Raw genomic sequence first — 144179 nt, 5'->3', positions numbered from 1 at the left:
CTTAATTTTGAATCTGAATTTCTCTGACTTAAGCTTCCAGACACTACATCCTTTCCTGTTATATTCAAGAGCCATGTGAAACCCTGGTGAAAGTAAGCTGCAATCCAGTAACCTCTTGATCTTCTTTTAGACAAAGTAAACCGAGTAACTTCTATACATCCTTCACCATGAGACATTTTCTTAGGTCTTGAACATAATTCCTGTGACCCTTTCCTACATTCTCTCTCGTTTCTTAGTACCTTTTAAAAACACGTTGGCCTGGACTGCATTCAGCTTCCAAATATTGGTCTTATCAGTCCCCTGTCCAGAAGTAATATTACTTCCCTGTTTCTGTTCATGGTTCTCCTTGTATCACAGCAGCCATCTTTGTTACAGCTCTGCACAGGGAAATCATATACAGCCAACTACTTCCTGCGCAGAGTCAATGCTTTCCAGTACTCAGTCCCCCATGATGTCAGTATGACTACATCGCCTCTTCTTAGCAATACAGTTATGCATTTCACTGCATGCATTAAAACAAGTTATCTGAACAAGTGGTATGACCATGAGCCTCCCTTCTCAGCGCCCTGCCTTCCTCTTCATTTACCATTACATCCATCTTTGTAACATGTCCATTCTTTGCTTGTGGTCCTGTGGGTTATTGAGCTACTGCAAGCCTGGCGCAGGCTCTGGTGGAAGCTAGTGTTTTAAGAGGTTGTAGCAAACCAGGTATTAATCCCCTTCACATGTATTTTAATGAAAATTGGCACTTTTGTTATAATGACATATGATAAGACAAGTGCCTTTCAAAAATCAGTTGCATCTGTGGAGGAAAAAATACATCTTCCCATTGTAATAGCATCACGTCTGTGTGACAAGACTTATTTTCTACTAAATTGATATAGACTGGCAAGTACTTTTTTATTCTCCATTTTCTTTCTTTCCTTCAGAAATGGTCGAAGGACTGATTTGGGATAAGGGAATAAACCCGAAGCATTCTATAGATAACCCTTACTTTAGTTATGCTCCTAAAAAAAATGAAGACATCAATACTTGGTTCTCCAATGGGAGGAAAAAATAAAATAAATAAATAAATAAGGTAAAATGGGCTGTGCAGCGCCCAGGGTATTCCAGTTCAAAGATTCTGAAAGGTCAGTAATAACTGCACAATTTTGTGCATGGGCAGAGTTTGGCTCATTACATGGTCTGATCGTCTAAGTGACACTCATGTAACACTGAGGATTAAATCAACGTGAAGGCAGCTCCCTGTCAAAAAATACTGGCAAAGAGGAAGGAATTAAAAAGAAGTGACAAACGCATTTACAGAACCTCAAGTAACTTCTCACTTTGCAGAAGAGAATCTGTGAAGTAACTAAAGGCAGGCCCAAGCTAGGCAGAGAGCTTTCATAGAGAAGATGGATGCACATCTGAAAGTAAAACTTACCCATATTTTTATTGCTATCTGAAATATTTAATGCTCAGAGATAGAGAAATTAAAGCGAGAAGTTCAGGAACTAGGTAACTTGCCTGTAAGTACTTTAACACTATGTAAAACTGTCTCAGTGTGAGAGGAAAAATATAACAACTCTTTATACATTTGCATATAGAATTCTATCTATATGTCACTTTGCTGCTTTACTGGATATTTGTTTTTCAACAAATTTTATACTTAATAAGATAATCTTTCAAAGTTTTCAATATTTTTCGGAAATCTAAAATTCATATTTAAACCACTGTGGATATTTAAAGAAGATTTTAAATCTCCCGAAAGAAAATTCTAACAAAAGCCATTTCTAAAATGCACATGGGCTGCTGTCATATATTTGCGTTCTTCACTTTATACATCTAAACATTACTATCTGTAAGAGTTGTTACTAGAATATAACTTCCTTAATATTTTTATTGAAGTTACTATGAGATAATATATGGGGGAAAATCCAAAGGAAAAATAACTCCAGGTAAGAATGTACTGAGGACTGTCACTTGACTTGGTTGGATTAAAGCCTAGGAGCCTAAAGAAAGGGATGAAAAAGAGTGGGTGCTCAGGAAGGAACGAGAGGTATGGGGTCCTGTTGGATTTTCTGGAGGGCCTGCTAGCTGGTAAGGCCCTAGGTGAAGAATATGTCTACCTGTTACATAAGGATCATTTTTTCCTCTTTGAATTGGCCTGTTTGGTTTCTATGGACAGCTCTATACTTACTGGGTAAATCAGGATGCATCCCAAAGCCTGATGCTCCTACTGTTCAGACCAGGAAGTCTCTGGACCAGGTTTTTCTTCTCTATGCTGTATGAACATGGCACACAGGGTCCTGGAAGCAGACTTGACACTCAGGAGGTGGCTGGAGCGTGGCCCCAGAGGAGCAGTTCCCATGGATTGTCAGTCACAGCTACCTGAAGTGAAGAAGTCTGAGTTCAGGTCTGCCTGAACTCATGCAGACCCCCTGGAAACCGCAGGCCAGCGACTGCCTGATGAGTCAGTAACTTCCAAACTATGCCCTGAGATAGGTAACAGCACTGGACTTCACAGCTGATGCCTCAGGACATGCCAATATTATGCAAAGTCATACTGTGCTACCTAAGACAGGCCAGAGTATCTTTGTACATTGCACGGCAGTCACAGTGTCAGACGGGGATCCTAGCTCGGGTCTAAAGCCAGCACAGCCTGACCTCTGCTTCCTGTTCCAGCAGTACTAGGCTGTTCTGTGCTAGCTTGAGGGTCAGCAAACATCATCTGTATCAGCATGCTCACAAGAGACAGACAGAGATCAATAGCAAGACAGTGGTACAAGAGCTTTTAACTATAACACATCACTAATTTTTGCATCTGTTACCCTTCAAAACGCATAAAATGAGATTTTCCTCTACATTACAATTGTTCTGTAGTGCTATGGGGTGAAATCCATGCCAGTGCCATCTGCCCTAATGACCAAGAAAGACCACCATCTCACTAACAGTGACAAACTGGCAATACAGGATACAAACATTAGCTTGTTTATAATGTGTTGTAATTAGAATGGAAATCATTCACAAATTAACTAAGTGAATAAACACAGCTCTCCAAAGTCCTAAATTAAAATATTTAATTGAAATGCTGGTCTTCCCCATTTGTGAAACAAATGTTTAAACAGGTTGATGAAAAGCTTTTGCATTTTTTAATGTAACTATTCTAAATGTAAGAGTGACAGATTCTGAAACACACCAAACATACTCAGTCTAGATCACAGGAAAGCGTTTGTTACACTGTCACATAAGAAGTCAGTGGATAAATCAGGAAGACAGCAACCAGCAGCAAGGTGGTACACATTTTTAATCCTTGTTATAAAGCAGGAGGGTCACCAGAAATATGAATTAATCATCTTGAATCTTCCAGCAAATTTTTACAAGGCTTAGCATAATGTCTGAGGTAGACCTGAATGAAGGGTGGCAGCACACACGCTTGCTGAGTGCATTACTCAGCAAGGGAGAAGGAAATCACAGAATGGTAGGGGTTGGAAGGGATCTCTGGAGATCATCTTGTCCAACACCCCTGCTTGAGCAGGTACACCCAGAGCAGGGGGCACAGGACTCTGTCCAGTGGGTTTTGAATGTCTCCAGGGAAGAAGACTCCACAACCTCTGTGGGAAGCCTGTTCCACTGCTCTGCTCTGTCACCCTCACAGGAAAGAAGGTTTTTCTCACATTCAGGTGGAACTTCCTGTGTTCCAGCTTGTGCCCATTGCCCCCTGTCCTGTCGTTGGGCACCACTGAAAAGAGTTCAGCCCCATCCTCTTGACACCCACCCTTCAGATATTTATAAGCATTGATGAGATCCCCCCTCAGTCTTCTCTTCTCCAGGCTAAAAAAACCCCAAGTCCCTCAGCCTTTCCTCATAAGGGAGATGCTCCAGTCCCCTGATCATCTTGGTAGCTCTCCACTGGACTTGCCCAAGGTGTTCCACATCCTTCTTAAACTGGGGGGCCCAAAACTGGACACAGTACTCCAGATGTGGTCTCACTAGGGCTGAGTAGAGGGGGAGGATAATATCCCTCAACCTGCTGGCCACACTCCTTTTAATGCAGCCCAGAATATTGTTGGCCTTCTTGGCCACAAGGGCACAGTGCTGGCTCAGGGTCAGCTTGTTGTCCTCTAGCAGTCCCAGGTCCTTCTCAACAGAGCCACTTTCCAGTAAGTAGTTCAGCCCCCAGCCTGTACTGGTGCCTGGGGTTGTTCCTCCCCAGGTGCAGGACCTTGCACTTGCTTTTGTTGAGTCTTCCCTTTGGATTCCAGTCATCCCCCAGGCCCAGGTTTTCCAAAGTGCTTTCGGTATATAGTGACGTAAATGAGGACAAACCATGTTTTCTTAAAATTGCCAAGGCTCTTCTAAAGACCAACTCATCCCACTATTTTGGCATGTCCTGGAGGCCCTGCTTCTCTCCACTGACAATATCTTGGGACACTACCTTCTGCACACAAACATCTGCATCTGGTGTCTAAAGCTGCTTGATGTGGTTCCTCTGACTTAGTGGATTCTATGCAATTTCAGTTTCTAACTCACGAGAAGTCCCACTGGCCCAACTCCACTACATGATATGCAACAGCTTTGCAAATTCAGCCACATGTCTCTAACGTCACCCTCTGGAGATGGCAGGCGTCCCTATGCCTGGGCTTCCCCAGCAGGCTCTCTGCATGCTGTCAGGTGCTGCCTGCTCTAGGCCTGATAACTGTGCATCGCTCCCTTAAATCTTTTATACTATGTTGTCATTTTCCTATGGTTATACATCACAGAATGATTGGGGCATTAAAGTGCTTCTGGAGACGGTCTGGTCCAGCCCCACTGCTCAAGGCAGGGTCAGTTACAGTAGGTCACTCAGGACCATGTAAGCAGGTTTTGACCATCTCCAGGGATGGAGATCCCACAACCTCTCTGGACAACCCATGCCAGCACTCAACCACCCTCACAGTACAGATAATTTTGACTTAACTCATTTTTTAGGAGCTGAAAGGCCAGCTAACTACTGTGGGACCAGCGAGGGACTTCCTAGGCACTGTGTCACATTATTCAAAAGCTTTTTACTCAGTGACCCTCCGAGACTCACTCCTCACCAAGGTGCGCAGCTGCTGTTAACACCCAGCAACAGCTGCCACAAATTAGAGTCTGGAATGCAAGGCTGAGCTCAGCGCTTTAATTTACTATTTTATCACGAGCACCCGCTTTGCCTGCACCCCCCAAACCCCCACCACCCCTTTCAGAACCTCAAACCCACGGACGGTCCGTCCCTTCCTTCACTCACCCCTCGGACAAACCGCCTCGATGCAGCGAGGCGAACGACCGCCTCATGGCGGGCGCGGCGGTGCCTCAGGGGCGCTCGTGCACCGTCCCCCACTCCCCTCGCTCCGCCTCCCCCTTCCCCCGCCCGGCGCGCTCGCGCGGCAGGAGGCACCTGCGCAGGCGCGCGCGCACGAGGCAAGCCCCCTCCCTCCCCCTCCACACACGCAAACACACCCCCCCCCCCCACGCCGTCCGCGCGCGCGGCGGGGGCGCGCACCTGCGCTGTGCCGTCGGCCGCGCGCCGGGCTTTGCCGTGAGGGCGGCCGGTCCCGCTGCCGCCTTGAAGGGACCGAGGCGAACCCTCTCTCCTCCTCCTCCTTCCTTCCTTCCTTCCTCCCTCCGATCCGCCGGGGGAAAAGCCCAGGTGACCGCCGCCGGGGGTGCGTGGGGTGCTGTGCGTGCGTGCGTGCGCGCGTGTGTGTGTGTGGTGTCCGTGTCCAGTTTGTAAGTTCTCAGAGGATATCAACCCCCTCCCCACACACCCCTCCCCAGCCCGGGCGGGGTTTCCTCACAGGGGGTCGGTGAAGGGTATCCCCCCCCCCCCCCCCGCGCCCCCAATCCTGGCCGCTCCCTCCGTGACCAAAAATAATCCCACTTCGAAATCGTGGCTGCTGAATAACGGGGTTTACACCGCCCCACAGCCGGCTCCCACCCCACATTGCAGCGCTGGGGGGGTGGGGGGTGTTAGTTGTTTTATGGGCTCCCTCCCGTGCCTGTGTCTCCTTCCCTATGCAGGTTAAGGGAATTACGTTTAGGATCACTCAGTTTCCGTGTGTTGGTCCCTTGGCAGATAATCTTGGGTAGTTTTAAATATTTTTTTTCTCCCCTCTTTTTATTTTTTTTTAATTGTCACATTTATGTAACAAGTGCCTGCCTGCACATTAGATTGGTGTTGCCGTCTAGGGCGTTGCATGCTCTGGGGGTGCTGTATCCAGTGCTGTGCCTGTACATTAAAAAAAATGTCTTTCCGTTGAAGAAGACAGGGGTTAAAATGAATGAAGATCTGAAGGTTAATTTGAGCTGGCTGCCTCAGGATCATGTAGAAGCCAGCTCTGCCGAGAATGCCTCAGCCGCAGGCTCCTCCCTGGTTCCTGTCATAGACCCAGAGCCAGAGCTTTTGGTAAACCCCTGGGACATTGTCTTGTGTACTTCAGGGACCCTTATCTCCTGCGAAAATGCCATTGTGGTTCTTATCATTTTCCATAATCCCAGTCTTCGCGCCCCCATGTTCCTCCTGATAGGCAGCCTGGCGCTGGCAGATCTCTTAGCGGGCATTGGATTGATCATCAATTTCGTTTTTGCATACCTTCTGCAATCAGAAGCTACGAAACTGGTTACGATTGGACTGATTGTTGCCTCTTTCTCAGCATCTGTCGGCAGCTTGCTGGCTATTACTGTTGATCGTTACCTCTCCCTGTATTATGCTTTGACTTACAATTCAGAGAGGACTGTCACTTTTACCTATGTCATGCTTATATTGCTCTGGGGAGCATCTATCTGTATTGGACTACTGCCTGTAATGGGCTGGAACTGCCTCAGAGATGAATCCACCTGCAGTGTTATCAGACCACTCACTAAAAATAATGCAGCTGTCCTTTCAGTCTCTTTCTTGCTTATGTTTGCCCTCATGCTGCAGCTCTACATTCAAATCTGTAAAATTGTGATGCGCCATGCCCATCAGATTGCCTTGCAACACCATTTCCTGGCCACTTCCCACTATGTGACCACCCGAAAAGGAGTGTCTACTTTGGCCATTATTTTGGGGACTTTTGCTGCTTGCTGGATGCCTTTTACGCTCTATTCTTTAATAGCAGATTACACCTATCCTTCTATCTACACCTATGCCACCCTCCTGCCAGCTACCTACAATTCCATCATAAATCCTGTAATATATGCCTTTAGAAACCAGGAGATACAGAAAGCACTTTGGCTCATCTGTTGTGGCTGTATTCCTTCTAACCTGTCTCAGAGAGCAAGATCACCCAGTGATGTCTGATTGGCAGCTAGGAGGATGCTCCTTAACATGTTACTTTCCAGACATTCTTGCAATGCTGTCTTTGGTTTAGATGCATTCATTAAATGATGTGCGATGGGTTCATATAAAAACCACAGGATGCACTGACCTTTTTGTAAACAGAAACCCCAGTGACCAAAATGAATCGAGTGGTTTAAGGGAGATTTCCAAAATCAAAATAATCAGTGTTCTCACAGATTTATAATGTTGCTCAGGGTCTTTTTGTTGTATTACCCAGACTTTGCCATGTTTGCTATGACTTAAGTTTGTTAATTAAAATTAGATTGAAACAGCATACCTCCTTTGAAAATGTTTATGTGATTGAGTTGAGTCATACTGCATGTTACAGTCGGTTGTCAGGATATTTTTTTCCCCTCTTTAATTCTTCTGAAAACAAACAAAAAAGAAAACCCAAGCCCTGCTACCCCATTTGTATATCATCAGAATACCTTTCAAAATAATGGCCAATTGTTCTGATTTATATGGTATTTATTGTAATAATCACAGTGCAACAAATTTGCTCCAGCTGAGGAAGTACTTGTATAGCTTTCCATTTTACATCTCAGCATGAATTAGCTTGATAATTGTTTTAAAGGGTTACCTGTTCTTTCCTGAATTCTCGCTGGATGTTAAAACAGAAGATATGCTTTGCCTTCCTTTTCAAAAGTCAGCCATATGTTTTCACTTAGATATGGGACATCAGAGCTCATTACACTATTAATCTTAGAAGAAATTCAGCGGGGTTCTTTGAAATTGATGAAAAGATACGGCCTCTTTTGGCTATGCGTTTGTAATAGATGCTTCACTAAGTTTCTCAGACAAGTTTATCTTTTCAGAAATGTGTAAGAAAATATCTAATAAAATTACCTACCAATTGCTTGCAACACACTTAGCATCTACATTAAATGGTTCCCCTTAAGTTTGTTATCAAGTCAAAATGATTACCACTTGTTTCATTGTTCTGCTATATAATTTAAAATACTGAAGTTTATAAATTCTCAGAGCATATCTGGTTCATAATTGTATGCAACCAGAACTACAACGTGAAACAATATTTTCTCTTTTTCTGGTGGTTTCATCCATTACAGACTGTGATTCTTCAGACTGTAGGTGTGTCAGTTCACTTCATTATAGGATGGTTTTGGTCTAAAGAGCAGAGCTTCCTCTCGTGAATGGTTAAATTTCAGACTGCTGCTAACCTTTTACCAAAGCCACATTAGAATGCACTAGAAATAAAAGATTGCTTTCTAATTTGAAAACCTGATTGCTAGAGAGAAAAACTTCCTGGCAGATGCCTTCATGAAACTTAAGGTGTACCCTCATATCAGCGCATGGGAGTTTGTAGTGCTACTTCTACTAGTGTTGTTGGGAGCTCAATGTGTTCATGCTCTGGCATCAGGAGGGGGTTATATTCCTTTGAATGTCGAAGTCAGCATACTGTATTGTTGCTTCAGTATCTTCCATTAGAGTTTAAAAGAAAACAACAAACTCAAGTGTAAAAATAGCAATATTTACAGTTCAGTGAAAAAATATACCTGTATAGTATAGATAGTAGAGACAACTGTGTTGCTGGTCTGGATTTTTCCAGATGGAATCTGTCCTTTTGACATGGACGTTTGGATGACCATAGCTTTTTGTGGCAAAGTTTCTGTGACATTAAGAATCGTATGCTATACACAAAGCTGAATCTCAAATGTGAATGAGTTGTCTGTAAACAAGGCTCTGTAGAGATTTTTATGAGCAATAATTAATTTTAGTTGCAATGCTGGGTTCAAATTCCATTATTTACTTGGTTTAACCTTCATGATATTTGGCTCTTACTTTGCAATCTGATTAGTTTAATAATTGCATGGCATGGTCCAGGAAAGCTGTGAACTTGCAGCTCCCTTACCTTCACTGTGATTTACAGGTGCTCAGTACAGTTAGACTATGGCCCCTGCTCAGTGTAGGATATTGGTGTTCTTTATCTACTTCTGAATGCTAATGAAACTCTAGTCATTGCATTTTGTTACGAATTTTGTATAAGAAATAATCACTTCATAAATATCTATGCTATGTATGCGTGCAGTTTTGCACGTATGCAAAGTATTGGAAATAAATGGCAGTAAAAGTCATGAGCTGAATATTGCGGAGAGGCTGAATAATATAGTCTGGTACTTTTAAAAGCAGGAAGTCGTGCAAAGTTTACAACCCCCCACCCCCTTTTTTTCCCCATTTAGTTTTTCTGATCAAATTGCTAAAAAACATGCTGAAGATGAGCAGCTACAACTGTGACCAAAATTCAGTCCTAAGAGCACCTGTTGTTTTGCTTATGCAGACCTGCTCATCCTTCTGGATAACCTTACAGGCACTAATGTTTTTTTTTCTCTCCACAGCACCCAGGTGGTAGGGAAGCCAGAAAAAAACAGAACAGAGGGAGATAATGTTGTCCCCTCTTCTCATGCCAGTTCACCTAGTGCCCTTGTCATCTTCCTCGCTCCACAGGCTGCTCAAATCTGCAGAGGCTCTCCAGGGTGCCAGGGGAGCCAACCTCTTCATTGTGCCAGAGCAGAGAGATTTGTAATTGGAAGCTCCTCTCCTGAGGAGCACTGCGAGTCAAACAGAGGAAAGAAGAATTAATTATAGAAGTCCCACAAAGCTAGCTTGTAGGGATGTGATTTGCCCTCGTTTGAGGAGTAACGCATGGTTACCTTTCAGCAGAAGAAGATGAGAAACACGATTATGCCTCCCAAGCTACTGCTGTGACCTCCAGTGAGGTTGCTGTCTCTTCCAGAAATATGTTCTTAAATTAAAACCATGCAGCATAGGCCATAAAATCCTTCTGGAAGTCAGTGACATAGGTTTGCCCACAGCTGTCTGACCAAACTTTAACATGGTTTGCAGAACTGAATAGATGCTATATAACACACCTGTGGACGAACTCTTGGGAGTAGGGGCAGAGCTGTGGGTACAAAGCTGCCTTCCTCACTTGTACAAAAGAAATGCTTGACAGACAGCCACTTCTCAGACCCTGCAGAATTAAGCAATTCTCTGTGATCACCTCAGAGTTACAGTGCAGGCCATGGTTCTGTATGGTCAGGTGCCAGTATCCATCTAGGATCCTTCTGAGACTGGCAGAAATCCAGCCAGCTCGCAGGATTCTGTCATTTTGTTGTTCCATCAAACAACACCCCGGGATAAGACCAAGGATGTTAGATTTACAGTTCTATATACAGTGAAGTATCTTTCATATCTCCATTGTAATGACAAAATACTCTTAATGCCTAATTTAGTTTGAAGAATTGAAGTTCATTTTTATCTATTAACACACCTGAGCCAACATTAGTAACAGGTTGTATCTTGATGGGTGAAACTTTCTTCAGTCATTGTTCTCATATTCATCCTCAAAGTTTGGGAGAGGATTTTTTTTTAAATTGTCATTTTTTAACCATTTCTCCTAACAGTAAGATTTCAGCAATAAGGGGAAATATGTTTTTAGCACAAGAGCAATAAAATCCTCCATGTTGCGGGTACTATAAACTGCTGAGTAAACTCAGAGCAATAGAGAGGAAGCAATATATTCTCCAGACAAAAAAGAGTAACTTGCATAAGGACTTTAGGTAAGCAGAAGTCTTCCTTTGTTAAGCAGTTGCTATCGGACTGATGTAGGACATTATTTATGGTTGGTTTGTGTTATAATTATTGAGTTCCTGAATAGAATTACTCAGCAATAACCTTTTACCTTAGTTCTTGGATCTGGGATTCGTGCTGTTTGCAAGAGAGAATTATGTACTGCAGTGAGGATTTTTATTCTTTTCACTGGTTGGCATTTAGTTGTACAGCATTCTATGGATAAATTCATTGCGTTCAGGATTTCCAATTGTAACTTAATACTGAATATACTCTTCACCAAACAAAATCTGAGAATACCCAAATTTGTCATGCCCTTCAAGATGGATATGATAAATGGTGCTAGCCCATTCTGAAGACAGCTTGGCTTTTAAAAGAACAAGATTATGGTATCATTGAAGAAAACCCTTACCAAGAGCCAGGGTGTTTGGAAGCAAGCTGAAAGGCCTGCTATTGCTGCTGTATCTTCCTGCCATGGACACTCAGTGACATACGCAGCTGCGTCTGTCCTTTGTGCTTAGCGGCCAGCTGTGAGGCATCTTGGAGTCAATAAAACCCCTCCATGGACAGCAGTGAACTTTGACTTAGACCAGCAGCCATTCTGCCCCCAAAGAGTTATTTTTCTGTTGCCTCATTTTCTTAGGGCAGATGAGATACTTGTGGATTCATTTCTGAAAAGTGATGAGCAACCTGCAGTGTGATTGGAAGTTGGGATAAAATAGCATCACTACAAATCAAGTCCCTGAAACATAACTACACACTCATTATTTTAAAAATTCCTTTAAAAATATATGTGGTTCTGTAACATTCAGAACCATATTTTCAAAAAGTTGGCCCTGACTTTTATAGAAAGAAAGTATGTATGGTCTGTTTTTTGTATGTACAATAAAGAAAAAAAAGTAAGAATTGGACAGGGTGGTCAGTATTTTAAAAAAGCACCAGCTATTCTGTCACTTTATCTGAGATAGTGAATGGTTCCTGGTCCTTGAAACAAACCAACTCTGGCAACTTTCTAGAAAATCCTGAATACCCACAAGTCAGTGTAAAAGTTTCATAGCAAAAGTAGGAGGACTTGTGTGGTTGCTAGTGCAAAGCAAGTTGATATAAGAGCTCTGTTGTGAGTGGGAATGAGAACAGCATAACTGCACACCAGCTGTAGAGAGATCAAGTCATAGGTGTATAGGAGTAGCACCAGAAAGAGGTGAACAGCATTTCTTTAAATCATACTGCTGCAAGAAGGCAATATCAGATAGACTCTCACTGGATACGGATCCTATGTTGTAGAATTCAAGAATATTTTAAAGTGCTACTGGCCAACTGTTTAGGAAGAGATATCGTGGTGGTGTACTTTTTGAGGGGGATCAAGAATGCAACTAGGTCTGTGAAAGGAGTAGTTAAGGACAGTATTAAATATCTACGCATAGACTCATCACATCTCTTTGGGAGAAGGTCTGAGAACATTTTAAGGTTTTACTTGGCTGCCTTTTGGAGCAGCCAAGTCTAGAACTAGAGTTTGCTCCAGTACATACACTAAATGCAGTAAATAATCTGTCTTCCTTTACATATTTATGAAAAGGACCAAACAGTTGTTTGCAGTCAGAATTGTTCTTTGCAACTAGACAGCATCTTTTTAATAATACCACAGGAAGCCACTTACAAAAACAGTTTGATAACTTCAGTGGTAAACTTAGAAAAACAAAATTTGCACATGCTTAGCTTATTGCACACTTAGCGTATTGCATGTTAGCAAGAAGCCCTGTAACTTGATTGGTATTAGGCAGCAGGGCTACTCAAAAGCATGTGAAATTTGGTGCCTAACCAAAAAAAAAGGACAGTGCAGATAACAGTAATTGGGAAATGCAATTTTAAATAGTATTTCAGTTTCCTGAATTTTTTTTTGTTCTGTTTTTTGAATGCCATTATATAAAGCGCTGGTTTACCCTCTCTTTAAGTGCCACATTTAGTTTGGCATAGTGGTAGTCCAGGAATGTGCAATGGAGAAAAAATAAGATCTCTCAATCTCTGCTTATAGAGAGGAGGCTAAAAGGAAGGGGTATGACTTTTATATGTCATGAATAAGCAATAGTACAGGAAAGATAAATGAGGCATGGGTATCTCCCATATCTGTCAGTAAAAATTTATGGGACTCCCAGTAAACATGAAAGTTCTCATATCTGGAAATACTTTTTTGGTACAAAAGGAAATTACCCCATAAAACTGGGTGCTGCTGGCTTCTAAAGAAGACCAAGAATTTACAATTCCTTTTGGTGGATCAGAAATCTGGATGAACTGCAAGGATATCTCCTTTCATATTAGGTGGATGATGAAAGATGAGAGGATGGAAGTCTTTGTGGTTTGGTGGATCAGCCAGGTCCTCCGTGCTTGAGCTTGGATAGGAAGGATGCTTAAATAAATGCATCCCCTCTGAGAACATTATTTTGAACTGTCCATTTTGAACCTTACCCGATGTACATGGAGCACCTGAGAGGGGCCCTGGGGCTGTTGTTGTTCTGGAGGGCAGTGCAGCAGTCCCATGTCCTAGAGGCTGGCAGTATTGCTGTTCCTGTCAAATGGTGTCCAGAGGACAGGGAGGAGGGAATATGATCAGAAGTGAGGTCCTCCTTCCTGGAAAACATGACCTGATGTGTTTTATTCAGATTATTACTTTTCTTGTTAGCACAGTCTTACATGGCTCTACTTGGAAGCAGAAGAGGGGTTTTGTGCAAAAATATTGAAAATATGAAAGTCAAACCAACAGCAGATTGTTTTACAGTAAGTCATTATGTATTTCTCTTTCTTCTGAGGAGCAGCTGAGTCTGTAACTTTGCAGTAGCGGTTTCTTTGAAAACAATGTATGTTTGCACTAAAAACTGAAAAAGTCCATGCTGGAGTTCCTTCACAAAATCATTGTGATCTGGTAAGCCAGAGTAGAAGAAGAAACAGTTGCATATTTCACTGCGTTATGCAAACTTCTTCTAAAAGAGAAGGAAAAAAACCCAAACCTGGATGTAGGTTAGATGGAAACTTTATTGCAATTAACTAGCACATCACTGCTGTGATGCAATCTGATTCAGTGCCATTGAAAGGACAAGGGGAGATTTTCTGGAGGAGGTTCTTTGCAAATGGGTTAAAAGAGTAAAACTCATTTTAAGACAAAGGTCAGTCAAACTTGCCATCCCAAACTCCTTGAATTGGCTTTTAAGGAAATTGTCCTCACCTTCCCAACCTTTTGTTTTTGCATTCTACATATGCCAAGGCAATTTTTACAAACTTGCTAAACAAAATCTAGCTATAGCTAGATATTTAACTGGACAAGATAGTATGGGTTTCCCCTTCCAGGTGGGGGGAAGACTTTTATGTCCTAGAACTAGTGAACTGATTTATTTATCTGATATCTCTAAGTAGAGCAGACCTTTCCGAAAAGCATAGAGTACTTAGGGACATTCACTGCACATTTAGGGACTTCATTAAATTACTCGTGTAGAGTAATTCACCTGATGGCCATAGGATTGTGGGGTTTTTTTCCCTTATTTTTTTGTCTTTTTTTTCCCCTCCAGTAGTAAGATGTCCATTTTGTTTCAAGACAAACGTTGGTTTACAGTTGGACTCAATGATCTTAAAGGTCTTTTCCAACCTAAACGATTCTGTGATTGAAGAACCTGCCTCTATTAAATACAGCGCTGCATTTGAGGATAAAAGCTTATTTACAAAGGTTTTAATAATTTGTTGTAACCCTTTCAAATATATCAGCAGACTTTCTTGTTGAACAGCTTTGATGAGTGTTTGCCTTCCACTGTAATTGTATCTGATTCATGGGCGGGGTATGGGGAGCAGCAAGTAAACTGCTACTCTTTTCTTTATGCTGGTGATATCCCAGCCACTGTCCATCAGTTACCAGCAGACCTGGTTAACAGGGGAGGTTACAGATGACTGGAGGCTTGCCAATGTGACGCCCATCTACAAGAAGGGCTCGAAGGAGCATCTGGGGAACTACAGGCCTGTCAGCCTGACCTTGGTACCGGGGAAGGTTATGGAGCGGTTTGTCATGAGTGAGCTCACCAAACATGTGCAGGATAACCAGGGGATCAGGGCCAGTCAGCATGGGTTTATGAAAGGCAGGTCCTGCCTGACCAACCTGATCTCCTTCTATGACCAGGTGACATGCCTAGTGGATGAGGGAAAGGCTGTGGATGTTGTCTACCTGGACTTCAGTAAAGCCTTTGATACTGTCTCCCACAGTATCCTCCTAGAGAACCTGGTAGCTCATGGCTTGGATGGGTGTACTCTTTGATGGATAAAAAACTGGCCCAGAGAGTTGTGGTGAACAGAGCTAAATACAGTTGGTGGCCAGTCACGAGCGGGGTTCCTGAGGGCTCGGTATTGGGGCCAGACTTGTTTAATATATTTATCAATGATCTGGATGAGGGGATCAAGTGCACCCTTAGTAAACTTGCAGATGACACCAAGTTGGGTAGGAACACTCTTCAGACAGACCTGGACAGGCTGGATCAATGGCCTGAGGCCAACTGTATGAGATTCAAGAAGGCCAAGTGCTGGGTCCTGCACTTGGGTCACAATAACCCCGTGCAGCGCTACAGGCTTGCGGAAGAGTGGCTGGAGAGCTGACTGGCGGAGAAGGACCTGGAGTGTGCTGGTCGACAGCTGGCTGAATGTGAACCAGCAGCGTGCCCAGGTGGCCAAGAAGGCCAAGAGCATCCTGGCTTGTATCAGGAATAGTGTGGCCAGCAGGAGCAGGGAGGTGATTGTGCCCCTGTACTCGGCACTGGTGAGGCCACACCTTGAATATTGTTTTCCGTTTTGGGCCCCTTGGTACAAAAAGGACATTGAGTTGCTGAAGTGTGTCCAGAGAAGGGCAACAAAGCTGGTGAAGGGTCTAGTGAGCAAGTCTTCTGAGGAGCGGCTGAGGGAGCTGGGGTTGTTTAGCCTGGAGAAGAGGAGGCTGAGGGGAGACTTATCGCTCTCTCCAACTACCTGAAAGGAGGTTGTAGTGAGGTGTGTGTTCGTCTCTTCTCCCAGGTCACTAGTGATAGAACAAGAGGAAATGGTTTCAAGCTGCATCAGGGGAGGTTTAGGTTGGATATTAGGAAGAATTTCTTAACTGAGAGAGTGGTCAGACATTGGAAGAGGCTGCGCAGAGAGGTGGTGGTATCACTATCCCTGGAGGTATTTAAAAGACATGTAGATGTGGTACTTCAGGTCATGGTTTAGGAGACATGGTTTTGTTGAGTTTATGGTTGGACTTGATGATCTTAAAGGTCTTTTCCAACATTAATGATTCTGTGATTCTTTTTTCCTCTAATCATTTGATCCCAACCATGTGATCTACCACGATGTCTGAGCACAGGCCTAGTCACAGTTGCTCAAGACAAAAGCAAGCCAGTACTAACTGCACATGCTGAAGACTACATCCTGCAAGGATTTTCCTTAGAAAATGGAGAGGTCTTCCACTTTTAAGGACTAGATGCCAACGAAATAATTTGTTTTTTTAAAAAAGTATAAACTAATTCTTAAAAGGAAGTACCCGTGACCAGGTTTCACTTAAAGAACTTAAGTACTATTATATTTCATGCTGAGTGGACAAACAGTTTCTTAGAGTATTTTGGTATGCCATTAACTTAATTAAATGTTATGAGCTATCATACTTAAATAGCATAATTACGTACTGAAATATAATATCTATACATAATTATTATGATTATTTAATTTACTTTTTATTTGTATTATATGCTAGATATCATGCTCTATATCTTCAGCATTGTAATTGTCAAAGTGTAACCGCTTTGCTGAGGCAGTTTCATATGATTAAAGAACATTGCCAAACTTGTATGAATGTTAAAAACACTGAAAGATTCAACGGTAAGTAATGGATATTTCAACAAACAAGGGTAAGCCAGAGGTTTTGGAAAGGAGGTGAAGTCTCATGTCTTTAATTCGGAGAGATCCCCCTGCCAGCTTTGGGATTACAGGAACAGATTATAGGCCTGCATATGGGACAGAATACAAGAAGGATATTTATCACTAACATGAGCCTATATAGCAGTTAAATGTTTGTGTGCACACTGTTCGCTGTTCTCTCTCTCTCTCTCTTTCGTAGGTGCTTTGGTAACAGGACTGCAGGGATCATAAGCCTAAACAGCAGTCCACACGGTCATATGACACAGGTGCGCATTTTGCACTGGCTGGTGCTGACCTGGGGAATATGACAGTATCTAAAAAGTCTTACATGTTTATTTTTAAAGGGCACACAAAGTACACATGCTTCAGGGGCATTCTAGGAAAAGGGCCTAGGACCTGTAAGATCCAGGGCCAAGGTGCGGAGCTTTTAATGCACTGATTACTTATACTCTGCATAGCATTTTCCCCTTACTTTGGTGTTTGCTATGATGAAACCCATCAAAATAATCAGGAATTCAGCTTTCACTTCTTTCAGGGAAGAGATATTTTATAGTAGGTGAATGAAAGCAGCATGACCTGGCCCTTCAAAAATTGAGATACCTGCATCCTGAATGCGATGTACTGTTGTGTTCCCATGGAGCTTGGGGAGCTGTGCCCCATCCATGGGTTTTTGGTTTGCTGCTCTTTGGTTGCCCTCTGACAACGTACTCCTTCAATATATGGGCAACACTCAGTCCATCTTGTAGTGCCTCTGCCCTAGAGGGCTCGCAAGAAAATAGCACAAAGTGAGGCTTTTCTACAGTGTTGGTCGCAGGTCAAAGCATGCTGAGTTTGGAAGGGAGCTCTGTTCTCAGCAGAGAGCTTTCTGAAAACATGATAGAAAATAGTGAGCCTTCTTCAGTCACATTCCAACCAAATTTCAGCCTCTTTCTTTTGAATTTCCCTTTCAATGTAAGCAAAGGCTTGCCTAGTCTAGGAGGAGGAGAGTAACTCATTGCTGAGAGTTAGCACGCTCCAGCATGCAGCCGTCCCAGAGCAGAGTGGCCAAACATACAGTAGTCTGCTTCTGAGCTCAGGCAGGTCCCAAAGGTTAAAACATATAAGAGGAAAATGCGGTTTTCCAAAATATGGAAACAGTATGTGTGATTTGTGCCAAAAGCATGGAATGGGTATTGCAGCTGAAGAGGCAGGTAAATTGCCTAGATTACATATACAGCAAAATACTCAGGCAATCTCTAGGGTTACTTGCCTGTGCTCAAATATATTTTCCATTGAAGCTGAGAGCAGTCCCATGTATGTGTGGAGGAGGAGAAGAATATGGACTTTTCTCTTGGGCCTTATCAGAGCCCACCGAAGGAAATGGGCATTCTTATTTTTGTCATTATTTCTAGAAAGAGCCACATTAGACCCCTGTCCATTTTGTATGTCTACATCTGTTCACTTTTGGGGGCTAAAATCTGCAGTCGTGTTGTCCTTTGTTTGGTCTCAGCTTTACTGTCACAGCCAAACTGCAAAAGTTGATTGTAAATGTGTTTACAAATAAAAAGAAAATTCATAGGATAAAATGTTATAACTGTGCCTCTGAAATAAAGCTGTAAAACTCTGTATTTAACTTCAGGCCATGAATTTTGGAATTACCCTGGGCTAGTAGAACCACTCCTAATTTTCTAGATCTACCAACTAGACCCCTACTATTTTTTATTGCCAAATGCAATTAAAAATAACCTGCAGTTTACCGTGCTCATTTCATTAAATTCTCAGAGAGAACTTTTCCTAGGAAACATGGTACGATTCATGTAAACTCCTGATACTACTGACTGCAGCATGGTTCCATGCTGAATTCTGAAAGCTGTGGCAAAAGCAGCTGCAAGTTCTCATGCTACACATCTCATTAGGAGCCAAATGGCTTTAAACCAGTAATTTAAATTCTGCATGTTGTGCTTTTCGTATGAGAACCAATTAGTGGTTTAGTACATAAAGGCCTGTGGTTATTTCTTATACTAATTTAGGCTTGGTTTTGTTTTGGTTTTGGTGGTTTTTTTTTCATTTAACTGTGGTTGACATTTGAACCGTAGCTTGACAGTATATGAAGTAATTTTAAAAGGAAGTGAAACATCTTTGCCTCAGTTTCCCTTAAGATTAAAGCTTTGGATTGCAACTACAGAGCTTCTTGTTGTATACAAGATAGTAATTTAATGCACTTTATTTAAAAAAAGGCACAAATTATTTTGTTTATAAAATGTTACAATTGCACTATGCTGTAAGAATCAGTTACTAAATATAAACTGTACAGTTTTGTAGGCAACATTGTGTTTAGTCATAAATGATTGAAACAATTACATGTTTCAGTTAAATGTTAATTTTATATGTGGTATATGTAACCATAAATAAATTTTCCTTTCTAAAAAAAGAATGGCTGTCTGTTTCATTTATTGAATTTCACATTCTATTTCAAATAACAAAACAATATTATTTCTAAAAATAAAAATTAAATATGTTCCAGTGGAAAGAGGTGGCAGATGACACTAACTAAACTTGGGGGATTAAATTCAGATGCGCAAACTTCAGATGAGCTTCTGTAGATCCCCTGCATCCACTAACACTGCAGAAGGAAATATCAGGTGCTACGGTTTTGTGCTAAAAGTCTGAAAGGAGAGCTAACAGGAATTCTTGAATGTAGAGTTGTAAATGAAAGCCAGGGTGCCCTTCCAAGTCTACCTTTCTTATCCAAGTTAATTTACCTCTGCTGCACTTCTCTTCTGACACACTGCTATTTATTAGTGTTGTATATGCTCAATTTGGGGCAACAAAATCCAATATGGATGTACAAGAAGGCCTGAATTGGGTCTTGCTAAATGGATGTAAGCACTTAGTAACTGAGTTTGTGATCATTAACTGGGAGAGGTAATAGTTAAAAGAAACTATGTTACCCAGATTTTTTTTATTTTTGGGGGTGGGAAGCTTGGTCCTGATCCTCCAATTAAGTAACTGCAAAATCAGATGCATGATCAAAGTTGTTTTTCCAATTTGACTGTTATAGACAGGCTAAAGGAAAATGGTGGACTGTCTCATTTTCCAGATTAAATTTTTAAAAAAAGTATTTTATTTCTTCTGCATGGTTTTCTTGAATACCCAACTTATTTTCCAGGCATATAAATTGATGGAATGAGCCACATCTCTAACTGTAAAACTGACTATTTTGTACCGTAGCCAGTGAAAATACGATGTTTGAAAGCAGTTGACCAATGACTGACAGATACCCAGGTAAGTAATGGAGAGGGAGGCTGCTTCCTTTATACTATGCAGGACTACAGTCCTCCAGCTCAGGTGTGCCCTGGAGGAGATCTTAGTGATATTTACTTCTACCAGACACAGCTGTCCTCTCACCTCTCACATCAGACATTCAGGCACCAGCTACTTTATCTAAAGAAGAAGAAATTGGTATTGTGGTGCAGGGCTAAAGTCCCAGTTTGTGTCTGTGCAGTTAAACTACAGCCAAAAGGACTACAGCACAATGGTGATCAGGACGTATTTGATAAATGGTTTTTGCTTAACTAAACATGAACTGCAGTTACACAGTATAGACCCTTAGGAACTATCAGCCATCAATCTACTAAACTGGAAAATGAATAAAAATTAATGAGAAAAAGCAATAGAGAGGGAGGGAAATTAATGTTTCACCTAACGGAGAAGCCAATATTGAAATCATGTGACTGGGGCTGTTTGAGGATCTCTTTGGGCTTAATTGCTGGAGCCTAGAGTAGGACAAAAATCCTGTTCTGACCACACAATGCATGCTTAACCTGCTCCTGCAGTCATGAGGACTGGGAATGAACCGGGAGCAGCAGGGATGGATAGTTCAAGCATTTTAGCGTTGCTGTGTTGTGCCCCTTCCACATCTGACAGCGTGGGCATCAGCCTAATGGTTTCCTAGCAGTCTCAGATGGAAGTATCATTAAGAGGGCAAAATGGCTGACCAAATCAATAAATGGAATAGTAAAAACCAGCCAAAACTTAATGGTACTCAGCCAGAATTGTAAAGGAATTCCTATTAAAATGGTGGAAGTATTAATGGTGTTACAGAACTGGTAGGTATCCTGGCTGTGGTTTGTTCAGTGCAGATTACGTCCTGCTTACGAAGTAATCCCACTGTATCGCAAGCTCAGGAAACAGCACTGTTACTAAAACCATGTTTTGGATTGACTGGGAACTTCAGGCATTGGCAAATCTTACACCACCCAGTAATAACTTTGTGTCCCCTACCAAATATATAGTGCTTTAGTGCACAATGGTTGGATATCAGATATGTCAACTAAGTCTGGAACTAAGCAGAAGGTAACAGCAGAATTTTTAGTAATGGATATGCAACAGAAACTGGCCAATAATAAATGGTCACTGTATTTAAAAGGATAAAATAATTGAAAGTTGTCATGCCATCAAATAATTTCCACGCTACAGTAAGTAAAAGAGAGGTTCTTTATATGAGGCCCACAAGTAGAAATTAGAGTGTAGTGCAGTGTTATTCTTTGGTTCAAGGAGGCTTGGCTGCAGCATTCCAGGTGCATGTGCCGCCTTCTCATAAGTGTCTGTAATAGGTCATGTCAGAGATGCTCCTGGGTTAGGTGGATGTTTGGACACCGCGCGTCTTACCTTCTTAGTAAATTCTTATGAATCGTCGTATTTATAGCAGGATATCAAAGAGTGTCTACAACCTCACCGCTATCCTACAGCATGAATCTTTGATGCCTATGCAAAGTGCGAGGCCCGTGCAGTTAATGGATATTTTACATTCATCACTGAGAACTGTATAGGAAATATCATCAATCCAGCATGTATGACGAAGACATACCATTTTCAGGTACTCAGGCTTTTAAAAAAAACTTCAAGTTATATACACCCTTTAAAGTTATTTTTAAATGATCTAGGATCATATGGATCTAAATATTTTTTTTGTCTAGAATTGCTTTTAAAGCTAGCAGCTCAAAGCTATTTTTTTTATTGAAATGTCACCCTCCTAACAGAAATACTCCCTGGGGTTGTTACTCTTTGCATTCCTCTGCCTTGGATGGGAGCTGAGCAAGCCCAGTGGTATACAGTGTGTTACAACCAACGCTTGGTTACTACTTGCAAATCAGCTCTTATTTGAGCATTTCTGCATGTGGATTTTACGAAGATTTTATTCTTTCATATCTGCCAAGGTGTTTCATCCCCTTATTTTGTGCTATTTGGAAAGATGATGGCCTTTCAATGCGGAGCATTCTTTGTCTGACAGCAAAAGGCATTTTAACGTAGCAGTTCACTGTCTTCCCACCAGTGGCCTAGCAGAGCTGTTTTCATCTGCATTTTTTTATCATGATGTACAGGGTTTAAATGATGCTTGACCGAGAGCCTAAACAAATACTTTTTTAGGATGCATCGAGTTTGTCATCGTCATCATCATTTTGAGCTGTCAAGCTCAAATGCATCCTCTTACGATTTCCAGAACGAGGATCATCACACTCCAATTCAGCTTACAGGCGGAATGCAGAGGATGTGGCAAGCTGAGGTAGGAGAAAGCCCTTACAACTCCAGTTCCGGGCATTAGGTGGGTCTAGTTGGGAACAAGAGGATTTCAAAATCTCAGGGTGAGCTAATGATTCCCCTCACTCCCCTGCATATTCTTACTCTTTTGCCTTCACAAGAGGGGAGACAAAGAGGGGGCTGGTGTTCATGAAGCCTTCATGTTCCCCGCTTCTCTCTTACATGCCATTCATCCCTGCAGCCTCCAGTTCCTGATCAGCTTTTTCCAACAGCTGCCCTTTCTCAATTGTGCCCCTGGCAGTGCACTGCGAGAATATCTGTGGAAATTACTGTTGGCCAGACTGTGTATCTCCAAGGTCATCATGCAGGAGAAGGAAGTGTTTGCTAGTTTCTATTTACCACTTCAATCCTACAGAAAAATATTTTCTTCCTGGCATCCAAGGAGGTCAGATAGACCCCCTGCTCTTGAGAGAGAAGCAAGGGCAAGTTTCCACTTCACTCCCACTGACCAAGAGGCAGGAGACTATCAGAGAGGAGGGGCTGGTCCCTGCCCAGCCCACAGATTCTCCCTTGGCTCTGTTACCCTGCAGATACAGCTGAGTTCACTGCCTGGCAAGGTAGCCTATGCTATGCTGAGCCAAGGCCACATAGCAGCAGCTCATCTTTCCCTTGATGCTTTGGCTCCTTCTGCAGCCTGGTTTCTTCACAGAATCACAGGTTGGAAGGGACCTCAGGGATCATCTAGTCCAACCTTTCTAGGAAGAGCAGAGTCTAAACAAGATGGCCCAGCACCCTGTCCAGACGACTCTTAAAGGTGTCCAACGTGGCCGAGTCAACCACTTCCCTGGGGAGATTATTCCAATGGTTGACTGTCCTCACTGTGAAAAATTTCCCTCTGGTGTCCAATCGGAATCTCCCCAAGAGCAATTTGTGTCCATTCCCCCCTGTCCTCTCCATGTGACTCCGTGTAAAAAGGGAGTCTCCATCTTCTTTGTAACTACCCCTTAAGTACTGGTACACGGTGATGAGATCCCCTCTGAGCCTCCCTTTTCTCAAGGCTGAACAAACCCAGTTGTCCCAGCCTGTCCTGGTATGGCAGGCTTCCCAGTCCTTTGATCACCTTGGTGGCCCTTCTCTGGACCCCTTCTAGCCTGTCCACATCCTTTTTGTACAGAGGGTACCAGAACTGGACACAGTACTCCAGGTGTGGCCTGACAAGCGCTGAGTAGAGTGGGATAATGACTTCTTTCTCTCTGCTGGTGATGCCCTTTTTGATGCAACCCAGCATCCTGTTGGCCTTCTTGGCCGCAGCAGCACACTGGTCACTCATGTTGAGCTTTCTGTCCACCAGGAGCCCCAGGTCCCTTTCCACAGAGCTGCTCTCCAGCCAGGTAGATCCCAGTCTGTGCTGCACTCCTGGATTATGTTTTCCCAGGTGCATGATCTTATTTGTTGTTGAACTTCATAAGGTTCTTGTTGGCCCACTATTCCAGCCTATCCAGATCTTCCTGCAAAGCAGCTCTCCCTTCTGGAGTGTCTACTTCCCCGCTCAACTTGGTGTCATCAGCAAACTTCATCAGGCTACACTTGATGCCGTTATCCAGATCACTTATAAAGATGTTGAATAACATTGGGCCCAATATTGATCCCTGGGGGACTCCACTAGTGACAGGTTGCCAGTTTGAGAAAGAGCTATTTGCCACCACCCTTTGGGTGCGGCCTGTCAGCCAGTTCCCCACCCGCTGCACAGACCACTTGTCTAGGCCATAACGCATCAATTTCTCCAGGAGGAGACTATGGGGGACCGTATCAAAGGCCTTGGAGAAGTCCAGGTAGACAACGTCCGCCGCCTGCCCCATGTCAACCAGGCAAGTCACTTTGTCATAGAAGGCCACCAGGTTTGTCAAGCACGATCTGCCTTTAGTGAAGCCATGTTGGCTTTACCCAATCACGTGCTTCATTTGACTCGTGATGGCCCCCAGGAGGATTCGTTCTATAACTTTCCCAGGGTTTGAAGTAAGGCTGATGGGCCTGTAGTTACTCGGATCCTCCCTCGAGCCCTTCTTGTAGATAGGGGTAACATTTGCCTTCCTCCAGTCCTCTGGGACATTGCGTTCTCCATGACTTCTCAAAGATTATGGAGAGCAGCCTTGCGATGATGTCCGCAAGCTCTCTCAACACCCTCGGGTGGATGGCATCAGGGCCCATTGATTTGTGGGGGTCAAGCTCCTGTAGTAGTTCATATACTAACTCCTCCTTCACTGATGGTGGGTCGGTGTTTGGTTCAATTGGCAATTTTGTTCCCAAAGCCTGGGACCCTACAGTGCTGGTAAAGACAGAGGTGAAGAAGGTGTTGAGGACCTCTGCCTTTTCTGTATCTTTCATGATTGATGCATCATTCTGCATCATTCGTGATCGATCCTCCTTTTCCATTTAACAATAGGCCTATGTTTTCCTTCTTGTTGAAATGGACTCCAGGATTCATTGTCAGTGCTGAATTCCCAATCCCTTTAGACAGATTTCTGTGAGAACTAATAAAGCAGATCTGGGTTTTGTTGTTGTTTTTTAATTAAACAGCCTATTTTAGGGTCCCTGGAGTTCTCTGTGCTAAGGTTGGCTTTGGTTTGGGTTCCCCCCTCCTTCTAGGAAGAAGTCACAGATAAACATAACAAATCCTTAATGCTTGGTCCATTTCATTCATCATGTTCTTTCTGGACAGTATTTGTTTGCCTTCTTTCTACCCAGCCACAGCTTGTGTACAGCCTTTATAGAAACACAGTCAGCCTTGCCAGTAGATGCAACTGGTCTTAGATCTGCAAGCCCCTCTGTCTGCCGCCACAGGGTAGTTCAGGCTGGCACAATTTCAGCAGCTGCATGTCAGCTCTGGGACTGTTCTCACAAGCTGACTGCTTCCCCAGGAACAGCAGTGGCCACCGCAGATGGTGACAGTGATCTACCTCTGCACCCTGCAGAGCGTTTGCTAGAATTGGCTGTTTCTGCTAGCGAAAGGGGAGGCCAAGGGAGTGTCCCCAGGGTGCTGGTTGGTGCTGCTGTGGGCACCACATCCCCAGGGCCTGGGAAGAGTGGGCAGACAGCAACATGCACCAGTCAGGGAGGCTGATTTTCCTTCCCTGGTGATACCAAGTAATAAGCAAGTGCAGGAGTAGACATTTACCTGTCTGGGATGTGTTTGGTGCCCAGAAAACCATGGCGCGTCTCCTGGAGGGAAGAGCCACCAGGCTCGATATGTGTCATAAGCAAGACTTGTCCTGTGGTCATGCAGCTAGGCTGTGCTGGTAGGAACGTGTACACAGCAGATCCACAGCAGCTTTTTGGTTTCTAACTCATATCAGTTCAGTCTTTTCTTTGCATTAAATGTAATTTGTATTACCAGGGAGTGTTGTATTCTTCTTCAGAGATGAAATAAAGCATTCATCAGAGCCCAGTGGTTTCCCCTATTCTCTTTAGCATTTTTCTGCTTCTACTTGATTCTATTAGAAGCTGTTTTAATGAGCACTCATTAAACGTACACATCTCTCTCCAGAGATCTAAGCAGTGGAATCTCCATCATTTATCCTGCTTCACAAAATGATGCAGCGCTTTGTTTTAGTGGAGTTAAAAACAGAACAAAATGCTACTTTGTGTCCCTTTCAGTCATCTCACCTTCAGCAGGCATTTGCAAAAAAAGACTTGCTTTTTCTCTGCTTAGAAGTTATGTTTTGCACTATTTAAATGACAGGTTAATCGTATGATAAAGGACTTCCCCAGACACAGGTCTTTCCCGTGTGTCAAAATATCAGTGGATTCCATGTTTAACATCAGACACAGCTGTGTTGCAACCGTAGGTGAAGTTTCCCCTGTGCATAGCTTGTGTGGTATTATATCACCATAGAGAGCACTTCCTTTTGGAAAGGTGTTCTGAGACAAAAGTCAGCAGGGCTCTGACACCCCACCCCACCCCACCCCCACCCTCCATGGTGGAGATCAGCAGCAAAATTCCTGAACCTCAGCTAAGTACCTGTAAAATGTTTGTATATGTGGGAAGGGCCATATATAGAATAATTCAGGCCATTTATGATAAAGTAGCAGTACTGGTTTTTTCGAAGATACAGAAGCCTTGGCAAATGCATGTAAAGTGGTTCACAGCAGATGGCAGCGTGAGCAGAAAGAGGTCATAGCAAGCATGCGGCAAGTACAAATAGCTGCTCCTCTTCCTTCTTGCTTCCCTGTCTTAAGTGCTTGCTGTGAGAATGTGGCAGATAAGACTAGTGTGCTCTGTCACTGTGCGTTTGTGGGATTAATGCCTAAAAGAAATCATTACAGTGACTTTAACATCTGCTCAAAAGTTCTGAACAGTTTCCACTCCTGCAAACAGCTACGTTCCATCACGTTACCTGTATGTCTCCCTGTCAGTAGCTTGTATCGTCTGGAAGAGCGCACCACCACATAGCGGCTGTAAAGCTTAACATAAAATTACCACGTTGTCAAGCTTACAGTGTAAAGCAGGCTGGCGTCAGCCTTCTGGTGGTGCAGAAACAAACAGCAGTGTGAAAAAAAGAGCCAGTAACTTGAAAGGCTTCCAGTAATAGGGAAGGGGAAAGGTACGGGTACTTCACAGACTCTCTGAAGCTTTGGGCACTGTGCGCCACCTCCCCGTGTGCACTGTAGACATGTCTCCAGTCTGAACCAGTGAAAATCCAAGGGAGATACAGCAACTGGGAGTTTCTGGTCAGTGGATCAGGTTAAAGGCTATAGGAAGCCTAAGGTTCACTTGACCCATTAAAAGTTACAGAAAGCCTCATCTCCAGTAGGGTTTTACTGGATGCTAAGGCAGATGAAGAACGGCTTCATTTTTTCCTGATGAAGACAGAGCCCAAGAGGTATTTTGCAACCAGCAACCATTGGTTCAACTGCAGCAGAGGTACTATTTCCTGCAGAAGGGTCACAGGCCATTTACAGCTTTCTGAGTCAAAAACAATCTTTAAAACTCCAGCTAAAAACCACCTAGCAGCTGTGTAAAGCACTGTAGTTGTTCCTGGGTTGCAGCAGCTGGCTACAAGAACCAGAACTAGAAATAAAATCCTGCCCAGGAGAGATTATGGGTTTGTTGCTGATGGTAAAACCAGAGCAAATGTGTAAGTAGGAGAGCAGGACTGTACTGCTGTGTGCACAGCATCACGGCTAGGATATGGTGTTTCAGAAATAAATGGAGCGATGAGCCGGTGCGTGCATTATGTGAGAGCTCGTCCTCTCTACAGTGACCATTGTAAAAGAATTCAGGAAGCAATGCGGAAACCTCTTGATAGCTCTGCTTTCGCTCTGGTTCGCCATGAGGAAAAACAGAGATCTGGGTAGCTGGCGAGGTATGGAGGTGACATTTGAGATGACTGTGAGACAAGAAGCTGGGAAGCCAGCAAGGCAGCTGAGGGGCCCAGCTTGGACCAGCCTGGAGGAAAGGGTTTTAATCTTGATGCCTGAGCTTTGAGCTGGAGGGAGGGCAGACAGGTGGCGAGAGACAGGCACAGTCCTGGAGGTACCATTAGCCCAAGACAACATCTTACCAATGTATAAAAGCAAATTTAGCAGATGAGATTAATAGAGAGGAACTGATGGGAAGCTTTGACGTTTATATAAAACATACAGACATCTGTGCTTATCCTACAAAGGCTTTATAATACCCAAACTGTCATCAAGATAACTGAGATCAGACTGCTCAACAAATCAACATCGCCTGTACTTCATCTTGATGTTAAGGGATTTGTTTTGTAAACACACCCATGTGGGAAGGTAACAGTACAGGTAAGTCATAGGTGGTTCCACAACAGCCTCTGAGGAGACACTGAGGGAGCTTGGCTCATTCAGCCTGGAGATGAGGCAGCTTCACGGGACCTAACAGTGCCTGCGGGGAGGTTATCAAGATGACAGATCCAGGATCTTCACAGTGGTCATGATGAGAGGATGAGAGACAACAGGCATAAGCGAAACAAGTGAGGCTGTCTGGGTATAAGGAGAAACGATTTCCCCATCAGGACAGTCAGGCAGTGGCACAGGTTGGCCAGAGATGTTGTGCAGTATCTTGTGGAGGTTTTCAAGACTCCACTGAATAAAGCCCTGAGCAACCTGGTCTGACCCTGCTTTAGACAGAGGTTGGACTAGAGACCTCCTGAGGTCAATTCCAACCTGAATTATCCCATGGTCCTCGTGGAGAATGAGACACACCTGTGGGTGTCCAACCATCTTACCCATCAAGACCATGAAAGGCAGACTGAGGTATAAAGCAAGGGGGCGCTTTTTTTGTTTTGTTTTGGGGTATTTTTGCAAAGTTTGATCCAATCTGTCCCACAGTGCCCTAGTAATCTTGAGTCAGACACCCATACCATGGTCCAGAAGTTTTAGACCATGGCAGAGCAGTAGTTCACGAGAATGAGGCAGTGCTCAAACTATGCCCAAATGTCAACCTCAAAAAACACTGCTTACAGCATCCCAAAATAACTTGGATTGGGTGCAGTACTTGATGCAGTCCTCCAGGTGCATTTTCAGACCTGCAAAGTCAAGAAGAATCGCTGCTGACTGTGCTCTTGCTAATGCCACCCTCCATGTTGTATCACTTCAACAGGCCACTGCTGCCTCACTTGCTGCCCACCAGGACCTTTCCAGCCTGGACTGACATGTGGATTTATTCCATCCCAGGTGTGAGAATTTGCATTTGTCTTTAGTGACCTTCATGAGGTTTCTGTCACTCCATTCCTCCAGTTTACCAACATCCTGTGAGCAGCAGCCCTGCCCTCCAACTCATCCATTCCTCCTCCCAGTTTGATCTCATTTGTGAGCTTACATGGATCCTGCCCTGTGGTTCAGGTTACTGGTGACCATGGTATGCAGTACTGGCCCCAGTGTCAGCCTCCAAAGAGTAGCTCTACTTAGCTACCAGCTGGGTTTTAAATCAATGACCCTTTGAGCCTGGTAGTCCTTCCACTTTTTCCACCCACACTGCAAGTCCACCCACCCACTCCCACTTCTTGGTCTGGCCACTAGTACCCCATGGAGAAACAGCATTGAAAGCCTTGCTAAAGACAAGGTAAACAGCCTTGCTGCTCTCCCCTGTCCACACAGCCAGTGTTTCTACCGCAGAGGTCACTGTGACCTTGCTAAAGCTGTGATGGTGGCTCCTGGTCACCTTCTGGTCCTTTGTGTGCCTGGAAATGTCTTACACAGGACTTGGTTCAAAATCTTCCCAGGGACTGAGCCTGTAACCCCATGTTGATGCCCTTTTTGAAGACTAGAATTTAAAAATTGCTTTTTTTCTAGTCACTGGGGAACTCCCTTGATTGCCATGACTTCACAAAGATGTTAGAGAGCATCTTCATGTTCTGACAACAGCCCCGAGCTTCCTCAGCCCCTGTGGATGCCTGCCGTTGGGCCACCCTTAGCGCTGGTTTCCTGAAGGAGTCTGTAGCTCAGAGTTGATATAAGGACAAGGCAGACAAATATAAATTGTGCAGCTTGACACAGCATGCCAGATTTTACGGCATGCCAATACCTAGTGAGTTGCTACGCCACCCGTATGATGGCAGGGTGTCTGTGTGCGCTGCAGGGCATGAGCCCTGGGGCAGCCGCACCATACCATGAGCCCAACAGATGCAGCTCCTCTCACCATGCTTTGAACCCAGCTTCCCCTGCAGGTGTGAAGGTGCAGAAACCAGCCCTGGGCAGGAGAAAAGCCAAAGGCTTTTGCCCTGAAGCCACATTTTGAGATGAAGAGTCCCACGGTGGCTGCAAGGCTTTGGTCTGATCGGATATTCCTTTTCCAGACAGACACAGAGACACTGTGCTCCATCAGCAGGCAACGCAGCATCACCAGGCAGGCGGCAGCCCCAGCAGAGCTGCCCTGGAGCTGTGTACGTCACGGCACCTGCTGCACAACACCTCCTGCCCCTGCTCTGAGCCAGCCCTTCAGGGCTAGGTCTCTAACACAGCCTTTTGCAGAGCCTTTCTTATCTGGGAGTGACCTTCAGCATGAACAAACTCCCCTTCCCTTTTTCTCCTTGCTCAGCACTGCTGCCCAGCCCCGGCAGGAGGTGCCTCTGGATGATGTGACACATCGGGTGCAGGTCTCTTGCTCCTTTAGAGCAAAACCCAATCAGGCTTTTTAAAAAATTATTGCACCAAATGAAAAATTCAACTGAATTTTGAGCAAAGCTGTCACAGGTGAAATACAGCCTGTTCCTCCCCACTGGCTGGAGAGCTGCTGCCCACCAGCCCCTCAGCAGTGCTGCTGGCTGTCCCACCCTTCTCACTCCTGCCTTCCTGTCACCAGCCAGTGGCAACAGAGGACATCTTGATTTGGGCCCTTGGGTCAAATCCGTGCATCAGTATTCAGAGGAGGACACGCTTTGGGAACACTCCCAGACCAGGTACCTGCAACCACTTCTTCCTAAGCTGAGTCCTTGAAAGCGAAGTGATCTTGCCTTTTTGTTTTGTACAGCTGAGGCGAGACAAGCCCCGAGCATTGTCTGTTCCCATGCTTGTAAAAGTATGTTTTTAAATGTTCTTTTTTAGATTATGTGATGTTTTTACATAGGGAAGAGTCTGAAAAAGAACATTTATGGCCAGTGGGAGGCTTGAGAATGCAAGTTATTTTGCTTATCCAAGGAGAGCTGAAAAGTGACATGAATATAGCATTATGGGAAATACCATTTGGAGAAAATAAGAGGTCTGAGGACCACATGGATCAAACAGAAAATTATATACCATGAGCTAATGGATGGAAGCTGAAGGAAGTTAGAGCCAGTTCAACAGCTGGGTATGTAAGCGGTGGAAGACACAACCCAGGAAATGGGGCATCCCCATCTCCTGACATCTAGACTTGCTGATGGGATGGCTTGAGCCAAGCACAAACTACTGGACTTAGTAGAGGAATAAAGGGCTGTGAAATTTAAAAAGCCTATAAAATATTGGTGGTCTGGCTTAATGATCTAGTAGCCATTTCTGGCATTAAATGATAGGGATCAATGACCGTGGTAACAGCAGAGCCACGGATTCCACGGGTTACGTACTGGATCCTCCTCCTCTACCTCTTGGTATCAGCTGCCTTAAACAGTAACAAACTACTTTAGTGCCTACATTTTGGGGGAGGGCAGAGAAAGGAGGGCCCCTAGCCATTTTTTTTAACTTTTTACATGATGCCCATCATAATTCTAAGTATTTTCCTCCATTATTCATAACATTGGGTGCACACAAAAGGTAACACAAACATTCACAAATTTTAAACATTACAGAAAGATCTGCCTTGGGGCATGAGCTTTGGGAAATAAAATTAATTAAAATTAGACCAAGGTCTTTCTTGGCCCACAATGTGTTTGTGTATCTCAGAGGCAGAAATAGTGTTTAAAAGAAAAAATTAACACTTGTATAGCAGTCTCCTCAACAGATAGACCAGAACCGCAGAAAGCTCAGAGTTAGGGCATGAGGCACCATTAGCATTTGGATTCTGAGCAGGAAAAATCTCCCAATACCATTAAAAGCACTTCCTCTGTGAAACCACGTGGCTCAGCTGAAACCACAGTCACACAGCTCCAGCCCAAGTCGTAGGCGTATTTCAAGTCCTCCAGGCCAGATCATCTGAAAGGGTTAAGGCAGGACTTCGTGTCTCCAAGGTACCTCGCACGATATACCCTGGTCCTCACCTTAGGATTGTAGATAACCTGTGCTTAACAAAAATTTAAAAATAGAAAGATCAATGACAATTATCACTTCATCATGATTTATTTCTCTACTTGAAATAATTTGGGGGTGTCAGTATAGTTGGTGGTGACTGAGCCATAATTGCTCTGACATTTGGCTCTTTTATTCACAGACTGGGAAAGAACCAAGAACACGTAAGTAGCTTAAAGACATCCTGTCCTCCCGAGGACTGAGGCACAAGGAGATGCTTGCACAATTTCTGGGTGGAGTGAGCCTTCCAGTCTCCAGGACTACCAAGATCCAACATGACATATTCAAAAACACTGAAGCCACAGGGGAAAAAAAAAAAAAAAAAAGAGGAAAACACTCCTGCCACTTCCAGCATTACCAATCAAGTACTAATGTTTATGAAATGAAAATTATCTATGGCAGCTGGTGTTTTGCTAAACTAATATATATTCCTTAATACTATTTTCCGTATTATCACTGGCATTATCTCTCTAAATATAATAAAATTTTGCGGCAATAATAGAATAAAATGCCACATGTCCACAGTTTATAGAAATTCCTGTTCCCTGCTCCAGCTTGACCATGGATCAAACCGCCTCAGTAAGTGAAGTAACAGCTCATTTGTCACTGTCCCCGGTGGCTGTATAAACCACTTCCTAGAAGTCCTGTTCAGACTGCTTTTGTATCTGATTTTAGCCTTTTGTCCTGTTGAAAAGTTTCATTGAAAACCTTGAATCTGCAACAAGAAATTGTTCTTGACTTACATTACATGCACTTTTAAAAAATTTTCACACTCAGACATACCTGATGGAAATCTCCATGTAAGCTGCCCTGACCGATTACAACAGGCCCACCGCCATCCTGCCCAGCCAAAACCTGCTCACCCAGCAGCTTCCATCTCCATCAGACTGGGACAAAAACATGTTCCCAGTTCATTTGCAGTCAGTCAGTGGAAACCCTGAGCACTAACTCCTGAGCGATGCGTTAGCCCACCCTGAAACAGCTGAAGTTGTCCTACGCCAAACTCTCAGCAGTTTGCCCTTGGAGGGGTGTGAGGCTGCCGGTGAGGTTCATCACTCAGCCTGGGGACAAGGGAGGATGGGGGAGGTCTGTCCTAAGGAGAATGTGGGTTATAAACTGTGCCAAGTTTCACCTTAAAACATTTTCATGTAGAAAAGGAAAAATCACTCACATAAACCAGTGTAGAAGATGTCCCTCCCTGACATTGAAACCTGGGCTCTCTGACCTGGATTACTTAACTGGCCATCAAACCTCTTTTGCTTTGGGCAGGAGGGAAGTCCCTGGGAGGATGCAGAAAGTGAGACTTGGGGCAGGGTGTGTGCTTACATCACTCCCTGAATACTTGTGGAAGTGAAGGTGTGCGGAGAGTCCCATCTGTGTGGAGTGTATTCCTCAGTGGAACCTAACAACAGAGAAAACATGAAGATCCAGGTGTGCCAGGAATAGCAGCAGACACACATTTACACCCATCCATCACCACGCTGCTCCCAGAGAGGAGGTGGAGCAGCTGAGGAGTTCCTGGGGGATCCCACTTAGTATTGGTGTTTCCACAAGTGGTGCCTCCGCAACAAAATGAAGTATAGCTTACATACGGCCAGCAGAGCTGTATACACGCTCACTGGGTGTAGCGTACCTGCCACCTACCTCTGGTAGGTATAGCATGAAATCTTGCTTGAGCTAATTCTCCCTGCCAAGAAACCGATCTTAGGATGCACCAGAGCATATTCTCACAAAAAACAGACAAAAAAAATGAAATAAACTGAAGGAAGAAGATTTGTCTTTATGAGTACAGGTCCCAGGACAGTAGGGCTTTTCTTCAGCTCTATAGCACCAATAAAAAGGAATTACAGAAACTACATTATTAATATTATCTTAGGCACATGCATATTCCTGCAAGAATAAGGAAAGATTAAAACCAGAGCAGCTAGTAACAGTGCTGCTGCCTCATCTAAAAGATTCGCCTACTGATGAGACACAGATACTGTTTGTGTAACTCTCTCTAGGAGAAACCAAGCACCGGGGCTGAAGAACCCCGAGGCTGCTGCGAGGCAGTCCTGGCATGAGCAGCAGGGCAGAGGTGCCCTTCCCAAAGCCCCTGGGGGCTGTGCAGGACAAGCTGCTGTGTCACCTCCCTTTCTGTCCTGGTTTTCTCTTCTTTCCCTATTCTGGCAAGTATCCTCTTCTCTCTTGTTTCTGCTTCCTCTCTGCCTCCTGCCAAAGTAGTTCAGGAATTAGCAGGGGATGCTTTCTGGCCTCCTTGTCATTACATTTAATTAGAAGACACCCTCATTTGCTTTGCTTTCACTCTTCTGCCTGTCAGAGTAATTTGCATTTCACAGGCAATTCTTGGGTCTTGTTGAACACCTACCTGAAGTGAGCAGCACGGAGAGTCACGCTGAATGGCTTGGCAGCGACAGCTGTGGCACAGTCAGAGCCAACAGCTGAAGGAACACCTGGGAAGTCTACAGGATGGTTAAAAATTAATGAAAAAGGAAAAATGCTGAACATGCGGTAGGTCTGGGCTGTCAAAGGTCGGTGCAGACAGAGAGAGCATCACGACTAGGTGGCACACAGAGAACAAACCAAAACCCTGAACCCCTCTCCAACATAGAGTGATAAGATATGTATAGCAGTTGTACCATCTACACCCTTTGTCCATAGGTATGTGTGTGCCTGAAATATCACTTGACAGAGAAGAGAGTTCTTGAATCCACACCCCCTCTCTGAATGGTGCAGCAGTGAGGTTCAGTTTCCGCACCCTTTCATTGTCAGGCTTTGCCACTGCTGCTACCCAGAGCGATATCTCATACTCTATCCACTGCTGAGTCACTTCTTTGGCTTTGTTGCATATTTACATCACAAATATAATAACAAATCATCTGCTTTCAGAGACCAGATGGCTTTGTAATGCCATGCCCCTTACCAGCGAGTTAGTAATACAGCAACAGTTAGGCGCTCAGGTGAAAATGATCACAAAATGCTTCCATAATGTATGAAGTAAATTAGATTTTTCAGGAGCAGTTACTGTCTCAGTGGATGCTGAATGCTAAAAGCTTTTCAGATCTTTGCTATAATAGTACAGATTATGTACCATTTCAGGTTGCTCTTGACTTCACTTTTGTCAATGCATATTCATAAGCCATGCTTCCAGGGCTGAAACTTCCAACCTGTTCTTCACAAGTTACATGTCCAACTTCTGATGTATGCAAGCTTTTCTTCAGGGTCACACTTAAATTGATCCTAGAATCATAGAATCATTAAGGTTGGAAAAGACCTTTAAGATCATCAAGTCCAACCATAAACTCAACAAAACCATGTCTCCTAAACCATGACCTGAAGTACCACATCTACACTTTTTTTGAACACCCCCAGGGATGGTGACACCACCACCTCTGTGCGCAGCCTCTTCCAATGTCTGACCACTCTCTCAGTTAAGAAATTCTTCCTAATATCCAACCTAAACCTCCCCTGATGCAGCCTGAAACCATTTCCTCTTGTTCTATCGTTAGTGACCTGAGAGAGGAGATGAACACACACCTCACTACAACCTCCTTTCAGGTAGTTGGAGAAAGCTATAAGGTCTCCCCTCAGCCTCCTCTTCTCCAGGCTAAACAACCCCAGCTCCCTCAGCCGCTCCTCAGAAGACCTGTTCTGCAGACCCTTCACCAGCTTCATTGCCCTTCTCTGGACACACTTCAGCAACTCAATGTCCTTCTTGTACCAAGGGGCCCAAAACAGAAAACAATATTCAAGGTGTGGCCTCACCAGTGCCGAGTACAGGGGCACGATCACTTCCCTGCTCCTGCTGGCCACGCTATTCCTGATACAACTCCTGAATTATTAAAGTTACTAGTGAGCCAGGAAGAATCAGTACATTGCAATGGATGTGTCAAATACAGCCTTTGTGGTAGGCGTGCACATATGTCCACCCAGTGCCCAGCACAGGGCAGCCTGTCATCAGAGAAAGTGGATCTTCACTAGAAGTGAATGAAAATGCAGCAAAGCATGTACAGATCAAATCCTAAAAGAGCTTAATTGTTGAGAAGGTAATTCAGGAGCAGAATGATGAAAAGAAGCCTGTCTGCTGTATTTTTTGCCACCTGTTCTCATGAGGTGTTTTTGGTCTAGTTCACTTCAAGAAATTGCAATCATCTGGCAGAGCTGAAATGCAAATACAAATTAAAATGTCATCCCTGGAGTTTGTTTTGGCTAGAGATCTGCAGAGACAGGAAGATATGATAATTGTACAATTCACAGTCACTAGGCCCTTCAATAAAATTATCTGTGGATAAAATGAAGCAAATTGCCTTGAAAGAAATAATTCATTGCAATAACTAATTAAATGGGCTGCATCTTTTAAAAAAAATAGTATCAGAATCTGTTCTCTTTTCTATAAAGCATCAATCTATTTAATGGAATTTGCAGTATCTAAAGCTTTCCTACATATTTTATTTGCCTAGATAGGGCACAACCAAAGAAATCAGATGCCTTCCCCATGACAGCAAGAGAAACGAGGAATGCAAAGTAGATAAGCTTTAAATGCTGCAGTAGAGACAGTTTTACAGAAAAAATAGCCTGTCTATACACGCATCTGCTGCACACACAAAAGCTGTGTTACAGAAGGTTACTAACCAAGCTGGCTCAACACTTTAATTTCCATTCGCCAAGAAATTCTAAGAAAACCTTAGTCTACAAAAGTCACAGTTTTGAGTAATACACTTGGAAACCATTACATGTACTCTGAAAAGGGTAAGTTTTCAAGCTATTAAAACAGCCTGCCTAAAAGGCCTTCCAAAATTTCACCACACACCCAGCACCGCTTAGTATCCTAAGGGTGAGCCCAGCTGGACTCTTGACATTCTTTATGTGAGCTAGTGACCAATGGGCAGCAACCTGTGGCCATCTTCAAGTAAGACATGGAGAAATGGGCTCTGCCTCAGGTTCCCAAGACCTTTCCCAGCAGTAGAAGGGCTCTGGGGTTCCACTTCAAGGCACGGCAATGATTTGTCTAGGAGGCACAGACACCCCTGCCCATTTCCCTAAGACACTTTGCCTTTGCCTACCTTCTCCAAACCATGCTTGCCCCACCTGTGACTTGTTCTTTTTTTGACCAGATTTCTCTGCTTTTGGTACCAGCAATCCCAGCTCCATCCTTTCAAACTCCCCAGACCCCTCCATTCCCAGCTGTAGCCCCCTTGCCTAGCTGCTCCCCATCACTTCTTGGGCATCAACCCTATTCCCATCACATCATGCACCTTTTCTCCTCCCACTCCCACAGTTTTGTCATCCTCCTCCCCCTACTTCAGTCCTCACACCTGCTGGTTCTTCTTGCATCTTTGTAAGTTGAAATACAGCAGATCTAAGACCGACCTAACTTGGTTGTGCAAAACTGATTAAAACCAGAGGAGGGAAAAGTGATGTAAGATTCTGAACAAAGTTAATCTTGGACTAATGACCGTATTCATCACACAGAAGAGAGAGCATTGGTGGGGGGAAACACAGCACTGCAATTTGGAGTTGCAGAAGCTGCAGAGATCCAACCAGGAAGCATCACGTTCACTGCGCTCTGCTACTGTGAATCACCGTAAACTGGACAGCGTAAGATTTTATGTACCAACTGTGGGCGTTCAGTCAATTTTAATTGTATTTCATGTTGTGACAAGCCTTTGGAAAGAGACATTGTTCTGACAGAAGTGTTTTTCTCTTGTTGTCACCTTTCCCATCTATTCAAGATCAAAGGAAATTGCAGAAAATGAGAGCCTGAAGAACAGAACAGCTGAAGCAGATTGTTACATGACTCCTGTCAGCTGAAAGAAAACAACAACAAAATCAAGTGGCAGCAATGCCTTTCCGAGTCACGGTGCAGATGGATGCTGTGGTTACCCTATGGGCAGACCCAGATCAGAAGCAAGGTGGACTGGGAATCACACCACACACTACAGGAATGCACTGGTGACACAGTCTTTGCTGAGATGCCTTCATTTAATCTGAATTCACTCCCTGCTTGATATCATTACAGCATTAAATTGAGTAGAGTTTGGGCTATGGCAAGTCTCTCTGCTCATGCGTGGGCCTTGAATTAAGAAAGAGCCAAGGCTGCTGTTCAGGTGATGTAGCTGCCCACCAACTACCCCTCAAATTCAGGCTAGACTGCAGGGAACACCTTTCCTTTCTGTGTTTATACACCACCTGGCATCACAAGCTTCTGGCCATAACCTCAAATGCTAACAAAATTACAATGCCTGCAAGACATTTCTTGTTCTGAAAGAACAAAAACCCCATCTGGACACTGCAGATATATCGTTTATTAAGAAAGGAAAAAAATATCGGGTTTATGCTATTAGTATTATTGGCTTGTAATCTCTTGGTGCAGTTTAGATATTATGGAGTTTTAGATCTAATATTCCATCCAGAGGATGATATAAAAGCCACTATTGATTTCCACTCCCTGTAAGCAGGCTTCATCTCTATGTAAATTAAAGATACTATAATATATTTCACAATATAGATTAGCTGTCATTCAAGAGTTGATCTATTCTCATACCAGCAGGCTGACTTACTGGCAAGTTCCAGACAATAACGCACCTAATGAAATCTGGTTAGACCTTTGCGCATTAACACCTGCGTCTAGAGACACATCATCAAACATCCTAAGGAAAATTTGGGATTAATTTCTTATGAGAGAAGAAGCAGTGCACACGGCAACGCTGCAAAAAGCATCACTCACCATCATTGTCCCAGGGGAAGAATTATCCCTTTTCTTTTCACCAGAGAAAGACACGGGAAGGTGTTGATGTCTTCCATCTACCAACTATTCAAATCCTTCAAATATTCGGACAAGTTCCACGAAAAAGAGAGAAAGCAAACCAGCAGCATACACACACTAAGGTCTTTCACAGAACACCCCAGCTGGTTTCTCCCCTGACAGCACGCCTGGGGAGCAGGGAAGTCCAGCACTGCCAACAGCTCTCCCCATACTGCAGCGAGGGTGGTTGCTACATGCTCTCCCCTAGCGACCAGGAAACATTTACTTTCTCCTCTTCAGAGTGATGGTGGAGGCAGTGGTGGCGACCTGCATCATCAGCCATTGCACTCTGGGAGGGGAAAGCTTAGACCCATCTTGAAGATCCTTGTCACACACTGAAGAGAAAAATCTTACCAGAGGCACCAGGGACTGCACCAAGCCCCGAGCAGCTTGGTCTGACCTCAGAGCTGACCCTGCTGCAAGCAGGATGTTGGACCAGAGACCCCCTGAGGCCCCCTCCTGCCTGAATTACCCTGTGATCCTATGAAATAGCAGAGGAAAGGCTTTCTACTAAGACTCATTTCCACCACAGTCTAAGGAAACAGCATTAGCTCTTACTGATGAACATACTTCCTTTCTTGGCTAGGAGATGGCTTCCCAATTACCTCCCCAACCAAACCTGTGCTTGCTCATAAAAGAAAGGGGAAAAAATTACGTCTGGCAAAACCTCACTCTGTCCTTCCAGTCCTTTTCTAAAAGGCCCACACAAAATTCTCTCCTCCTCCTTGAAAAACAGCCTCATCAAACCCAACAAGGCCCTCAGATTATTTCTCATTAGGCTGCTGATGGGCATTAGAAAACTTCTCAGCATCATGAAACTCAAGGCACATCTCCCAAGAAAGGTTGGAGAGGAACAACCAAGGTTTTCTACTTTCATCTTAGGCTCCGCTACAGCCACCAGAAATCCGATGATGAAATCTGTTGTACAAATGCAGTCTGTACAACTAACTTTTTTTTCCTTGGTGATTTTTATTACTGTGTAACTGAGAAGCAGAACAGCACATCCATTGCCAGCCATACAGTTTCCCCTGTAGAAGGAGGAACTTACCCCATTTTTAACTCAAGCACTGCATTGACAGCAACACGGTAAGCAGCGATACTCAGCACCCCTAGGGCTCCAGCACACAAATGAAGGCAACGGGCACAAATGGACACATAGGTGGTTCCCTCTGAACATCACGAAACACTTTTTCAGTGAGGGCAACTGAGAACTGGCACAGGTTGCCTTGGGAAGTGGTGGAGTCTCCATCCTTGGAGATGCTCAGAAGCTGTCCAGACATGGTCCTGGACAACCAGCTCTAGGTGGCCCTGCTTGGGCAGGGGGGTTAGACTAGATAACCTCCAGAGTTCCCTTCCCACCTCAACCCCTCTAATTCTGTGCGTGAAAAGCCTAAAACATCTAACATTAAGCTGTTGCAATTCACCCCCCCTCCCAACTTCCCTGAGGCCTCCTCTTCATTTGTGCAAAGTCACATCACCTCAGAACTAGGGCAGCCTCAGAGGACTTATGAGGACATTTACAGGCGGGAGCTCAGCAGAGGTGCAGTAACTTCCTCAGCTGTCACATCTTGTCACTTCAGCGCTTTTAGCTTCATGGCAGTTTTACATTTCAGAGCATCTCTGCCTTGTTCCAACTTTGTCAAGGACTGGGGGACTCTGAGCCTCCAGAAGTCGGCACAGCTGCACGTGCACTGAGATTTTGCTGTACGCCCAATTTTAGCGCAGTACCACGCAGCTACCGAGAGAGGAACAAACAGCTGAAGATCTGCAGAGGACAGTTCCCAGGGTCTTTGCCCTCCTGGAGCTGTCAAGTTAGTAGAGCAGAGCTCACACTAGATCATATCTTAATAGCTGGGTTTCTCTTATTTAAGAATGCTTGTCTGCGTGGGGCAGTGCCTCCACAGAAAATGCATTCCTCAGGGGGAAAGGAGCTGAAGAGGCATTGTTTCCTTAAGACGATCAGCAATTTTAAAGACAATGAAATTTCATCAAGGTACATAGGAATATTTGCTCTGTGGTTGTATAGAAAAATAAAGGCATTGAGAGTTTGGGGAATAGTGAACTCTATGAGTCTCCTTATCTTGAACTTCTTCACCTCCTGTCTGCGTTCTCATACAGCTAAATTTTAATTAGAATGAACTCTCATGATTGCCCCATTTGTCCACTGGAGGTCAGTATCTTTCTGCAGAGAGACAGTCCCTCTTACCTGGTGCGTTTACAGGGGACAGAAATGTTACAGCACCACCTCATTTTCCTGTCACAGGATTTTAAGGCTTCAGGTACAAGATGAAGACAGGAGCCTAGTATGGGTCGGTCATTGCCAAGGAAGCCCTCTCCTCGCATGTCCCTTCCTAATCGAGCTAAGGTTTTAGTAAGGTCACACAAATAATTGAAGGAACCTTGAATTTATTGTTTTCCCCTCACTTTAAGCAGGCTTGAACAGGGCAAAAGCTGCCAGGGCCCTCCTGCAGCTCTCCTGCCACCGCTGCAGCATTGTAGGATCCAAATGCCTGGCCTCCCTCTCAGGTAAAACAGCATCTAGTCGGGCAGGGAATTCCTAACTGATGAATAACGTGTTCAAACATTTTCATGCTTCCTGTGTTACCTGGCCTTGTATTTTAATCAAATACTAAATTGTAATTGCCAGCCAGCAGATTTTTTACTATCCAGTTAATCTACTTGGCTCATTTACTAGGATGAGCTCCAGAGAAGGCGCCTGTTTAGGCGGCGACACAGTGTAGGAGATGCGCTGCACCACATTGCTTTCAGAAACGCTCCCTCATTAGCAATGCATCTTCAGCAACTGCCAACACTTCACCAGACGTTCAAGCGCATCAAAGATGCAGGTGTTTGCCTCTCCCAAGCTGAGCAATATATAATGTTGAAGGATGACAACAGTAGTGGACAGAAGTGACTGAGTGTGGCAGGGAAGAGCAAACAGCCGTGAAAACAGAGCTGTTTGGCAGTCACGTGTAGATCACAGCCACTGTTTAGGCACAGTCCGTACCAGGATTTTAGTGTGGATCAGAAGGACCTTTGAAGCAAAATCTGCTTATTCCCACTTGCCATGCTTTAATTCCCGTCACGGAGCAGCGAATTAATTCAATTCCTCCCAGACACCGCTAAGCGCGACACCCGCTCCCACTGCAGCAGCAGGTGTTTAGTTCGCATGAAGCAGAGCTCCTGAAACCTGGCTAGTGCTGACCGGCACCCACGGCTCCCTGGTCTACAGATTTGCTCCCTTTGAGGTCCACTTCCGAGTAACACAGACACAGTCTGGCCACCCAGTTGACCTCACAGCTGTTGAGGCTGCAGTGTCACCTATTTCCAGTAGACGACTTATCATCCATAAATCTCAAGGCAATTCCAGTGGAAGGAAAGTAACACTACCAGGGACTCCCCTTGCATTCGTGTGTCTAGTTTGGGCACCAAACGGAAGAAGTGAGGCATTAAGTCTGACAAGGTGAGAGTCCCCATGCCACGTATCTCAAAACCTGGAACCTTAAAGTTCTACGTTACTTTCTTTAACTTCTGTGCTAACAAATTAATGGTACCTCCGATACCCTCCGATCTGTCCTGCCCAGACCGCTCATGTTCTCAGAGGGAAACTGTGCTCTCTCCATCCCACTACCTCTCCATTTCCATTCCACATATGATTCCTGAGCCAACAGATTTTTCTACATCCCTTCTCCAGCTCTGGGATCCCTGAGAGTGTTCAAACAGATTGGTGAGAATAAACGGCTGCTGCCCAAAACCCAGAGAGAAGCAATACCTGCAGCAGGCTGGTAATTACAGCAATTGTGCAAAGCTCACACTTGGAAACCTAAAACAGAGCTGCGCTTTAGAAGTATGCTTCACTTGCATATTCCTTAAATATCCTACCACCCTGAATATTCATGCTTTGCTTTCTGAGCAGAAAACACTCCCAGTTCACTAGACTCCTTTAATAGTTCTTATATTCATGAATTTTAAAAAAGATCTATTTACTATTTAAATGTCAACTTAAGTCTATTTATCCTAATGAGGTACCCAGGCCAGCAGCACTGCCAGGGCCATTAGTACTCTCATGTCTCATCTGATCAGTGAAGGAAATAAAAGCTGAAGCAGGCAGATGGCTGAGTCGAAGAGAAAGGTCATTACATGCTGCAGCTGATTAGGTGAAGAGAATAAAATAGATAAGGTGATCTTCGTGGAGAAGGTTAAAACTTAGCCTCACCATTCAGAGGGTGTTTCTGTATGGAGATAAAATAGAACAAATACGAAGAGAAGTATCATCAATTATTCACCAAAACACCTTCTCCTGTTGTTTAGCACAGGAAAAGTCCTGGCCTTTCTCTTCTTCCCCATCTCTGTCCTAAAAATATCTGTTTTCCTACCTCCCATTTAAGAGACAGAAGAATGGTGCAGAGCTGTGGTGCTAATTGTCCCCATTTAAGTGAGCCATCCCGTACTTAAATGCTTTTTCTCTGGTAACACGGTAAGTAAGAAGCAACATTACTGCCATGTCTCTCATCTCAAATAATTCTAGTTGTTAGCAGCTGCCTCACAATTTGGTATATTTTAACTAGGTTTGAAAATCCCCAAAGTGAGGATTTATTATTTCTCTCGGCGAAGTATGATGTAAATCTATCATTCCATATAAATAATTCATATAAATTCTAGAAACATAGCAAGGAATATAGGTCAGGAGGGGCACCACAGGAGAGGGATGGAGTATCCATTACTTAAAGCATGTGGTAGACCTAAATTCAGTTTCCTAGACAGACTATGTCAACTTAAAGAATGAAGATGGCTCTTAAATAATTTATAAAACAAAAGGGTGACTTGACAGTCACTCAGGGTTTTGAAGGGAACACAGAGGATGAAGAAGAATGAGGTAACTAGGTTTTTTTCAGGTAAGAATTTGTCTGATGGAAGTCAGCTGGGTACAAGGCAGCTATCTTGCCTTCTTGCCTTTTTTTTTTTTTTTTTTAAAGATTTGTGAAATGTCAAAACAGTGATTTTCAGCAATTATGGCAAATCAGTGACTGGTCACTGGGAAGACCAAGGGGCCAGCAGTATCCACCAGTTTAAGTAAACTCCAAATGCTCCTAGGAATCGCTGACATTTATAAATAATCAAGATCCAGGTGTATGTCACTATTTCAGTGTACACACTGCAACACAGCACTGCACATATTACATACCTTAGTGTTCCCCTCTCAGTCAGATTAAATATTTTGATGAACCCATACAAGAGTTCTTCACAGCGATCCAAAAAGTTCCCTAACCGTTGTAAGCACAATTTCTTAACCTTCGTTAAAGGAAAACATTCCTTTAACTCAAGAGAGAAAGATGCAGAGGGACAGGCTGCAGGTGGAAATTGGCACTGGGCTACTGACTTCAGAAGAATAAAGACATTTTCACAACAGCTGGGGACTGCATCCAGCTTCTAAAGGGTGACATGCAACAGGCACAGGCCATTCAGCAAGTCAGAGAAAGGGATAAGGGACTAGAAAGTTAAACTTGCTAGAGAAATAGAGCATTAACAGCAGGATTACTCAGAAAACTGAGTAAGGAATGCATCAGCCTGATTTTCAAGAAAAACAGAGGGAACAGATGAATTCAGCCATATCCTTCAGTATAGTTGGTGGGATTCCTCTTCAAGGTTCCTCTCAAAGATAGATAGGACAGACCGCCTGGTATTAACCGGGCGTAATTAGGGTAACTTTGTCAGATTCTCAGCCCTTCCTTCAACCTACACTTCATTGGCACTGTGAGTGACTGCTGAACGGGCAGGCAGTTTTCATGTGGTATGACAGCGTGTTAGCAATTGAAAGTGCCGAGTGACTCAGAAAGGCAACACATCTAAGACAAGCTGCGGAGAAATCTCAGAAATAGTTGCCCTCAGGTCTAATCTCCAAAGCACTCTGCATGTGACCCCTCACCAAGAGAAAAGTGCAGGCATACTCTCTGCTCTGGCTGATCAGATAAGAACTTCAATTTATGTTCAGCAGTAAGAATTAATCTCTAAAGAGACTACTATATTTAGCTAAGAATCTCTTAAGGGCTACTTATTTTCTTATACAGCTTAAAAAAAGCCCAGTCCGGCACAACCTTATGAGACTGCTTTCCACACACGGGAGCGCACACCTATGTCAACCACAGATGAAAACATATTTCTTCAGAGACACCTACTGATATTTGACAGCACTCAAGAAACCACCCTTTTCCTCCTCCTATTTCTACAGAAAGCAAAATATAAATTCCTTCTCCCTGTTTTGTACTTTAATGACTTATTTTCCAGTGTTCCCATTCTTTGTATTAACCTCTAATGAAAGACAACGGTTGTTTGGAAACCTACAGACTTCCCAGAGTTCCTGCACTTCCTTTAAAATCCAAGGGAATAGGGAAGGCTCAGTGACAGGCTCAAGTCACTCCCGACTGTTTCGTGGCAGATGCCAGGGCCTGAGGGATTCTAGCAGGGTTCATAATTTATTTTCATTCCCCATACAGCACGGAGCACACTGACAATGCTGAAGGACACAAATACAGAGCTGCCTCAAGATGCTGAAAAACCTTGGATGTCTGTGTGGGTGCACAGATGTACGGACATACTGGTATCAGGAACACCTCAAATTCAGACTCAGCACTGACAGCTCAGGCTGGCTGCCCCTGCACAGGGCAGGAAACTTTCCCCAAAGCAGACTACAGAAGGTTGGGTTTGGTTGGTTGGTTTTTCAGGAGGAAAAAGGGTAATGTCACCTTAAAAAAAAAATCAAAGCCATCTTTGCATAAGCTGTTCTAATATTTATTTTACTCTGCTGCTAAGGAAATAGTACCTCAGCTCAAGATTGAATTCATGCAACTTCATGCTTTCAGCCAGATTCTAATGAAATTTTCATTACCATCAGGTTTATACTCCATCCGGTTTACAGTGAGTGAGATTTTAAACTTTTTTAGAAGTTACACATTTGCTGTATCCTTAGGTGTGTTGTTTCAAGTGGAAGGGAACACCTTTTTACTATTTAAACTCTGCCTGACACATAAGAGATAACATACCTGAAAAAACACCACAATAATCAATTTCCCAGAATCATTCCCCTTCCTCCCAACGCCATCAGCATACAGCAAACGAGCTCAATTTTGAGCTTGTTCTGCACAGCATGCACCTCTCCCACAAGAAAAGATTTTTTTCCTCATGCAGTTCATTTTAATACAGAGAAATCTGAAATACCTAAAAATCCAACTGATGTCAGTTTAGTCACATGGAAATATCTTTTAACATTCAAAAGACAGCCAGAAAAGCTGTAGAGGCAGTATGCCGAGTGATCATCAGTCCAAACTCCAACCCCAAGTGATAAATGAGCAGTTATAAATGCTCAGATAGCCTCTGAACCAAAATTGCAAGATCATACATACTCAGTTTTTATGTAGAATTGGTGTCTTTGTGCTAAATTACCTGAATTAAGTTCAAATCAAAGATGGAAAATTTCAGTGAAATAAGAACTGAGTGCCAGAGGGACTGGAATTTTCAGGTGAACAGATTAAAGATGAATTCACTTTCCCAGGGAACAACCAAGTCTAAGATGCATAAACAAGCCTGATCAATTTACATTTAGGCTGCTACAGTACACAATTGGATTATCGTGTCATACTGGGAAGAACTACATAAACCAACTGTGTAATACAGTAGTGTAAATTAAGCAGGTATGTTTGTAGTAGGCAGTAATGGATTTGCACTTTACAATGTTGGGGTTGGTGTCATTAACCTACAAACTCGTATTAAAAAAAAAGAGTGGGAAAGGGGGCTTGGTAACACAACTCTCACACTCTGCCCTGTTCTTTCTGAGAGCAAAGCTGTTTAATGCAATTCACTGAAAAAAAAATTTAAAGCTACTGGTAGGGAAATAAATACCTGTTTACACCAGACAAGAGCTTCAACATGGAGCCTGAATCAAGGTGCAAAAGAACTCATAAGTATGCATATTAGGAAAAGCAGCAGTACCTTAAGAGAGTCTGGTTTTGTAGAGTCTAGCCTCCATCCCAGTAAAATCGTGGTTCCTGGGATCACAGGTGGCATTTGGAAGCCTTACATTTTCATTTCCATTCTTTACTGGTAAGGGATAAAGATTAATAGCAAAATCTTACTAATCTAAGGAAAAAAGGCAGGCTCAAAAGTGAGATTTTATTCATATTTGTTACTTATTCACAACCCAAAGTATGATAAAACTGATAAAAACACCCTAGAATAATGTTAGTTTACATCACTAAATTCCATTCACATTTTATTAATAAAATATCAAAAGGAAAATTACAGCATTGCAGGTTCAGAAAAACAGGTTGCCTACTGTGACTGAAAAATCTACGCTACCTTAATTGGTCACAACTGATTGCTTGTTTGATGTTTATTATTTAAAAGTAACATAAATTACAAAATTTCAGACACACCCAGCTTCTGTGCTCATAAAATATATCTTCTGTCATATCAAATTTCAGTACATCAGAAAGAATTTTCTGCTGAGATATTTCATTTCAGCACGTATTAAAGGAACACTGAGAGTACTCTCCCCACCTATACAGGGACATCACTCTGCAGTCCCAGGCATGCTTTCAGCCTGCCCATCCAAAGAATCATTTTGCAAGCCACTGTGCAAGTGCACTGCGATGATCAGAACAAACCACCCCTCAGACTGATGAAAACCACCATCAGGCTACAGCCTACATTCTGTCCTCTGCGCTGGACACACAGACCTCAGACTGCAGGACACAAAATAAAGCAGACTTCAGCTCTGTATTTTAAGGCAAAGACAAAACCAGCTCCAGCTGAAACAGAGATGAGAACCTTCAGCTGCCGCCAATTAAATAGAGCTGTAGTTGCTCACCACAACACAGAGGTTGGTCATACTTTATGGGATAAATTTTAACACCAAGGCTGAGGCAGCATGTTACCACCCTACCATAAAGACAGCCACCACAGACTGCAAAATCATACGCAGATTAAACAGCAATGACGTAGCCAACAGTTTGCATGCAAATATCGTGTTAGACTGTTACATTCTCAGGACTAAAACTGTTAATTGTGTAAACACAAGTTAGATAATTATCTTCCATTTCTCTTTATTTTACATACTTTTCTTTTAAAGAACAGACAGGGCCTCACAAAACAAAGAAGCTTTACCAAATGTTAGACCTGGAATTACACAGACTTCAGTTACAAAGATTAAAACTCTAATCTGGTAAGGAAAGAACTCTTCCCCTGCTATGAATACATTTTTAAAAACCTCATTAGGCAAAGCAGCAGCCTGACTCAGTCCAGAAGAGATAAAAACATAAAAACAAAGAAACATCTTAATACTGTACTGCAAAAAAAAAAAAAAAAGAGGAATTATTTTTAAAGAAAACAGACACAGCATGGCAGCCACTGTTCCTAGGGAAAAAGAAAACAAGTGTATATATATGGTGTAGTACCTAAACAGCCATTGAAACTGTTTTAACTGCCAATGGTATTTATCAATGGATGTACTGGGAAAGAAATACAAAGTATTTTGAGTAAACGTGCTACAGCAAACAGAAAACAATCCGTCATGACTATACATGTACAAATCAACAACAACAAAACTTATTTACAAACATTTATACCTACAGGCATAAAGACCAAGTTTAATACTTGTGAAATGTATCTGATTGCTAGAGGTGGACTGACAGAAGTGCCAATCTTTAGTAATAACAGAGTAACATTTTCTACACTGCAATAACCATATGGCTTTGATCAGGTCTACCCTGAAGTCTTGGCATCTAGCTGATCTGCATCATAAAACTGAAAATCACTACAAACATTTTAACTTTCATTTGTAACATGGATGTGCACCCGCTACCTACCTGAGGGCCCCCAGCGCTCCACCCAACAAGCAGCTAGCAACCTAGGGCTCATACCATTACAAACTGCTCCAGCCTGCTCATAAAATGTTAATTTTTGATCATGTGGATTCATTCTTCAAAGCATACATTTCATCATCTGCTATATTTTTAAGATAAAAAGAAAGATTATCTAAAATCAATTCTGTATGCAAAAAACCCCCTAAGCCCAGAAGTGATTAAAAACAGACTAAGGTGGGCATAATTAGTAACTAATAAAAAAGCTAAAAGTCATATTTATGGAACGCAACACTTCACCCAGTCATATAGATAACTGCCCTCAAAGACTAACAACCAGACCAATTCACAAGTACCTAAGTTGCTTACATAATTAAAAGAATAAGTTGTAAAGTCAAAAAAATATATTTTATCCCTTCAAGATCAGGAAAGTAAAATAAAATGCTGGTTCTGTAACAGTGCAACAACTGCAGCATATTTTGCAGGCAGCACATGATTTGCTACATTTAGTGGCACTTAAGTATTATGCAGTAAATACTTAAAGTAAGACAAGTTTCTGATCTGCATAAGCATAACCACATCATTATTACCAGAGTTGCTAAGCTACAGCATTCTGAATAATAACAATTCAATTTTAGCACTTCGATCACTAGCCTTAATACATGTCAACGTCCTGCTTTACATCTTGCTAAGAAAGTAATCACTGAAGCCGAGTATTTCATGAACTTGCCACTGGGCTTGGACCAGGCTCAATCGGACCAATCATTCTCATCAAACTCTGAATCATCATCAGAATCACTGTATTCCACGGCAATACGTCTTGAAAGGATGGTTGCCACATCATTTCCAACCGGCTCTCGCTTTGCTTCTTGCTCACGTTGCTCCTGCACCTTTTTCAGCTGAATTCCTGTAGAGACAGTTACTCTCAGACAAAGTTTTCTGCACAAGAAATTTTAAATTTCATACTGTTATTTCTGAGTTTTTTGTAGTCTAACAATATATTCAGGAAGGAAAAAAAACAAACGAAACCACTGAGTTAGAAAGCCTCCCCGAGCAAGGAAGAAAGACCAAAAAGGCAGGTTGGCGTCCATTCTCAGAGACAATATACTTCTGGACTTCTAGAACTGCCAACAATATATTAAAACTGAATATTCATTACTGTATAGGTCCTTTTGATCTGAAGATGAAAGTTTTCATAACTGTATTTGGAAATACCATTAGACCTACAGCTCCACATTGTAAGCAAAGTCAGGAACGGCCATTAGTCACTGGTTAAAAATCAGTGGGCTGAAGCCTGGTGGTGGGTAACTCAGTTCTGAACAGAACCAAACATCCATATACATCTACTGGCTACTTTACACGATGAACAGAAGAACTGTTTTCATTTGATTATGTCCACACAAATGCTACAACATATTTAACAAAACTGTACATCTTGGAACGTCAGGCTTCAGAAAAAGATCCAAAGTCAAGGCTGACAAATGTTCCAAGAGATGTGTGGCACCTGTGGTTAACTAATCGCAGTGACATTCTGCCCAGCTGGGAACAGAAGGCATGAACTCAGATCACTAGAAAGCACAGTGCTTTCACAGAAAAAAAAGAAATAGCTAGAACTCAGTGTCCACTTACCCATTCGAATGGCAGCAAGAAGATCGCTCCGTGCATCACTTATTGGCGGCTGCGCAGGTTCATGACGTTTTGCCTCCGTAGCTGGAGAAGCATGCATTGGGGAGGAAGAGAGGGATGAACCTGTAGCAGGAGGGCCCGGAGGGGGAGGAGGTGGGCCAGGAGGAGGAGGAGCAGTGACAACAAGCCCACTAGAAGGAGGAGGATGAGTAGCTGCATATGTAGAGCCAGTCACTAGTCCAGGATGGGACGGTGGTGCAGGAAGCTGAAGGGGACTAACAAATGCAGTTTGTGCTGAAGGAATCATAGGGGGAGGAGGTGGGGGGGGAGGACCTGTAGGATTGTAATAATCCACCATCTGAGCTGGAAGCATCCTATACAAAACAGAACAGAAACATTCAATGCATTGAAAGTTAGAACTCACAGAATCATCACCCCTTAAACTGCTCTCATACAGCGTCAGCTAAACAAAAATCAAAAGGAATTTGAACTGGCGAGTTAAATATGCAAGTGATTATAAACATATGAACTGTCAAATATTCTTAATACACTGAGATTTAAGGCAGATGACGAAGTTAAAGGCTGTGTCCTTTCAGCACTCCACAAAGTGATATTTTTATCTCAACACTCCTGCCTAGTTAAGTATAAAGCTGTATTTGCTATTAAACATCTACTCTGTGAGAATATTAAGTACAATGCCTGTGATGAAGGGACCAAGAAAACTGTAGTGTATCACTTCCATAGAAGGCCAAGTGTTAGAACAAATATTAAGAGATAATAAGACATCAGCACAAAGGACAATGGAGAGTATGAATGGAAAGATTTACCCAAAGGTAAATCACGCATCTCATGTCCTCCTTTAGTCAAGTTTATAAATTTAAAGATTATTTAAATATTATTTAAATGGATATATTTTATTGATATTTTAAAGAGTAGGAACAGGGAAGAGCTGATTTCTTTGTTAAAATTTCATTAAAAGAATTCTGAAGCAGAAAAAAAAAGGAATTTATATAAGAGTTATAAAGTAGGTAAAGAACTAGATATAGAAGACAGGAATTGAAGGGAAGTCACTGATTGGAAAAGCAGATGTTTCCTTGCTCTTGGAGAGGCAGTACTCTGGAGCAAGCCTTCTGTCAGAATCGACTCAGGCAAAATATCTACATAGGAGTTTGATAAATTAATATCTTGAATTATGGAGGGAACTTGATTCTGTATCTGAGGAGATCCCTTCCAATTCTGTCATAAGCTCATTTAAAAACTCATTTCAGGGATGCTGCAAAAACTACGTTATAAAGCTACGTTAATCACTTCCAGCAATACTTTTCCTGCATGTTTCCTGAAGTTTAAAGTATTATTCAAATTATGCTGTAACTATTTTCCACTTAAAAGGAAAATTATCCCCTTTTTAATAGTATATTAGGAACGCTTAATATTTTACAAGCATATTGATTTCACATTCAATACACAGTTCATTAATTCTGCTTTCACTGTTTCTTCACCTAAATCCAGTTCATACATAGAAATTATACCAATTTTTTTCTGTCCTCCCCAGAAAGGTAACTAATACATATAGGATCTTTTTGTGTGTACGCACTATATGTCATGGTGGCTATGAAAAACATCAATCCCTCTAGTTTTGTCAAGAATCACTGGAATAAATCAGTTTTTACCCATATTCCGCTGGTACCACAGGTGCTGAGCTATGTTGGCCATCTGAAGGCTGGGGTGGAGGTGGAGGTGGTTGCTGAGGTCTGTTTAAAGTAGCATGTCGTACGGTGGTGGAGGGTGGCCTGTATTCATGCTCATGGCTTTGGGATGCTGCCATGTACTGTGGACCATCTCCTGTTCCGTATGAAGGCATTGCTACCTGCTGATGGAGGGAATGATTCGGAGTAGCAGGATAAGAATAATCTGTAACATCAGATGCATGGGACCTAAAATTAAAGTAAATGGATGCAAAAGAAGAGATTGTGTGAGTGTAACAGGGTATTATCTAAACAGTTCACAAGAAAAGCTAAAAAGAATGCAATCAGAATTATTTTTCTTGCAACAGGACTCCCTGATTATCAAGCACCATTCCCTCGTAAGTCCACAGAAAGCACAAGAACAAATGCAACAAAGAAATCATGGATCAGCTTAACATGACTTGAAAATAAATTAGTCTGAGAAGTCAGCAGAAAAGGACTGAAATTGAACATTTTCAATACTAGCTAGCTGCATGCAGAATGTCCTACTATGATGCAGACCAAAAAAAATTTAGAGCTTTCTCCAGATTTGAGAGTTCTTTAGTAGCCATAAGGAGGTATATTGGTTTTGTCAATGATTTTGACAGTCCATTGTTTGGAACGATAATACTTATCAGGCCTGCCTTAAGTGAACAATGGCAGCAGAAAAAGGAAAGCAATACTGCAAGCGCTCACAATTATGAAGAATATATTTTACCAAAGCAGAGAAAACCAATTTCAAAAGTTAGAAAACATGTTTTATTTTGTTCGCACAATTAATCTTGCTGGAAAGGCTTAGAGAAACTGGGAAATGTAAATATTAGTTGAGCAGAGAGTTCATAAAGATACAAAGTCTAGGATGCTCTGTCAAATAAGCCCAAGAGAGGGAGCAAAAGGATCTCTTCATCCCATTACTGCCAATAGTTGTTTTAGTAATGAACAATCATGCAGCCTGGCTTTTAGTGAACACAGTAAACTGATGCACTTATCTGTAAGACTGGAAGCAAGGTAAGCAACAAAAAGCCAGGGCTTTGAGTAAAACAAAACGACAAACCCTTTGGGCATTTTGTCCTCTTTCATGCTTCCTGCCTGTTCCATTTTCTTTGCGTCACTCATGAACTCAATGCCCATTTTCCTTCTCTCCCACTCTTCTTTTCTTGTTCTTACTTTTCTCACATTAATTTGCTGGTTTCTGTTTGGATTCAGCTTGTGTTTCTCTCTCTAAAGTACAATAAGTATAACAAATGCATTGTAAATTGCCGCAGTCTGGACACATGGATGTCAATGTTGTGCAATTGTAAATGCCTTACAATTAGCAAACGGGAAGAAACATGAGGGCTTTTTTTACTTTAGCATTAAAAAAGAATAACAATATAGCCAAACACACTTCTTTTGGACCTTATTTAAAGAACACTGCTCATGCAGTAGCTGTCAGCATGAAAATATCTCTGAAACCAGTGCTTATTTCTATATGTATGTTTTTTTAATAGCTTAGTTCATACAGCTAAGACCACCCCAAGATAAAAAATAGAAACCCTTCTTTCCACCTCACTACCACTGACAAAATTAACCCGTCATGCACGTAAAACAGATTTCAGGATTCAATCACTGATATTTGATTCACTGAAATTTAAAAGTTCTCCATACATTATAAAATTTGAAAGGCTTATATAAGTACAAGATATCTGTCATACCCCAACATTTATATCCAACATAATTATACATCCTACAATTTCTGCTTAAAAAAAAGCCCTACAGATTGCAATATTATGGATATCTGCAAAGAGTCAAATACATGCTGACATTGCTAGGAGATAAAACCAAATCACTTCAAGATGATTATTTACACTCGGGAATCCTGGAAGCAAGATGCCTTAAGGCTAGAAGAAGACTCAAAATGTGTGAAATGCAGAACTCATGATGAAAAAATCCACACCTTGCAATTGAGAGCTGAACATCAATGTCATTTTACCAGATCAACCTATGGAAACCATAGTCTTAATGAAAGATTGCAGGCTGACAAACACGAGACAACATTTTGCATTATAAACTATAAAAAGAAATTGTCAGTTAAAAGATTTTAGACAGAGGGATCTGAATATATTATTGAAGCAGCAGTAGCAATTTCCTTTTTTTTTTTTCTGTTTCGATTACAAGAGGATTACACTTCACAAAGACCAAAACAAAAGGTCTGAGCAGATATTTTTTTTTAATTAACCTCCACTGGCCAGCAGACTCAATGTGTCAGTCCCCACTTTTGCAGTGGTGGCTGCTTCCTCAGCCTAGCAATTCAACAATTTAAACACTAAATTGTTGTACACTTTTTCCAGTAGAATCTATTTATTTCTAACATTACTGCTAGTAATTAACCACGACAGGAAATAACAAGTAGGAAAATCCTCTAGTGAGACCAGCTTAGCGAAACAACTCAGACTTCTGTGCACACTGGAAAAATGTAACTCCCACTGAGCTCAAACGGAACCTCAGAATACAAACTCTGCTGTGCGTCTCTAAGCAGAAATTTCTGCTATTTTAAACAATAGCCACTTCCTCTGAGCTCAAGATCGATGCATCCCCAGGAGGAAGAAGTCAAGCATAGGAGCCAGGAGACCTGCGCAGAAGACCAAAGGGCTTCTAGAGAAACTCAAACAGAAGAATGAGGTTCACAGTATGTGGAAAAAGGGACTGGCCACTTGAGAGGAATATAGGAATGTTGTCAGGATATTCAGAGATGCAACCACGAAGGCCAAGGCCCACTCGGAATTAAATCTGGCAAGGGATGTCAACAAAGGATAACAAAAAGGGCTTCTTTAAATACATCAGCGGTAAAAGGAAGACTGGGGATACAGTGGGCCCACTGCTGAAAAGGTAGGGGCCCTGGTAATGCAGGATGCAGAGAAGGCGGAGTTACTGAATGCCTTCTTTGCCTCGGTCTTTACTGCTAAGGCTGGCCCTTAGGCATCTCAGCCCCCAGAGGTGACAGAAGAAATCTTGAGAAATTACTTTATCCCCTTTGTTGAGGATTGGGTCAGAGATCACCTATGCAAACTGGATCCTCACAAATCCATGGGCCCCAACGGAATGCACCCATGAGTGCTGAGGGAGCTGGCGGATGTTCTTGCTGAGCCACTCTCCATCACCTTTGAAAGGTCGTGGAGGACAGGGGAGGTGCCCGAGGACTGGAGAGCAGCAAATGCCACTCCAATCTTCAAAAAGGGCAATACTTTTGAAAGTATAGGCCAGTCTCACCTCCATCCCTCGAAAGGTGATGGAGCAGTTCATCCTGGAGGTCATCTCCAGGCATGTAGAGGACAAGAAGCTTATCAGAAGCAGTCAACATGGATTCACCAAGGGGAGGTCATGCTTGACCAACCTGATAGCCTTCTACAATGGTGTGACTGCCTGGGTCAACGAAGGGAGAGCAGTACATGTTGTCTAACTTGGCTTCAGTAAGACATTCGACACTGTCACCCATAGCTTCCTCACAGACAAGCTAAGGAAGTGTGGGTTGGATGAGAGGACAGTGAGGTGGATAGAGAACTGGCTGAACAGAAGAACTCAGAGGGTTGTGATCAATAGGGCAGAGTTTGGTTGGAGGCTCGTAACTAGTGGTGTTCCCCAGGGGCCTGTGCTGGGTCCAGTCCTGTTCAACATATTCATCAGTGACCTGGATGATGGGACAGAGTGTAACCTCAGCAAGTTTGCTGATGATACCAAGCTGGGAGGAGCGGCTGATACACCAGGAGGCTGTGCTGCCATCCAACGAGACCTGGACAGGCTGGAGAGCTGGGCCGAGGGGAACCTCATGAAATTCAACAAGAGCAAGTTCAAGGTCCTGCCCCTGGGGAGGAACAACCCCAGGCACCAGGACAGGCTGGGGGCTGACCTGCTGGAAAGCAGCTCTGCTGAGAAGCACCTGGGAGTGCTGGTGGACAGCAGGCTGACCCTGAGCCAGCAATGTGCCCTTGTGGCCAAGAAGGCCAACAATATTCTGGGCTGCATTAAAAGGAGTGTGGCCAGCAGGTTGAGGGATATTATCCTCCCCCTCTACTCAGCCCTAGTGAGACCACATCTGGAGTACTGTGTCCAGTTTTGGGCCCCCCAGTTTAAAAGGGATGTGGAACACCTTGGGCAAGTCCAGTGGAGAGCTACCAAGATGATCAGGGGACTGGAGCATCTCCCTTATGAGGAAAGGCCTTATGAGGAGAGACCTTTGTTCAGCCTGAAGAAAAGACTGAGGGGGCATCTTATCAATACCTATAAATATCTGAAGGGTGGGTGTCAAGAGGATGGGGCTGGACTCTTTTCAGTGGTGCCCAACAACAGAACAAGGGTCAACAGGCACAAGTTGGAACACAGGAAGTTTCACCTAAATATGAGAAAAAAACTTCTTTCCTGTGAGGGTGCCAGAGCAGTGGAACAGGCTTCCCAGGGAGGCTGTGGAGTCTCCTTCCCTGGAGACATTCAAAACCTGCCTGGGATCAGTCTTGTGCTCCATGCTCTAGGTGTCCCTGCTCAAGCAGGGGGGTTGGACAAGATGATCTCCAGAGGTCCCTTCCAACCCCTACCATTCTGTGATAATGTTGCACCTGGTTTTGTAGCTTGCTTAGACAAATATAGCATCAATTAAGCTGAACTGTTCTCCCATTAAAGCATCCTTTTAGAGGCAAAAGTATACCTGAGTTGATTACAGAAAAATATTTATTAAGCTATCAGGAGCATAACATATGACAAACTAGGCACAAAGTAAGAGGTACTGACATTATTAGTAGAGACAGATTTAAATGCTTTTGCAGCTGTAAGTACTCAGGATGAAACAAAGTATACAGCAAACACTTATTTCACTACAGTGCATAACATTACAATCACAATATGCTTATCTGAAGCTGAGGAAGAAAAAATAATGATTAATTACAGAATTTGTTATATTATTTGTGCTTTAAAATAATTTTGAGAAGGACTTGAAAACATGCATCGTATGTTTTGTCCATTCTAACTATTCCCAGCCAGTAAAAATACCTAATTCTTCTCAGTATTTCTGAACATACAACTGTGGTATAACAAACAGCTTTGCTGTAAACAGACCTAGTATCTGGGGACAGTGATCCCTCGGAAGATGCTCCATGGTACACACTTTGAGACAACCTGTTGTCAGGTCTAAGCTCTTTGTCATATGCCATCATATTCCACTCCTGGCGTCTGTTCCTGGCTTTTCTAACCTTTTTCACCTCACGGGTGGTGCCATCTATACGCTTTTGCTCCTGATGTTCAAACAAAAGAAATAAAGCATGCAAAGAGAGAAAAAAGGAAAGGAAAAAAGCTGGTTAAAATGCTGTTAGAGCGCATGAAAATAAGACCAGATTTACAGATGAAGCCAAGTCTTCATAAAATTCGTCTGCACTGAAAATGAGAATATCTCCGTAACCTATGAACCTCCTCAGTAGTAAGACTGCTGCTTTGCCCTCTATCTTTAGGATGCACATGCCAGTGATACCAACCTACTGTTTTTTTTTCCCCAACACAGACAGAAATGTGACTGATTTTAAAAACCAGAAAGTTTAACTTCTGAAGTCATATGTCATTTATTTAGACTGTCCTGAAGCACTTGTAATTTCCTTCTGCAAATCTATCTTGTGAGAATATGTTAAATATGCTTAGGGTTATTTTGGTTATTCGTTAGGGTCACAATCACCTGAGGCCTTGGGGAATTATATAAAAATTGGAAACACTTTCCTATTTCACAGTCTACTTGAAATTACTTTTGCTTTAACATCCTCTCCCTTCTTAGATCTGATTAACTACCAAAATTCCTCATAGTTTTTCCTCATCATTGTTTCCCATTATCCTATATAAAAATGAATGACACTAATTCCCTCTGCAACATGTCAGTAATATTTAGGCCAATAATATACTACAGCTTGGTAGCTTCATGACAGATCAGTCTGTTTAGTTTTTTAAATATTTCTGTATAATTTCAGGCCCAATCAATGTCAGTGTTTGTCTATCAGTAAGACCTCCTAATAGTGGCAGTCAATGCTTTCACACCCCTGAAACACTGTCCTCACCTACTTCTGACTACTCAGCATGAATATTAAAACCATATTGGTGCTTCAGTAGGGAAATAAGCAAGTTTACACAAACAAAACTGAGAAGATCATTTATGTACTACTCCTTTTCTCAACACTTAAGAGCATTGATTTTTTTTAAAATCAGCTCTAGAGACCACATCTTACAATCATAATTAATAAATAGGTTAAATATGTTTTATCTATTAGTAAGTTGGTATTAGGCTTTTGGCTGCTAGAAAAATAGTTTGTCAGGAAAGAATGATATTGGTATTCTGAGAATGTAGTCATATCCAATCACACTTAGAGAAAAGCTCGGTAAAATGCTGATATGCAAGCATTTTATTGTGGAATTTCTACCTTCAAAGTAAGGGATAATAGCTCAAAAGCCAGCCTCACAAAAAAGAAAAAAGGTACATCACAGATGAACACAGGTAATTTACCTTTACTCAAACTGTCAAACAGCACAGAGTAAATAATTCTGAAATAATCTATTTGGCATTATACAACTAACAAAAACCTATCAGATGGCTTGCTTTGGATCTCTTGCTTGTTCACACATGTCCATATGAGGGACCTGCTGATCCACATCTGCTAACATTAAAAAGACTTTTCTCTGTCATTCTTAAGTTCAACATCCAAATGTTCTGACAGGACTTGCTCATTCCTGGCCCCTGCAGTGAATAGGTTTTTGATCTGATTCATGCTCTTAGTTGTATGGTTTTGTTTTAGGTCCCATGAGGAGCAGGGAGATGGACTCGGTGATCCATATGGGTCCCTTCCAACTTGAGATATTCTATGATGCAATATTAAGTAAAAATCATCACCTTGGTTCTTAATTACTTCCTATAAAATCTTTTTCCTCTAACTTTAGAATCACACCCTTTTTTTATCCAGGTTTTGAAAAGCTTTACTTCCCCGTCTAATACCACTTCTTCACATCAGAATTTCCCAGTACAGGAACTAGAGGAGAAGGGAGACAGAGTCAGTCATGGTTTATTTTAAATATAGAGAGATTTGCTAATTGCCATGCTTGAATATGGTTAAAGGCTCTACAGCTGTCCTTTTCGTTCGATTGCTGCAAAAATTTGTTTTCATTTGTGACTTTAACCTTGGTTCATTTATTAAGATTGTTATTAAATCATGATAGATTTCAGAGGAAAGTACAAGCAAGCCTTTTGGTTAACAGAAAATACGCTTTAGTTTTTTATTCTCACAGAAGAGTAACTCCATTTTCTAAGGCTCACAACTACGTATTTCTTACAAGTTTCTACGTAAAGTAAATATCTGCCTTTTGACCAATATACGATGGTCCTCAGAAGATAATTATTTTGATACAATTCCTGCACAATCAGGAGTGCTTACATGACTGCTTACATAAAATCACCTATTTAAAAATTTTGTTTTAAAGAGATCATGATGTATTTATGAAAAAGGCAAATACATAAAAGGTAAAAAAAGGTCAAAAAACAATCACAAAGCTTAGCTTACTTTCACTGAAACAGATTTCATTTGGGTACATTGTTCCAGACCAGCATGTGTAAGCGTGCTAATGAATATATATGTTGGAACCCTTTCAACTCACACAATACTAAACCCTACTGATATTGATTTTTGGATTAAATGTTATATTAATACATCTCTAAAACATTTTATTTCTTCTAAAGCAGTGGAGCAGGCTAATTAACAGCAGTTGACAAAACCTCTAACTACATACCTCTAAGTAGTTTTAAGTTGTTCCAGTAATACTTTCATTGCCTCGATAAACAATGGTGACAGCTCTAGTTTTAGTATCTAGGGCAATGACAACAGAGTCCTGGGGGAGCTGAAGCCTTTCAAAATAACTACAGTTAGAAATATTTCTTAGGAAAGTTAGGCAGTATTAAGAGGAGTTACTTCCTTTAACCGAGTGTAATAGAAGCTGCGGCAGACAGGTGTATGCTGTAGGTTAAGCCAGAAAACAGGTACATCATTCAACTGTTGGCAGGAAGTGATTTCAGCAAACACAACAAACATTAGAGCCCTCAAACAAGGTTAAGTTCATTTTAAGTTTGATACTTACATCAAGAGTTAGCAAATGATACTTCAAGCATCTTAAGAATTAGAGCTAGTAATAGAAAGTAGCTTCAGCAAGTATTTGCAGTACTTTCCAAAAACTGGAAGCATGAGCAGAGAGTATTTCCTGACTTCACAAGTGTACAAGACCCTATCAATCACTAATCACCAAGAATTATTTTTTAAATACAAGCTCCCAAATGTAAAGATTTCTACTTATTTAAGTAACTAATCATTCCTCAGAAAAAATGGGAACAATAAGAAGCAAAGTAGAACAACTTTCCTTTGGCTAACCAACAGCTAACAACTGGCCTACTGCCTATTGCCTACTGCAATCATTCAATTCAGAATATAACTGATGTATGCAAAAGTCAAAACTAACTTCATTTAACTCTTAGGCACTGATTGAGAGTTTGACAGTAAAAAAAAAAAAAAAGACTACACCACGGATTTTAAACTAAGAATTAAAATTACAGTTGTCTTCTGAGAAAAAGTTCAGCTGAAGGAGCCAAATCAGAGGAAGCCTGTGTTAGATTTCTTCAGTTAAACTGAATATAGAAACAAGTATGATATTTGCAGGCAGGAAAATTAAACTCCTCACAAACTTTCTGCTGCAACAGCTCAAGCATTCAAGGCAAATTAATCAGAAGGAAAAATAATATTGGAAAACTAATTCTCTAGTGCAAGGAGTACTCTCAGGCTTCACTGACCACCTGAAAAATTGAGGCTAAAACCCAGCTATATTTGGTCAGCTGAGCAGGACTGCATTTGGATGTCTAGTTTATGATTTGCTAAATAATACACATTTCAGCTGCATAGCTTCTCAACAACTTTCACATTTTGTGCTTCTGTGGAGTATAAACTGCATAAGGAATTATCTTTTAGTAGCTTCAAAATACAACTTCAGCCACAAAATTGTTAATAGATGCTCTGGATTCATTCCTGGTCACTGCTACCATAAGGACTAGACCAAAAGAAAATGAGAGTCTGTTAAGCAACCTGTGGAACAAATGGTGCCTGTGAGACATCCCACCTAAACCTTCCAGCTCTCTAAAGGTTCCAGATGATAAAAAGCTCATTTGCACACCAGCTTCTGGAAAGCTAAAAACCAGATTTCTTCCTGTCAGAAAGTGACACCTATCCATGCAGACTCAGATCTACACTTTCTTCTTAGTTGGTCTTGTTACATATTTCATCAAATTATATAACACTTCAGGTACAATTTATCAACGAGTATTTCTACGAAGTATGGCTATAATCGTACGTGATTGGAACTGAGCATATTTTATGCCTGGTTTGTGGACTGTAGTAAGACAATTAACATCTAAAAAAATATACCATGGATGGAAATAAGTGAGATGTGTTACCTAAAACACAGTCTATAAAGTGGTTTTGTAAAAATCTCTCTAAAGCTATCAAACACATTTTCTTATAATTTATTTTAAAAGCTTTTGTATTTTTTCCTTTTTTTCTCTCTTTAATATTAAATCAGAACAAAAAATTTAGCAGTTAATATTTTCTTTTTATCCCTCTCTCTAGTGAAAAGATTAGATTTGAAGGGAAAAAGGTGGGAGGAAATACCCAAAGAGTGCAATTATCCCTATATACTTTTTAATAACGAAATACTGAATTAAATATAAAAAACCCACAACTAAACTAGAGAATGAAAGCTTCTTTAATTGCTTCCAGTCTTTTCATCAGCTCTGTGCCTTACTATACTGAGAATACAGTGTGATTATAATCTTGCCTATACATTTGTATACAATTATCCAAATAACCAAGTGACTATTTTCCAATACTTTGCTTTTCAGTAACTTCTTCCGAAAATGTTTACTCAGCTTTTTCACCTATTTTTAATATTTCAATACCGAGATACCTTTCAGAACAGAAAACATTGACTCATACTCCTAACAGGAAGACCTGATTAATTTCTTCCAGAACTTTTGAAAACATGAATTCACAAAATGTTTTAGTTAAACCAAGTCTTCCTGTTTTGTTTAAAGATATTATAGTCAGAAAGTTTTGTCTAGCAACAGGAACAAGGAACTTCAGAATTTTATAAAAACAGAGTAGTAAAGCTTCCCAGTCATGCCCTACAATTTGATTTCTAAGCAGATACCATATTTATTAGCATATATAAACACATGCATTACACATGATGAATATGCACAGATATACATTCGGGTGTTGTCATGGTCAGTTAGACATTATGTATATACACTGGTGTATAATACATATATATGCTGATACATTACGATACCTGCTTATATATACGTATGTATAGGTATGCTAGAATTATGATACATATATGCATATGAACATACACACATGTATGTGTACTGAAAACCAAGCAGCTTCCTTCTATTTCCTCTGAGCAGTCTATGCATCTTGTTTAGATTCCTTTTATTTTAAATCCCTTATCTCTCACTGAGCCTGTCTAAAAGGGCACTTTTTGCCAGATAAGATAGGCAGTCATTGCTTCAACTTTCCTTCTTCACTTCCTTTTTTTCAGAATTGTCTTCAAAAATCTTAAAGCCCTCAGATTTGATTAAAAAATTGACAAAGAAACTGCAGAAGTAGCAACTAATTTCTTCATTCAAAACTAAAATCCATTAAGAAAATCTTGATTGAATCAGAATACACTTCTTGGATGAAACAGCTGAAGATATTCCAGAAAGCCTGAAGACACTTTCCTATGAAAAAAACTTTTTATTCTTTGTTCCATCTAAGTTTAAAGCAAACACAATATTACTCCTAAAATTAATCTTCTCTTGCTGCTGAACCACAGAATAATTTTGCTGTGCATTATCATCTTACAGACTTGTAACAGGTGTAGAAAAGTGAAGAGTTACTATCAAGGAATTAAAAAACCCGAAGTATTTACTTCTGAATAAGCTCATGTTTTGCTACAGGAGTTGACGCTGCTGGATAAAAGTAGTATGAAAAGAAAGGAAGCTGTAATTCAAACTCCTTTCCCCCTCCGCCCAAATCACAGTGTCTTTTTCTGAAGCACAACAGGGCTATTTTGCTGAGTCCTAATAAACAGATACTGGCAACAGATTAAAGAAAGGATCTTAGATGACCACAGCAGTCCTAAAATTCAATTTGCCAACTTCTTAAAATAGACAGTATGAGCTACAAAAATTGAACCAAATGAATCTACAGCCACGTATAAAGAGAAGTAGTCTTTCCATGCGCAAAAGCTAAGTATGACCTAGCAATTTTTATGCCTGAACACACATACACAAATTGTAATACATACATTTGCTATTATGTTTCTGGTTTTACCTTTTGTCTCCTCTTCTCTTTTCGCTTATCTTCAGTATCTTGTAACATTTTTTCTTTCCAAAGATCAAAAAAATAGGAAGGATCAGTATAGAATTTCAATCCATCTTTCTTATCATCCCTGGAAATACAGAAGAAGAAATGGTAAGAAAATATGAATTAGTATTTTTCAAATCAACAAAACTCACCTTTGACAATCATCCAAGCTTCATCATCTTTGCCTTATAGGATCACAGCATGCTAATGCCACTCTTTGTAGTTTCAGCTTACAATTGGCTTGATTCGTGCCAAAAACTTCAGGGGAAAGGGGTGGAATCCACAGCCTTTTGGAAGGCATGCTCCCAGGCTATGCCTCAGCAGAGCTCAGCAGGAGCTGACTAGGCTCCTGCATCAGCTGGCTCACCAGAGTGAAATTCACTGGTGCTGCCAGACCACCACTGCCAAGACAGGATGTGTAGGGAACAGAAGCATAAGAATGGAACTGCCTCAAAAGAACTGGAAAAGGAGTATTTGGCTCAATCCAGATGGGTCTTAAGATCTGAATTTAGGAACAACGTAGGTCTGAGGACCTTCATCCTTATGACAGGAAGCACGAGACAGCAGCTATTCTCAGTGGAACTCTTCCAACTAGGGGAAAGTCTAGGAAAGGGGTGACAACTGGAGGGTTGAATCCTACCAGAGACCAGGAGGTTGAGAGCACGCTAATCTGGGCTTGACAGCTCCAATTGGCAGTAGAAGCCAAGGACACTCAAGACTAAGAAGCCACAGAAAAGGTATGCTATCAAATCCTAATTTAACCCCATGGCCTGGAAACAGGGAATCTTCTAATATCCTAAACTCCTGGAAAGCAACAGGTATAGGGGGAGTTACTAATTTCTACCAGGCAAGATCTAGAGCAACGGAGATCCAGCACACAAAAACCTTACAACCACTGGAGCAGCGTACAGAGAACAGATCTGGTATACTGCCTGGTCATACAGCCATAAAACCCTTATTTTATTTGTGGGTCCTCATTACAAATGTCTAACCTACAGAAGGGGGTACTGGGGCTACTCTTCCACCCCTCCAGCTTCAGTCAGACTACAACTGAAGTTCATTTAAGCTTTGTCCAAGGCAAATACAAATAATTTCAATTCAGCAGATGTAAAAAAAACTTAGCAAGAAATATAATTCAAGTAAATTTCACTAACATGTCCCTAACAAAACAGGAATAACAATAAAGGTCACTGACACTGTCATCCAGATACGTTATTAGGACATAGCTGTGCAGAACAGCTGATCAATAACAACTCTTACTAACTGGACGCCTATAAACAAACACCACCATTGCCTAACAGCAGCAAAATCCAGGTCCTGTAAGTGTAACAATTTTACCTTCCAAGTAAAAGCTCTTAAAAACAAAATACATTGCAAATGCTTTGCTAAGTCATTCCTTAAATTTCAAATAATTTACTGCAGATTGAGTTCCACCATTACACAGACACCTTGCAATCTAGTACCTCTCAAAAGTTGAAGGACACAGTAAAAACACGTTGTCCACAACCCTTCGGACATTCATGAACTACAATAAACTTAAAGGAAACAGTAAAAGAAAACAGGAAACAAAGTCCTGCTTGTTGCTTTTTTATTCACCAGTAAGTAACTAGGAAAAGAAAAGGTAAAGATGGTGTGTGCACAGGTGTGTATATTTTGGGGGGAAGAGGGAGAATAGGGGGACAGCTAAAGGAACAAATCCATCTTTCCTGATAAATAAACCAAAGAAAGCAGTTTGGTATGCTATTAATTTTCTTTTCACTTTTTACATAATCAGTGGCCCTTGCTCTCCGATCCTGTGCTGCCGTGTAACACTTATGCTGACATATGATGGCTTTTTTCTGGTACAACTTATGATTTTAAGTGTAGCAATACCAATTTTGTTTCCACGAACAGCGAAGTCCCCAGAAAAACAAACCTCAAGAACGAATACAGCTTTTCCCTTCTGCTATAATTATTCTCTGCGTACAACTAGGAGATAAAGGACAAAGTACAAGAGCATAAACAATGAATATTTCCGTACCTATAAGGTGAAAGAATATTCAGAGGTGGAGGTTTGTCACTCTGATTATAAATATCAGCCACTGGGTTAGGAATGCTGTTCTTTGAAACTACCTGCTGATCTTGAATTGTTGAGCTCTTGAATGCTTTCTTCATGTTGATATCCTGTAATGATACTGTTAAAAACAAGAATACGTATGTCACAGGTCTGAAATTAACATAAGTGGATAAACAAAGTCCATTTTACACTAGCTATTTAAAATATTTTCAGCAAAATACAGAATGAAAACTGAAAGGTTTTTCTTTAGTGGATAACCATGACATTTAAGCACAAAGGCATACAAGAATTACCATAATAAATCAGATTTAAATCCCACTTGGTCCAGAACCTCGCTTAAAATAATGGGACTACGGACCGTGCCTTCGAAGATAATGCAAAAATCTTGTCACATGCAGATGTCCAATTATCTCCCCTTTTTTATGAGGTTTAACCTGGACTTCTAATAGCAGAAAGACAGACTTCAAGCCTGAAACACAAGGTCTGGTACTCCTCTGACACAGCATGTTTTATAATTACATGTGGTATCCATACACATCCAACCCCATTCAGAGTTTAATTAAATTATGGCCTCCACAACCTCCTGTGACAGTTCTACATCTTTACCATCTTTTAACTCCAAAATCTTCCCACATAATTGAATGTCCCTTGATCTTAATATAAATTTTCCTGAGATGGAGTGACCATTGCTAAAAAGATCCAGATAATGCTGATCACAATGTAAAAGTGGCAGTAAGCTCTCCACATGATCTTCCAATTTTAGGCTACCTGAAACACAGGTTTTTGATTGGAGTTGTACAGAGCACTCAAGTCTTCGCTGGCTTTTCTACAATGACACTATTTCTTGAATCAATCCCACTGTTTTACAACAGTGTAAAACACTGCAAAAAAAATGCACTGGCTTGTTTTCTTTTTATTGTCATTAACATCTCATCTAATATTTCTTGCCCATTCATTCAATTTCTCAAGTCTCAAGAACAAACCGTGAGAATTTCACAGTGCAGGGCAAAAATTTAACATATTGATGACCTGCAAAACCAGAAAGGCATGAAGTTTGATATAGACCCTGTACGGTACACTGTTATCCTTTGTCACGAGGGAAACCAAATCCCACTCAGACTTCTCTACCCAACTATTTGTTACCTGTGCTGAGGTCTTGCCTCTCACTCCAAGACCACTTAGACTCCTCTGTAGCTTTTAAAATTACAAAAAATTACAAATAGAAAATTTAATTCCAAATCATCATTCCCCATCCACATCATCCGAAGTATCGAAATTCCATTTTTGAGAAACTACTTTCTATTTAAACCTGCCTATATGTAAACCAGTAAGGTATTTCAGGCAGCTTTTTCAGATGTATATCTCTGAATTGTTACATTCTTGTTTGAAGGCAGGCATTCAAAGAGCACAAATCCCATTCTTCTGGGGCTTTTTAGTGTAAGTTATTTATATGCTTTTGAAAACCTAACATTATTTTTAAAAGGGTTTTTTTCCAACTTTACTATTAGCTAAATAAAATATTTTTATACATACACTATATATTAATTGTACCTAAGAATGTAAGAAACCACTGGCCGTTAAATCTAAAGGGTTTTTTTTATTCAACCTAGCAATTGACATATTACTTAAATGCCTAAGCTACCCAGAAATATATTTAGTATTAGTGACAGTACAATGAATTATTATAGAGACTTCAACATCTACAGTGAAATAGCTAATTTCTTACTGACACTAAAGTGACAGCAGTTTGTACACGCAGCTTATTGATGTGAAAGACAATTACCAAAAGTAATAACTGCTGTCAATTTAAAACAAAAACTGATTAAATTCTCAGTCTATACACTAGTTTCCCCTTCCAATAGGCTGCTTTTAATTACTCTCCAAACTCTGGAAACTAGCCAGGAGGTATTGCATAATTCAAATGATGCATTAAATAAAAAACAAAAGCAAAAGCAACCTCTGATTAGGATTGCATTTCCAAAAATGTTGGACTTGAAAGTCATGAAGACTGATATTATCCACTTCCATACGGAGCAAGTACAGTGTATGAATGTCACCTAGTTTGCTCATATTACCACCACACAACATGCTTCAAAAACTAAGCTGAATAGTGACCCCATAATAGCTTAGTTTATGTTCCCATATAGCTCTTGACCTCTAAGACAGCAAAAGGTGCTAGTATCAACTGTGGTACTCTACCAGTCAACATCTTCCAAACCCAGAAAAAAAATCAGACATGTAATAATGTTCAGAGAGTAGCAAGCTAAAAACAGAAGGCTAAATATTACACTATTAAATATCATCAGAAACATTTAATATTAGTATTATTATTAGTAGTAGTAAATATAATATAGAAACTATATAAACATTAAACATAATATATAAACCATATAACCACATGGTATTGTCCTGATGTAACAAGCTTTTACATTTTACTGTCAGGAATTATCTAAACAGGGAGCACATGCAGTGACTGGCTCAGACATATAACTGCACATGTAAACAAACATGTACATTAGATAGAGCTAAACAAAGAAACATGTTTTACTTACCCGAATAAGTGCTTTACAAACAATGCAATGATGTTACTTAAATCCTCTGTTTTTATGGTGTGTTTATGAAGTGAATGACCAAACACATAAGTGAGGATATAACAGCATTTTAAAGGAAATGACTAGTGACTAGAATCCCCTAGAGAATTTCACCTAGTTGATGCAAATACACAGTGCCACATTTAGGTGAAGAGTATTAAAAGATCTTAGATGACTGCAAAACAGAAACTACTAATACAGTTTGTGACCACCATACCCTGAAATAAATAAACAGATCTACTGTCTCAAACTTTTCCCCATATTCTGACTTATTTCCAGTAAGGTCTAGATTTATTCACTTTGGATTTATTACACTCACAAATTAAAAGTCTTCCCTGTGAAAAAGGCAGCTTAATGGCTCCATTACTACTGAAGCTTCTTGAAGTAACAGTAAGTCAAAAACGAAGACAGTTATATGACTCGAGAATATTTTTTTTTGCTCTGCTAACATGATTTTTTCCCAGCTTGCCTTACTGGGAAAGTAAGACGAAGTATCAGTTCAGGATTACTTTGAAAAGCTAGAGATTGTTGTGTAATTAAATGCTGTGGTCCTGTCAACATCACTTCTGGCTCAATGCTTTCATGCAATTACTTACCCTCTTCTACCGTTGAATCCAGCTGGGTAACTTTAACAGCAAGGCGATCAATTCTGTCTTGAAGGGAATTTGCTCTGATGTAGAAGCTGTTGGCCTCATTAAACAATTCACCAAATATGTCTTCAGCATGCTTGCCTGTGGAAGAAAATGGACAGGGAAATCCCTTTGCTAAAGGCTTACAAAACAAGACAAATGGCTTCAATATCATGAAGTTATAATAAAACACAGTAGCTGTATGATTAATAAAAGTGCAGCTTGTCATTCAGCAAAATTTTGAGCAACAGATTTGTACAAAAACATCAAAACATACCAATAAATGCTGCCTGAAGTCTGTTAGTCTTCTACTTAAACAGGGTGACTTTTAAATTCTACTGTTTATGCAGCTGAACTACTGCCAACTGACACACAAAATGATCACTAAAACCCGCCTCTGTGATGAAAATAAAGGCCCAAAGTTACTGCCATCCATAAAAGTTTCTGAAGGAAATTCTGAAATCTAAAATTTTGCAATCCATAGTCATAAAGGCTTAATTATAAGCATGAGCACTAGCCAACATCAAAATGAAGGCAAGGTGAAACAGATGAAACCCAGGATCCTCATGCAAGGCAGCCCACTTACCTCTACAAATGCTCACTGTACACATGTTGCTCTGTCACTGCAGTCATTTGAGACTCTAAGACAGCACTGACCACATTTACCTATGGCCAGTCTGGACTTGATATAGCACAAAAGAGGAACCTACAACCTTTTCAGCCTCCCATTCAGCTACCATATTTTCTCAATCACTATGAAAGTGGATAGTCCAGTTCAGATCTGCAGCCTCAGACCCTACCCTAAAAGAGCTACAGTGGACAGGAGTGCCACCAATAAGCACAACCCCCTCTTGGCCCACAGGTCCTTGTGCATGCTCATACCTTGCCTAGGCCTCCCTTCTCCCAGAGTACTAGGCATCTTCACCCACGGTTTGACTCTTCTGCCCCAGTCCCAACTTCTCAACCACTCTGGAACAGAATCTCCAATTTAACAATTCTGTCCCAGAACTTCCCCTACAAATTTCAGGTTCCACCCGAAATGATCACTGCCACTCACCTGACTGACACATACTGTTGCTTCATTTAACATCTCCCCATCCACAATTTCTGCACCTGACACCCCTCTCAAGACATCCACACCCCATCAGTTCCCCATGCAAAAAGCAAAATCCTGCCTCTTGCATTTAACCATGCGTTTTCAACAAAAATAGATTTAAAAACCCTACTTCTGAATTAAACTCCGATTGTTATAACGTCTATCAAGGCAAGTCCAAAGAGCAAAACTGGAGGGAAGGGGCAAAGTGAAACTTTGTCTAACTGTTGGAACAATACGGAATATGTATTAACCACCTAAATGACAATAACATCCAAAAGAACAGTAATTGTTGACATTTTAAGTTGGGTCCTATAACCAACCTTAATTTTACAAAGAAAAGTATAGACGTAATGAAAATTTCAGTCAAGATCCGACCCCGTGAACATCTGGAGAGCATAATTCAAAGTAAAAAATAGCCACACTTAGGAAGTCAACAGGATCCGCCCCTTTCTTGGATCATTTACTTTGGGGGAAGAGAACAACAACAGTAAAATATCTGAATGCACTGTTTGTGAATTACAAGTGAAAAAAATTAATTTGATGGCCTTGCTTTCAGTGGAGGACTTTACCAGTAATAGATTTCTTCACTAAATGTAAGATCAGCCAATAACTAATGCAAAATGTTACGTATTTTGGTGTTTCCAAGCTCTGCTTGGTACCTATGTGGAAGGTGGATAGCCAAGGTGCGCTGCCTACCTGCTGCTAATCTTCTCCCCCTCCAAAACAGATGTCACCAAAGCACTGAACAGCTGAGGCTGAAAATCATCTAGTCCAACTCCCTGTTCAAAGCACAGTCCAACAGAGCAGGCTGCCCAGGATTGTGTCCTGTTGGGTGTTGAATACTTCCAAGGATGGAGGCTCCACAACTTCTCCAGGCAACCCCTGTCAGTCTTCAACCACCTTCACACTAAAAGCTTCCTCTAAGTGCTTCCCAGCAGCTAGCTGAGATTCAATTATAATCTCCATTTGATTTAGTTGCTGCAAATGAAGAGTTTATTCCAAGCTACAGAACAAATAAGCTTTTCAGCTCTTCAGCTAAATAAAGCAGGTATTACATTCTTTAGCCACCAGAGCTCAAAATGTTAATAAATTTTAATAGCTGATAGTTTATGTTAATGTATTGAGATCAGCCTGCTGAGGAAAGACTGCCACATTCTAGGATTAAACACATCACTCCTAGAGAAGTCAAGCAGACAGGTGCTTGTCAGTTATCTTTCAGAAGGCAAAATAAGTCATAAAGTTGATTTGTGGGAACATACTTTTAATATTGAATTCTATGTTTTTTAAAGCCCTTGATACTCTAAAACAAGTGAAAGACAGGTTGTCAATCTCCTGTCAGTAAAAACAGTGACATGGTAAAACAATATTGGAACATGCTATTCTGCTTGACATGATGCAGTAAGTTTTAGAAATAAAGTAATACTTCTCTAGTGTTTTCTATATTACCATCTTTTAAAATAGATTTTTAACAAAACAGAAACAAGCAGAAAAAACTATCTGAAGTTACAAGCACGGGTCTTTCAACTTAAGAGCTGATTTTGGTACTATAAGAGTCAGTAGAAACATGAAGTGCTTCCCAACATATAGGCAACCTAAATATTAATTTAAAAAAACACCAAAGAAATTATGCAGTCTATTTCTAAGGCTCCCTCCAACCACAGAAGTAGTTATGGGGAAACTGAGTCATGACACCGCCTCACCAAATCCCTGCTCTCCATAGGTTTCAACGTCAATTAACAGAAGTGTCTCTTGCTAGCATTTCCACAGGTCATCTTCACAGAGCTGTGTATTTGATTGTTTTCAAATAAATTTCGAAGCATTGAGAGACACTTCTGGAGATCAGTAGTTCACAAATAACTGAAGTCATAATACCTCTACCCAAGTTCTACAATAATTACATGAAACACCATCTTGCCACATCAGCTTATAACATCTCTAGCAGAGGCTAGACACCACCTGAATTAATTACAATTGATTTTCACATACTGCACAAAAAGGTGTGCATTAACACATTGAGTAAGTTGTCCCAGAGGTATCTTTTGTCAGCAGCCAAAACACTCAGTGCTGTAACAGAAGAGGAATCCAACAACGATGCTGGCTTGCCTGAAGACTGGAAACCCAGTGTTTATTACTTTGGCTAGCTTCCTTTCACATATTTGAGCCTAAAAAGTACAGCTTTCCTTTGCATTCCTTGTTCCACAGCACAAGGACATGGAAAGACACATTCAAGTTAATAGAAGGACTTACAGTGCATTAAGAGGGCTACAATTTTTCACACCATGAACATGTACTATCAAAGACAAAAAGGTAAACAATGACATCATCTGCCATTCAGGTGTCAGTTCTCAAAAGATACTGGAAGAAGGGTTACACTAGGGCTGCCCCAAAGGGAGCCAAGCACCACATCAGTGTGCTCCTCAGGGTCCTACATAAGGACTGAAACATCCCACAGAACTAGATGGTGTTTTCTAGAGTTGAAATTCACCCAGGACATGACCATTTTATCACAACATGGAGCAGAAAACAGCGATTCCACTCACCCATTTGTAATTGGATTAATTAGCATCAGAATCATGCTTCCCTGTCCCCCCCATCTTTTTTTTTTTAAATAAGCGAAAGTGGTAGCCTGTTATTGACCAGGTCTTGATTCTTATCTGCCTCCTCAAATACCTCCAGAGCAATACCCAATGCTAAAAAAAGCTAACTTCCCAACTCAACCTGAATTAGCAGTGGTAAAGGGCAGTCACACAAAGCTGGATGCAGTGAGCTCAGGCCTCCATGCAAGTTAGTGAAACTCTGAGCCAATCTACCCAAGAAAATACTAGGAGGAAAATTGGTGGACATTGCTCTCCGCGTGAAAGGAAGAGTCTTCCAAGCCCCCATAGATCACACTTTCTCCACTTCACATTGCACAGCAAAAAACATTCAGTATCACTTGCATATGAGTCAAAGAAAGTAGCTCTATTCCCATGCACAGATTGTTTATACCCATGTAGAAATAAGACTTCAGCCTGACAGGTAGTATCTGAATGAATGGAGAAGCCACAGACACAAAAATAAAAAATATTTAAAGACTCACAGAAAGGAAAGAAGTTAAGTGGTAATGCAGCTTGAAACACGAAAAATATGTTAGTGTACAGACTGAAATCTAATTAAGAAAACTCTATAAAGGCGTACATATACAGTTTTTAATAGTCTTCAACAACAATCAGGTGTAGTTTATTATTTCTTCACCATATATACACATATGCAAAACTCAAACAAAACCATAGTGCAACAGATCCTGTTGCAGAGAGCAGCTTTTTTCACTGGCTAGAGTCCTGCAGCCATCCGACGAAGCTTTGCTGCCAAAACTATGGGAGTATTTTGTGGAAGCTTTCCTCAAAGCCTTTGTTCCATGACTGTGTTTACCAGTTAAAGCATCACGGCACTTATAGGTACAGGCTGCAAATGCTCCCAGTCCTCCTCCCAGTAGATTCTCTCCTCCCAAATGGAGGTGAATCCCCTAGTGGAGCTTTTTGCCCTATATAAAAGAGCAGGGTTTCATCCAGAACACTGCTCACTCTGCCCGTGTTCCAAGCCAGCTGGCTGCAAAACAAACCCAAACCTGAAGACATAATAGAAAAAAAACCTCCACTGAGAGCACATTCCCTTTGCATAGGAACTTGTTCATGCCTCCTGAAAAGAGCAGAGGCAGAAGCAAGCCAAATTTGTACGCAAGAGCACAGATCTGCCAGTTTTTAAAATCCATGCTGAACTCACAGTGCAACATTAAAAAACAGTGTGACTGCAAGATAGACCTGTACTTGCTCTCCCTATGCTTCAAGCTGTGGGAACACCAGCAAGCTCTGATGCTGTCAGCAGGACATACTGCATCAGCTCCAGCACAGCATTTTTCAATGATCATTTCCTTGCTCCCACTTGGCTTGAAACACAGGCAAAACAAACACTGTCTGCAGAAAAAACCCTCTGCAAACATGACAGATTTTAGACTGTGGACAAGCCTGGTGGTAGACTTCACTCATTAAATTCCGTGTATTCATCTGTTAAAACAAAGGGCACCATTTATTTGCATTGATCTTTAACTTGACACTAATCGTACTTTAGAGCTGTCTACAGAGACTTCTGATGACCTGAGAAATCCGCTAAAGGAAAAATGCAGGATATGGATTGTGTAAGTAGCCAGTTCCTCAGCAACAATCATAAGAGGATCTGAACACCACAACGTAATAGGCAGATTAGCGCCAAGACCAAATCAGGAGAAGTGAAAGCTAGACATTCCTAGCAAGTCAGACTAGAGAAAATGAGGTCTTATCAGAGATCCTTGAATATAATTAGGAGACATCAGCCATTCTTCTCAATTTTCTGAAACTTAAGGATGTCAATACTGAGCAACTGCCTGATAAAATGGTAAGTGAAACTCAGTGACAATGCAAACAAATTAACTATAAATAACATTAGACATTAAATTGGCAGCTACTGCTCAAGATCGGAGAATCACTTGGAAACTTCTCAAAAAATATCAACTCAACATTTATAAAATTTTGATTGCTGTTAAATTCTTCGGGAACTAATGATAAAACAGAAGTAGTCTGTTTTGATTACGATCTCAATCCTCAACACTCCACCTTAAAAAGACCCCAACATACTCTAATTTACATATCCAAATTAGAAATAACAACGATCAGAAATACAAAATGTTTTCCATAAAGAAAAACCTGCCTAGAGATCACAACACTCCAAGCTGCAAAAGATATTACTAGGAGAATACAATAACAATTTAATAAAATCACAGATTACAGAAATACATGAGATGAAATCACCTTCCATTATTTTTCATAACTCAAGAACCAGAAGATATCAAAAGGAATGCAGATCAACTTCTATGGTGGGACATTCTGCCATAGGTCATGGGCCAAGAAAAAAAGTACATTCCTTATTTGAACCCATCCAAGCAATTCCACAGATGACAAGTTTACAAATGCTCATTACACAGGATGATTCAGATGGACCTCCAGCTCAGAAAATCCCTAAATCACTGACTACTAGAAAGGGGAACATGCTATGTTTCTTGTACTCTTTCCCTAAGCATAGGCTATTTCCTACCATCACAAATTGGACACCGGACTCAGTGGGACCCGTAATCTAAACTCCATACAGACTTTCTTACATTCTTAAACCATTTCCATTTACGAAGTGAAGAAACTGATGAAGTGATAATTTATTTTCTAGGACCAGAGTTATCAGCACAAACAACAGCTGCTGATTGTTAGATTTTTAAGCCCTCTGAAGAAATCTCTTTTCTCATTCATCAAGAAATATTATTCTTGCAAGCACCCCATGCATGCTTCTAGAATTGCTAGTGGTGATGTCAACCGACAGGTGTACTGTGTAGGCTGCTCTGCATGGAGCTGACACTAGCTCGCCTCAACAGTAGCCTACAGGTTTATTCAGGGAATGCCATTCTTTAGACGTGCTTAATTTCATTCATATGAATTGATGACACACGTACAAAGAAAAGGCTTAAGAAATATAAGCACATTAAGACGAACTGAAATTTCAGTCAAATGGGTCATTTCATGCCAAGAGGGAGAAGAGTTTGCTGGCCTCATCTTACACAATTGAAAGCCAAGAATAATTCAAGGGCTAGTCTTGTTTCTTACACTAATTTCTCTCATCTTAGAAAAATTCCTGGGTTTCTATGCCATAGTTTTTTGGTTGATTTTGGGGGATTCTTGTGGTGTTGGTATTTGGGGCAGGTTGATGGGGGAGTTTTGGGGGGGGGGTTTTTTGGTTGTTTTTGTGGTTTTTGGTTTGGTTTTTTTTTAACACTTGTGAATCTTAGACTCTGCTCATATAAACTTCAAATTATAGAAGAGCATAAAAGCAGTGAAGTAGCATTATATTATTATATTACGTAAGTGGCAATGTTCTGTATCATAACTTTGCTATTTAAAACAATCCATCTCAAAGCTTTTAGTTTATTCAGTTTTTCACCAGGAATCAAATACCTGCAGGAAGTTACAGATACTTACTTAAGCTGCTTAGCTGGCGTATGATAGCAGCAAGGGTACTATTCGTTACACATTCCAGTTCACTAGTAATTCCCTCTGGCAGAGCTCCTCGGCAGAGATGCCGTGGTTCAATGTTCCTTTTCACCAAAGGCATGGCTCACAACCTGGAATTTACAGAAAAATATGTATTATATTTTGTATTTCCAACAATGAAAATAAGAGCTATGAATCTGTGTGGCATGCATTCAGTTTCTTCTACAAAATATACTTCACCTTCCTTCTTTTAAAGCAGTTGCTTCAGCCCTCCTACCCTAAGATATTGTACAATTCCTACCAAGCCACTGGAGTCGTCATGTTCTGGCTTGAGTGCACAACAGCACTGCAGATACAGAGGATATAGTCCATGCAGATAATGTACACCAAATCCAGGCAAACAGTGTAATATTTACTGTCTCCACAGACCTGTGCTCCAATACCAGAATCACTGGACTTTAGTGCACATTTGCATGTATAAAAAACTGGCAGTCCTCAGAGGAGTGGCAGGAAAGACCACTGTCTGAAGCAAGCTGGCTCACTGCCTTGGCAAACTGACCACCGACCGACTGTCCATGCATTACAGCCTCCTGACTATGTCAGACACTGACCTACTCTTGCTCCGACAGTTTTCAGTCAAAATCATAAACTCATCTGATTTTAAGATAAGAGCAAGGGCCTCACAGAAGCAGGCTGGGTGGGCATAAGGAAGAAGCTGCAAAGTAACGAAGATGACAGTTTTCCACAGGTGGTACTGAATGACAATCCGCATGAGGTTAAGAACATGTATTGAACAGATCTTGGGAGCATGCCAGATGCAAGAAGACATTTATCTGAGAAAACAAAGGCTGTCAGAACTGGTTTTGCTGGAAAAAAATAGAAGAAACTAGGATGGGGAAAACAAGTACAAAAAGAGATCTCAAAGCACCACAAAAGGGCACAATGGTATAGACAATAGCAGGGAATAGCTTTGAGAGCGAGGATGCCCTAGTGGGACAGAATTCCCCCAAAAGGGAAATGATAGCATATAAAGTTCCAAAGCAGTTTAATTGAAAATGCCATTAATACAATTATGAGTCAATGTGATTAGCTTTTTTGAACACTAACAATTCAATGTCCATGTGCTGCTTATGAGTAATATTTTGTTTAAAGACCAAGTGGCACCAAAATTTTCTGGAATGAGAAGTTACAGTGTTAAAGGGCATAAGTTCATTTGGAAAAGACTTAATGGAAATTTTTTTATTGCACTACAGCAATTAAAACAACCTTTCATTTTCTCTAATTAAAATCACATTAGTAAACTAAAAAGACCTTTTTCCTTTTCAAATGTTGCATAGTAATTTTTGTAACGACCTTTTCCCCCCCAAGGTTTAAAATATTTTCTTTTCAATAACATTTCTGAAAAATTAACTTAATTGTCAGAAAGCAAATTATTTAACTGTAAGGTGATTTCTGAAAAGACTGGGAAGAAATAGGCTCATGACTTCTAATCAGTAGTATTGAATTATATTTTATATCTTTCTTAATATGAGACAGCTTATTTGAATACATCAGAATTTAAAGCCAGATGAGTGTGCTAAATTTTAAACACCACAAAGGTAAGAGAGGAACATATTTTTTTATATTACACTAAAAAGCTGCTTGCTTCTGTTCCATGCTTTCATATACCTCTACAAACAGATGCATTCAAAATTATTACTTAATATTCAATGTAGTCAGTTTTCTGAACTTGATCAAAAATAGGTAAAGACCTGGAAATTCATAACTAAAAAGCATCCCAGCAGCATCACACTGTAAACACGCTAGGGAATTGCAACTATGAAATAAAAATCATTATGAGGAATTATTTCACTGTGCAGTAAAATGTTCATAAACATAATTAGTAAGAAGTAAATTAATAGGAGCATAAATCAGTGCTAAAGCAGCTGATTCCAAACCTTAGTACTACTTCAACGGACAACCTACAGTTTTTGTTCTTCTCTGTAATATTAACAACACTGTCATACAAAGTGAAGCCATAAAGACTCCCTACAACTATGACAAAAGAATTCCTGAAATATTGGTGGGTGATTAGACATCTCAAAATGGTCTTTTCTTGGAATTAATTTTTATGTGCAATTCATCAGTAAAACACACTGATGAACAAGGCAACTATTCTGCTAGGTTTGGGCTTTATGGGGGTTGGTTTGTTTGCTTTTAAGAGAATTACTAGGAATATGTTTTGCTACACACCTTACTTAAATTCTGATACGAAAAGGCCAGAAGACCAGCAGAATGAAGCCTGGTTTTTAACATTCTCAGAGCTGGCACCACTCTCACCTTTTGCAGTTTACCTGACTTTCCCCCACCACCCCATGCAAAGTGCCGGGGCCAGTTGGAAACTGGCTGCACACTGCCCAGCTAATTGCCTGCTACATCTTGAAATACCTACCATACTGAGTATAATCAAAATGCCTTTCACCAGGACCATTTAAGTCCCTTCTCTACATCATGTTTTTCCTCACCTATAAAAGCCAATTTGAAGAAAACAGACAACTGCAGTTTGAGCTTTTCACTTTCTCACCAATTCTTTATTGAATGGTCCAGCGTGTTCAAAAGCTAGCAGGGGGGAGAGAGACTGACCCAAGACATCCCATTTATTTAAAGAGGATGCTAAAACACACAGCAGTGCTCGGGGGGGGAGGGGGGGAAGTTTCTTATTCTGGAAGGTAAACTGAACACTGATGAGTAAACATACGCAACAGATGAAGCAATGCATCAACTACTTCTGATGAGAGAAAAAAAAAGCCTGCAATTGCAATTCTGTTTCTTCTAGTTTAAAACCTTCAACTATCGGAATCAAACACAGACCCATTCAGCTACTAACCCAGAAGTAAAGAAGCTCTTATTACTATGTGTCCTTGCCACTAAAGCACTACCACCAATTTCTTCACCACACATAACTCAAAGTTAATCTTTCTTAATGAAAATTCATGGGAAGTGAGGCTAAAGTTTTTTTCAAAATACATGTAACAGGAGGTTAAACAAGAAATCAAGACAGAATAAGGCTCTGAATTATAGGGACTTCATCAGGCTCAACCAGGCTGGGGGGTAATATGTTACCAGGTGCGCAGGGGGAGGGCGGGGAAGAGTCAGCAAATGGCAGCTCCACTGCCTTCCACATTCATCTTCCACCTGTTTTGAGCCACACTTCAGCCCTAGCTTATGACTAGACAAGATTTTCGTAGTGATACTCTGTCACTGCATTAAACACATTGGCATTTGGTAAATCATACTCAGCTGGACAACGCAGAAGTTAAGTAACAACTTCTCTTTGCTCCTATCCCCAAATAAATGGAAAACATAAGGCAAAGAAGTTATTTTCAAAAGCTATCAGTTCAGAAGATAAGGACCAATCCTAGTCGATCATTTACATATTTTACCCTGGCTAAGTAAACAATAGAACCATAGACTTGCAGCTAGGATAAATAGGTCCAGCTCCACTCCCGGTGTGGAGCCACCTGTGCCCAACACAGCTGGCTTTAAACCACCAGCTGCATCTGACACAAGAGATGAACGATCTAGAAAGATGCTATACTGCATATAACTGACTGCACTAGAAACATATGAGACATTAGCACCAGACCAGAAAAATGGGAGCAGGAGTCAAAGGCAGGAAGAAGAAAACTAAGAGGGTGAGATGTCACATAACATCTCACTAAATCCACGCATGCCTCATTGGACATGGATCAGATGCAAGATCTGGCTGGACTGAACTCTGACTGGAGCACAGACGCTGCTCGCCAAACCCTACAGGCACCAGCAACTGCACAGCCAACCTAACTGTGTGCAATTTCCATGCACATCCTGCAAGGACAGGACATCAGAAGCTTGAATTAGCTTAGATCAGCCCATTAAAAATTCACATTAGGTATGCTCCCTCTGTATTCTCACCTCCCTTTGTCTTCTTTTTACCCTCATAACAACTTGCATAACCATCTTTTGGTTTAAAATTAGAAGGCACTTATCTAGCAGTTATTGCTGTACAGGCAAGCGGGGTACAGAAAGAGATAACAGAAGCATTTCTGCTTTTCTTTCCACATTTTCCCTGCGGTTGCAGGAGTATTGCTCCAGGTCAGCTAAGAGCATCTTCCTCTGGATAACAGCTGTTAAACTGCATGTAAGAAGTTTGACATTGCCTTGGCAAGTCAGATTTAAAAAAAAAAAAAAACAAACAAGTACAAAGCAGATGTACAGTAACAAACATGAAAGACGACAAACACTATATATAATCTTTCCAAACAACAGCGGAGCATGGCTATTATAAGAGACAAGCTGGGCTTTCAAGTATTTGAGCAACTGGCAAAAACTCAAAGCAACAGCTGTTCCCCAAACTTGCCTTTTGCCCTTTCACATCCCCAAAACAGCACCGTAATTTACACTCACATTAAAAATATGTAGCTGAATTTCATGGTTCTTACAATATTGAAGTTCTTTATATATTCACTAATACCACAAAATGAATGCCAATTCCTTATACAGACCCTCTTACTTGTCAATGTTTATTACATTTTCTCAAAGACATTGTTCAATCCTTTTTTTAAACTCTGAAGAGGTTTCTCTCATATCCTCTAGTAAAATACAGCAAAACTGAACATTTTTACCATGAAAAAGAGCTTTCCATACATCCATCCTAAATTCTCCCTGAATATAATTTATAACTTTCAGGGAGCTTTTGAGCTTTTCATTGATGAATCTCACAGACCTCTTAAAAGAAAGAAAGTACCATAATTCTCCTTCTACGGAGAAGAAAAACAAGAGATGGACTGAATATGCAGTTTGTCTTAAGTGATGCACTAGATGGGATTCCATTCAAAATTAAGCATCTAAATTTGTATGACTACATATATACGAGCTCAGTGTCTGTGTCTCTCTTGAGAGCTCAGCACTGCATAGATGGATAGATGGATAGATGGATAGATAGAAAGAAGAATGATATGGCGAGCTCCAATACCTCATTTGTAAGCTCTGCTATGCACCCACCTAAATTTAGGTGTGTGAATCTAGAACCGCATTTCACCTCATCAAAAACAGAGAAATACTGTTGGTTTCCTCACCTCTAGCCCCACAATCAAGTTACACTACTTCTTAATCATGCTGCTGCTATGCCAAGGGCATTTCAACATTTCAAATGTTTGCAGACAGCTAAATTTTCCCATATGTAACGTATTAACACTCAATTCGACATGCTAAATTTCCGTCTTTGAATGGCACCCAGTTTAGTAATATTGCCCACTTTCGTATCCAAGTTTCTAATTACAGATAGTCTGCAATCACCCCACCTTCAAAATTTATGTATGTGCCAAATAGGAAGAGAAGTGAAGGAAGACAGAAGACCCCAAGCACTAGTTTTGGAAATGCTCTCCATCATAATTTTCTTCCAGGGAGTCACTATTATCACAGATCTCCATGTCCTCCAAAGGCCCCTCGTCCTTCAGTGTAAGACACAAAGAAAAGGCAAAACGGACAGCAGACACTGCTATCCTCTTATCTCAAGGAAAGGAATACACATGCCTTTAATTCACGTCCCTTTCTGTTTTTCCCTTGTCCTAAATGGCTGGGAACCCAACATTTGTGAACTTTTCCTACTTACCATCTGTGAATATAATTTACTTCTTTATCAGCAATGACAAGTTAAAAAACATATAAACTGGAACTAGCATGTAATCTGGAAATCATTGTTTTAAGTTCATGATTTGTCTAGTGTCATTCATCTGTACGTTTTAAAGCTTGTGGGTTTTTTTAAACTGACTTCATTCTAACCAGAGTTTGAATCAACATTTTGTATACTGCAAAAGAATATAAAATATTTAGCCATCAGTTACTGTATAACACTGCTCCAAAGAACCAGATTTATTTGATATTTTTCAAAGAGCATCTACACAAGACTAATTTTTAACAGCATCTTCCAGTTATTCTAGTTCTACCAAGTATGCAATTCCTCTCAGCCATGTTACTATGGAACAAATATCAAAACAGTTTTACTAAATATCACAATTACGCTTCAAACACTAAGTACTGAATTTCTATCATAGCTATCCCAATTCAAGGGACAAACTGTGTATTTATTAGTTAATATACTTTTTTTCATGCTTCCCCTGATTTTTAATGCAACTCTCAATTTTGATACTGAGTTTGCTCAGGCAGCAAGGACAGACATGTTAGAAGTATGCACTAATTCTAACAGAATTCTGTTCCTTAAGGGTAACTAAAAATCAGTAGCAGTTTTTCCTATCCACAGCAAACCATGTCTTTCAACAACACAACACATGTAAAGTGAAATGCCTAGAAAATTTCCAACTCAAATTTAATATATAGCCAACTCTATCCACGTCATTTACACAGGTCTTCCTCCTGATTGCCAGATCTACATGAAAGGCATGACAGTAAAGGCTGAAATGAAATGTTTTTGCTTCTTAGCATCAGACCACCACTTTTGATCTTCCTCTCACATCATACCAACCTACATATCAGCGATTACAAAGTGGCCATGAAATCCCTAAAGTGATTTTGTTTCTTTAATAGAGCTCTTATTTTGATGTCTGTTGCAATGAGCTATTTCTGAAGGTTCACCAACTTGGAGGGTTGTTTTCTTATTTTTATTTGGCTGGGGTTTTGTCTGTGCTGAGCTCTTCAGGGCAAATTTTATGGTCCAGTGATATTATGAAGGAAATCAAGACATTAAGCAATGACAAGAGAAAAGACAACAGGGGAGGGAACAGTGTTTGGTTTTGTTGATTTGCAACAAACCTATTCTATGGATCTACATTTCCCTTGCCAACCTTCCACATCTTCAAAATCCCATAAGAAGCAGAACAAAAATTTTGAGTTGGTAGTTACCTCTGCTAACACTGTGGGCCTGCAACACTAAGTTTACAGAACAATTAAAAGGTGAATGTGTTAATTCAGAAGTTTACTCCAATTAAAAAGTTGGGAGAAAAAGTAAATAGATCTCCACTGCACTGAACATTTACATTTACAATTACCTTAAATTTAGTTCTCATTAGAAATTCACACTAACACAAACTCTAAACAAGCATATGCAAAATGGCATTCACTAATGCAGAAAAAAAAAGTCCTGAGAATGATTTAACCTATAGCTATTCTTTCCATTAAAATGTAGGCTGTAATATAAAAAAAAGGTTTTAAAATACTATTAACAACTATGAAGACAAGTCAGAAATCTGCCTTATTTTCTCTAAAGCTTGCTGGATGATTTTTTTTAACCTTTGTTCTACAACCCCACCTTTGCATTACCTGTTGACTGTGGTTCAAGACATTTGTGCATGTGCCATGCTGTAACAGTGTCAAAGGTCTCATCAATCTCCACCTAAGTATTTGTGTCTACAGTTCACCACCTAATAAGCGTGCCTCAGCGAACAAGACTGAGGGACTGCTTTAAAGTTATTGCTTTCATTTTTTTCTTCCCAATAGAAATTAAGTATTTCGAAACGACAATCGCAGCACTAACTTTTCTCCACCACAATATTTTTCCCCAGCAGTCTCTAAGATAAAAATCTTATGAAGTACAGAGAGATGATAAAAGTTTCATCTTCTGCTCCAAATAAAGGATCATATACATGTCACCCAATTAAACAGCTTCGCCATTGTTAAAGGAAGAAATAAAGATATTTCTTGCTCTCAGCTAATGAAGTGAGCGTACAATCAGTAGCCTAACTGAGGTTACTGCATTGTTTTATCTCCATTTCTGGGTATACAACTATAGCTCTTTTCAGGCCCAACTAAAACGTGTTTATGGAATATGGAACATATCTATGCAATATAATTTTTTTCTGTATTAAGTTCTTATTGTCCAAATTAATGGATTTTGCAACTTATATTCACAGCATTTTGTCACACTGCCCAATATGCAAAGAAGTTTGCCAGTAAATTAGTTTGATTTTTTTTATTCCTGTCACTTAAATCTTTGTACTTTCTAAAGATGCCTTATGATTTTTATAAAAATACAGGAAAACATACACACACTATATTTTTCATGTTGAACTACTGGTTTTTTTAACACTAATAATCACTTAATTTCATCACCCATTTCTTCGCAGGATAAACCTGCCCCAGAACATCTGTGAATATCCCTCAACTAGTCTTAACCTCTCTTCTTTTTCTCATGCTTATCTTTCCTCTGAAAGCTGAGATCTGAAAGCCAAGATCTTTGGCTGTGTCACTTTCTTCTGATTCACCTTCTCACTTTGAATAGCTTACTGCACTACAGTAGCAGTGGCTTCAGGCTTTAAACATCTCATTCTCAAGTAGCCTTCTTGAATCAAATGTCAGATATCCATTCCTTAAAATTATTTTCATTGAAAGAAACACAAAACAATGGAAGAAAACCACTGTGATCCCACTGAAGCTATTTTTTAAGCTTTTAGATAAGATTTCTCCTTCACTACCACATCTTAATCTTCCTTGGTACACTTAATGTTATTAAGAACAGATTTACTTACCTGAAATCTAACAGAGGTTCACAGATTGCACAATACAATAGCTTGCTGTACTGAATCCAACCACTCTGCCAGCATCAGATCCACCCACCCTTTTCTACTCATCCTCTATCAGAGCCCAGATGATCCAGGACACCTTCACACATGACTAGAGTCTCTCGTTTCTAAATCATAAGCTGTCCCTTCTCTAACCAAAATTTTGTTCATTAAGCAAAAACACTAATCACGCTTTCTCTCAAAAGAAATAAGGTGCACAGGTACTAAAGAAATCCAACTGGTTAAACTGGAAGACATCCACATGTGGTATACTTATTGCGGTTAAAAAAAATCAGGGTAAAAAAGTACATGTAGGGCATGGACTGAAAAACTCTGGAAAAACATGTACAGAAGCTTTTACCCAAATAAGTAAATTTAACTCTGGTTTAACAGAACAGTATTACTTGACACTGTGCATAAGGGTAGAAGATGGCTAGTCAAATCAAAATAGCATGCTGACTGAGAAAAAAGTTAATTTGTGCCTGTGTGGGTCCAAGTCCAGACTGACTATCATCCAATTTATTAATTGTTCTATATAAATCACATTTTTTCTTCTGTCGTCTTCCACATCCACATGCATAATGTAAGCACACATACAATGACAACAACTCACATTGCTGCCTTCCGCTGAACAAACAGTGACCAGTTTAAAGTATCAACAAAAGATGCCAACACATTAATCTTGTTCTTACGATGATGGCTGCTCATCCTGCTACAGTCCCTTCCAGATGGCTTGGTGTGAAAGGGATGGCGGGATGGGGAAGAAGGAATATTCAATACTGTTCTGAACATCTGTTCCACTGCCTTTATACATTAAAAAAAATGCAAAAACCTTACTGCCACTATCGATTTTACTATTTCAGCCTATTACTACAAGGCTAACACCAAATACAGTGTAAATGTTATGTCTGTACATGAGAAAGGAAAAATGTCTTTGAGTGATAAGAGCATTTGTTTAGTTTTTGCTGTCTTAATAATGGACTTGTTTCAGTAAGCAAGTACTTATGCTGCACTGAAAACACATTTTTCTTTCACATGACCTTTCTTGAAATCTGTATAATACTCCAAAAATTTATCACCCCTTCTCCTATTCAAGCAAACACAACTGAACTGAGTCACCATTTGCTTCCCTTTAGTTTTATTTGCTTGTCTTTTCAGTAAAAATACACACTATGCATTTGTTGGAGCTTGTTTAAATTCTATTTGGACAGTTTTGCACAGCAACTCAAAAATAGTTTTCTTTGTGCATATACAGATACAGTGGTAGCTTTTTGGTTTTTAAGCAGAGTTAAAAGAAATAAAAAGATAAATATCTTATTATAGTATATGGTCTACCTCTCAAATAACATTTACCCTCTAAAAATACCATCTCTTGAAAAAAAAGCACTCAGCCAGAACAAGGAGAAGGAACACAGCGCGGAGTTAAGAAAGCAAAGGAAGCAGCGCTTTGTCCTACAGCACAGGAAAAGAGACTTAGATTGATCACCACCCCCCTTTTGTATCATCTTGCCATGTGCAAACCATATGGCAGCTGAATTATTCGGTTCTTTCTACTTTGAATAAGCCATGATTACATATATGAAAATTTAGAAGTACTGAAACATTGATTGGAAAAATGGAATCCTGTAAAATGTAATTTTGTTTTAACCTTTAGGACCTAAACAGTAACATTCAGCAAGGAGTATAAACTGGATGAGCTCAAAAGGAGCAAAATCACAAAGGAGAGGGGTTAGTTACAATGCCAAGTTAATTAGGTCAGGAACAGCCCTCCATGAACAGGTCAAAATGTTTCCAGACATCAGCCTTGGATCTTATATTTGAGTACAGACTTGATTGTGTAGACAGAGCCACACAGTTCTCACTCTCCATAGCCAAAATGTCTACAGGCGTTCTTTCAACCACCAGAGTACTCCCATGAAATAGCTAAGATGAATCTAACCTTAAAGTAAATCATGGTTCAAACATCTTGCTGTGCCCTTCCAAGACTATTAATTCCCACTTATTTAGTACTTCTTAATTTTTCTAGCAGAGTAACACCCCCGGGCAATGAAATTTAAAAATTACAAAACCGAGAGAACTGCTATTTAATAAAAACTATTACTTAACAATCAACCATACCAGAACATTTCCCACCTAAAGGAAATTTCTTGCTTGTCCATCATCCACCTATTCCAGGATCTTTTTGGACTACAGTCCAAAAAGCATCATTACAAACAAATTCCTTCTTCATCCATCTGAATTAAAATAAGAGAGCACAGAGTGGCTTCTCATTTCCCAATTTACTATAAACTACTAAAAGACTATTTTAAGTGTGATTCTTTCAATATGGTCTCTTGAATGATGGCCTTATGCATCTTAAGAGTGCTTACTTTAAATCTGCTTTGGTTATCAAATAGGCAATCTTCTAATAGTTTAGTTTGAGTTATGGAAAGTCACATTTTATCTACATTACAGAAATGGAATAATTCTGTAACACAAGAATCATTTTACACTACTTTAGACAATTTGATGCGGGAGCAACTTCTAAGAGAACATTAGAAGTCTGCAACTACACGCAAGCCTTTTCTTACGTCTAGGCTACAATAATGCACAAATAGCTCTCTGAGACCATTTTGAGTGCATTTGTCCCAGCCTTATTCCTTCACAAACAATAGTGTTACTAGCAGCAAATGCCCTGATCTTTTAAAGAAAATGTAAGTTGCAGATAGGCCTTGCTGACTTACACTGATGCCATTTAACAGAGCCTAACTGGATTTAAAGTGTGTGAAATAACGGTCTGGGTCACAGCCCACGTTACGAGGGCAGCGCGGTATGCTGGCAGTGAGAACACGGCATGCAGATCCCCAAACGACCTCAAGCTAAACCAGAAGCAAATTGAGTAATTTGTCTCTCAGAACTCCAATTAACCCTAAACTGGAGGGAAAAGTACAAAAGGGATGAAGTATCCACTTCATTCCAATAATATTGATTTTATGGCTATACACAGTGTTCCTTATTTCTCTTATCATGTAATTTACTATTAAAAACCATTCAGAACAACATTTTTCAGAAAAAAAAAGACTTGTTCTTAAAACTCTTTTTCCCCACAGCAGTTGATCTAAAATCTAAAATGTCACAGGGAGGTGTTAAGTTTTCTCACAGTTCAGTTAATCCAAAATCTAAAGTGTCATAGGGAAATGTTCTTTTCCATACCAAAAACCCTCAAAAAATCCTATATGCATATACACAGGAGTACATGGTTTGTGTACATATATTTGATATATAGACATACACAGATACAGACACTTTTTTAATATATATGACACTCTGCAATGATGAAGAGAACAATAACATAGGTCACACTGCAAAAGAAAAACAACACTTTGTACCACAGCAATTCAGCATTCATTTTTGTATGCCTCCTCCACTCCCAGTTCTCACCTGGCAGGACAGACCTTCCCACTGGGAAACAACTCCAAAGATGCTTTACCAAGCTACCACAGCATATCATGATCCCTAAAATACCTTGCAGTCAAGCAATTTCAATGTCCACCTGAGCAACCAGGATCATTGAGACAACAGCAGAAATTTCCTGGTACACATTCCCAGCATGCAGACAGCCCATGGAGATTTAATACAAAATAAATCAACATCCCTAAAATTCCTCATGGTGGAGTTTCCCACCCACTCCTGCCATAGAATTTCAGCAGGGAACTCAGGATTTCCCTAATTCTTCTGATTACAAAGCTACCACCAACACTGCACATATCAGAAACTTGGAACTGGCAGCTAAACTACATGGGGAAAAAAAACATATTTATTTTGGGTGCATTTTAAGGAAAAACCGAACAAAATATTTTATGTTTGAATCCAACGGCTGAGTCTAAGTGAATCAACATAAAAATTCCCAACTATTTAGATCCTGTGCCAAGCGTGCCATCTGTTCCCATGAAGTCCATCTTCTGGTGGCTACTGTACTACAGCATATCACAAAGTGCCAGGCAACTGATGATTGGTGCATAAATCAATGAAGACACTATGAGCGATAGCGTGCAACACTCAAGACAGTAGAAAAAACCCAACAAACAAGAAAAGCCACCACAGAGCACAAGTAGCCTTATTAAGCCCCAGCACTGACGAAGCCAGGTATTTTGCAGCTTTGTGCATTGTGGTTATTTCGCTTTGGTGCCTAAGAAGGCCTGAGCTCTGATGTTTTCCCCAGAGTGGGGATGCTTTTCATACCTCTCCTACTGCCAGTGTTCAGTAACTTGAACACTAATTATGCAATTTCTCTCTATCAGGTAACCTTCCTCTCTCTCTTCCACATGGTTACCATCTTCAAGTTAATCACAGGAACTATTAATGTTTGATGCATGAGAAATTAGCAATTGGAATATCCAGTCTTAAGTAGTACAGGAGCTCCATATACACACACCCCACACCCCCCCCAACTGAATCACAAGCAAGGAACAGGGTCCAGCAGAAATCAAGATACCCCTTTTCCTGGCCTTATCGATACTGAAGACATTTTTTAAAATTAAGTTACATGGACAGATATCCATTTAGACCTCTCACCAGGAAGAGAATACTGAGAGGAATAAAACTGCAGTAAAAAAATCTGAATACACTTGATAGATATATCTAATACTTTATTAATATAGGAGGTGCATGAAGACTGCAAGCAGCTACGTCTCCCCAAATATAAAACATTACTTTCCCTTGGCATTTCTGGCTCTTTGTGACAGATTCTCCCTTTTACTAGCAACACAAATTCAGATGTAAAAGTTCTGCCCACCACTAACTTCCTAATAATTCAATATATAAACTTTCCCTGTTTTTTCGTTTGGTTTGGTTTGGGGTGGCGGTGGGGGGTTAGGGGGTTAAATAAAGCCTAAAGTGAAAGTCAGGTATTACTAAAAGTAACATGTTTTGATACAGTAGTGTTGGCTTACAAAACCTTATTTGCATCATTGAAGAGATTTCCTCATTACATATACAGTAACTCCCATTATGAGACAAATAAGGTACTATAAAACCATAGTGAGTCTTAGACCAAATACAGCAGTTAGTCTTCTCTGAAAATCCCCTTTCAAGACTTGAAGGCTGAAAAGCTGTGTTCCATGGAATCTGGCATTGTATCAACAGATCTCCATGGAGCTGGCAGGGTAGAAGTGCTCCAGAAACCAACTTCAAGGGGGAAAAAAAAAAGCATTTTTACCATGTATAATCAATTACTAAAAGGAGGCTTAAGCAACTTTTTCCCCAGCTACAAATCATCAGATATTCACTAAGGTTACTGAAGATGCAGAGGTTACCAATGATAACACTAAATTTTTGAAGTCTGCTTTCTTTCAGCATTTCAAATCAGCGCATTGAAATATCCTTTGTGGAACCTTTTGTAAATACAAGTCTTTGTCTTTCTTCAAGACACATACACATATATATCTTGATAATGTAAACATAGCTTTGTAAGTCTATGAAATTTCAGAACCTAACATTGAATACTTGGAAGTATCATACTGACCTACAGCTATCTCTACAATTCTCCTCTTTAAGTCTGTGCCAAGTGTGGGTGAGTTGGGAGGAAAAGTAGTATAATAGTATTACATAGTATCATGAAAGCAGAACTGAACGACATACAGGGAGTCCACAAGAAAGCAGTACCATCCATCAGTGATTTTCCACTTGTGGACCCCTGAGGATGTTCAAAGACTCCAAAAGGCATTAGGAACAGTAAATAAGGTAAAGACTGCATTAGCAAGTTCCGTGGTACAATAGCAGCAGAGGGACCTGCAGCACAGGATATGGTCCTGATGATCCTGTGTCCATCTTATATACTTTTTTTTTTGGTAGGGAAGAAGGGATATTTGTTCCAAGTTAGCTCTCACCTGATCTCATGTCCCATTAGATGCTGAACACCACAACCAAAAGAGCACTTTTTGGTTTTAGACTCATCAGAAAAGAGTTCATATACTCCACAACTGGGGAATTTGCATCATAAACATGCTCCTGGATCCAAACTAAACCAATAGCATAACACACCCTAAAATGTCTGTCTCGACATGTTTTAATTCACTACATAAAGGTTGAAAAGAACAGTTTTAATTTTATAAGGACAATGAGGAAGAAGAGAGGCAAATACTGGTTAAAAAAACCCAATCATCTTAAGGTTGAAAAACTGTCACACACTATTTTCTAATTAGGACTCCCTACAATATTTACAAATGAAGGCTCCATGGGAAAGGAGGGAATAGAGACACTGCACACAAGAGTCAGAGTTTCATCTATCCTCTCCTTCCCTATAATGCACTCAGCCACCCAACACTTGGGGAAGGATCTCATCTTCCCCACTAGCTGGCAGTCGACCACATACCAAATTCCTGGCAACACAGCCAACTAAATCCCACTGAAGGAGGAACAGACTGCCTAAGCCTAGCAAGGTTGCAACTGCATAATAGCATCAGAAAGCCTATTACAGTAAGGTTGCAAAATACCTCCATTACTACATCTGTACTCCCAGACATTAAATTTACTCTCTAAACTTGACAAAGGCAAGAAGCAGCATCTCACTTATACAGTTGAGAGGCACAAAGATACTTGATGACGCTGGCAGGCCCAAAAGGCCTGTAGAAGGATCAGAAATTGGACCTAGAGCACACCAATACTTACCAACAAATGCTTCAACCACAAGATGGGTTATGTTTCCTTCTCAGAAGCAAAACCCAGTTATTGCCTTAGGATCCACTCCACTTAAAGTTGTGCTTTTTAAGACAGCTGTAATCCAACCACTCCTTGATTTAATTAAATGGATTCCTGTCCCCATTCCCTGTTTCAACATTTCTGCTATTATAGCTGCTGCTCCTGGCCAAGCTGCTTCCAGGGCTGGAATCAGACTGGAAGTGAGCAGAAACTTAATACACAGGAAACAAGACAAAGCAGTTCATTGAATTATTATCCTTATAGCTGAGACCCTGCAAATGATGGTAAGAGCACTCAAACGGCTTCAGCACAAATAAAAAAAAAAAACATCAGCCAAAAGGCAGTTCAAGCTAACCTGCCATTTCATACTCAAACAGGACAGAGGTATTCAAAAGACCAGTTACAACATTTAGTTGTGTAAATGAATAGCAAGTGACTACCTAAAATGTGGTAACTAGACCTGAAAGATTCATAGCTGCTTTCTACAAGAAATATTGTCACAGAAAGAGAATTCAAGCTGAGTAATAGAATCATAGAATATCCTGAGTTGGAAGGGACCCATGAGGATTATCAGGTCCAACTCCTGACTCCACACAGGGCAGCCTGAAAGTTAAACCAGATACCCAAGAGCATTGCCCAAACACTTCTTGAACCCCACCTGGCTTGGGGCCACAAACACTTCCCTACTAAGCTCATTCCAGGGCTTGACCACCACCCTTACTGAAGAACTTTTGCCTAATACCCAATCTGAACTTCCCCTGAGGCGGCTTTAAGTCCATCCCTCGTGCCCCACCGCCGGACATCAGCGAGGAGAGATCAGCACCTCCCTTTCCGCTCCCCCTCAAGAGGAAGTTGTTGACAGAGATGAGGTCACCCCTCAGTACCCTTTTCTCCAAGCTGAACAAACCCAGTATCTTCAGCCGCTCCTCATAAATCATGCCCTCTAGTCCATCTTATCAGTAGGCATACAGACCTAGGACAGTAAAAAGCTCAGAGCTGCTGCAATTTTCTGTGACCCCCTGCAGCCGCAGTTCCCAAAAATCACATAAAAGTCCCAGCAAACTCTGAGAGGGTCAACAAAAATCTTATTGAATAGAAGAAAATAGACATTTCTTATATATTTATTCCCCAGGCTCACAGAGGCATCTGTCATGTCCCAAGGACTGTATTACATGGCATCTCATGTACACAGTACAAATTCTGTTTACCTTGTTAGCCACCTAAGTAGTTAATGCCTGCATCATTTCCATCTTCTTCATAAAAATATGGTTTTGGTGAATGCTAGCTTGGTATACATTGATTTTGTGGTTTGTTTACAAGAAAAGAATATAATATACCCATAAATATTTAAGACCAAATTAATTTTAAAAGCATGAAATAAAGGATAGTTTTTTACTAAATATACAGTACTCTGAAAGAGACGGGTCGATAGAAACTCAGCAAAAAATTGGTATCATCTTCTCAGGAATAACAAGTCACCAATCTGATGAAAGGTACCATCACATCCCAAGAAAATCAGTTGCTCCTAGCTCCTGGTAAATTGTGAAGGTTTTTTTCCTTTCCAAAAGGGTAAGATGGAATCAAGGACAAACTTAAAAATATAAATCAAAGGAACCTATTCTCTATATACTTTGGAACTAAAAAGTCTTAATTCTTACAATTCATAGAGAACAGAACATTACTTGTTTCCCAATACTTTAACAATAAATGTCATAAAATAGTATATTAATAGATTTCATGTTGAACTGATCACATTAATATTTCATAATTTCAGCAAGAAAGACCCATCTATCAAAACTCGGTAGCCGAACACCTGAAGAGAAGCTACTCAGTTTTATACTGATGCCAGGTAAGATGCCCTGCCCACATTTTAGAGCTTCTAGCACCACTGCTTTCTGCATGCTCTCTACTCAAGTTGCCAGTGCAGCATGGAAAGCTTTTGTGTCCACGCATCCTACAGCTGCTTTCCTCTACCAGAGTTTACTGCTTTGCACACCTCGCTTTTGGCAATGTCTCATCTGACTGCTGCTTTAAGATTTGCCAGCTGGTCCAACAAGAGCTGGAGGCATTGGTAACTAAAGGGAGAGGGATAAACTAATGCTTACAACTACCCTTCTCCTACCTGCAGTTTTACATTCTCATGTTTGCCTACAAGGCCTATTTGGTACAAAACCTTGTTCTTAACTTCTTTTTATTAATACTGTTTCTAGTCATAGACTATTTCTAAAGACTGTTTCCTACTCTCAAAAAAGAATAAGGACGGGACAGGGTAGTTGCTCCTCCATCCTTCCTACCCACTCCCCACAGTCTTCCCAAACTCCCCTCCCACTGGCAGGGTAAAATCCCTTATTCAAATACTGTGTTCTTATTTGAATGTGAAAACTCATCAGACATGCCCCTTAACATATGTCAACTCTTTCCACAAACCCTCAGGACTGAATGCAGCTTCTCCCCAAATCATGGGGAAAATGTACCTAGCTAACCAAATGCTGGCAGGCTTCAGATCAGGCAGCTGCCTGCAAAGATTCTCAGTGCCCCCTTTGTTTTTTTTTTTTTTAATTAAGTATAAGGAACCATTAATAACTATTTTTAAACTGCTTTAATGCATAGCTGAGGCAGCTACATAAAGAAGCTATGTTGCTGCAACCAGATGAACAGAGTTTAAGGGCAGTCTGTTTAATCCTATAAATACACGAACTGCACATAAAAAATGAGGATGCTTTACAAGTTAACATTTTACTTACAAGAAAAGCTATATGACTGTAATGAGTATTTATAAAACACGCTTCAGTTGTATTCCTGAAGTTAAAGTGGAAAGGGCAACCATCTAGATCCTAATGATCATTGCAGTCTCTTGTGAACTTCACTGAAGAAAGCAGTTCGAAATTCATTTCAGTACCTATTTCCAAAAAGATGTGATTATTTTCCCTACTCTGGTCCCACAATGGTTAGTCCTGAAGTTTGCTATGAGTTTGCTTCAAAATATTTTGCATATTGGACAAAAATACTTTCAATATTGATGTGTCATTAAATGGTTTTGAACAAGAAGGTTTCCTAGAAGTAGATGTTCATCCATAACACCACTAAGCAGATTCTGAACCTAAGCAAGCTGAAGTGAAAACAATGGGGGAGGAAATTAAATCCTAGAATGTTGATGTGCAGTATGTTTTTTTCTTTAAAGAGAAACAAAGAAAGATGCAGAATTCTGAAGTAAGCTTACTGTAAACTTGCCTCCATCCAGCACTGTTGTTACTGTTATCCTGGTAATAAAATATTCTCCTGTGAAATGCAATTATTAGTTTAAATCACATTGAGCTCCCACAGTCCAATAGATGTCTTGACTAAGGCTGTAACCAGCTGGGTGCTGAGCAAAAAGACGACTGCTATTGGCACCTCTGTGATGAGGCTCACTGTCTCAAGTGATGAGAAAACCACACCCTGCCTGAGGCTATTTGAGAACCACAAACTGAGCAAAACTTGTGCAACTGCGTAGAAGACCAGAGTTTTTTTGGACTGATAGAATAATGCTAGGCACAAAGGTGTTGGCTCTGATTCTCAAAGACTGCCCTTTAAAGTTATCTATGATTACATGGATCTTCCACACACCCCACCAAATTGCTCTTAACTACACTTTAAAATAGTCAATGTAATCTACAAAGACTACAAGCTGCATATATGGAAAAAAACCAAGCCATTAGAGACTAATCTACACACAGTTCAAGAAGCAATTTAACTACCTCAGTTAAATTTAGAAACTGACTTAGCTAATCACTGCGCAAGCAACCAATATTTAAACCTCATCTTCAAGCAGATCCCTACACAGTAGCTGCATAATTCAGAGGTTACTATGATGCCAATCATAGAAAAAAATTCAGAGAGGAGGCCAATGACTGCATCTATTTGCAGTACTGAAGTAGCACTGAATTTCCCACAGTCTCAGGCAGTGATAGCGCAGAGCATTTCTGTATGTGTTCATATCACCATCTTGAAAACATGATGGGCATGCTAAGGCTGTCACAGCACAGATGCCAGTTTTACCAAATTACTCCTTTTATTACCATCAAACTCATTTTGCCAGGTTGCAATTTAAAAATATAAAGTCCCTCAACTCCATGCAGTCAAGTCCAGAACGTAAATACATGCACACTGAATAGAGGTTAGCCCAAGGCAGGCAAGAGTTGCGCCCAAATGTTCCGCCTCTTCTAATAGCAAAATCAGAAAACAAGAAAAGCTCATAGAAAATGCACGCACCTCTTAACTAAGATCAGAATCTGTGATCAGACTTCTCTGATCATTTTAAGTCTGTCTCTCCCAAAACCAGTTCCACCTCATTTTGGCCTTTACTATTTGTAATGCAAGGACTGTGGGATACTTTCTCCTCTCTCACAGGCCTTTTTTTCTCCCCAGGAACCCATTTGTGAAATATTGTCCTACTTCTCCCCCCATCCACTGCTGTGTAATTCAGCTGTGATCTTCAGCTTTTGGCTAGCTGAGTAGACCAAAAACTTCCCCCATTCTTCGGAAGACTATTTCTCTCTACCTTTCACACTCACTCTCTCCTATTCTGAAAAGCTTCTTTCCTTCAGGGAAAATGCAAACTGCAGTCTTCCAAATAAAATTTGGAGGAAACTTTTCTTCATAGTTTGTTTTAAATCAAGATCATAAATTACTACAGCATTCTATAATTTGCCAGCCACAAAGGATACAGGTTACGTGACTGAAGAGTTAGACAGTACAGGCAAAAGCCTTTGCAAATAAATGTGGTTTAACCTTGACTAAAAATATCTTAAGTTGCTTTCATTGTATCAGTATTTCTTAAGACTGGACCAGTCTTAGTCATAGCAATCAAACATAATTTTGCCATCTTTCTCCAAAACATGTAACTGAATAAGCAACATATTTATATACTAAACTATAATCATTTATTTCTTAGAAGTGCTTCTATGTAATGACAAAGGAGTTGTTCAGCTGGTCTAATGATTTGACATTTGGGGCTGGTAAGCATAAGGGTCCCTTCTCAAGCCCTGCATTGGATATTTCCTCCTTGACTACATGGCTCTCTAACTTTCTTAGTGGGAGACACTTTTGTAGCGTAGTGTTGTAGGATTACAATGGAAGTGTAGAAAAGCCGGTGCGTGCTACTTACACAGGATGGCATGTTAAAGAATCAGCAGCTTTCACAAACACACTTAGCTGTATTTTGAGCAACCGGACAAGTTTTGGTAGCATTTTTATTAGCAAAACAGTAGGAAATTCAGAAAATCAAAAACAGACAAGGCACAATTATAATCCAAGTGACAAAATTAATGACTTGATTTAGAATGAAAATGCCTTGCTATGCATGCAAAGCAGGTTAATTAAGCCATTTAAAATTTTAATTACTACTTAAGCAGAAATTATTTGAAGCAGAAATTTAAAAAGAAAAATACATTTCTGTGGAAATCAATTATTTTAAATACAAGCTTATTTTATTGACCAGGCAGAGTTTCCAAATTGTATGTCCTATTGGAACACTCATGATTCATGAATGATCAGTGTTAAACCAAATATTTGAACTTATTATGTTTATTAAAATTATGTTTTCATTTTTTTACATCAAAGGCTGATTTTCAAGTATGTTCAGCATTCAGTCTTTAAATACCGTTTAGCTACGTTAAACTCTACTATTAAACACTAGATACATTTCAATTAAACTCTAAATGAAAGTTGTGCTTAACTTGCACAAAGAAACAAAATATTTGATAATACATTGTGTATGAACAGCAAATATAAAAATAATTTTTGAAGTTTTATTAATAGATACAACCTAGGTAAAATATTCCTAAACTTAGGTTCTTATTCCTGTAACAACTAACCTCTACAACCTGCCAAGAATAAAAGCCAGCAATGATGTTGCCATGCAGTATGAAACTCAACTGAAACATAACAGTGGTGTAACAATTGTTAAAATCATAATATAAAAAAAAAGAAACACTGGAAGTTAAAGTGACAGCTGTGACATTTTTAATCCCAAAAGCAGGAGGAGAGATCTGTAAAGCCAGGTCCCAGAGAGACCATAGGGCTGGGGGCCAGATACTGGCAAGATCAGAGGTCTTAAAGTCAGCTACTGGAGTGACTGTAGGTATGGATTAGCTACTGGAGAGACCTTTGCACACACATTCATGTTTGTGCACATCTGTGTGACTACAGGACACCTGAAAATACATATTAAGAAGAATAAATCTCATTGTTTCATTAATATGCTAATCTAATAATCTAGCAGTGAAACATGTTTTCAGTCTTTGATATGCCTGTTTAGTCTGCAAAAAATTCCATAAACCACTTTCCCTGACTCACTTCCTCCGCTGTTGAAATTCACCGCAAGTACTCTTTTTTTCCAAAAAATTTTTGGTATACAGCCATCAAGTTACCTCACCATTTAGTGGGAACTGTGGGAGGGGTAGAATGGGGAAGAATGGTTTTCCTTTCATCCTTCTCCTTCAAAGTCTGTTGCCATAACTTTCATATTTCTGTGTGCACCATAGTGCTTCCTGATCCCTTTATCACGCAAAATAAAGTTTCTTACTTGACATTGTGAACGCATGCATACATAGAGTTTTCCAGAACTCTGAGTTTTTCCTAACTTGAGGTGCAACCTCTTCCAGAGCATACATGCTGATAAGCTTCTTGAATATCATCAAGCATGTAATCAGAACTCAAAATTAAAATAAGCTTATGTGAATTTCAGCTGAGGGGACAAAGTGTGCTAAAGGCTCACAGCCAGGCTTAGAGCCAGAGTCAGCTCTACGACACGGGCAAAGTTAACAGTACCCTAAAGCACTGCTGTACACTTTGCTTTCTAGAGACCTTGAAGCAAGGCTGGCTGCGGTTTCTGCCAAAGGCAGCACTGCGGTGTGTAATGCAGGAAGAAACTAGTCTCTCCTATGAGTAGCTAAGACTACTTTTACCCTCCTCATCCTCTCAGAAGGAGGAACCAACCTGCTCTCCAGCTTCTTCCCCTGCTCAAAAGGTTTCGCTTTCCCACTGCAGAAGCTGACAAGTTGCAGCCCCCTAAAAAAAAAGCCTATAATAATCAGCTTTACTTATTAGAACAAAATTGTCTGCACTTTTGCAGTAGTCCTCCATTAGCACCACCCAGTGTGGTCTACACCTTATGTCACACAGTGAAGGAAGCGCTACACAGCTGTTTCATACTCTTCCACCAACACAATAGACACTCCTCATCTAAGTCTGTGGTGTGCATGTTGCAGCTGAGACAGACTGGGGGGGGTGGAAGGATTTTTCCCCACAAAGCTAGTTTAATATCAATAAAAAATCTTTTATTATCCGTTGCACTTTGAGGCAAATAGTCAAACATTCAACCTTAGCAGATTTACTTTACATCTTCAAGACGACAAGTCAGTGAAGTACGGATCATACAGGGTAAAAGAAATTAACAGATGCAAATTTATAAATCCAATATCTCATGAAAAACCATGAATAAAGTAAATTTATTTCTGTTTTCTACACAGTAAGATTAGTGTTTAAACAATACTAGTCTCCTGGGCTAGCAGTGGGTTTGACATTTGTTTCAGGGCCTAACACAGCTTATCTTCAACATCACAAAGATATAAACATCCTTCCCAATGCTAACTCAAAACCTTCTGGACAGTTTCCAAACTTCATCACTGGTCTTCAGTTTAAGGACTTACAACAGTTTTCAAAGCTATTTGTAACTGATTCACACAAAAGCAAAATAAGCTACAAGGTACAGTCAGTAAGAGCTCCCTTGAACAACTTACCATTTAAAAAAAGTGGAGTAGAGAAGATCCTTTCCGTTTACAAGTTCGAGAAGATAACTGGCTGTTCTGTAACTTGCTAGCACACTCAGGTCGCTTTCTCTGCAAACAAAAACAAATTTCACCTTAGCTTTTCAATAATAAAATAATTAAAGATATGCATTAAAAAATCAGGTTCAGCCATCAGTTAAAAAAATTACTAAAACATGCACGAGTAGAACCTAGACATAACTTCTAACTGTTTGAAGCTAATCATTATTTCATGTTACAGCCCAGATTTTTTTCAAGATAAGAAAATAGCTTGTGTTATTTTATAATCAGTGTACTTTAACTGGAAATATCTGCAGAGAAGGTAACATTTACCCACTTAAAGACAGTGGGGATGGAAAAACGTGAGATAATGGCCTATAAAGAAGCATAATAAAACGCCAGCTTTGAGTCCCTCTGAGACAGTTCACAGTAAATTAAATATTACTAAACACAAACCCACTAAAACAAAACAAAATAAAAAAGGCAATGAGAACCTCTTGCAAAAGTTAAGTATTGAGCTGTTTCTATGAAAATAGTACAGATCCTAGCAGCAAGAGAATATTCTGACCTAGAGATGAGCATTTAGTCATACACTAAGTTTTATAAATTAAGTTTTTGTGGTTAAGACACAGCTGCCCTTTCTTCAAGAACTGTAGAAAGATTATCTCTATAATAGACTGTTTGATCATAAGAGACTAATATAAAATACAATACAGCCATATTTTTAAAGACTGCTGCTACGTATTCCTTGATGGAACTTGATTAGACCTTTTAGACAATAAAAATCTATATGAGAGGAAAAAAACTTCTCTATTTCAAGTACACATTTATAAAATAGGATTTATTACAAAGCCAAAGCATCTAGAAGAGCAAAACACTCCTAGAGTCACCACACACAGATTTCTCAAAGGCAAGACACCAGTACCCTAGACAACACCTCCTAAGGAGAGCTTACTGCCTTTGGAGGAAGGGGCAGGTGACTCAGGAGGACAAGAAGGATGTTGTGAGGTTATGCAGAGAAAAGATTAGAAAGGCAAAGGCCCAGCTGGAACTTAACCTGGCCGCTGCCATTAAAGATAACAAAAAATGTTTTTATAAATATATCAGTGACAAGGAGGGCCAGGGAGAACCTCCCTCCTTTGTTGGATGCAGAAGGTAACTTTGCCACCAAAGATGAGGAGAGGGCTGAGGTACTTAAGGCTTTCTTTGCCTCAGTCTTTAATAGTCAGACTGGTCATCTTCAGGGTTGTTAGGCCCCTGTGCTGGGAGATGGAAATAGTCTGCCGAATGAAGTCCCAGTTGTTGAAGAGGCAGCAGTCACCGACCTGCTTCTTACCTGGATGTTCACAAGTCCATGGGGCCAGATGGGATCCACCCAAGGATACTGAGAGAGCTGGCAGAGCTCACCAAGCCACTCTCCATTTATCAGCAGTCATGGTCAACCAGGGAGGTCCCAGATGACTGGAAACTAGCGAATGTGCCACCCCTCTACAAGAAGAGTCGGGAGGAGGATCTGGGGAACTACAGGCCTGTCAGCCTGACCTCGGTGCCGGGAAAGGTCATGAAGCAGATCATCTTGAATGCCATTACGCAGCACATGCAGGACAACCAGGGGATCAGGCTCAGCCAACATGGGTTTATGAAAGGGAGGTCATGCCTCACTAACCTGGTCTCCTTCTATGGGAAGGTGACTCGCTTAGTGGATGAAGGGAAGACTGTGGATATTGCCTACCTGGACTTTAGTAAGGCCTTTGACACTGTGTCCCACAGCATTCTCCTGGAGAAGCTGGATGCTCATGGCTTGGACAAGTGCTCTCTGCACTAGGATAAAGACTGGCTACATGGCCGAGCCCAGAGAGTGGTGGTGAATGGAGTCAAATCCAGTTGGCAGCCAGTCACAAGTGGTGTTCCCCAGGGCTCAGTGTTGGGGTGGTCCTGTTCAATATCTTCATTGATGATCTGGATGAGGGGACTGAGCGCACCCTCAGTAAATTTGCAGATGACACCAAGCTAGGTAGAAGTGTCCATCTCCTGGAGGGCAGGAAGGCCCTACAGAGGGACCTGGACAGGCTGGATCGTTGGGCCGGAGCCAACGGTAATGAGATTCAAGAAGGCCAAGTGCTGGGTCCTGCACTTGGGTCACAACAACCCCATGCAGCCCTACAGGCTTGGGGAAGAGTGGCTGGAGAGCTGTCTGGAGGAAGATGACCTGGGGGTGTTGGTTGACAGATGGCTAAACGTGAGCCAGCAGTGTGCTCAGGCAGCCAAGAAGGCCAGTGGCATCCTGGCTTCTATCAGGAATAGTGTGGCTAGCAGGAGCAGGGAGGTGATAGTGCCCCTGTACTCAGCACTGGTGAGGCTACACCTTGAGTCTGCGTTCAGTTTTGGGCCCCTCACTACAAGGACACCGAGGTGCTGGAGCATGTCCGAAGGGCAACGAAGTTGGTGAAGGGTCTAGAGAACAAGTCTTCTGAGGAACTGCTGAGGGAGCTGGGGTTGCTTAGTCTGGAGAAGAGAAGGCTGAGGGGAGACCTTATCCCTCTCTACAGCTACCTGAAAGGAGGTTGTAGCGAGGTAGGGGTTGGACTCTTCTCCCTAGTAACAAGTAATAGGACAAGAGGAAACGGCCTCAAGCTGCATCAGGGGAAGTTTAGGTTGGACATTAGAAAAAGCTTCTTCACAGAAAGGGTTGTTAAATATTAGAACAGGCTGACCAGGGAAGTGGTTGAGTCTCCATCCCTAGAGGTATTTAAAAGAAGGGTAGATGTGGTGCTTGAGAACATGGTTTAGTGGTGGACTTGGCAGTGACAGGTTAGCAGTTGGACTCGATGATCTTAAGGGTCTTTTTCAACCTTATTGATTCTGTGATTATGTTCACTGTCACCACTCTAAGTTTCCTTCATCCTACCACAAAATATTAGAGCTTTAACACCATGGTGCCCCCACTTCAAGTCTAGTAAGTGTTGTTGCAGTGGCCATGTATTCCAAACATAATATTGCCCTCTAGTTAGCTTGCTACCAAGATCTACCAGTTGGCCAAGATCTTGGTCCTCACTTAAGTGTTTGTGCGCTTACAGAAGGAACTGCTCTGAAGTTACACATTATAAAAAGCTCAGGTACATATAGCTAATTCACAGAGGTCCCCCTATCTTATCACTAGGATAGGTGTACTTTATGGGGAAGAAGGTGCCTTCCAAATGCAGCTTCACAATCTTCACTAAAATTATGTCAGACAGGATTAACTTAAGTGATTTGAACCAGCATTGATTTATTCAGGTATACCTGCGGTTCAAGAAACAGCAAATCTGCTTTAGAGCAATTACCACTAGACTGAAAAACCCTACAAAATAGATGTCATAAAGCAAAAGCCTAGTACAAGGTGACTGGAACTTGATATAGAACTCAAACCTTCCACTACTACCAGGGTGGTCAAGGATGTATTTACACATTACATTAGCCTCAGCAGCAAAGGCACCTTATGAGGCTCTCAGTTCCCCACATTAGCTACTCATTCCTGCCCACACGCTGCAGGTCACCACTTCCATCGGTTACATCCATACGTCTGTAGTGCTGCACTGCATGAACATGATAACTGAGATGAAAGGATGACCTCCACTAAGGTCAGCAATATGTGTGACCTATACAGGGATGGAAAAGAAGCTGAGAATTACTGCACAAAGGGTGAGGATGAGACTCTTGCACAGTCTTCATGGTGAAATGAGATCAACTATCCTGACATATATTCTAGGGGTTAGTATAAATCCTTCTGTGGCTAAAGAAACGCATCAAGACATGGCCACTGTCAAGCAGTTCTATATCCTTTTCTAAATCAGATTTTTTTTTTTTTTTTACAGTAATATTTAAAAAGACCCAGGATAAGCCAGAGAAGAAACGCTAGACTCTCTCACTATACATTCTATGTTTAAGGTGAAAAAAATACTGCAGGTGCATGCAACGTGAGATATAGAAAGGAATATATTTCAGTACACCATTAACAGTCCAGCAATATCTATATACTGGCATAACTGAATATACACACTACCTTTTGAATGGATTTTTTCTTTCCCATAAAATCTTCATGAGGAAAGAAATCCCAATGAAAGCTATTATAAAAAGATTCTTACTCATTACCAAGTACATCACTGACTCCTCTGCCAAGTGTCCCATTTGACACATACTCACTGACTAAATTACAGAAAGTCCTGAACAGTTTCAACAGGACAAGATTTTAGAGATGCAGAATGTATATCACTTCTGGTTAGAAAAGTATATCCAGCTGAATTTTGTTTAAAATCAACATTTTAAAACTTTCTGAACAGGACTCCTAGAAATGAGGAGATCGTATGCAAGCAATTTGAAGAACAAGCTATATGGCACACAGAGGATTACTTCAGAAATCCACAGGGAAAAAACCCATAAAGGATTTAATGCAAAACAACTTTTATACAGATTGAGGATTAAAAGTATCCAAATGCTAGGTCACCATCAAAATGGTGAAAAAAACTTTTATTTTAAAGTCTGCTTTCTGGGGTGGGGGGAGGGGTTCTAAAACATGGTTTCATATATGGAGATCCAAAGCTTACTACTGTAGTTTTAATCACAAAGTAACTTCTATCAATGCATACCCACAAAAAAGGAAGTGCTTTAAGTCTTCAATACCATTTGCCTTGTTAACTTCCTGGGTGTATTCGATCTTAAAAGAATTAAATTAAATCTTGGAAACCACTGTAACTCTACAGCAGACATTTGGAAAACCCAGACAACTTCTAGAGTCAAAGAGCAGAACCATGCATCCATTAGTGGTTAGAATCATAGAATAATAGAATGTCTTGAGTTGGAAGGGACCCACAAGGATCATCAAGTCCAACTCCTTTCCCTGCACAGGACAATCCCAAATTCACACCATAAGTCCCACTTGGTCTGAAGTACTTCTAACAGTGGAATGGGAGGCTTTTCTCTGAAAGAGCCATACAACCAGTTACTTAGAACCAAGGGGCCTCTTGGTGGCCCATCCTAACCAGCTTTCATGAAACTGATGAAGACAACTAGAAGTTTACCTTTAAACTAGGCTTGATCCAGATCCCAGCCAAACTTGGGCACATAACAGGAGCAGCATAAAGGAAGACACAGCAGCTCATGTTTTCCAGGCAGTCTTTAATTTAAGATTCAATTGCTATTGTCCAGCCCAAACTCTGACCCTCCACAGACATCCAGACTTAGTTAGGACATACACTGCCCTTAGAATGAGGAGAGCCGCCTACCCTCTGCCAAGCCTTCAAGGGACAATTTCCTACTCCATACCTTTACGAGAACCACTTTGATGGTCAGACTTGGACACAGCACACAGTGTATCCTCTGCCACCAATTCCTCCCAAACAAGTTCAAGCTCTAGAGGTTTTCTTTAAAGCACAGGCAGACTTTTTACAGATTTTTTTTTTTTTTTTTTACAAAGTGTAAACGTCCAACCTGCTGTGGAGTAGCTGGTATCTCTCTTACTTGTTTTCACTCACTGGATTATGGTGCAAACATGCACTGCTTGACTGAGTATAGCAGTCCTTCAGTATTGCACAGAGTAGATCTATCTAAACTGGAGGCTGGCAAAATCCTAAACATCTTGTGGAATTTATCTGAAGTTAAACACTTGATCTTCAGAGATTTTGCAATATACAAAAGGCAGCCCATCAAGCCTACGAGCCAGCCAGTACCAGCACTGATTTGTCAGACTTTCTTGGCTGATAAGCACCATACTAGCACTGACCAGCCCCCAGATATCTCTGGTACCTCAATGGGAAGAGGCTTGCCCAGGACAACACTCTCTTCCTTAATGGTCAGCACTGATTCTTTACTGCAAATAAAGCCAAGTGTAAAGATAAGGCTATACCACAAATGACTAGTACCAACCATAACAGGCAGGAAATAGCTCTTTCACTTTCTCATTGTTCATCTAAAATAAAAAGATTCTCCCATCACTGACAAAGAAATAACTCTAATACTTCTGAGAAGGAACAAGTCTCAGCTGGATATCAGTATTAAAATGTTTTCAAACACTTGAAAATGTTTGCTGGCAGCATCTACCATCCCTAAATCTTCACAGGTAGCAATCCTAATCTCACTATACAACTCTTCTGTACTATCAGCCTGCTCCTTCTCCCAGCATAGCCCTGTGCTCTTCTCCAGAAGTCTGGTGCATACATCTTTACAGAAAAGCAAAGACCTCCCTCCTAGCTCTACTCCCAGTGCCCAGAGATGTCACCCTAATGCTTTACATAAGGGAATGCTTTACTTTACATCCAAGTAGAGATCTGCTTGAGTTACAGTACTAAAAATGGGCCTTCCTCAGCAGATAGAGCCTCTGTCATTTATTTCAGTTGTTGCCCACCCAGGCGGGGGCGGGGGGGGGGACACGCTTTATATAGCGCAGTTTGTCAGCTAATCGGATTTAAGAACGTGCTCCTTAAAATAAAAAAGTCCCTTAAATTCTGCTTTCTGGAGCATTCAACCTCATTTCCTGTGGTTAAGCAGATACTGCTACAAAGCATGAACATCTAGACAGACGCTTTGTACAAGTACCCCGGAAGAAAGAAAACTAGTGGGCTCATTAAAGGGATTAGTCCAAGGCCAAATGATGGAAGACAGAGGTACAGGCTTTCAAGTTAAATGCTTCACTAAAAAAAAGTGGACATGGTGACACGAAAAATACTAAAGTATTGTCAGATAGCTAACAGTCAACATTCAAAGGAAATAGTGGACTTTATCCTGCCCTGAACAAAACTTGAGATTTTCTTTAGTTCAAACTCTCCATAAATAGTACTCATGCAGTCTGTACTCTACTGTTTCATAACGTTAGAGAGAAGTGGCAGAATAAGAAAAGCATGAATCACCACAGGACACAGAACCCCACTGAAAAGTATTAATCAAAAATATCACACGTACACATATATACCACTAAAATGAGACAACTAACTACTAAGACTGATAAATGAAATTTAGTAGGCTTCAGAATTCCTAAGAAAAAAGGCAAATTAAGAACTAATGTAATTTTTAAAAAGGGAAAAAATCATATCTATTAAAAAATGCAACAGGGAAGGAGGCAGCAGCAAGGTCATACTTAATGGTATCTTACTTAGCACTGCCACAGCTGACAGCCAGCTTCAGTTCCATGGAATCAGAATTATGCAGATGATCACAGGCTGGATCAAGAGAATAGCTGGTCTCCCTAGCCTACCCCATCCAGGGGCAAGATGTATTTTTACATGTGGATCTAGCTGAAAGTAACCACTCACATCACTCTGTGGCTAATTCCCCTATAGCTTGGAAGTGAAAGAGAAACGGAAAAACAGAAGAGTGTTTATATTCAACATTTGGAGAAAAGGAGACATACCCTTCACCCTAGCAGACAGAACGATGCTTTGTGGTATAGACCTGGGCTCACAAAAAAAAAAATCGCACCTTCCCTGTAATTACATTCTCTTCAGGGGCCACATCCTTTGTTCAAAACCCCATCTGAGATATGAAGCTTGCTTCCACTGCAAACTGCTCTATGATTCCTTAAAAGGCTTTTTTAAGTATGTTAATAACAAGAGGAGGTCTAAAGAAAACATTGGACCAATACTTGTTGAAGATGGCCATCTGACTAATATGGATGAAGAAAAAGCAGAGGCACCCAATACTTTTTTTTTTTTTTTGCCTCAGTACTTAAAAATACTGATAGTCCTTAAGCTGCCCAGTCCCAAGAGGACCACAAGTGCAGGAACAGCAACCTTCCATTTGTGGACACTGAAATTGTAAGGGATCAGGTGAACATTCACAGTCCATGCAGCCTCATGGGATTTATCCCAGAGTACTGAAGGAGCTAGCAGATGTTATGGCAAGACTCTTCTCGATCATCTCCCAACAGTCTCAGGAGTCTGAGGAGGTCCCCACTGACTGGGAGCTAGCCAATGTTATTCCAATTTACAAGAAGAACAAGAGGGAAGACCCAGGGAACTACAGACCTGTTTGTCTAACCTCAGTTCCGGGGGAAAATATGGAGAACATTACACTGGGTGCTGTTGAAAGGCATTTAAAGAATAACGCAATCATCAGGCACAGCCAACATGGGTTTACAAAGGGAAAGTCCTGTTTAACTAATTTGATATCCTTTTATGATAAGGTCACCTGCCTAGTGGATGAATGGAAGGTGGTAGATGTAGTTTTTCTGGATTTTAGTAAAGCTTTTGACACTGTCCCTCACAGCATCCTTCTAGACAAGTTGTCCAGCTGTGGGATGAGCAGGTTCACAGTGCACTGGGTAAAGGGCAGAGCTCAAATGGTGGTAGTGAATGGGGCTACATCTGGCTGGTGACAGGTCAGCAGCAGTGTTCCTCAGGGTTCAGTTCTAGGGTCAGACCTGTTCAATGGGATGAATGTAGCAAGTCCAAGTGCCAGATTCTGCACCTCGGACAGACTAATGCCAGGCACAAGTACAAATTGGGAGAGGAGTGGCTGGAGAGCAGCCCTGCAGAAAGGGATCTTGGGGTGCTGGATGACAGCAGGCTCAGTATGAATCAGCAGTGTGTCCTGGCAGCCAAGAGGCCAAACCGCATCCTGGAGTGCATCAAACACAGCATAACCAGCCAGTCAAAAGAGGTGATTATCCCACTGTATTCAGCGCTGGTGTGGCCTCACCTTGAGTACTGTGTGCAGTTCTGGGCCCCACAATTTCAGAAGCATGCGAATGTCCTTGAATGCGTCCAGAGAAGGGCAACAAAGCTTGGAGTTTGGAGAAAAGCTGGTTTGGAGAAAAGGAGGCTGAGGAGTGGCCTCATTGCCCTCTACAGCTTCCTGAGGAGGCAAAATGGAGAGGGAGGTGCCGATATCTTGTCGCTGGTATCCAGTGATAGGAGGTGTGGGAATGGTTCAAGGTTGCTCCAGGGGAGGTTCAGACTGGACATTAGGAAGCATTTCTTTTCCAAGAGGATGGTCAAACACTGGAACAGGCTTCCTAGAGAGGTGGTTGGTGCCCCAAGCCTGTCAGTTTAAGAGGCATTTGGACAATAACATGCTTTAACTTTCAGTCTGCCCTGAAGCAGTTGGACCAGATCATCATTGCTGGTTCCTTCCAACTTAAATATTCTATTCTTACAAACAGTTCTCTCATATGTACACACTTAGGTATGCATGTAGATATAAACTATGGCAGTTTAGTTCTATTTATAAAGCCTGTCATATCTATAGATACATCTATAGATACATATATCTATGTATGTATACGGACAAAACCTTTATAAAGGTTCAGTAGGACACAGCCTGGAAGATATCTGTGAAAAGTGTGGTTTTTCCCCATTTTGCAAGTCTCAAAAGCCATTTCAATTGGTTCTAGACAGATGTAGGTATCATGCAGATTAATCATTGAAGAGCCACTATTTATAAAATTGAAGCTCAATGGAATTAAACAGTTAGTGACTCCTTACAGCTGACCTATGGGGTTCAATTAAGGACACTATGATGTAAACAAATAAGAAGGGTGAGAAGGGAGGGAGAGAAATGAAAGCACTTTGAACAGGTGACAACTTATGTATTTAATTATTCCATTTTACACCCCAGCTGGAAAGCTATTCTTGAAAGAGGTTAGCATACTCTAGTATTAACTGCATGGTTCAAGTTTATCCCAATATCTCAAGGTTTTTCCCCCCCCACAAAGGGCCAGATGAGACAGGTGGTTTTGTTTGTTTCATTTTGGTCTTTTTCATTATTAACATTTTTACTTATAAGCCAGTTACACTAAAGCAGTTTTGCATGGATCTGTGACCTCAAATCTCGTTCAATGCAGAGGAGCTTAGCAGTTTAGGAAGATCAAACAAATCACAGAAATCACAGAAGTATGTGAAATAAAGTCCACTTTTTCTTTCTGAAAGAAGGTTGAAGTGGCTTAAAGCCATCATGCCTGCTGTTACCATGAGATTTTTATGGTTTTAATTAAGACCTGTTCTCATAAAAGGGAATTTTAAAACTACTTCAGCTTCACACTGTTTAATATGGGTAAGGAAAACTATGAACTTCATTACCCTAATCACATAACCCATTCGTGTCATCTATTGCTTTATCATCAGACTCAACACAAAGCAGTTGATACTAACTCAAGAGATCAGATTTGCCTGCTCCCACCAAATACTCTCAAAAATTCAGTAAATCCTGTTCTTCATATTACTTCAATATCATTTTCACAGCCATGTTTAGTATTTTTGTGCGGGCAGGGGTGGAACAGGACAATCAGCTGCCACAAATGCAGCATCTTACATCAGTAATTTCCATTAAGAAATTCTGAAACAATTACAAAAATCTTAATCTAATAACCAAGTATGTATTAAGAAATCTATGTTTTCTTAGACAATAATGTATGTATATACATATCTCAGATCTCTCAACAGTTCATAATAATGTGATTGCTGGTATGCCATCCTATTCTCCCTCAGTTTCTTGCCTGTGTCCCTTCCTCAGTCTTCCATCAACCATTAAATATCCATTTCAACTACACTCTCAAGTCCTGCTCCCTTTGCCTTCCTCGACTGAAGATTTTGAAAACTACAAATACAGATTATTTTCAAGAATGAAATGCATATTTACATCACAGAGGCAAAATATCTTGACTTTGGAAAAAACAAACCTTAAATGTTTTGAGACAGAGGCAGCTGCTTGCTGAAATCCACAGGCCACCAAGAAATCCACAGTAGGGGCTGGGGGTTTCTTTTTTCCCCATTCAAAGAGCAAAAGCCGTTCTCTTTAACACTGTGTAGACGAGCATGGAAGCACAGAATGTACCCCAGGAAAGGAAGTATGCAATGTCCCAAGGCAATATCGTGCTTGCCCAGGCAGCAGCTGACAGCTCCAAAGCAATGTGCAACTTACACTTGGGAGTGGAAGAAACCAGGCATTTTGGTCATGACTGACCACTCTGCTCTGGGAAAGGAAGAGAGAAGGGACAGCAGGGAAGCTGGCACAGCTTCAAATCCACCTCTTCCAACCTCCATATAGGAAAGCAGAAACCACACAATGCTTTGGGGTTCTACTTCGCAGAGGATGGGACCAGAGCCACACAGCTGTGACTCATTGCTTCCTCTTTCCCTCTTCATTTAACAGCTGCTTGGTGCTGGCAAAAGAGCAGCAGAGGAACAAACCATGACCAAAAAGGGAGGGTCAATTAAAAGTTTGAGAACTGCTAACATTCAGCATGTTAAGCTTACACAAGCACACGCACTGTAGGTGTGTGGAAGCTAGCAAGTAAAGCTACCCCAGACTGAGAACTCAATACCTTGGCAAATCTTGACTCTTCCACCACAAGAGACCTTGGTTTCAAATGCTCATGTAGCTTTTCATAGGTGACCTCTGTGACCACAACGTGGCGTAAGCACTACAATCATCAGATCTGACCACTCATATTATTAAAGGTTACAAAACTCCTGGCAAACTATACATCAGTACAATGAACTAAAAACAGATCATCCAAGAAGGCATGGAACCTTGTTTGGGTGTTTTCTGGGTTTTGGGCAGGGTTGTTGGGGGGGGGGGGTGGGTGTTTCGGGGTTTGGTATGGCAGTGGTTTGGTTTTGGGGTTGGTTTTTTTTTTTGCCAGGGAGGTTGTTGGGGTATTTGGGTGATTTGCTTTGGTTTTTTTTTAAAGCCCCCTTTATGAGGAACCACTTAATGTCACCTGATCCCAAATAATACAATTTTTCTTTTAGCACAGTAGTGGCTTTCTAGTTTTTTAGTAACATTCTTTTAGATACATGCTGGTTTTCTAATTTTAACAACTCTTGTTGCAGATTACCATAGGAATACCACTTTTTTTTGAAGATGTTATTGTCCCAAACACTTAGGATCCTATGTTTTCAACTTACTGGCTGCAGAAGTAACTATTTTCCATTAACCAGCAGTAAACTGGCATTTCTGTAAACTACTAGCAACACACTTCCTGTCTCACCAATTTTAGTCCTGCCATGCAGGTCTACTTTAGAAAAACCAAAAATTTCAAACCAGGTTTCATTAATTATTTTCTGTCCTCTTTTGATACACATGGAAGATCCAAGCTCAGTTCTCAAAATTGCCGATACTCTAAGATTTACCTTTGTTACCCTTACATATTTGGGACATTCACACCATGGAAGCGTAAAAGTGGCATTTAAATGTGCCTAAATTTCACTACTCAACTAACAATATCCTTGGTTTTATGGTTTGGGGAGTTCCTCCCCCCTTTTCTTTCCTTTTTTAAGTCAAGGCTTCCTGAAAATGAGATTTAACCATGCTGCTGGCATACATGGAAGAAAACCAAAGGGAACAAAACCTTCCACCTACCTCATTTTCAAGCATGGCAATAGTATAGAAATGCCCTTCCCTTGAGAAAGGCGTTTACTTAGGAGTAGCCTATTGCCAGGTTAACACGTAAATAACAATGTTCTGCACCAAAACTACTACTACAAAAGGGAATCTTGCAACTTTGAAGTGGACAACTGAAGCTATTATTAGGACAAACCCATGTTCAAGTGCTCAAAAAATAAACAAATGATCAATCATCAGGACCAAGTAGGCAGTTGTGGGGAAAGGGCATTTTCCCAATAAAAACTCACAGTAACAATAACCAGTACCCACACGATGATCTTTGCCCTCATATGGCCCACTGAAAGACTCAGGTTTAAGATTTTACAACTTGGATCAAGACAGCTTTCTAGATATAACCTTACTGCTACAAAAATCCTGTTGTCCTCCCCTAAACATAAAGCAAAGACACCAGAAGTAGAATAAGAAGTCTGACCACGAACCAGCACACCAATCCTCCACTGGTGCTGCTTTACTGTGCTTTGCAGGCAAATAGATCACTGGCTTTGTGCAAAAAAATATTCGTTTGGATTGTACAATTAAGTGGAATTTTAGTCTCAAAACCCCTTCTCCATCAGACTCCCTGCATCTCATCACTTCAAGTCAGTCACTCTTTCTCTGCTTTTATTCAAGTAATTAACAACTAGTAACAGGCAACATCAATTGATTAATACCAAGATGTACCACAGTATCACATAAAATTTTGGACAAAAGGTCAATGGGATTTCATGTATCAGCAGAACTCTTTAGTCCCCTACCAATTTCCAGCTCTTTGAGAAATGAGCTTGCTCAAAAAAAGGTAGGACTTGTTCTTGGGAGACTTAAACCCAAACAGACTATTACACAGAGCGATACTGCACTGGCAATGGGAACACACACAATACCTATTCCCAGAAACACAAGACCCCTCCTCCCTAGCACAACCCTCCTTTCCCTCTAAAGGGATTATGTAACTTTTTTAAACCAAGCCAGTAAATTAAGATACAACTAACTAGGCCTAAACTAAGACTAAACTTTCCTAGTTCTTGTACAGTTACAATACAGAAAAGTATTTCCCTATTTCTACATTTCTAATCTAAAGATCCTAGTTTATTAAATAGTAAACAGACTTATGAGAAGAAAGTTTAACATTAAATCTTGTACCAGATGCACTTCTGAAGAAATAAGCAAAATAAAAAGGATTAGCCAGAATTCAAACAAAAGCACATGAGAACACACAAGAGGCATGTTTTCAGATTTCACGCCCCTTTGCAACTTACATTCTTTGCCGTCTCTCTCTGCATAACAGGAGAAAACTGATTTAATAGCTGGAAGTGATATTATGCTATCAACAGTAAATAATTTTCATCCCCAAGCACAAGCAGCCATAAAGCAATGTATCTGTGCATTAGGAACAGAAGGTATTAAAAATAAAGAGTAGGTAAAAACTATTACTAGATCAGTTGAGCAATTTATAAAGCCTCTTGGCTACCAAGAATCTATCTGGCAGAGACTACTCATTAATAAGGAAAACCACTTCCTCCTAAGCCTTTAGAGTATCAGTATCTGTTGCTGCATAAAACTGCTGTAAATCCCAATCTTACACAAACAGCTAACATTCTTTGTCTGAGGGGGAAGGGGAGGACAGGGTACCTGCAGTTACTGTATCTTTATGGGCCAGCTGTTCCATAGGTCACATTCTTTTCTACTCAGAATCACCAAAAGTTGTTTCAGCCTACAGAAGAACATAAGACTGAAGGTTCCCCACTTTGGCCAAGTCTATTCTTTTAAGAGCCAATAAGAATTTTTTTTAAATCAGCAAGTCCTGCATGCTTTGAACTAGAAGAGGATCAACACTTCATTATACACCTGCAGAAATGAGCAAAAAGGCATGAAGGCATATTTTACAGAAGGCCAGTAGTATCATGCAAATTAACTAATCCACAGTAGAATTTAATTATTTCTACAGTCTTATCTTTCCCACAGTATAGTTATTTTAGTATTTGTTCAAAGTGGATTTAGAAGACTCAAAAATACACTTCTGACAAAAGAACACTTGTCCTTCAAGCTTCGTATTTCAAACAAGCTTTTGTTTCAAGGTTTCCTCCATATATTTTCATTCTAAAATATCAGGTTGAACATCTCAGAAAATACAATAGCTATCAATACCCTTAATTAAATTCATGGGTTTTATTCCTCTAGATTCAACACCCACACTTGCTACCCTCACAGTTAAATCTCTCAAATGTTTCCCACTCAGTGCTAAACCACATGATTTTTCTCTATTCTTATCCCATCCCTGTAACTGAATGAACCTAGACAAACTTCTTCAGCTATCTGGGACTGTTCTGTCCCGTATTTATTGTTTTGTAATGAGGCATAAAGGAAGTTATCTTTGACCAACAAATCAAAGCTGTTCACTGTTTAGCCTGTCATCCCTTAGGTTCACATAGCTTACTTCAATATATTTTCTAATGCTTCATATTCAAAGGCTGCAATTCTACCAAGATGAACAAGACTGGGGACACTCAAACTACTCGTTTATAGCCCTGGGTTTTACAGTTAACATCACAGTTACCATAAGCGTAAAATGAAGCCTTATTTATTTATATCTGAACATCAACATTTAAGTTTAGCTTTGAAAAACTTCAAAAACTTACAGGCTGCCTGAGTCCTCCTCTGGAGCCCAGTAACTAGGCTGAGGAAAACTCTTGCCAAGCTATGATTAGCATTTAGCAGCTTAAGGGCTAACTGTGCTTGTTGTTTCAACCTTGACAACCAACTCTAAGGACACACCACTAAATTTAAGCTTCCCAACAAATCTAACATTTGATTCTGCTGAAAATACAGTTTTACTACATGTTTTGAAAATAAAATCATTTTTTCCTCTTTTAGAAATCCATGATGATGCCAGACATATGCTTGTTTTCCAAACAACAACTGTTTAAAAGAAAGAATACTCTTTCTGATGTTCTGCCAAAAATAACATTCTGTGGTTTAAAGAAATCTGATAGTAGGCAGTTCACTCAGTTGAAGGAAGAAGGGTTTACGTTTCATGTCTTGCATCTACTTCCCTCCATTTTAAGTTTCTTTGGGGATGAATGTGGCAGTGGGGAGGGTTTTTGTTGTGGTTTGCTGGGTTTTGGTTGTTTGGGTTTTTTTTACATCTCCAAGCATTTCACTCTCTAAAAGAAAGGCATCTGTGGGTTTTACCAGAAATGACACGAAGCAGAAGTTCATCACAACACATTTCTTTCTTATGGGGAATCCTAGGATATAAAAGAGAATTAGAAAGGAAAGCAGAAGACAACTTCAGAAGAAATGGATAGAAGAGAGTTTGCAGGAGGAGGAAGCGGAACAGAAAATCCAAATGGGGAAGTAGCACAAAACAAAGAACAAACAGCTTCATCTTAAAATGTAGGAGAGGGAGAGGAGATAGGTTTGGGATTTCAGCTGCTGTTATCACAGGCACAAAAAATACTACCTGCCCACTAAAGGTGGTTATTTCATTGCTTCCTCAATAGTCTCAGATTAAGAGAACTGGTAACAGAAACATGCAAACTGGACTATATACGGCATAAGACTACTATTTCTGTACATTTCAGAAAGTCACCCTTTTAAGACAAGGGTTTGATCTGCTACAATGTTTGACTTAGTCCTTCATTCATTTTACTAGATGGCAATTAATAACTCACAGAAATAGTAACTGGACCAATTTACTAAGTGATGTCAAGTATTTAGTCAGCTTGAAGCATCTAAGAGAACAAAAATTCTGGAATTTTGCCCAGTCATGGAATTTTAATTACTGCTTCCCAGCAGTTATTGCAAATAGAGTTAGAAATCCCATTGAACATAACCATGCCATCACTCTCCAAGATACAGAAATTTCTGAAGGCTGCTAAACCTGCTCCAACATCAAGCCAACTAGTCAGACAACAGTTCAGCCAGCTGAGTGACCAAGAAGAATATAATCTCCTACATGACAGGAAGCCACAGATCCATGCAAGCTTATAGGCCCTCAGAATTGTTAGTACAGCAACCGGGATAACATTATTGCAAAGCACATATCTTCTCCAGCAGAAGACCAAATATTTTAGAAAAATAAGGTCAGAATCCCAACGATCTTACAGTAATATTTCAGATGCAGCTATTTCAGGCTAAGAAAAATGCTTAAGATTAAAAATCCAACTACTTATTAGTCTGCCAACATGGAAGCTTTTCCTGACATTAGCAGTGCAAATCCAACACAGAAATTCAGCAACTGGACACGAAGGTCTGCCTTTATAGCATTATTAGCTTGAGCTATAACCAGGTGTTGCTCCTAATCTTATCTATACACTTGCATAGAATTACCCACCCTGAATCAAAGGATGCTTGGAATTTCAAGATAGTCTACAAGAGTATGAGTGGTGTTTGATGACAGAGGCAAATGTTCCAATAGCTACATTTCATTTGAGGGCTGGAAGACTGAACCCCAGAGCATTCTCAGACACTCCTCTTGAAGGTATTTGTACCTCATCCCTTCAACATTCAGGTATTTCACACTTGCCATGCGCAAGCTCTCCAACGCTTTACCTGCTATAAATATAAAGTGATTGCTACAGTGAAGATGTACAAGACCTGTGTGATTTGAAGAATGGTGAGCTTCAAGAGAAGCATGCTGATGGAGCTCAAGGAGACAGGATGCCCTCCATCTAGAAAAAAATGAAGCTGCTGAAATGCTAGTTCCTGGTTCTTTCTGCAAAAAGAATGGTGGATAGAAAGCACATGGCTTGCACATCTGCTTGTCTAGCATAGCCTGGAAAATACCCTTCTACTACAGAGTTAGATAACCTGACACTGTAACCAAAGCACTTGTATAACTATACCAAGACATCCTCTTTAAACATGACTCAGAGTTAACTGCAGGCCCACTCCAGCTCCTCAGCTGGCATGCAGAGGTTAGAAGGAATTTCAATATTCAAACTGTGTGCAAAAAAAACAGCAATACATGTACAGTGTCTTCAAATTCAGCATAAAACCAAATGTAGGCTTCATTTGAAGTGATGTGTTATCTCCTCCATGTTTGCAGCTGTTTAAGCATTCAACTCAGCAGCCAAGCTTTAAAAAGAAAAACAGTACTTTCCCAGGAAATAACTCTACTGTGCTGATATGAGTTCCAGAGAATTTCAGCTTTCTGTAGAAAACTCAACAGCAATCTCTAACTGCTGTAGATAAAGAAACTAAAAAGCCACATTTTCACTACAGCCCCCCTTTCAATTCAGAAGTTCAAACTCCTCATTTCTTCTTTCACATGTAATGAGGCAGAAGAGCTTCTCAAAGAAGCATTTCCAAAGGCTGTTTTAAGTTTCAGAATAAAATAAGCTTGTCTTACAGCACACTATTCTCCACAGCTGCCTATTGCTCTGTTAGGACAAAACCAAGTCCGCAGCAAATGAATTATTTTCCAAAGCATCATGGAATACTGACCTTTTCTGCTTACAGGATTTCAAAACAAACATCAAGAAATCAATTCCAACATTCACTGGAATACTGTTAACATGTTTTGATATATTATACCTGTCACCCAGTACATATGCAAGCTCTCCAACCATTACTCATTACGAGCAAAGTGGTTGCCATTATGAAGATGCACAAGAAACCTGGGATCCATCAGCTGAAGAACGAAGGTCACTGGCTATGAGGAAAGTACATGTCCTAATGCCATTTAATTTTCCAAGACACAGGAGTGCAGAAGAGAATCTGTTTAGACCTTTACCGAGCTTTTTTTTTTTTTATGAAGTGCATTATGGATCCAAGGGTTATATACTGCTTACTTGCTCTGACAGGCCTCTCTGCTCAGGTGCACACCAGTGACCCAAAACACACCATTGTCCTTGCCTTACAAGACATCAGAAGCATAAAACAGAAAAGGCAGGTTAGCCCTTTCTATCCTTCAAAGGAAGGCATTGCAACAAGAACAGCAGTGCTAGGCTGCAAGAAAAAAAACACTGGAGAAGGTGAGGGCAACAGCTGCATACATCAGCTATGACTGCATACATTAACTACAAACCCTCAGACAAGGGAATACTCACTCAGCTGGCCGTTAAAGTCAACAGCACGGGAAGAAATTTGACCCCCAGATTCAATCTGAACCCCAGTCTCTACTCACAGCCCTGTCAATGGTATCTCACTCTGCAGCAAGTGACAAGCAGATAACTGGTTAACCACTCCATGGAAGGAAGTCCTGGTGTCACGTTTTATGTAGTGTTCTCCACCTATAAATATGGCAGAGCTCCAGTAATTCCCAACTTACATCTTTTACACACAGCTTTAATATTACATACTCTTTGCACTGGCAACTAGACTTGAATAAAACATTTTTTATGAGATTATACATGCCTTTCAGTCTTCACTGATGAGGTGCTTTGGTCACTTTTTGTTCTACAAATATATCAACAATAAAAGGAAATATTTTTGCACATGCTATCTTCTAAACAGTCAGTGAAAATCAAGTCCTCCAAGGCCTCTAAAATACTATTGCATTATAGCTTTTATGTTATCATAGAATATCCTGAGTTGGAAGGGACCCATGAGGATTATCAGGTCCAACTCCTGACTCCACACAGGGCAGCCTGAAAGTTAAACCAGATACCCAAGAGCATTGCCCAAACACTTCTTGAACCCCACCTGGCTTGGGGCCACAAACACTTCCCTACTAAGCTCATTCCAGGGCTTGACCACCACCCTTACTGAAGAACTTTTGCCTAATACCCAATCTGAACTTCCCCTGAGGCGGCTTTAAGTCCATCCCTCGTGCCCCACCGCCGGACATCAGCGAGGAGAGATCAGCACCTCCCTTTCGGCTCCCCCTCATGAGGAAGTTGTTGACAGAGATGAGGTCACCCCTCAGTACCCTTTTCTCCAAGCTGAACAAACCCAGTATCTTCAGCCGCTCCTCGTAAGTCACACCCTCTAGTCCACCTTTCACCATCTTTGTTGCCCTCCTTGGGACGCACTCTTACATTCTTGTATCCCTCTTGTACTGTAGAGCCCAAAACCAATTGGTGTATTTTATTCCATCAATGACCTCTGTCTTCATAATCTACCAATACATTAAGAACATTTAACAGGCTTCGTAAATCATGAAGAAAGCACACTAATCCAGAATACTACTGTATGCTAAGATCCAATTAATTACCCAGCAACCTAAAGGGCAAGACACTAACAAAGAACGTAGACAAATATGAGCAGAAGTAGGAAATTACAGCATTCCAAGAAAAATGTAACATCACCCCCATTCCTAGCAAGGACAGGCAAGTGTTTCCTGAATGAGGAATCTCTAGCATATTAATGGTAAGACAGTACAGTGTCCAGCACTAAGACATGCCCCTAAAAAAAATTAGGGCTTCCACTCAGGGAACCCAACAGGAAAATGCAGCATGCAGCACTCAGTGTTGCCATCCAAAGAGAGCACTTCAGCTCAACAAGATGCGGTAGCCTCTACACCTTACTAGCACAGCCCCAGTCCAAGCAGCTCCCTGTTTTGATATTTAACTGTTCAACAAATACCTTAAATATACATAAAATAGTTACGTGTGCTCATAGACAAGCCAGGCACCTGAAAACATGGCAGCATTACCTTAGAAAGACTGAAGGAGCCAATTTCGAGAAAATATCAAAGAAAAAAAGTTAGAAAAGGCTGAATGACAGCAAAGTATTCCAGCATTCCAGCATTCTTCACCCAATTTCATTTACATCATGCACTACACAGCATTTTCACTACTTATAATTTAAACTTTCCTTCCCAGTTTTGAAGTTCCATCAGCAAGCCACACAAGGCTGACAGAGGACCTGAGAATCACCATAATATATACAAAACTCTAAAGCAAGTGCATATTCAGATACCAAAGAACTGCCCAAAAGCACATTAATGCATAGTTACAACAACCAAACAAACATTAACTATGCTTTTATACCAGCACAGGAAGAAACATAGCCACTGCATCAGCCTCTAAAAAGTCTATCTCATTTGAACTTAATGGTGATAAAAGTTTGATTGATGTAAATTTATCTGTGTGTACTGCTGTGTAAATGAACAATGCTTGTGAGTTTTACCACAAGAAATTATTCTATAGTTTCTGTATCAGGCAGATTTCCACACATGGATGTGCAATAAAGGCTGTGCCAAAGAAACAGGAAATAGAGTTTTGATTTATGGAACTAGAGAGAAAACAAGCCAGGCTGTAATTCTGTGCACAACATTTGAAAAACTTATTTTTTCTTGTCCTGAAGAAAAATACATTTAAGTTAACCTAAAATTCTGGTTTTGACAGATTAATGGAAGTTACAACTGCCTTAGCACAGGCTACTTCTATTTGTATCAATTATGATGACAGTAAAATATGAACTCTGAACAGATTCAAATTACTACCGATATTATACATACTTCATCTATGTCACTTACCAGCATTTCAGAGGTCACAGCATATTCTGAAGACTATTAAAAAAGCTAAGTATCTACAAAATGCAAGATTAATTCAAAAACTAAAGCAAAAATACCTGAATGCCAACCATGGCCAAGACACTTACTTTAGGTATGTTATTAAGTTCACTAATGCTTAGCCAATTCTCTAACTCAGCACTTAGTGGTCTGTGTCAGTTCTTTCCAGTACTTCTTACCAAAACACTCTTGCAAGGAGGCTTCAAATTATGAATGTTTAGAAGAAAACCTACACATTAAGTAGGTTTGATAGTATAAGTACTCTGATAGTACACAAATTATGGGAAACAATTTTCCTCTACTGTTTTTGTTTTAGACTGACATATGTGTTTAAAACATACAAACATCCATCAAGTTCAACTTGAATAACATTCAATTTCTGTTTTTAAAATATATTTTTTAAAATACAAAAGATTATTAACTCAGTTGAAGTGTGCCTTCAAGTGGCACAAGTATAACAAATATTCAAAAATAAAATATTAAATACATTTGGCATAAAGATGTTCTATGCTTAATAGAAACATATATTGTCCCCTATTTCTGTATTTGGCTACCAAATCTCTGTAACAATAAAGAGATTATATCTGTAACCAACAAGGAGCTCCAATAATCTTGAAAAAGAGTAACTAAAATTCTGCTAAATGGAAAGGTCTACCAAAAAAAAATCCCAAACAGATTGATTCTAGACCCAGAAAACATATTTCAGTATGTGAAAGGAAAAACTAATTTGCACTGTGCTTAAAATCAGAACATGTAAAAATCCCTAACACATACATATTTGCGTTTTTTTAAAAAAATAAAAAAACAAATCCAACAAATGCTTACCGTATTAACAAGCCTTTAACAAAAATTCTCCAGCAATCTCACCTGCCAAAAATAAAGAAATCAAACACGATAAGCTCCTAGTTTACAGCCTAAATGAGCATAAATTTTTCCATTTTGATCTCCAGCTGTTTCTACATACAAATTTCTTGATTTCTTCCCAAATGTTTTGTTTCCCCTTTTGGCAGAGGAAGAAGAAACTACATCTATGAGCAGCTAAAAATACCTCAGTTATCCCAGTTTTCAAGAGAGGGGTGAAAAACAGTGATGCTTTTCCAGTTAAAAAACACCACAGTGTAAATTTCAACAGCTTTTACAACAGGCTGTCTTCTGAACAGTTAGCTCTAACAGTAAGTGTGAAGGAAAGCACTCACAGGTTAAAGTTGAACACATAAATCTGGTGTAAATTCAGGTTATTTTCACTACTACCTCTAAAGGCAGACTAAGTTCTCAGGAGAGAATGTAAGCACTACAGCAGCTCTGCTAGAGAGCTAAGGCTCAAAATGCTGAATTTCATTCTCAGTCAAGTCACTGATTTTCTTACATTACAGGCATTCTCTATGTGAGTCTTCCATATGGGGAAGTTAACACTCACGATCTACCTCTATCTTTCAAGAGAACAAGCAGTTACAATCCATGACCCATAGTATTCCTTGCACAAGGAAGCTTCTGAAGACAACATACAGTTGTATATAACACTCAGACACATATTTGTAATCTGATCCTACTGATGATCTTCACATTCTGAATGGCTTTAAGATCACAGAACTAAGAAACGAGCCTAATAGAAACAACTTCTCCCCATCAATACTGTAAATTAATACCTTTCTGCTATTGAGGTAATTAACAGAATTAACAGAAGTTAGTATCATAACCCACTGGACACATAGCCTGGTTAGCAACTTGTGCTAGTAGTGCAATTCACCTGATACACAGCTGGTAGCTCAATATCCTACGCAAGCAAAAATAAAAGGAAGTCCAAGTAATGACCACAAGAAGTCCAAAAATTTTAATTGGAGCCACACATGAATCAGGAAGACACCACTACATCACCTGTGAATAAAAAGGCCCAAAAGTGCTGGTATTATACAACCTGTATCACATTCAAGCTCAGTTACAAAACCATATCAAGTACATGCCAACTAAAGACAGGCCTGCCACAGCAGACCACAATTAATTGCAACAGCTCTTGCTCATTCCTAACGAAAAGCAGTCAAGAGAGCTCTGGAAGACAGTGCTATGGGAGGGCTTGAAAGAACAAAAATTTAATTGCAGATCTCTATCCTTTTACATCACAAGTCCTCCATGCAGTTCTCTGAAGGTTCCTTTCCACTCCAGTTACTACAAAGTGCACCAATATGCAAGTGCCTATGCAGGAAGTTTAATCAAAAAGGGAGTACTTGCAAAGGCAGGAAAGCTAATTCGCTGTCCAGGTGACACTGGTATAGTGACTTAAAGACCTACCTAGCATCAGCTCTTCTGGAATTCTTTGAAGTATCTGCTTTAGTTTCATTTGGTTTTCAGAAATCCTGTCCTGCTCATCACTGTATATAAGAAACTTTGAAATAATACTCCTATCATCTGTCACACAATGGCTTTTCTTCCTTTTCCCTCCATTCAGGAATAACGCCCGCCAACACAGTTGTCATTGGTTCAGAGAAATATATGGCATGAACCTTCTCACTGAAGAATAAAGTAAATAAACCTGGCTAAAGTAGTCACACCAAAGAGCAGCTGGTCTGTTAGAAGTTTATATTACTACTCCTAAAATCATAATCCTTTGAGGCATGTTGTACAGACAAGGCTGAAAAGCAAAGCAGTTTATGCTGCTATTAACTATGAAATGTCATATTTGTTATACCATATAAATCAAACATGAGGCCTCAATAACTTATTCCTGCTATGAAAGCCCTTTTTTAAAGCACAAGCAATTCTATTTGAGATATAAAGTAATCTTTTATTACTAGCAAAGACCATACAATTTCTGCAACTATGGTGTATAATCAAGGCTATTGTTTCAATATCTATCTGATTGAAAAAAAGTTTTCTATTTTTTCTTTATTTGAAGAAAATAGCCGTGGAAAAGGAGAAGAAAGAGGACTGGCTCAATTATATACTATTTCATGTACAACAAAACCTCTGTGTTCACTGCCTAATAGCTACATTCACACTGCCGCTAGCAATACAAACACAAAACTAATCCACCAGCAAGCAATAAGAAAAGTTTGCTTTGCACAACTCATGCCCAAAATTCAGCTGGAAATAAATCAAGCTTCCGCATTTCTCAAATGGAACATAGTCTCATCCTGGTCTCAACTGAAGAGCTACAGATAAAACATCCTTCTTAAAGGACTTACTGAGTAAGAATGACTTAGGGTCTTTACTTTAGCATAGGCAGATAACTGTCCTTCCATCCTGGTGTTTTTCTTCTGATAAGAATTTAAAGGCAAAAGCAAGCTGTAATGGAATGAAACACCTAACAAAGCTCAGTTCCACAGCTCAAATATGGGGTTTAGTCTTGAATCTTTAAGTCTGCAAGCACTGTAACTTGTAACTTTAAGAGGTTTCCAACTTGGGCATTAGTCTACATAATTATTCCATATCATGTCGACCTCCATCTATTAGAGGCCACACGACTTAGCATCTGAGCTACAGATCGCTGTCGCGTGCAAGAGCATGCTGGATAATAAGAACTGCAGCCTTATTCCATTACTTCATTCCCTTCTTCAAGCACACACACTATTAACCACTACGGAAAATATTGTATCAAAGTCAAAACAACAATCTGTCTCATAAATGTAATACTTTTTGATTCCCTAAGTAAAGCTTTAAAAAGGAAAAAGAACGCAGACCAGCCTCGCATAATCCACAAGGCAAAACAACCTCCTCCTTCTCATCCTCAGATTTCAAGTCTCTTGAAGTTCCTGGCCACTTTCATAATTTGCCATCTTCTTCTAATAGGAATAGTTTCCCCTTACTCCCTGTAGCTTACAAAAGAGGAACAAAGAATCACAGCTAGACAGCTTTTTCCTACTCCTGCACAAATAGCGCACAAACTAAACCATTTGTGCTTTGAAGTATTTTTCTGTCAAGGAATCTCACAACTGCATCCAATAACCCATCACTCAAGGACTGGCCCCACTTCACAGATTGTTCCTCAATCTAAAGCTATCAGCCCTCCTCCCATTAGTTATCTGCAGCGATTACTGAACTGTATCGGAAAGGAGAAGAATAAATAAAGCATTTCTTAACTCCTTTTTGGATAGCGTTAGTTGCAATACATCCCTGTCTTCACATGCCTGCGCTCACCCAGACTCCCAGCTCTTCTCAGCGACACATTTACTTATTTCTTAAGTGGAAAAAACAATCTGCAAAAAACACGAGTAGAAAAAAAAAAGGGGAGGGGGAGGTGTTGTGTCGAAAGTTCCTGAGCTGTCAAGAACTCCCGGTTCCCTTCAAAGCCAAAGACGATTATTTTTAAGTACTTGAAGACCGCTGAGCATCAGAAGAACCTTGCCGGTGTCACGCCGCGGCGCTGGTGCGGGGACCGCTCGTGAGGGAAACACGAGTGAGAAAGAGGCCCCCGGACCGACCGGGGTGCGGGGAACACGGCGCCCAGCCCCGAGAACCGCAACTCCGGGGGCCTCTTCCCCGACCCCACCAGGGGGGTGCTCCGCATCCCTCACCCGAGACCAAGAGGGGGCCGGGGAGCGGCGAGGGGCCGGGACCGGCGGGAGGGCTGCAAACAAAGCCTCCCCCGCGGGCTGAGGCGGGAGGGCCCTGGGACGGGGCAGCCCCGCCGGGCCGGGGGAGGGCGGGCGGCCCCGGCGCGACCCGCCGGTGCCCTCATCGCGGCCACGAGGAAAAAGACGCCGCCACCGCGTTGAGGGGGCTCCCGCGGGGCAGCGGCGGGATTATCCCTGCGGGAGGGCGGGCGGAGGGAGACCGTTAAAAAGCGGCTGCTTCCCCTCAACGTCCCCCCCGGCGGCCGCCGGGCTCCCGAGGGTGGGGGGTCGGATAACAGACCCCCCAAGCGCCGCCGCCGCGGGCTGAGGGAGGCGGGAGCACGGCCCCGCACCCACCTTGCGCCGCGCTCCGTCCCATCCCGCACCACCACCGCCGCCGCCGCCGCTCGACCGCTCACAGCCGCCGTCGCCGACCGCCTTCGCGGGCTCAGCCTCCGCGCCCCCCACCGCCGCCCCACCCCTTCAGCTACCAGCCCCGCCCCCTCCGCCTCCCTTTTGGCCCGTGCCAAGAGGGGCGGGTCAAGGCTCGCCAATGGAAGACAGTGTTTCTCCTCACGCATTGCTGATCGGCGTCAAAAGCATCCAATGAAAACGCCGGGGGGCGGGGAGAGCTGTCAATCAGCAGCCCCTACCTGGGGTTCGCAAGAGGGGAGGGGGTGTTTCCTCCCGCTGACCGGCGCTGCCCTCCCCTCCCCTCCCCTCCCCTCCCTTTCCTTTCCCTCCCTCCCTCCCTCCAAACATCCCCAGTCTCGGTGCCGCCGCGGAAGCCGCCTGGGTGCGGAGGCAGCACTGGGGTTGCCGCCGCGGGGCTTGTCTCCCCCCCAACAGCTCCCTGCCCCTCAGGAGCAGCCGCACCTTCCCCACCCAGCGCCCCACTCCAGGACACACAGCCCTCACAGCGATGAAGGCCATCTTGGGTGTCCCCCATGTTCCTTCTCGCTGATGGGGCCTCACCCAGCGGCCTCCGCCCTCACTCCTCACCGCCACAGGCACCACCATGCCTGCCGTTTGCTCGCTCTTGCGACCCAATTCCCAGTGAACCCAACCGCTGGTCAACCGGGCCCCAAAGAGATTCACATCCGTACCAACACGCGCCCACGGGGTCAGTGGGGCTTGATCCAGGACGGCGGCGGGGGCCTCGGCCTCTCTGGGCAGGGTGCATTGTGAGGGCCGCAGCTGCTGACCCAGCCCGAACAATGCTTCAGATTTCATCCTTTGTAGTTATCCCTGCAACGGGGGTTTTTGTTGCTCCCTGCAAAGCCTGCAGAAAAAATAAGTCGGACTTTATCATGTGAATGAGATTTGGGGGGGGAGGGGTGTGAGGGAGGGTACAGCAACCTCCAAACAAACTTTAATGGCCCAGGGCACTTCAGTAAATAGTCACAGCTGAAAGTAGAGGTTATTAAACAGCATCTCGAGTCAATCGTCTTCAGCGACTGAAAGTTTACTGAATGTAAACCGAATTGTACCACCAGCTTCAGCTATCCACACTTTGCCTTATAGGGGAATGAAGCAAAGATGTGGGCTCACAAGCACCTCCTTTGCACAAAAAAAATCATAGGCAGTATTGCTATTAGTTTGAGAAAAATTAATTGTATTTAAGATACCAATATCGGTTATGGTAAGAAGCAACAGCTGAGAACCACTGCTGTAATCACTCAAGGCTACACATCAAAAAGCCGTAAGCCAGCCATGTAGCTTTCTTAGGCTTTGAAGTGCAGATGGTGACAGTTTTACAGTCGCTAGCAAAGCAAACAGAAAAAAAGTCATTAAGTAACATAACTCTAAAAGAAGGAAACAGCAGTCTTTCTACTCAGCATAAGAGCTCATCAAGGCAAAAATCATAAGAAGAAAATAGTTTCTAGGTTTTGAGAAAAAGTCATTCTCTATTCAAAAGGAGAGTATCTTCCCTAAAACATGTATGCAGTGAGAAAGAAGAAACTCTTCAGAGACTGTAAAATAAAACAGAGGGAAAATGACCTGGCATTGTTAAAACACAGCTGCATTCCTGCTCATTCAGTGATGCTTTTTCAGTGCTGAAAATGGGATCCTGAGGTTTGAAAAATATTAATTTCAGACAGACATATCACTATCAGTAATTTTTTTTCTGCTCCATCAATACAAGTAGCCTGTGTGATGCAAGGTATTAATGAACACTTATTTCATTCCAGCTGCTTTCCAGGCTGTTGGATTCCTTCTCAGCTTTCATTTTTCTCCTCTGTGTTCATGACATTTTATGCTATTTTTAATATATCTAAATCTTGTAAAAAAGGAACTCAGGCAGAGCTTTATTACTGCTGTTTTGACCTTGCCTTGGAATTTGCAAATGAGGCAAATCTGGCAAACAATTTGCATTTAATCCATAGTGAGTTTTCACTAAGAGACAAAAAAAAGATGGTTATATTATATGCAAGGAATAATCGAATCATCTTTTGTCCGAACTATTACAATTTTTAAGTGAAATAATGCTTCAGAAAAGTACCCTAAAGGCAGTAGATACAGGTTTGGACTGACATGCCAAGAGATGTCCAGGATTGACCTTTCTCCTATTAATTTCTCTTGGAGACAGAATCAGGCTTCAGAAGCTAATGAAAAGGGAGGGTTATTGGTGACTGAAGTCAAGATGAGCTAGCAGAAGTGAGAATGCCATTTTGTTAATATCTGCTTGTGCTATCACTGACTGAGATCAAATTTATAAGGATCTCCTTTCCTTGAATAGTTAATTTCACACACAGAAAAAGTACAGCATAAGAAGAAACAATATTTTGAAAGTCTGTTATACCTCTTGTTGCTTCCTGCTGAAGAGCGTATTTCATGATAAGGAAATCCTTTTGTCTTTCTGGAGGCATGAAATTGCTGAATAATGTTAAAACAAATAGTGTTACGCAAATGATTTACAGCACCACTGATAATCATTGCAGCATCTCTGATTATTAATGGGACGTTGATGGGCCCCTGAAGAGTTTCTTGCTGAATCAGCTGTTGAAATAGATTGCTTTCCCTCCAGCCACTGCCACACCCCAGAGAAAGGGGAACCATGTCTTGACTGAGGTAATTGATTTAGGGCAGCTAGCAGATACAGGCAATGCACAACACAAGATGCTTTATGAATTACTACATCTCTGTTAATGGAATTTATTTTCCATTAACACAAAAAAATTTGGCCTTGATAAGGCTGCATACATATTTCTCATACTATTCATACTTCCAATATTATTGATATTTTCATGCTATTCATATTTTTCAGGAATACTTTCCTGAGACTATTAACTATTTTCTTGGGAGTTTTTTTGCCCTTTTAATATCCCTGGATCGCTGGAATACTGAGAGACTAGCAAAGTATATGAAACCAAAATGCAAGTAGATCCTCAAAAGAAACATTAAAGATAAGTTCAAAGAAGCATTGTGTAATCAATCTTGAGAAAAAATGCAAGGAAACAAGAACAAAAGGAAGCCTAAAAACTTTTCAAGACAGCTACTTTCATCAACTTAACAAGAGTTGTAATTCTGCCAATTAATAGTAAGGTCCGTTAACTGTAGGTCATAAAAACTGTTTGCCATGCAAAGCACTCATTTTTCTTTCCTGGCTCTGCTGGTGCTTTAGTAGGGCAGTGTATTAGGATATCCTACGAAGCAGGGACTGGTGATCTATAGTGGGAGTGGACATAGTCTCTTAATGGTTTTACAGCATTGTCAGTTGAGCAAGCTCCCTTTATAAAAACAAACACACAAAAGACATGATACCAAGTTCCTGGAGAAATTAAAAAATTATATACAGAAAGCTGTAGTTAGTAATAGACTGTTGATTGGCAGCTGTACGAGGTAGGGCATAGCCAGGACTAATGGGATGAAGCTAAAAAAATCTAAAAAAATCTAAGTCTGAAAAAAGAGGTTAGCTCACAAGGTTAGCTGGCATTCTGCTAACAGGACTGTGTGAGATGTTACAGTGTGCTGTACCAAAGACTTTTCCATCGGCTAAGTATGAGCTATATTTTATTTCTCCTGGATTCACTATAGACAGATGTTTTTTACGGACCCAGCAGTCCTTTCCTAAACTTCTGTGCCTTGTTGTATTATGACCACCAGTCATAATGGAGGTCTAATGTCAAGGGTGGGGGAGTCTCTTACTAGGTAAAAATAGGCTCTCCTGGATAAAAATAAAGGGGTAAGGGATAGCAACATGTTGCTCAGTGTCAGAGGATTTATGCAGCTGAGTTCTGGGAAGTCCCTAGCTGCTTTCTCACCCTACTGTGCCCATAAACAGATTTGGATATTGGAACTATGATTACTATGTTTGATTGCTCCCAGCCTGATGTCCAATAGTTATTGATAGCCTTGCTCCATCTGATTTGTCTGTCTGTCTTGTAGTATCATGGGTAAAGTTTAACGACATGGACGGCAATCATCCACTTTCAGCAAGAAGTTATCATATTCTCATCCACAGAAGCACACAAAAGAGTCCATGCATCAGTCAGCATTATACTCCACTATCATCTTTGACTTTGGGAAAGTCAGGGAGACAGTTAGACATGACCAGAGCATGAAGATAAGCTGTCTGACCATCATGTGGCTTTGGCTTCTATTTGAACCACTGTGATTTGCCTTAGATATGGAGATACTTGGAATGACACATGGATGTGCAAAACTTCACCTTGTTCAAGATCTTAGAATGTCCCAGCAGCATCCCATCTCTTTGGATGTTAGCTGCAGCCTAGGGTGTAAGGTAGGCTAAGGGAAGAATAATGAAGGAGATGGCTGCGATGAAAGGGTTAGTTACATTAAGTGATTTTACATCTTTTTGATTCAACTATAAAAATGATAGTAGGTGCCAATAAAACATATGCTCCTGGAATTGTTAGGAGGCATATTACACAGCAAGTGAACATGGAAAGTACAGTCAAAAATGTATAAAAATATAAAAAATGTGAAAGATTAAATAGCATCCCAGTCTTTCAACCATACGAGTATACATAACTCATCAGAATAAAACTGTCATGGGAACACCTTAATTAACGACCTCAGTGTCTGCCTCACAGGAATCAGCTTCTCAATATGCACAGGCATTTATGTGCCTGCTCTTAGATTGCAGTGTTTTCATGGTAGGGACAAATCGTGTGTATAAGTTTGCACAAGAATGAGCACAAAATGCTTCTGAACTTCCCCTGGCCTAATGTATGAAGCCTCTTAGGAGTCTGTCTCCACTATGACAAGAGGACCGTTATATGCACTGTTATATCCTGTTATATGGCAGGGGAGTGACACAAGGCCACTGAGCCCATCTCCTTTCCTTGCAGTGCCTTGCTAAGGAGCACATTTTCTAGTTGGGATGCCCTTCTCCAACCCCCTGGCCCCAGCTGCCAGATACAGCTGGAACAAAAGCTAGGGTTACCCAGTGGACTTGGCACCCGGGGTCCCAGAGTGGAAGAAGCTGAGTAAATGACTGAGGTATGAAGATAAAGGTAGGGATCACTGGAAGAAGATCAGATGCGTGAATCTCATATAGCTTGGATGAGGTGAGACAGATTTTTATTGAGACCACTGTTGTGGTTTAACCCAGCAGGCAGCTAAACACCACACAGCCGTTCGCTCACTCCTCCCCTCCATGGGATGGGGGAGAAAATTGGGGGAAAAAAAAAGATTCATGGACTGAGATAAAGACAGTTTAATAGGACAGAAAAGGAAGGGGAAAATAATAATAATAATAATCATGATGATGATGATGATGAATATACAAAATAACTGATGCACAACGCAGTTGCTCACCACCCACTGACCAGTTCCCTAGCGGTGGTCCCCCGGCCAGCTTTTCCCTAGTTTATATACTGGGCATGACATTGTATGGTGTGGGATATCACTTTGCCCAGTTTGGGTCAGCTGTCCTGGCTGTGCCCCCTCCCAGCTTCTTGTGCATCTCCAGCCTTCTCAGTCAGCAGAGCATGAGAAGCTGAGAAGTCCTTGACTTAGTGTAAGCACTGCTTAGCAACAACTAAAGCATCAGTGTGTTATCAACATTATTGTCCTACTAAATCCGAAACACCTACAAGGAAGAAAATGAACTCTATCCCTGCCAAAACCAGGACAACCACCCTTCAACATACATATATAAACTAATTGCAAATAGAAAAGTTCACACTAAAATTAAATAGAGAGGATAGTGATATAGACACAGAAAGTGGGGGCAAAATTACATCAAGAGATCTCTCTTCATCCACCCTCCTGTGCCAAGGCTGAATAAATGAGAGATACATGATTATGGACTCACATATGTTTGATTGTTTTAAGGTCTTTAATCTAAAGGGGAGAATTCCACAATTTCCTCCTGCTTTCTTGCCTAGTGTTTATTGTCGGAAAGTTTTTACTAATGCCTAATGTAACTCTTCCATGATGTAATTTTAGCACATTTTTTTCTTGTGCTATCCACAGTGGACAGAAAGAACAGATGACAACCTGTGATTATTTGAAGGCTTCTCACATCTCTCCAGTCATTCATTCAATAAATTAAACCACGAGCTCTTTCTGTCTTGCCTCATAGGACATGTTTTCTAATTCCCTGGTCATTTTCCTTTCTTTCTTTCTTTTGGATTGCCTCCACATTTGCTGAAGCTCACTGCACAGAACTAGGCATGCAGCAGTCAATAGCAATGCCGCATGTTTGCTTTTCCTGTAATAGTATGACATTGTTGATACATATTCCACTCGTGAGTCACTGTAACCTCAACATCTTTTTCAGCAAAACTTCTGCCTACTCAGCTGTTTCCCATCTTATGTTAATGTAGTTGATATTTCCAGATTAAGTACAGACCTTGCATTCTCCTTTTTGAAGTTCATCCTGTTGTTTCGGACCAGCTGTCCCATTTGTCAGGATCATTTTGATTGCTTCTCCACCAGGTTTGTGTCATCTGCAAATGTGCTAAGCATACGTTTTACTTCATTATCGAGGTCACAGAAGAAAATACAAACATTACCAAACTCAGGACACGTCCCTGGAGAATCTCAGCCAACAACAATTTTCCATTGTAACAGTGAACCTTTGATAATTAATTTCTGATTACTGCTTTCCAAACAATCTTCTCCAGCTTCTGAAAAGAATGTCATTCAGACATGTCACACAGCAATGTAAAAAACCTCTATCTATACCAACACTTTCAAGGGAGCTGAAGTTAAACATTTCCTTAAAATTCATGTTTATATTGAAGTTGATTACTTATCTCTTGTATCTAGTACAGAACATTTACATTTCTACCAGACACACAAAATTATGTTCCAGAATTGTCAGTGAAAGCTGGGCATTTTGGACACCGGGCAGGCAAAAGTTGGATTTTCACTCATATAAGGTCCTTAGAATGTGAACATCAGTAAGAAATTTGTATTCGAGCATTTGCTCACAGGAATGAGGGTCAACATCCCTTTTACACAAATTGGAAGGCCTCCTTCCATCTCTAATGCCCCAAATTACCACTTGCCTATGCTTCCCCAGTATCCCTCAGTAAAGTATGCGGCAGTATTGCATTCAGTGAAGAATTAGCCTAAAGTTGAACAATGAGTTAGATGTTATTAAAAAATTTTGCCTAGACTTTATCAGGAGTTTGATATTATCACTGTAAAGACTGGCCAGTGATACCTGGTATGCGATAGAGGGACTTTGGCTGTCTTCAGGGGGCTTCGATACCCACCCTACCCCCTCAAACAGCTGTATTGGTCTACATGTATTTTTCCACCATAAGCCCTCCAAAGGTTTCCTTCTTCCACAGCTCCAGCCACTGCAGACTGAGCTCCTCTTTTGAGCAGCCCTCTGGTGAAAGAAGATGCCTTAAATAAAGCAAAGCTGAATGAAAACCAAGATTAAAAGCAAAGTTGTTTCCTGCTTCAGAAGTAATAGTGGTTGTGGCTTAATCAAAAAAGCCACTAGATACTAGATACTAATTTTGAAAAATAATCAGAGCAAAAGTTAGATCTTCATCAAAGTATTAAAACAGTTGAAATGCTGTCAGTTTGAAAGACCAGCTTTCTGAAAATAAACAGTGATGAGATGGATATTTGACAACCAACCAATTTTTTTACAAGGCAAAGCTTTATGCATAATTAATATGTCACTGTGGTTTTTTTCAGCAAATAAATATAAAGCTAAACTCCTTAATTATCAAGATAATTTCAGCAATTCATTACTGCTCTTCTGGTAGGACAGACTTCCCCAGTAGTCTGGAATGTTACTGCACTTAGCTAAAGCTGAGGTCCAGCTCATAGTTTAAAACCTAGAGTCTGAAGGGGGGGGGAAGCCTTAGTTTCACAAATAGGCAGGCTTTTAATCTTGAAAACTACAGTCTTTCTTTGTAATGAGGTTTGGAAGTCCTGTATTTATTGAATTTCTTTTGTGAAGCATATTCTTTAATTGCCCTTAAAAACATAGCTTCAGCATGTGAATTCTCTAGCTTTTATTCTGCTTTTTGGCTGAAGCTAATTCAATTTAGCTACATTTTACATTCAAAAGCAAGAGAAATCATGCTCTTCCTCAAAACATAATGCACATTTCATTATGCAAAGTTGAAGAGCAATCACCGTGTTAGATCTCCATTTGCACATTATATTGTAAGCCTCCTGTTGTCTCCAATTACACTTGTATAAGCATGAAGCATGAGTCTCTTCAGATACCAGTCGTGAGTTCAGTCCTGCTGACTGCAAAGCTCCCCGGCCCTTGCATTATCATAGGACCTTTTGGCTGAGCTACGTCGGGGTTTGAAACTTCTGCCTGCACTTTCTGAATCAGTACACTTATTTCTTTGCAGGATGAAACCCTATATGAAAAGAACATGAAAATTATAATTTTCTATGGTCCTTAACTCTGCCTTAAAGCTACGTGGGTGCCTACGGTCTTCAGGGAAGATGTCTACAGTATCCATTCTCATATACAATTAATATACAAATGCCCCAACACACAGGCAAATTTTATCCATGTGTATGTGAACTGGAGTAGGCAAAAGGCATTGCACTGCACTCTGAGAGCTCAGTGTGGCAAAAGGAACAGGAGTGCAAACTCCCAAGGGTAATTAAGACTTGCTGGGTGATATAGAATAGGCTCTATCTTCTGTTTTCCTTTACTCCCTTCCCCCCTCAGCCCCATTTTGGGTAGAAAGGAATAAAAAAATGGAGTGAGGGAGAGATTTTAAGTAAGACTTAACGGCAGCATTTTGGTTGTAGGAAAATCTGTTGCTTGGATAACAGCATTCTTAACTGATACAGGAGAGAAAGAAAAGCAACCACAGCAAGACAGAACAAAAACCTGTCAGAATAAGGAAATCTTAGTGAACCCCCAAAAATGCAATTGGGAAGCTCTGTGAGAGAAAGGGGTGGCAGAGCCCTTATGCAATGTGAATGCTCAGGGAGGCAAGGCAGAAGGGAGAAATAGAGGCTATTTGCTCATTCGATTTTAGCTGGAATCAGAGATGGCTGTCTTTCCTACCATACATCAAACTGAGCTCCGGAACTCCGGAACAAAAACAGTTCAATACAGACTGTCTGCAGCTATGTCTTTTTGATTCTCCTTTTTCAACCAGTGCCCTGTGGGATACGTCCCCCCAGAAAAGTCAGTTTAGAAACAACTGTCATTACATAGCATATTTTCCTCATTATGAGGCACTTAAAGAACAAGAAAAAGCCATCTGCTGTAACTTGGCTGCCCTTTCCATTTTAGGTTTATCCACATTTCTGGCTTTTTCATCATCATTCCCAATTAAATCCTTCTCCAAAACAAATTTAGATGGTTTTACAAATTTTATTTAAACCTCCTTATTCAATTCCAGTTCTTTTGGCAGGGTATCTGACAAAGTCATCATATCTTACGTGAAATGTTTCTGCATGAACTTTGTACACATAACTGTTTTTCCATTTTTAGATTGATCTCTGGGGGAAAGGACTGCAAACTTTCATGTGACTAATAGCCCCAGCTTTGTGCTGGATGCTGAAGTAAGATGGCGTCATGGCATGCCTTGACTTTTAAATACTGCCTTGTATGGAGTTCTTGTGTGGAGCTTTCTGTTCACTTCCACTTTACATTTCTAGGCGGCTGCTAGAAGAAGCTGTTGCACTGTGCTTTGTACAGTCAGAGAATTGCACCATGTCCTGTCTCATGGGGAGATGTTTGATTTTTGTTCTGTCTAGTTCTATCTACTGTGCCTTAATCTAATACAAAAGTATCTGTGTGGAGAGCAGAATGATGGGAAATGCCTGCCCTGGAGTTCTAACGCTGTCTCTCCTATTTCAGTCTTGTTAATGAACAGCAGAGCAAAACAACAAGCCGACAAGTCTGAGCTTCTCTTAGCTATCACAGCAGGCACATGGAATGGCTTCTCTCAGGCATACTGATCACTTTTACCACATTTATAGTACTCTAATAAATGCTGCTTGGAGCCGCTCCAGGCATTGTAATTAATTCTCAGTGGGATGCTTGTAGTGGTCACCCCGGATCAAAAAGGTCAGGACTTTGTCTGTGCCTTTACAACATCAGTAAAAATTAAATACCCACTTTCCCCAAAGGTCATCACAAGCCGAATGCATGAAATGATCAATCTCAATCAGTTTCCTATTCCTTGCCGTTTCTCATTATTTCTTTGGTTATCCTAAAAATTAAAAGTAAACACATAAACAGATCAGAGCAGAAGCTGTTTTCAGTGTGGATATAATCTTCTGTCCTAGGCAAGCAACCGATGAAGATATAAACAGGAAAAGCAAGGGAGACACCCCACCCCCCTTCCCCAAACACGTGGAGAGCCATTCACCTTTGGGGACTCGAGCTTTAATTAATCTCCCTGGCTTCTTAGGGTGGCTAAAAGAGGAAAATCCAGACTGGCAAACATCTGTTGCACCGCGCAGGCAGCAGTTATTGAAGGTAAAAGCCTGTGTCACCTGAAGGAAAAGGCTCGCCCTGCTGAGGGCTGAGCCAGGGGTGGGCGCGGGGCGCCGCCGCCGCTCAGCACCATGGACAGGGCGCGAAGGGCGGCGGGAAATCGGGTGTTTTCTCTCGGTTGTTTCTCTTTTCTTTGTGGTTTTTTTGTTTGTTTGCTTGTTTTCCCCTTTTTAATGCTGCATATCTTGAGGCCTGGCAGTTTTGCAAAGGAGGGGGAGGGAGGAGACCTCAAAACTAGCGAAACAGGAATACAGTGCCCCTGTACTCAGCGCTGGTGAGGCCACACCTCAAATAACGTGTTCAGTTTGGGGCCCCTCAGTACAAGAAAGATATTTGAGGTGCTGGAGCGTCTCCAGAGAAGGGCAATGAAGCTGATGAAGGGTCTGGAGAACAAGTCTGATGAGGAGCAGCTGAGGGAACCGGGGTTTTTTAGTCTGGAGAAGAGGAGGCTGAGGGGAGACTTTATTGCTCTCTGCCTGAAAGGAGGTTGTAGTGAGGTGGGTGTTGGTCTCTTCCCCCAAGTCATTAGTGATAGAATGAGAGGAAATGGCCTCAGGCTGTGTCAGGGGAGGTTTTGATTGCATATTAGGAAAAATCTCTTTACTGAAAAAGTGGTCAGGCGTTGGAACAGGGTGGAGTCACCATCCCTGGAAGTATTTAAAAGATGTGTAGACGTGGCACTTCAGGGCATGATTTAGGAGGCATGGTGGTGTTGGCTTGATGGTTGGCCTTGATGATCCTAGAGGTCTTTTCCAACCTTAATGGTTCTGTGATTATATGATTCTATGAAAATAAGGAAGAGAAATACAGCAGTGTGTGCTCAGCCAAGAGATAAGGCATCAACCAAAGTCATGGGCAAAATAAAACCAGTTCTGGACTGTTCTGACCACTCAGTTACTCAAAACTCCAGTCTTCCTGAGGGGGAGAACATCAGGCAAATTTTTCTCAGTGTCACTGGTGTAAATCCAGCTGCCTTTTTCAATATCACTAGTTTCTCTTTCCAGTGCCAGAGAGGTCAAATTTGAACCTGGTTATTTTATGCAAAAACATTTAAATTTTACAGCAAATTTTTTCCTGCTTCTTCCACTGTATTGTTCCTTTATGTGACAAGTATTAGTTTCTATTACTGGCCTGGTAGAAATCCTGAACACAATATCACTTCTTTCAGAAATGATGTAATTTTGCTTGTAAATATCAAGTCCTGTTGTTCAGCATGGGAAGTGCCAGCCTCAGGACCAAGGCAGCCAGGTTGGCTTAAGTAAATACAAGAAACAGTCTCCAAGGACTATCAGACACTGCGTGTTATTACACTGCTAATGTCCCTTGCGACACCCTCCATCTCTGCTCATAGGCTTCTCACAAACCCCTCCAAAGTCTTCATCTCAGCCTCACTCTCCTCCTTACATCAGTCTCTGCCTCCCTCTCCACGACCCTATCCTCACCTGTGTGCATCATCTCTCTCACTTTGTTTTTCTGTTTAGTCATTTCGCATCCCCATTAAACCAGTCAAGCAACAGAAAATGTTCAAGCCTCACTGCCTTTTCCTCACTTCCCCGCTTCCCTCAAAAAGCCAGGGAGCCAAAATAAGGTGGATACCATCACATCCTGTGTGATGTTTTCAGGGGTATCTCTCTTATGCTTTTCTTACCTCAACTGCAATTCATTCGGCAGTCAAACTCTGAACATTACAATCTCAGTAGATCGTTGGCTGCTGCTGAAGTACAAATGCGAAGAAATTATCTGTCTTCAACTTGTACACAAGATAATTTCCTTTTCCATCAAATAGTGGTCTTTTTGAGATGCAGACAGATGATGGACTCAGTGTTTATTACAGGAAGTGCAACAACTCCTGTGATGCGGCCCTCCCTCTCTGCTCTATCTACCTATTGATTCCCATCACATAATTAAATTGTGAACTCTGAAGGGGAAAGCCATCTTTCATTTCAAGTACCAATCAACGTCTAGCCCACCAGGGCTCTGAGCCCTTATTAGATCTCTGGTAATACTGCAATGCAAATAGTAAGGGAGCTGCATCTGCCTGCTTGCTAGCCCCAAGACTCCATGCTTCCCTAATGCAGGGGATCTTAAATATCCAATAACACAATAGCTGGAGCGACAGGTCATTGCAGTGCTATTGTGCCATAAGTGTTGTTATGAGCATAAAGGTTTGAGCTGGTTATTAATCATCTCAAAGCATTTTAACATGGGCAGAAACATAAATCAGAGCACTCCATCCAGTTGGGTAATTACATTCTGCCACTAAATTCCTTCTAAAATTCCTACCAATAGCAGTATTTCTCACTTCCAGTCTTAAACTTTGTGCTTTGTTGCTTTACACCACTAAATAGCTGATGCATTTCTCTTCTGAGGTGATCAATTGCTGCCTATGGAAATTCATATGTACACAGAGCTGCACTATATTCTTTATGTAGCCACCAGAGAACTCTACAAAGCCCTTTCTTCATATTAAGTTATGTATAAATGCACAATTTTCTTACTCTAAAGAAAACGCATTAATGATATTTAACAACAGAGCTCTCTAGGCAGCCTTTCTGAATGCCAAAATAGTAAACGTTGACTCCTAAATCATGTTTATCCCATGATGTCATCAAATCCAAAAGCAGCCAGGAAAGAGAGAAAATACTCTAATCTCCCCTTAATGCACCTTTCAAAATCTCAACACAATTTGGACAGTTCTGATTATAAAATAGCAATGTCATTTTCAACTGGCTATTTATTATTTAGTATACAGGGCTATATAGCTGTGTGTTCCTTTATAATACATGAAGGGAGCTTTCAATTAGTAAAGCAGGGAAGATTTGGCCCCTCAGACAGGCACGCTTGAGGGTGTTTAAAAAGCCTTGCAGAACCATAGTTTCTGAAGATCTGCACCACTGTTTATAGCTACCACTTAGGATTTGTTCCTCAGAGAGTGCAATTCCCCCTACCACAGTAAAGTGTTTGTGCCCAAGTGAAAAAGACATATTGCAACATGCCGTGCAGGCCATATCCTTTATTAAAAAAAAAAAAAAAAAAAAAATCACTTGCCGGCAGCCTTATGTAAGCCCCGATGCACTCTTTAAATCAGCTTCCAAATAGAGGATAAACGGACCGTCTTTTCAGGACATTCTATGATTCTATGATAACACCTGATATCATCAGTTTCGCAGCTATCTTTGGAAGCTTCTCTGGTTTAGCAGCAAACTAAAGAGATAAGCAAACACATACTAGGATCTGCATCGTTGCTTGGAAACAATCAGTTTGGGAATGGCATAATCCTATTAGTCTAAAGAAGACCAAAATTTTAATAGACTTCATGCAATTCAGATGCAAACTCTTCCTCTCAAATCAAATTTTACTACACATATATAACAGTTTCTCTCTTTTTTTTTCTTCTTCCCTACTAAAGGGCGTACATAAATGCCTCATGGCATCACAACAATGAATAATGATGTGCTAAATCTTTATTGATTTGCTTGGCATTCTCATAGACTCCCCGCTCCCAAAACATATGCATTGAATTACACACTCATGTTTGCAGTAAAAAAAATACATTACATTCAAAAGAGAAGATTGAAGAGCTTAAAGGACTGCTAATGGAATACAGCGGTCTGGATTTTTCAAGCTAGGCTTGGCACAAGAGCATGTCTGGGAGTGCAGGAGGGATGCTCACAGCGCAATTTTAGGCAACTCAGTTAGCATGTCTGGTTAGAGTCCTGCTATTGTGAATGGAGAAACAGCAGCATCTCCTGTAACTGAGCCAGAGCAGGGGTCTAACTTACTGTCCTACTCTTTCTCGAGTTCAGAAGGAGCCCAGCTACCATCACTGAAGTTGAGCAGAGCAGCCTCAGGCCTACTCTGATGTATTTTCAGCTGTCTCAGGAGTCAGATCAGGACCCTGGGACTTCTGCAGTGTGGGGAAGACCTGTGCTAATGCTGCAGTGCCAGCCTGGAGGCTGCTGGAGCATGACCCTGTTCCTCAGCTCTAAGAAATAGATCTAGCAGTGACTCATGAAGATAACTTTCCAAATTCAAAATGGTGCAGAGGATCAACAGAGAAATAGAGGATGAAGCCTGTAGTCTTCCATGGCTAGAATTCTGTTTTCAGAAGTACCAAACTACGCACTGAAATAAATCTTTATTCAGACGAGCTCTCATTTACATGCTGAACTCCCATCCACTTCAGTGGACCAGAAACTTGTGTCAAGTGCACCATACATAAGTGCTTTCCCAGTAAGAATGTCTCCTGCCTCATCAGCATGGCTGCTGGCTTCAACCCAGCCAAGAACGATAGTCAACAAAGCTTACTGTATCAGCATGAAATTAGCTTATTGGCCATGAGCAGCTTCTTCTGAACAGATATCAGGATTAGAGACTCTGTGACAACCCAAATTCATTTCATCCCTGGTCAGCAGTGAGGCAAAGGATGGGAACAGCCTTATGAACAGACATGCTTTTTCACCCCAAGGCACCTCTCTTCAAGGCAGGGTTGACACATGCAGAGCAGGAATAATGCCAAGGCACCTACTGATGTTGCCTGGTCTGAACTCCATTCTCTCAGGCTGTCAAGAAAGCCTGCACTTTCAATGGGTACAATATTCCTATTAAAAGCACAAATTGTAAAAGTACAAATGGGAAATGATTCTCAAAAGGCATTTTTTTTAGCCAGAAGAAAGCTTCATACTAATTGCTTAAAAAGGCTTTGAAAGTTTTCCAAGGCAGCACAACACAGGCCCCAATCACTCCTACTGGTTTAGCTTCATAAGTGCCTTCCCTTTCAATACTTACTTTTGTCTTCAGCTGCACGCCTCCCTCCCTGCCGCACAAGTCCCCTCTCACTGCTAGCATCCTTCAGAAAGGGCTAAATAGAGCTTCTCTTTCCACCCCCCACACATGACCTGTCTGTGCCTCAGGTCGCCATGGGCAGAAGCACAAGGTCCACTTATCCAGCTGTGCCCAAAAATATTTCTGACTTTCCCAGCATGAAGTATTACGGAGAAAGTCCCGCTTTCAGGCACAGCGCAGCTGACTGCCAACTCCTGAAACCTGGAGCAATCCCACAGCATTTGGCAATTCCCGCTTTGCCAACACGGCACTCGTGAAGCTTAACCTATTTTGTCACCAAGAATTACATGACCGTCTGAGAAGAGGAAATATTTGTGTTTCAGCCAGCCCCTCTGAGTGTTGGGTTTTTATGAGACAGATTTCTGCAAGTAACTTGAATAAAAGATCTTACCTAAACTCTAACACAAGTTCCTGGATTTTCCCAGAAGCCCTTTTTCACCTGCGTAACATCTGTTCTCAGCCAGTGCTGAAGATCCCATGAATTTTTAAATGCTGTATTTGGATCAGATTTTTTCTAACTTCTTTGCTGCCATTTCTGTATGCATTGCAGAAGAGCTAGTCTGACCTGAGCTCTCTGAGACTGTCCTAGAGACCTTTACTTCTTTATTACCTATTCTACTGGTGTCTAGACCTCCTGGGCACTTGTGTTTTCACTTTGAGATCTCCAGCGGTGCTGTCCTCACTCCTACACCCAAGCACTGAGAAATTTTTGAGCTAGCTGCTTCAGAAATGCAAATCAGTGGATGAAAAGATAATAACCTTTTCTCATTTCTGTTCCTTAACTATTTTTTCTGTTTAAAAAAAATCTGCTTTTTTTCCTTGTCTTTTCTACACCTTCAGCACTTGAATGATTTGTCTCCCTATTTCTTCCTCTTTGGATTTTTTTATATATTGCTAACACTTTTCTAGCTTAGAAAGATCTCCCAGGTTCTTCAGTGTCTAACCACGAGATTCTTCCTTATTAATATATTATTGTTAGCTGGCTGTTATTATATCTCTGTGGCATACAGCTGTTTGTGCACCTAACTGGTCCTGATGGTCAGCTTTTGCTGGAGAGAGGTCAACACAGTGTGAGAGTGATGGTGTCTAAGTAACTCAACACCCATTTTTATTTTCTTCTCTGGCTTTCCATAGCCAAAATCTGCAAGGGCCTTTCTACTCTGAACTCGTACACCCCACCCTCCTGCCCATCCCATATATCTGCAAGTAGTAGGGAGGTCTTTCAAGTCCACATGGGATCTGAGCTCTTTTCTTTGCTCACCCATCAAAGGAGCCTGGGTTTGGAATGGCTGTGGGTGCAGTTCACATGGAAATGTCTGCAGTCATCACAGCACACATTCTGGGAGTCCAGGGCCTCCACAGGGTGCAGAGGCTGACATCAGCATGGAGACGCAGGTGAGCCAGCAGCATGGAGCCCAGCTGGGTGAAAAGGGGAACAGCCAAGGAAGCAAGCCTGGTATTAAGGGAAGACCTGCCTTTCCAGTAAGGCTGGAGGCAGCAGATTGTGGCAGAAAGCAAGCGTCTGCATGCTGAAGAGTTAACAGCTTGCCTGTTTGTCACAAAGCATGACGAAGCTGAGGATGAAGAATGAGACTCAAGCACTAAGCTTTCCTGAGAGGCCTAAACATTTCAAGTACCAGCACCCACAGCCCTGTAGCCCTGTAAATACAGCACTGCCACTGCTCATAACTGGCTGTTACGTGCTGTGCTGAGTTTGCGAGGTCTCAGAACCGAGGTTCATCAGGCTTTTTTTGTCTGAACTTGTCTAAACCTGCCTAGAGCTTTGTTTTAGCCTGGTTAGCTGTATCTGCATTTTTTTCCTAATGACCAGGCAGCTAGGCTTGATTTGTTTTCCTTTTGCTTATTTTTGCATTATGTTTACATTGATGGTAGCAGCAAATAGCGCTTGCATGCAGAACGAAACCTTCGTGCCTGACACAACGAGGTGATGTAGAAGGCGGCAGTCTGGGCGTGATAGCAGGGGCCTTGAACATCGGGGCGCAGGACACAGCATGCAGGCGTGGGATGATAAGAAAAAGGGCAGAGGCTGACATGGGAGAGCCCAGGGCTGTAAACAACTCACCAATGGTCCATTAAAGAAACGAAGACCTGGGAGCTGGACAAAGCATGCTTCAGGGGCAGCAAACAGAGCAAATAACAAGTATGTAACATAACTAAAAGGTACCATTCATGTAAATTTGGTGGCAATGCAGAGTGGCAAATCAAGGTGTGAAACAAATTAGCAAACTTATAGAAATTACCCTGATTGGCCCCTACGGTGAGGGGGAAGAAACCATTAACATGGTGAGGGACTCAGGGGTGTTGATGATGCCCCCTCTAGTCTGAAGCCATCAATCTGAGCACTGAGAAGGGCAGTGGAAGGGGTTGCAAAACACTGGAAAAGGGACCAGACACTAGGACTGGATATAACACATTTAGCCCTATTATTATTATTATTATTATTGAAACTTTTTCTGTAGAAGTATTCTTTGCCTTTTTTCTTTCTTTTTCTATAATAATTAGATCTGGATTAATGAGACTTCTTCAATTAGATCATTTAGATTTCAGTCATGCTAACAGCAAATTCTTAGCTCCATATATGAAGTGTGTTTCCTTTATGTCCACAACGAGATTTTGTTCTTAACATGTTCAATAAAATCCTGATACTTTGGGGACTGAGACAATTTCCAATTTCTCTCTCTTTTAACAGCTATGCACACCAGGCACCTGAAGGCACTAACATTCTCACCGCTCTCCCAGAGCAATATGAGTAAGAGCGGGAAAGAGACGCCCAGCAGTCGCAGAGCATCCGTTACAGCCACTCAGCCAGAGTAGCGGCTTCACTGAGGCCCTACATAACTGCCTCAGTGTAAAGGATTTCTAATTCCTGAAAGAAACATTACTCTTTCACATGACTCTGCAGTGCATGCAGATAATTCCCACCGACTTCTGGCAGCTCTATATTATGTGTTTTAATGTGCTTTCCCTGCTTTTCTGAGTGTGACAGAATGATGTCCTGAAAAACGTGAGATCAACCCCAGCATCTCTGTTTCTACACTGTGGCGAAGGGGCTGCAGCGCTCTATTAAGACAGTCTTCAGCCAAGCAGAAGAAAGCCCCAGTGGATATTGGATGTGTAGGATCCATTATACCAGTTTCTTGCCCACAGAGGCAGAGTCAGCTCTTAAGTGTGTTAGTTTTATGGTCATTTTGCCAGAGGAGAGCAATTTAAAGCTGGTGCAGCATCACCAAGAAATGAGGCCACTGACCTGGAGTTTCAAAGGAATTTGAGCATCTAGATGGAAGTACAGCCTTGCTGAAACTACGCCACACTCTTAGGATACTCCTTCCTCTATTACTGACTACTTAGAGTTGCTTTTCCCCTGATTATTTCAGTACTTCCAACGTTTGCTCAGAAATTTCCAGATCTCTGCTGACATGGATGAATTTAGGAGACAAAATGCCAGCATCTCCTTCTACAATCATCGAGATAATCCACTGAATTTCCAGAGCTGCTACCTGCAAGTCTGACTCAGTATCAGGAGCTCCAGTGGGAATTCAGTGCTTCTGAAAGTCCAGCAAGGAAAAGTAAAAGAAAAAAAGCTACAGACGAACTGGAGAGGATATTGGTGAATGGATATGGTGAATGGAAATGGAAGGATAACTCCCTGAGAGATAGAGCACCCCTTGGAGAAAAGAATGCCCAATCTCACTGCTGCATAGATTTTTAGGTTGCTTTTGAAAGAAATATAATTATAAATACATTCTTTAAAAGTTTTCATTGGCCAATTAGCACCTAACTCCTTTGCAAAAGAAATGATTTGAAGAGGAACTTGAGTGTGGGAAGGACAGGGCATCAATCCCCTATGCATAGGGTATATGCTCTTACAATGTGCATGCATCTTCCTTGCATTTCCCAACTTTCTCTCTGACCTCTAATTTAAGGTTGCATGTTCTGACAGTAAACATCTCAGGACTGCAGAAAGGAAGTCACAGACAGCCTGTAATTTACTGCCAAATATCACTTGGAAGAAGTTTGCAATTTGTGATAATGGTATTGTTTCTTCAAATCTGTTCTTGTAGCTCATCCTTCACTACACACAGCCT

The 144179-nt window shown here is 41.1% G+C and overlaps 2 protein-coding genes across 5 annotated transcripts; one reads left to right on the top strand and one right to left on the bottom strand.

Moving 5' to 3' along the window:
- The first annotated feature begins 5982 nt into the window (after positions 1 to 5982).
- Positions 5983 to 8291, top strand: GPR12 (G protein-coupled receptor 12). The gene has a single exon (XM_075081904.1). The coding sequence runs from the start codon at positions 6278 to 6280 to the stop codon at positions 7280 to 7282; it is 1005 nt and encodes a 334-aa protein (XP_074938005.1). The 5' UTR covers positions 5983 to 6277; the 3' UTR covers positions 7283 to 8291.
- Positions 8292 to 47945: 39654 nt separating this feature from the next.
- WASF3 (WASP family member 3) lies at positions 47946 to 124771 on the bottom strand. Of its 4 annotated transcripts, none has more exons than XM_075084038.1 (11): positions 124665 to 124768; positions 120586 to 120627; positions 98922 to 99020; positions 75917 to 76059; positions 68753 to 68887; positions 65530 to 65683; positions 63477 to 63594; positions 57154 to 57329; positions 52015 to 52278; positions 50348 to 50718; positions 47946 to 49625 (listed from the first exon to the last, which is right to left on the bottom strand). In XM_075084038.1, exons 4-11 carry the CDS (start codon positions 76047 to 76049, stop codon positions 49468 to 49470), a joined length of 1509 nt encoding a protein of 502 aa, XP_074940139.1. In that variant the 5' UTR covers positions 76050 to 76059; positions 98922 to 99020; positions 120586 to 120627; positions 124665 to 124768; the 3' UTR covers positions 47946 to 49467. The 4 variants fall into 4 exon arrangements, with proteins under 4 accessions (XP_074940139.1, XP_074940156.1, XP_074940147.1 ...); XM_075084055.1 differs by lacking the exon at positions 57154 to 57329 and adding an exon at positions 53123 to 53289 and having other exon boundaries at positions 124665 to 124765; XM_075084046.1 differs by lacking the exon at positions 120586 to 120627 and having other exon boundaries at positions 124665 to 124771.
- Positions 124772 to 144179: the final 19408 nt, after the last annotated feature.

The sequence above is a fragment of the Phalacrocorax aristotelis genome, chromosome 1 (assembly GCF_949628215.1).
Source record: "Phalacrocorax aristotelis chromosome 1, bGulAri2.1, whole genome shotgun sequence".
Lineage (NCBI taxonomy): Eukaryota > Metazoa > Chordata > Aves > Suliformes > Phalacrocoracidae > Phalacrocorax > Phalacrocorax aristotelis.
The sequence above is the reverse complement of the archived record's forward strand: the minus strand, read 5'-3'. Positions and strand labels throughout refer to the sequence as shown.

Bases quoted from the DNA above. Each gene is read 5' to 3' on its own strand.
- WASF3 (XM_075084046.1), bottom strand. From the start codon at position 76,049: ATGCCTTTGGTGAAAAGGAACATTGAACCACGGCATCTCTGCCGAGGA. The intron at 68,888-75,916 runs GTAAGTATCTGT...TTTCTTCCACAG, and splicing joins ACGCCAGCTAAGCAGCTTAA to GCAAGCATGCTGAAGACATA. The intron at 63,595-65,529 runs GTACGGAAATAT...CTGTATTTCCAG, and splicing joins AATATTCTTTCACCTTATAG to GGATGATAAGAAAGATGGAT.
- GPR12 (XM_075081904.1), top strand. From the start codon at position 6,278: ATGAATGAAGATCTGAAGGTTAATTTGAGCTGGCTGCCTCAGGATCAT.